Here is a 117598-nt window from a genome sequence, read left to right on the forward strand (position 1 = left end):
CGCTTCACTTTATAAGAAGTTCCCAGTAGCAATAATCAATTCTGCTACCAAGTGGATTTGAAGAGAATTTAAAGGTCGGGCATACGTATTTGTTATTTTTATTTTAAATTATTTTAATTGAAACATTTTACTTTTTTTAATTTATTTTATATTTTTAAAGTTTGAGAAGTAGTCATAGTATTAAATTAACACAAACAAAGTTTATACATGGGTATATGAAAAATGTCATAATTAATCCTTTGCTAACTTAGGCTCATAATACGCTAGTGTAGAAATAAGACTTATAATACTTTACAGGATTACGAAGTCAAATAATACCTTTTACATAATAGAATTCAAATACAAAACGTACAGATTTCAAAACACCAAAAACGTTATAAAGCATTTGTGATAAATAACAAGGTCATTTCAATTTTACCGCGGCAAACTGTATTGTTATTTATGACAGCGTTTTCTTTTCTTTTATAATTCATTTTTATCTTTACAATTCTAAATTAGTGCATCAATTTGCACAATTCCTGAATATTCAACCAAACCTTTGTTTAAATACCATTTTTTAAATAAACATATTATATTTACCGACGCATAATACGTTTTGACACTACGTACACTTCGATATCAGTTTGTTTCCAGACAATTTGATTGATTGATTTTTCTCGCCTTATTATACGTATGTACATACATATATCCGTTGAATAATGGCAGACCCTATCACTAAAAATGACATGAATGTAAAAAAAAACAGCACTTGCACCTAAAAAATGAAAAAAAAATACCGAATGAAAGCGAACAATAGCACAGCGGGTGTTTTCAGAATACGATTCAATTAACTGAAAGCTTATACGTATACTAGACATACGTATTTAAATGTATCTGTATAAAATATGTATATTTGCATTTCCATGTGTGATTTATTAATCAAACACTGGCACAAACCACGTTGTAAGAGTACTTAGTGAATTAGATTTCTCTGGGGAGTGACGGCACGTGTCTTTTGTGTGGAGTTCAAAAATAATATTTAATATCAACCCGGCGAAGTGTTTTCTTTTAAAATGAATTGTTTTGAATCAAATCCGTTTTATTTATGATATTTCGAAAGCGATATTTCATTCGAAGGAAAAAAATTAAATAACGGAAGCACTTGTTCCTTTCGCTTGGACGCGTGCATTTTCTTGTACAGAAGATGATCACCCTCATTTCATTCAGGGCAATTCTTCGCTCGCGGGGGTTGGGTCAAATTTAGCATGACGGGTCGCATATGATGATCGGGGCATAAATATCGCATTATGCCACCGAGGGGCAGGGGTGAGATGAGAATAAAAGGGCTGGAGCGACGTCACTGTGACCATTCGTTCAAGAATATCAAAAATTATATTATAACAAAATATATGCATAGAAACTCTATCATTTAGGTAGCCAAGCCAATTGTCTTATTATATTAAAATTATAATATTTTTAATTATTATATAATATACATGTACATATGCCAGCTAATAATATATTTATGAACATATGAATAAATATAAGTATAATATGAATAAAATATAAGACGCAAAAAGTTTCATACTATTATTTTTACTTACTCCATTAAAATATGTATTTGTTATTAAGTTGGCGTTTAAATCCATGTATAGTATAATATATAATTTATACGATTGCTATTGTGAAAATACACTGACTAGTTAAATACAGCCGTGGATAAATGTACTAGGCAACTTGTAAAAAATGGTTTTAAGCGAAAATACTCGGGTATTGAAAACACCCAATACCTTCATCGCAGTTTACTAAGAATTCCTCTGTTTAACCCTTCTTTCTCTTCCATGGGTTGCTTATAATTAAAAAAATGACATTGTTTATTTTACTGAGATCTTTAAACAGTTTTCTCTTCTTTATTCTTCCCATTTTGATCGATTTTTTTTAAACCAATTTCAGTATATCTTTTTAATGTCGTTTGGACTGCACATTCCGATAATTTAAGTTGCTTGAAATGTTTTGCTATAACGATATATGAAAATGTATTAAAATAATCTGAGCCCTATTTCCTTCATTCAACTTCCATGTTTTTTAATAAAGATGAGGAAAGATGCACTTCATTTAAAAAAAAAACAGAAGTGGAAACGCTAAAAACGACACAAAGAAACCACTTCTCTCGAAACACTGATTTGCGCAAAATGGATAATTTCATATTTTTTAAAATAATAAACAACCCAAGGAAAATAAAATAAGGTTGTTAAACAATAGAGGAATTCTTAGTAAGATACAATTCAGGTAGTGGCTGTTTTAAATACCCGAGTATTTTCGGTTTAAACCATTTTTTACTCGTAGACTAATACATTTGTCCACAGCTGTATTTCTAGTTTACACAACACTGAGTTTACACGAAATAGAAATTAAAATTTAATCGAACCTGGGTACTGGATAATATAATTTTTTGAATACTACCAGATATGTACATATACTTCAAGATATGTATGTATGTATATCGTGTATACTTTGCAAATCATTATGCTTCGTTAGTTTTTTGCAGAGCAGAAAAAACCCCAATCGAACCAAAGGCCAAAATGGTCTCACATTACTTTTACATAAAAATATCTCGATACGAAACAAGCAGCTATTTTTATATTTAGATATAAATCGTCCCGCAAATATGAGGAGATATATTGTTGACACCATTTACAGTAGCATCACACACAAAGGACTGTCTCACCCTCATTGCGTCGAGTGACACCAGGACGGTGGCCGGCCCCCACATTGGCCACCCCTGCCGTCGAGTAATGGCGTTTGCAGTTATGTAATCTTTATAATAATATTATGAGTTCGGTCTGTACTATAGGGGGCAAGATCGTAAATATGTTTCAAAATATTTTTGTTCTCAAAGAAAATTTATCATGAAATTTCACTTAGTTTACACGTATGTAGTATACCTACATATGTATCATATGTATATGACTTTTCATACCTAAACTTACCTAAAAACTTACTTTAACTATATAAAAACTAGTGGGCCGTGTTTACATACTTGTAAACTCGGTAAAATATCGCAATTCAGATCAACGGAAGCCGCCATTTGATCGGCCGACATAAACAAAAAAATAATTAAATTTTAAATATTATAAATGTAAACGAAGTGACATCCATAAACACCACACAATGCCGCGTCTCTTTCCGCGATATACGATTCCAAGGGGAGAAAAAGAGACGGAGCATGTTAACGGACAGCACTTCACACACACGCACTATACAATTATTATATACGATGGTTAGGAAATAAGCAGTGTCTTAACCCCTAAAACTTACCTTACATTTCACCTTTGGAGGAAGTTCAATAGTTGAAGATATTGCTAGTAATAAAAAAAATATATCGACCCCATAGGAAATACACGTATGTATACATATGTACATACATATATGAAAAGTAACAAAATTGCACTTGCACTTACCATACCCAAAATGCATCAATAAAAGTGAGGGGGAAAAGATGATCGTTTAATAAAATGCATTACGTTTATCCCTTATTTGAATAAGGCATATGGCCGCGTTAAATCTTTTATAAATATTCCAAAACAGGAACTGAAAACAGAATGTGTCATCTGTGTACATTCATTAAATGGTTATTACATTTTTATAAAATAAAAAAAAAATCATACATATACATATACATACAGATAAAAATAATAAAATCGCATATTTTTTTATATTTATTATATACATACATCGTTTTCATATTATATTATTCAATATACAAACATTTTATATTTTATAATAATTAATGTACATAGTTACTATCTTCTCGTTAATGTTGCGAGTAATGGTTCTCCTGTTTATATTGTATTATTTGAATTATCTATATTAAATAGACAAATTATTCACAATATACTTGAGCGTAAATTTTCCTTGGTTTATAATCAAAAGTCGTCACTTTGCAACCCCAAAAATATTTTCAGCGAGACGTGACAAAAATTGATGTTATTAAACTTTCCCTTATTGTATTTTAAAACATGACATTGACTAATTGCTCTTTATTAAGGAGGCGCAGCTTAATCTCGTTAATTAAGATGAAATAATGAAGATGTGAACGGTCCCTTCCTCCACCGTCCCCTTTCCTCTCTAACTTCCGGTCTCGTCCGGGCGGCCTTCCTCCAGTCCACCCCGTCCTCCCATCCACCCTTTCCACCCCGGGCAAGTACAGCGACAACACAAAGGCTCCAACATTCCTAACAAAGCGCCGAGATTTATTTCCAAAGCGATGCTAATCTTCCTTCATATTCATGGATAACTTTCCACAGTGGTGGTTTGCCGTTGTCGCCGCGTCCCCAAAATTTCCCAAATCGTTTTTTTAATTGAATTATAATCAAAGAATAAAATTCGCCTTTAAATTATACATACATATACACATCTTATATTGCATTGCATCGGTAGAGTTTGGGGTTACATAACTTCATATACCCACATACAAACATACATACATAAAATACGCATTATCTTCAAATACGATAATGATACAAATGATACGTCATATTACAAAAATTTAGATACGAATTACACTCAAAAATGTTTTTTTTTAATTGGAATACCTACATACTTATATAAATATAAATAAAGTCATGTTTACAAGTCAAAGAAATTAATTAAATTGCGTAATGTTATCATATAATTTATTACTTATTAGTATTAAGTTTTTCTTTTAATTTAAATGATACATTGTTGTTCATATTAAAATATCACAAGAATTATGAATATATGTAGACACATATAATTATTACAACATACTAATTACTTTCGAACTACATAAATATGTACATTTAAAATGAATGAATCATTATTAAAATCAGGTTAATTACTCAATTAAAAAAATAATCATCTATATTTTCTAATATATAATGTTTTTATTACAATCAAATCTATGAACACACCTTTTCTCACCGATTGCAAACATAGATCACTCATTTGAACATAGATGGCTCTATACGACGATGATGCCCAAACTAGTATATTTCAATCGCCACATTTATCAATAAAAGTTAGATAACACTCTACCTCTTCCAAAATCAGAAAACTGTTTATTTAGCAACGGATGATGTCACCACATGATTAAGCAACTTTACCAAAATTTTTGACCTGCTTACTATTTGTAATAGACACGGAAAATTTTCGCAACATTTTTCACGATTTACTACAAGAAAGTTTGGACGGCACAAAAAATATTCATATAACAAAATTTTTAGCAATTTAAGTACATACCTATCGAAAAATTCGACACCTTAATATTCAACAGAATAAATGCGTGAGAATTTCAACAAACTTCCCAGTTTTTAATCAGTTTAATTAAGCGATAAATTACTATAATCGACGATTGAAAAGTTACGCCTGATTATACTTTTGAATATCGTGAGCAATTTCATTTAAATTTTCTAATTAGTCAGAGGCATGAGTATAGGCAAATATGTCGTCGTTTCAGGGGGCACTGGCTCCCAGCTAGCAACACAAAATATGATTATATGATATCTCAAGGGGTAAGGGGTGATGAGGAGAGATGGAAGGGCGAATCTTTGCGAATGGATTTGAATAAAGCTCGAAGCTCTGCGAGCGACTCGAGAAGCGCTCCGCAGAGCCCCCAGGACTAAATAGGTGAATGGGAACAACAAAAGCTCAAAGCTCCTTATTCTTCTTCTCTCATAATAATGAAAAGCTTTTAGTCTCTATTTAGAGCGGCGATCTTACGGCGAACGCAGCCGAAAGCGAACGCTGCTCAATTAATTTAAAGCGAGCTTTGCACCAGATTTAATATAAATTTTCATCGCCGTCAAAATCGTAAGATCTTTCATACCCACACATGTTGAATCTCAACAGGAGAGACGTCTTTAATTAATGTTTAAACGATCACTTTTACCGTGCGATTCGTTGTTTTAACACTTTGGTCTGGTGTAGGGGTGCTATTATAACGCTTTGCGCATTCGGAGGCACTATATAGATATATACGTGTTTTTGTATAGATATACTCCATTAAATAAAGACTTAAGCTTCGGAAAACATTGTAGCCTTAAAAAGGTATCAAACAATTAAGACTGGCTCTTTGTTTTTCGCCTTAAATTATTAATAAAAAGCTTTTTGCGCGCTCTCATACAATCTTACGCCGACGAAGAAGGGCACAAGCCAATATACATAATATACCGTTTGCCTTAATATATTTGATTTTTTTATTTACACAATTTCATACAAAGTAAAACCCTCCATTTAACAAAGATAGTGCTTTAAACCTAATTACACTTTTAGATATACATCGATATTCACTCTCGTGCATAATGGTATAAAGTTTATGCGCTTGTAGATTGTATTCATATTTTATTGATACTCGAACTGGCAGATATGTCACATAATCTACTTTTGAAATATCAAATTACTAGTTCGTTGTGGGCTATGTGTACATTAGATAGATTTAAAGTGTGCTTTACGTGCGAGATATACTCTACGTGCGCTTATGTGTTCTATAGAATCATGCATGTAACTCCTCACCCCATTATGTTAAAACAAACACCTAAATTTAATTTAAAAACTTTATTTTATCGAATTTTGCAATTTCTGTAGAGATGCACTAAAGAAAATGCTCAAGCTTGGCCTACTTGTATAGAGTTGTTAGCTATGAAAACATACGTATGACAATCTAGAACACTCGTAGCATGTGCAAGTGTGTCACATTTGAGGCCGAATGTAATCCAACTTGAAGATCATAAATAAAGTGGTTAAATTTGAAATGCAAAAATAAACAATCTTGAGAATAGGCACAATAGAAAATTGACTCATCTAAATATATACGAATATACGACTAAAAAGCTTTAAATGAATGTATTTAAATTGTTCTACCAAATAGTATGTTCATTATTATTTTTTTAAACCAGAAATAAACTGCATTATATAAATAAACGTAAATACATAAATGACATAACATTGATACCAAAAAAACGTTTTAAAAACTAAATTATAACAATGAAATACGATAAAAAAAATGATTGAATAGTGGTACATATAAGATATTTTTTTTGATTTTTAAATGCTTTTTATTATTACGAAATTATGTTCACAATACATCTTATATCTATTTAAATAGCTACTGATCTACTGATCATTTTCTATTTTACAATTTAATTTAATTTGGTTAGTAATCATTGTATTATATTATTATAATGTTAATCTACAGCATAATAGGAAAAAGAGCTCAAAAACCTATTTACAATCCTTATAAATGCTCATAATACGTATATAATATATAGGCACATATGTATATGATACTTAGAAAAAGAGCAAATAATAGAAATTTAAAGCAAAATATAGATAAATATAATTTTAAATAGTCCCAAAATCATAACAAGTAGCAGAAAAATAGTATTTTCCAACACATTCACATGGTGCTGTTTTCTGAATTGCGTTATTCACAAATTTCATTCTCACACACACTATTTTATACCACACAGTGGCGGATCAAGTAAATATGAGGGCCCCAGGTGCATTTGAAATTTGAAATTTAATTTTCAGTATATGGTTTTTCATTAGGATTTTACAAAACCATATTTTTTTACTATATGTATGTATGTACTTGGAACACTAACAGTTTTATTTATTAATTTTATTTATTTATTTATTGAAAAATCAACAGGCCTTAGATGTAGAAATTCATAAAAACAAAGAATAAATATAAAAAAATTATATCTTGGCCCAATATATTAAAATAGGTACTCTTTTAAAATACGTTGTAAAAAAGGTATTAATTTCATTTATTCTTGGCTTACGAACGTATTGTGGACAATAGGATAGAATAAGATGTGGATAATAATTTGTAATTTGTAAATTTTTGGTAGGAAAGGTCCATTTCGGGGTCCCCAAGATTCGGGGGCCCCAAACAAGCGCTTATTTTCAGGGTATAAAATAATGTAATATAATGTACATACAATATATGATAAACCGCCGCTGACACCACATTAGTAATCAAAACTTCAAGAAGAGTTTATTTTTCCAATTTCATAGTCACAAATCTCGTGATAGTAAAAAAGTATAAACTGGACCGGACACGCAATACACATGCATATGTACATATATACATAGCACAAAATTGTAATAAATTTTAGATTCGCGTGTATATTATAGGTTCATTGTTGCGAGAACAAAGAGGCGGTATTCGCTTGGTTTCACGCATACACAATAGTCCGAAATCACCTGCAATAATAATATGGAGTGTTTGTGTCCAATGCGGTGTGCAGGTTTAATTAGGGGCGCGCGGTCGTATTTCGCGTTTAGTGGATGCGGGGGAGGTGTGGGAAGAGGGGGGGGGGTGGCCAAAACGCGGCCACGGGGCCCCGGGGCAGAGTCTTGGTCGGAGGGGGGCATAGCCCCGACCAAGGAACGTAAGGGTTGTCCCCGGAGCCGGTCGCCACTAAGCATAAAGTATCCCGGAAAGCAAATCCCGGCGTAATCCGGTGCAGCAATTTAGACCGTAGGAGACTCTACAGTCGAGGACCCGACAGGTACCCGAAACAGGGGCGTCCTAGCACTACAACAACACTATCCCTTAAAATAATAGATATACTCGTAAATAAAAATTATAATTTTAAAATTTTTATTAAAATATATTAAATAAAATAATTCTGATCAGTAAAGGAAGCTCTAACCGCTTTCATAGATTAATCGCTTACAATATATGTATGTAGCAATCATTGTATGGAATAAAATAATAAAAAAAAATTCAAACTTCAAATGAAAATATTCATATTGAAATTGTTCAGTTGTTTTTTTATCAATCGTTTTGATGTCAGAGAAGTTTTCATTGGTAGCCGTTTCTGTTTATTACACAATAATTATACACCTTAATAAAAGGTGTTTATTATTATTTTTAAATTGAATTTATGTCTAAATCATTAGATGTTTATATTTCTTATGTTGCATAAAATTTCTTAAATTTTCGATTTGAATTTATTGAATTCCGCCCTGCAAAATTTCTTTGATTTTTAACCTGAATGCTATTTAAATACACAGATTTTACCAGAGAAATGTTGTAATAATAGTAGTGGCTTTAGGCGTTATATTGTTGTTGTTATAAATTATAGAAATAACAAGTGGCGGATCGTGGATAAGATATCTGGGGGTGCTGCGGTTGATTAAAAATAAAAAAAATGTTTATTTGGATTATATTTTACTATTAACAACAAAATTATCAAAAATTAAACATTATATGTATTTTATTTCATTAAAAAATTGATTCTTCTGTCTTTTTTCCTTGTAAAAAGGTCTATCACCTTTTCATTAAATATTTCACTGTTCATAATCATTTTTTTTCAATTGACAGCATAGACAAAGCCGTCAATCTTTCTTGAACCATTGTGTTTCTTATATATGTATGCCTTTATTCTATTTATTGATGAAAAACACCGTTCTGGCTCAGAGGTAGTTTTTAACTTTTTAAGTTTTCTTTAATTGAAAATGAATCGATATTACTAGATTGCAGCTTCTCTTGATTTTGATACCATCTTAAATAGTGACGTGTAGAAGGAAGTGTAGAAACGTAGAAAGTGTAAGAGGTGTAGAAGGAAAGACAAAACGTGCAGAAGAAATGAGGAAAAATGAGGAGCTTGTCGAGCGCGCGGCGCGCACACGAACGCAAAAAGAAATGTGTACTGTTGGGAGTGCAGTACGGACCAAGCTTCTAGCTGCCCCCGCGCCCCTCCTTCACCCACTCGGCATATTCCATCGAAAACCGTACTGCACAAAATCATAAATGATGCCTCACTTTCTGATATTAGTACCGCGATGTATGATCATTATTGGATGTATCAGTGTGCGGGCGAGCTTAATACACGCTTAAATAATATTGATATGTTCATATAATATACATACATTTATGTATATAATAATATTAAATTTTTCTCAATTTCCTTGGGGGTGCTGCAGTACCGCAGTGCGTATGGACGAGCCGCCACTGGAAATAACTATGTAAAATTAAAAAGTTATGTAAAAAAATCTCTACATATGTATGTATATATATTATAAGAAAAAAATCGAATTTCATGTATTATTAAATGTCTTTAAGTTGGCTTATTGAAAAAATCATAAATACCTCATAATATGAATTCAAAAAAATTTAACTCTTATGTCAAGTAAAGGTTATACATTTTCTTCAATTACAAAATTTGGCGCTATTGATTGAGTATTATTATATGAAATTAATTTTAGTTTGAGACAAAAATACTTAAACTTTGCATATTAACAAATAAGATCAAAGGTCATAGTACGGATTTCATTTATTTTTTTTACTAATTATATATACATATGTATATGAGGATTTTTTCTAGTGATTTTTCTCGATTATTATATTATATTTTATGAAATTTGTATTTTTTGCAATATAATATGATTTTTTTATTTAATAGCATTTCCTTAAAGTCCTCAATTTCATATATCTTATAATATATGTATAATGTAATTTAGTCAAAATCCAAGTAGTAAAAGTCTATTAACATAATCTAAAATTTTATTTTACTGTTAAATATGACTTTTTTTATGGATCCGCTTAAAAATATTTAAAAAATATCTCCATTTTTTTTAACTATCTATCTCACCATAAAAGCAGTGATGTGTGCATTTAAATATTCTTCACATTACCTTAAAAAATACATACATGTATTTCAATTTAATTGACTTCTCAAAACTTCATTGAAACTGCTTCTTTGATATATGTATGTATACGTAGGTTCTTATTTCATAAACTTTCTTAGACTACGCAATTTAATTTCACCTTGGAGGTGGGGCGCGCACGCCACTGGCGCCGAGGAACGGGCAGGGCGGCGCGTGGCCGGGCGGGCTTACCCCGGCTAAGTTTTATTATGTTTAGGATCTTACCCTTACCCAGACGCGGCCATGCTACACTTAAGCCTTTTAGAAAGTTTCTCCGCAAAATTGACGCCAGCCGCCATTGAAAAAAAAAATAGATATATATCAAATGAAAATAAAAAGAAAAACAAGATACATCGGTCGACAGCAGCCCGTTGTACTTTATAGCGCACCTAACAACCACCAAAATATTATCTTAGGCAATCTACATACTTGTGCTAATATTCCGAATTATCACGGCATTGCTAAACGCTTCTTATGCCATTTAAAAACTTGCACAAATAATATTGAATTTGCGAGTGATTTGTATGCATAGAGCATACTTTTCGTGCGGACTCCTCTCGTGTTTGACTACCCTGGATCGAATCATTTATTTTACAAGAAAAGGGTTTCGAAAACACAAAGGTGACTTTTCGATGGAAAGTATTTTTCCAGCGCACATTTCACTTGAAGTTTTCACAACGTTTATATGAAATATTATAACTTGTTCTGTCCACGAGTAAATAATAGACAAATATATCATTTATCAACAACACATATCCGCCGAACGATCGACGTCTTCATTATTCGCAACAAGCATACCGTATTATTTTTCAATGCAAAAAATCGTGACCTATAGATCATTCACACTTTATTGATGGACGATTTCAATGGCGAAATTTTGACACAGTCGCTATTCTTTTGCTGGATTAGTCCAGCAATTGATTTCATCTCGACGATTGAAATTCAAACATTTCAACGGTGAATGTGGATAGATTTATATTCAATGAGTAAGTGCTACCAAATCGCGGTCTATGTAATGAGATTTCTTTTCTGGCAATTAAGCCTAACTCACAATAGGGAGCCGCATTACTAAAGCTGGTTTTGTTCCTGGACACGTGTCGGTCACACGTCCACAGCTAATATAATATTTCCTTTGACGCTTATTAAATTATACTATCGGATTGATGTTGAAGCTAAATTCGCTGTCATTTATTTCGAAATGCGATATATGTACATACATACATTAATGATGATCGTATATTTTTGATAATGAGAATATGCATTACAAAGAAAAATATTTCGATGAACTGTTTCCGTCTAGGGGTTCCAAAAAACCACCCGATAAAGAAGCTGAAGTTTAGAAAATAGCCAGCAGTATGGCTCGGTGGTTGTGTTAATGTCTAGCACCGAGAGGTTACCGGGAGGTTACCCTGCTTATCTTTAATGCTGCTGGTCAGCCTTGGATGTTTGTGACTCGAAGTCGAACGTTTCCTATTAGAGTTTGCCAATTTATCTGATTTAATTGCTGAAACGGTTCCTCCATTAAATTGGCAAAAACGGTCCTACCCATTATGTCACCAATATCTGAATTTGATTTATGTACAATATGTAAAAATGTATGTACAAGTCTATATCCATAGATGTCTCTATGGACTAATTAATTAATATTTAATTTTGTGTTCTTCAGCGATATATGTAATAAAAAAGCTGCAGTGTTTGTAATTGGCTAGGAAAGTGCATTGGGGTTTTCCTGTTAGGCCTTTCTGGTATATACCTCTGTGAAAATAAATAAATATGTAAATTTGTAATATGTAAAAGGCTTGTAAAATATTAAAGGTCGGATTCGAGGTGCATTCGACGTCAGATGAAATGAGTTCGGCGGCCGAATGTTGGAGAAACCTGATATATGTTGTATCATTCGTCGTAAGAAAGTTTTACTTCTCGTTTGAATCGCCCCTTGAGTCTTTGTTTCCTTGGCAAAATTTCATTTCCGTGGCCTTGTTTAAGTGATTGAAACTACTTTAATTAATAATTTATTGGTTTCTGACCGGGTCTTCGTCCGATACTTCTCACGGCAACCGTGCTATCTTTTTTGAAAACCTTTTTTTGTTGTTCAAAGAAATATACGCCTATTGCCTAAGAAAGTCTGTTATTATTCGGTAGTTTGGATAAAAAGACTAAAAATCTGGTTGATTGGAGCCAAAAAAGTCAAAAAGCCGATTTTCCGGTTTTGAAAGGCTAAAAATCCCTCGTTTCTGTCTAATGAAAATGCTGATCATTATTTATTACACTTGACCCGGAAAAAGAAAACACAAACCTTCGATACAGATAAGTGAAATTAAGTACGCGTCAAAACATAACGATTTTTTGATTGCTGCTAGGTGTGATTGATTGTCGGGGAAAATATTATTTTTCTTGTGTCAATACAAATTTAATCTGCATATTGCAAAGAAACGAGTTCACTGCGAACTCATTACTCACTAACAACCGTATCGGAACTGATTGGCGTAACAACATATCATTTTTTGTTAATTTTATCGTTCACGTACGTATTATAATATCGACGAAATAATAGGTAACACTGATAGTTGCAAATTTATCATCTATTTCTATAGGAATAATTGCCAAATATCTAATCGTGGACTGTAATTGTACAACATATACAGTTCATATTGAATTTTATTCATAGATCCATTACTCACGAATCATAATGTGATATTAATAATTCAATAAGCATAATAGTTTAAATATTTCAATATTCCAATCTGCAAGATTTAGACGTTTCATTTTTTTTCTACTTAGAAAAAAAGATGGCGCAAAAAATTTACATAAATTATTGCAAAACATCTTATTCAAATAAAAAGATGTAAACGGAAACTTCTAGTATAATAAAGCAGTTTATACAAATATACAGGGCGTCTGACTAATACGGAATTTCTTAATTGACACTCGGTTAAGTTTGACGACTTAATTTTGTATCATGGTAACTTTACAAGTGATTTTCTCGTATGTCGAATTGAATTTGAATACTCGATTTTCTATTCTTATCCTTAATATGTGTATGTAAAACAAGTTTTGTTTGATAGGAAGTCTTCGATTCGATGATATGCAAAGGATTAATTACAATATTATATACTTTCTAATGTGCACAAAGAATCTTCGAGATGACTGATGACCCGACAATAAAATATCGAGAGCACACCAACATCGCTTGGAAAGTATTACATAGTGGACAATCGAAGCCGGACCAAACGATACAATCGCATTCAAATGCTACAATACCGAACTGGTATTCACCATAACGAAAATGTCCCACTACTGATTGTAGAAAAATTTCTCGAGTTGTGTCCGCAAAGCATGCCTCGAGGCTTCAAAATCGATCTAAATACAATTTAAAAGCACTATGAGAAGCAATGCGAAAAAAATCGTTACTCGAGAGACTTCATCAACACCATGGGAAGTCGGTTTCGAATCTGTTACGCCGAAATTTTTGTGAGTGAAATCTAATTGAGCGATTATCTCAAATCGTGTGTTTTTCAAAAGTTCTCTTATATTTCAAAATTAGAACAATAAATTCGATCATTAATTTTCGTTACATTTATTTTTAGTGCGTAACGCATAAGCATTCTTTTATCATGCAATTACGCACGTTTAATAGCTTTCTAAAGCACTCAACATCGATGTATTGAAATGAATATATACATATGTACATATTGTTAAGTGTAGCAAATACATACATTTTATAGTATTAAACTATTTTATTCGATTTAAGTATAAAGCCACTGTGATAGTTTTTAAAGAAAATCGGACGGATTGGTTTAGATCGTTCGCACGATTTCTTGATAGCTCAAATACATACATATGTATGTACATACGTTAGAGGTGTATCCATATTTAAAGGTACATACATACTTCCGTTTAAGGTTTTCACCACTTTTTTACGACTAATCACTTTTTTATTTACTATTTTTTAAAACTCATCAAACCCTTCATTAATTTGCTTTCTCTTCCAGACGCTAAAAGAAAATCAACCGAAAAATTCCTAATTTTAACATTTTTATTAAAGAACATTATTTTCTAATTGTTGTCTTTTAAAACATTGTGCATTAAATTACATCCATTGGTTTTCCTTTTTTGTTTTTTCTCTTTAAGCTAATAACCTACATCAATCGAAATAGGAATAATTTAATTATAGGCAGAGTTAAGAATGAAAAAACTGCAGGTGTTTTCCACAGAGATGTTCAAATATATAATGCCCTTTCTGAGAGCATTAGAGGTGCTAGTAACATTCGCGCTTTCTGTTAATGGATGCCTCTGTGGAAGATGACGTAATTATATATGTAATATATATATATATATATATATATATATATATATATATATATATATATATATATATATATATATATATATATATATATATATATATATACATACATAAGTATATTATTTTAGGGTTACTAATTATAGTTTCGTTTAATTTTGTGAACTATGCTATATTCTAGTTGTTAGTTTTAGTTTAAAATTGTAATTGTTAAGTAATTCATTAGCAATTTGCTATTTAATTAATAATAAATAAATACGTGGTAGAATATAAACGTAAAACATGATCCATTCTTCCAAGCCTTGAATTGAATTAACCAGCAGCACAAGTATGTGTAATGCTTTCAAATGAGTGGTCACGGATTCAATCAATGGCCTGGTGCTGCTGGCCAGACTTTGGATAACTGACTCCAGTTCGATCGTTTCCTATCAGAGTTTGTCAATTTATCTTATTTCATTAAATGGTTCCAATAAATTGTCAACCTTGTCTATTTTTCACGAAAATTCAAATTTTCAGCATCTCGAATCTTCTGATTTATAAAAATGCAAAATTTTTATTATTTATTTTATTATAAAAATGACAAATTTATCCATAGATATCTCTATGATGCTTTGTTATTTTTTTTTATCGATGTTTATAATTGTCCAGGAAGGAGCATTGGGGCTTACATGTTTGGCCTTACTGGTTTATATAGGTATAATACTAGTGGTAAATAAAACTATTCAAATAAATTTAATAAAATGTTTACTATTAGATTAGTCATGTTTAAGCGGCTTAAATTACAAATACCGAACAAAGCCGGGTAAAACCACTTGATATTTGTTAAACATGGCAAATCTAATAGTAAACGTTTTATTAAATTTATTTGAATAGTTTTATTTTATTTAAATTTGTTGGAATATTCATTTGTTTTTTTATTAAACTTAGCGTCACGGATTCTAGGAACCAAAACTTGCATACACACATACAAAGTCTCTTTCGAAATTATATATTAGATACATATATGTACATAATTATTTATTTTACAGCTATACACCCATATATATTTTTACATTAAACATGACATACATATACGGTCAAATATTGTACAGAAGTATTTTAAGTACTATGCAAATATTTATCAACATCAACAGATACATCTATGGTCGAATTTGCAAATTTGAAGCATTTTATACAAATCGGTGAAATTCTACATGCTTAAAACTCGAAATTTGAGAGAAATGGGTAAAGTTTACCAATTTGATGGAACCGTTTAAACGAAAATCAGATAAATTGGCAAACTGATAGGAAAGGATCGGCTTGGAGTCACATAGCCAAGTTCTGGCCAGTAGCAACCGGTGAGATTGAACCCGTGACCACTCTGTTCGAAATCGTTATATGCTAACCACTAGTCTATGTGGTTTGCATGTGCATATGTATAAAAAAATTCCTTACTCCAGTAAGTAAGAAAATTATGATCATTTTCATACCAAAATAACTGAAAAATCTAAAAAAAAATATTTCTCTTGTGCAGTGAATGTTGTCGTAAAAAAATAACAAACAAGGCAACGTCAATCTATCCCGAAACACTTGATTATGTGAAAATGACATTGGAAAACCGAACCTCCGATCAATAATAAACCAGATATTACAAAAAGGTGACCGTCACCGCACCGACAGTCAAAAAATCGAAAATGGTCGTTTACCATGCATACATATGAAAAACGGTTGGTATATATATCAAGGGCGTGCGGTAAAACTCTCTCTCCCCCAGTCGTACATCCTCACTTAATTTGCGCGAACAGGATACAACAGGAACAAGAGGAACAGGATTTTCATTCCGTATCCTGCGCGCGCACATTAAACAAGGTTGTAGGACAAAAAAAGAGATCATTTCACCGCATGCCACTGATATATATTATATACATATATGTACATAGTACCGTTTACCATGCACCTTTTTTTTGATTTTTCGACTAAAGATCTTTCGATTTACGATCTTTGCCTTCCGATATTTGCTCTATCGATCTTTTGACTTTCGGTGCCGTGAGGTAGACCCATTACAAAAAGCAGGCAATTATTTAAGACGCTAATGAGTAAAAAATAAAGAGCAGAACTACATATTTCAAGACCAAAAAGGTCTATATTTAACTTTCGAATTTTTTTTCGGAGCTTAACACGGAACTAATTCGTTTTTTCAACTAATTACAAAATATAATACATATGTAGGTACATACATACATACTTAATTGATAGGCGTGTGTATGTACATATATGCCGTTCGGTCGTAATCGGAAGTGTTGCAACAACGCTTGTGGGGCGTTTCTCGTGTGATCGCATTGTTCCGAGGGAGTCATCTCGTTGTAATTGTGTGGCGATGGGGGCCCCTGGGGGGAGGGGGCGGAGCACCCGCCACGTGCTGGTCGGGTGTCGTCCGCGTGTCGAAGGTTATTGAGGGCGGGTGTCATGCGCCCCCGAACGTCCCAAAGACACGTTATTTATTTAACATGGTCGACCATCCATCCCTCACAGCGTCAACGTAATAGATGTGTCAACATTCGAACGGATGCCCAGTTCCGTTTCGAGTATTTGTGTACACATACTTACTATCAAATAATACCACAGACAAATCCGATGCCGATTTCCACGCACAAGCAATCAAAGCTAATCAATTTTGTACTGAAAAAAAAAGTAATTTTGATTGATGAATCCTATATTTTGCTTAATTTCCTTAGAGAAATCTCTCATTCGATCTTTCCGCTTCTAAAACTATTATTTGTACTTATGTGCAAAAATTATTAAATTTTATCGCATTTTGTTTCAAACTATAGTAAGCTGTTTTACGTTTTATTTTATTATATTTTATTACATACATATAATATATACAGTGGTGTCACCCTAATGGTTTCCATGGGTTTCCGGAAACCCGTTGTTAAAAATCAAAAGTTTCCGGAAACCTGTTGTTAGAATTCTAAAAATTCATATATTTTTTATCAAAAATTAATCAAATCTTGAAAATTGTTTTCGACGATTACAATTTCGAAAAGGTCGCATTCGATTACGTAGCAGATAAAGAGAAAATACTTTTTTTTCCGTTATGCGCAAGCAAAATTAACTGTTGACGGTTAAATGTGTAGCATCATATGTATATGTATGTATGTATGTAGACATACATACATGTAGAATAACTTATTATGTAATGCTATATCTATGGTCTACAGTCTGCACTCGGAATCATCCTTCCTAATACAAGTCAAACTTTATTGTGTCGTTCTGTAAATACCCAAAGAAAGCCAAAGGCTCCAACTTTTTTTTTCATATATACATACATATATATGTATGTATTTATAAATTGAAAAGTAATTGGAAACCCGTTGTTCCAAAATTGGGGTGACACCACTGCATATATACCAGGAAGGCCTAACAGGTAAACCCCAATGCTTCTTCATGGCCAATTACAAACAATGCGGCATTTTTTATTACATAAGTCGCTAAATTCCGAGACATATATGAATTTTAATTTGTACATAAATTTTATTTTACATTAATCATACTCAAATAGTGGTGACATGGTAGGAAGGTTTTTATCTAATTTAATCGAAGAACCGTTTCAACAATAAAATCAGAAAAATTGGCAAACTCTCATAGGAAACGATCGACCTGAAGTCACAAATATTCAAGTCTGACCAGCAGCGTTACAGATATACTCAATCAATCGAAGTCAACTCACGGGATCGAACCTGGCGCCTCTCAGCGCTAGGCAAAAGCCCTACCACCGAGCCATACTGCTGGCTGACATATTCATTTATTTCATATTTTAATTTGAGAACATCTCCAATCATTACAATGATCGTTTTGTTTCCTTAGAATCTAGGAGAAAGTTTGCAATTCATATTTTTTATTTAAGCTTTTAAATTATATAATCGATAGTCCTTATTTATTAAACTGGATCCTCTTCCAATGTCGAATCAGATCTACCCTGTTCTACCAACTATTCCTGCAATTCCTTTTTATATAGATCTTGCTCTTCTATGTATTAACTATTCCCCTTCATATTGATCCATGTATTTTTTCTTTTTCTTGCTTTAAATTTCTATTATTTGGTCATTATTCTTGGTATCGGATATATTCCATATATTGAGAAATTTATAAACATAATCTATACATTGAAAAGCTGAAAATACTATGAGAATAAATTTAGGATGTGGTTCAATGAGTTCTTATACAGATGGAAGATATATTTATTTTATTTGTTGTGGCATTATAGGAATCCCTAAAAAACATTTGTACAGATAGAAATACATTTATAAATGCACATAAAAAACAATAGCATTTTAATATAATAATAGTAGATAAAGTAAAATTATATACATATTATATACAATTTATTTTTAGAAACTTATTTGATAACTGCTAGTTTCTGTTTTTAAAAAATATGTAAATTGTGTTCACATATAACATTGTGTTAACATTTTAAAAAATATGTAAATTGTATTTTGGGACTTTGTTAAAAATTTCATACATTTTTAGCAGGAATGCGAACTGACTATCTATTGTAGATTTGATATATGTCACCAAGTCAACTAGTTGTCGTTGCTTTAAAACATCATTCTTGGTCTATTCAATTACGAACTAAGTTTGGTGCTCGGATTTTTCCGTACAGGACGTTTCCGGAATCGAACTTTGAGGAAAATTTTTCGCTGACGCGATTTTTCCGTACACTGATTATTCTGGACACTGATTTTTCATTAATAAGTGATTTTTTCATTAATTAGTGATACCTAAAAATCATCAAACCATGCATGTACTTTTATTATATATACGTACATATATTAATGTCAACATAATTAATACGTACTTTTATTTCGAATTTTCAAATTTTCATTGATGATAAATATGTATAATCGCCGTCAAATTTGAATGAAATTTATCTCGCTGATTTAATTATGAAACGCCTACGTGCATTGTTTTATTAAGTTGCTATAATAATAATAACTATAATTAAATAGCTCTGCTGGTATAAAGAAAAAAAATTGATTTAATATCCATTTTATTTTCTTGTGACGAACTAATTACATCATTTCAATCACTTTTGAAGTACTCTATTACGTTCATCATTTCTTTTGAATATATGTACATACATATATGTATGTAAAAAACGGTTTAAATTACAGTATAATGATATTAGACACGTGTATATACATACATACATATCTATGCATGTGAATCCACCATATCTAATGTGTTTTTTACATCTTGAGCGACATTGATAATGATGTAAATTTCACTTTTAAATAAATTCGTTACCACTTGATATATATTTTACTTTTTTTATAGGTATTTGTAATATGAATGGACAGTTACTCTTATTCTATGTAAATAAAAGGTTAAGGATAACTGATATGATAGTCCTAGAGAAAGAGGAATAAACAAACAGTGAATGGAGATAATGGAGCGCGCATACAACCAATGCACAATGGTCCTTTCCTATTCTAATGGTAATTTCACGCATTTCACCACAGCAAAAATTATTATCCGACCCTCTATATTTACAGCGGTTTCCCACCATTGTTGACATTAAAATAAATATCAAAAACCGAATTTAAAAAACAAAAATCCCACTGGAATATAAAGAAAGTATTTACATTTTGTATTACATACATATATACGATTGTAATATATTTCAAATCAATAATAATGATTCATCTGTTACTTTTACTTTTCATTATTCTATTTGGATTATCATTTCATTACGATCTACACGACTAAATTGCATATCATTGTTTGTGTTCTAAATATGTATACGCACATATGTATACTATATGTATAATGATTTGATTCCATGTCATTACCAAAGTATTCACAACAAGTATGCAATTTCATATTGTTAATACGTTGTTGTATTTCAGTTCATTTGAATATACAAACAGTAATTCTAGAATAAAAATATTTTGATTTTTAAATGCTATTATTTTCACATGTATTTTACTATGTGTTCTGTTTTGAAATTAATACTGTTGGTTTTCCTTAAATAAAATAAAATAAAATAAATTTGATATTTTTATAATACACATGAGCAAGCAAGACGAGCAATAGTAAAGACATTTTTCGAATAATCTTACTAATTGTGAAATTCATTACTTACATTTAATTATTTAAGTTCTCTGTTTTATCTTATGTTAATTTCCAAATTTTATGTATGACTACGTGTATGTTTATCCTTGAGTTTATTACTACCAGCGGAAACCTATAATTGGTCTTTTGTAATGTATTTTATTATTCGTTCTATTTTGATTTAAGACTGTTGGTTTTCCTTTTAAAATAAAATAAAACAAAATAAATTAATCGATATATGATAGGCGTATTTTATTTATTTACATGTATTCTTCAATTGTTGATTGTAGCAATTTATTATTGACAGTTGGACTACCGTTGAAGATTGATTTAATAAGTTGTAGCGGTAACGTTATATTCGACTATTTATTGCTTTTAAAATATAAACCAGTTATTTCGTGAATAAATTTAATTACAATTGTATAATAGCTGCTACTGCGTACAGATGTTTATTAGAAACTGCGTTATTCGAACTAATTCCGTTTTATTTTACATTGAAAGATATTCAAAGATATATTTGCATATTTACTTTACAATACCAATCTCAGATTACCACTCTTATGTGAATGTATGTTGAAAAACGTATCGATGGTCAGTTCATTGATTGAGTTTCGAACGCGATTCGAATTCGGCGAAAGTTGACGATTCGCCAGATATGGTGGATTACATGCTACGGGTCAGATATTAATCGTTTTTTTTACGACAGGCCATACGTTTAATTGTAATATAATTAATTTCCCGGTTCGGTATCCGCTGTTCAAATATTCGCTTCTCGGTAGTAGCGAGAGTGTGAGGGTTTCGGTGTGATCTTGCCATTATGCGCGCTGAATGAGGCTTTACTTCAGCACCGCATCAGGCCAGGGGCCACAATGTGGTAATTTCATTTACATAGTCCGACAGCGAACACCCTCTATGGTTAATGGCCGGACCCGGCAGGCAATTTCAAACTACAGATGTCATAAATAATTGTAATTGATTGTGTTTGCAGACCGAGCGTTGCGCTGCCCTGCGCTTTTGCAATTTCCCTATTATGTATAAGCGTCCTCCTTTCGGAAAATTCGATATACAAATGCCCTATTATATTGTATATATATATATATATATATATATATATATATATATATATATATATATATATATATATATATATATATTTATAAACTTCTTAGGAATACTTTGAATAATCGAAACTAAATTCTACATGTAAACGTTCCTTTGATCTAGATCCAATCTTCACCAGTTTTTCTCTACTTGTATTTAAAATATCAAAGTTATAGTTGTTGAGCTTAATTTATAAGCAAACTTAATTGCAATAAGTAGTGGGTATTGAGAGTAATCGCCATTTGAAATCGTGAAATCATTTTGGACCAATAATAATTTCTTCGAGGCTTAGATAAAGAATTATATCGTTAGCTTGAGTTAAATTTGTTTCATCAAAAAGCAACGTAATTCTAATCAAGATTGTTAAGGTTTTATATAATCGCTCAGTTTTATATAATATTACGAGACTAAGTAGACGAGGCTTATGTTATTAGTCCAAAAAAAGCTTACTTATCGAAATTCTAATAAAATGTCGTACTAATTTTTTTTTATATATATATTTTTCCCATTATGAAGGATTGCCCCTGAACGATACTGAACTATGGTATTTCACTTTTAAATATATAAATGTATGGATTGTAAATTTTGAAATCATATTCAAATAGTGGTGAAATGGTTGTGAATGGTTTTGTCAATTTGATGAGGAATGGTTAAACAATGAAATCAGATAAATTGGCAAACTCTGATCACTTGGAGTCACAAATATCCAAATCTGACCAACAGTACCACTGAAATACTTCTGAAGAAATTAGTTTCAATCGAGGTCAACCCAGGGCTTGAACCCGGGAACGTAGCTAGCATTAATGCAACTACCGGACTATACTTTATTATTCAAAAAATATTTACATATTATTAGAATATATTGAAATGATTATTTTAAAGCATAAGATGATGAAAGTATGAAAGTAAACAGTCGATAGGACAATTTTAAATGTGTGCTCATTAGTTTCTTTACTACCAAACAATTGTTATTTACGAATTCATATTTAATTTCAATCAGAGCTCCATTACGGACTTTTGAATAGGTACTTGAATAGAAATCGCATGTGAATAGAAAATCAACAACTTTTTTTCGAATCCGGAGTAATATAGTTCTAGGATTGATACGATTGTCCACACATATCATTCATACTATGTACATACGTATATTGAATAACTTTCTAATAATCAATTTTTTTGTCGTACATGTTTGTGAAATGCAAAATCCATAGACCTATACAACCTTTATACACATTCTTGCGATTATACGTGATGCGAATCCGATTCCAATAGCGCCTGATTATATGTAATTTTAAATTTAAACATAATCTATAGTAATTCTGTAGGAGCGAGCACGTATATGACTTTTATTTGCGAGTGCCATTTTTGTCTTTGTAATGATTAAAAGGTGAAGGAATTACGAATCGCGATCGTAGCATTGTAATAGTGAATAATACCCAAAGCACGACTTACTTAATTGGATATGAATGCATGATTTCATTCCGGGGAGATATTTGGAAAGCGATGATTTACAACATGTAGCTAATGTAACAGCAGCGGTCTTCAACGTACACGGATGCTTTGTCAACCTTCGTGAGAAATGAAAATTTCCATTTCCAATTCATATTATGTATTATATTCATCAAAATCAACTTCAAAATCCATTTATATATGTATGTACGTACATTCTGAATAGGAACAGGTCTTAATGCATTTCCTCAAACGGAACAATATATTGACATATTGTGATTTATCAAATAAATGCATTTGTTATGTACATATGTACAATACAAATCCAATGACTGTATTTATGTAACGTCACTTTGAACTCTCGAGTACATTTTAGAATGTAATGAAATCATTTAAAGTAATGATGCACTAACATATTATTCACAATCACAATTTTTTAGCTTTCGTTAAATGTAGATACGTCTTTAAAGATTTGCATGCAAATTTAACTTCACGTATTTCATCATATACATACATATTTACCACAATATTCACAGCCGTGACTTAGTCGATTTAATGTATATAAACCATGAGCCACATACATACATATATACATATGTAGATACTGATAAAGTTTGAAAATGTTTATTTGATTTCATAATAAAATGTTCACATATTTACATACATTTAATAGTACTTGTAAAAATTTTAAATTGAAATCAATAGTTTAATTTTAGACTACGCCAATTTTATCTATAAATATATCATATGTAGGCAGTGGCGGACTGGCCATACAAGCGAACATGCCCGATGGCATGGGGGCCCCACTATCTTTTAGAAAATATGGGCCCTCAGTAAAATTAAATAACTTTTTAACTACTTCACGTGTGTAAAAATTTATAGGATATTGCACTTTGGGACATAAAGTTTGGGTATTTCAACAAAACAAATTTCTTACGACATACACAAACAACTAATACCAGCTTTAACAGCGCAAGGATCGGTTAACTTTTTTTATTAGGCTCGAAATGTAAGTTTCAACATTTACGTGGGCCCTTTTGCCGGGCCCATTTCCAACCTCAAGATTATGTATATACCAATATCTATGTAACGACTACCTACTGAAATAAAAATGGGAATAAACGAATTTCTGTGAATAATATAAACTGAATTGCTTAAATCAATTTTGATAGGACAATTCATTATCAACCAGCGATTTAAATTTACTTCATACTTTCAAAATAACATTTGATTATACATACTTCGACGATATAGTAAGATTTAAATACACAATTTTAAATAGTGGAAGAAAAATCCGGTAAACTGCCAACAGGAGTAAAATGTCACTTTCAATCAACGGGTGTTCACGAAATTTTATATATCAAGCATTAGGTTTATTATTATAGATATGAAATGTCAGTTCAATACGTCGAAAAGTTTCCGAGAAAAAAATAAAAATACCTCGATCTTATAGGGTAAAAGTACTACTTCCGGTTGAGATAAAAATAATTTTATATATACGAATACATATATAAAATAATAAAAAGATACAGAAACACACACTCAGACACACAGAGCCGCATTTTTCTATATTATGTAAACGTGATCAGTAGAGGTAGGATAGTCACAGTGCTATCCATTGTTCCATTGTTGTAAATCCTTTGTAAAAAAGGTTCGGCAAACCTTTAACAATGCATTTACAACCTTTGAACAATACGCGGCACCTTCTGGGTCCGGTGACTAGTGATCAGTGATCGATTCTGAGTTCGAATTTTCGCTTGTTGTTATTACGTACATATGTACATAGGTAAAGTGAAAAGACAATCGGTAGAAATTAAGTTAATTGATAGTTTTTTAGTGACTCAGTTTGATGGTCTATTTATTTTGTTGACCATGTGAAGATTTTTGGAAAAAATTTTTCGCCTGCGGCGCTTTTTACATAATATTTTTTTATATTGATTTTTTCAAAAATTAGTTATAAAATATGAAAAAAATAAGGGTATTTTTGAAAAAATATTATATAAAAAGCTAAAATTTTCATATTTTATAACTCAATAGGGGGTATGCAAAGAATATTTTCCATTTTTATTCCGATATAAAAAAGATTTTTTAAAAAAATATTCAATTTTGCATTCTTACCTAGGACAAGGGTTAAAACTAAATATACAATGTAATTTATGGATCTATGGGCTTTTGCCATTTTTCTTGTACCTAAATTTGTTTATTCCATTTTTTAAAATTCCATTTATTTTTTACCCTTGATTTTTAGCGTGATGGAAAGAAGACAATTTTGTTATATGGGGGGGAGGGGGGACAAATTTTTGTAACCCCGGGGGCCCCCTTTGACTCCTGGCATGCACTGATTTCAGTCCCAGTCCGCCACTGTATGTAGGTATATATATGAGAAATCTATGGATAAATTCCTTCCCAGGATTGAATTGTATATATGTATGTATGGTGCATCTTTAGACTGTAATACTGATAAGTTTACGGTTTGGCAAAATTGAGTTATTAATGCAGTTTTACTCCCATCTTTATAGCATTGCTGTGTGATAAACTTATACTTTTTTACATATAAATTCCTTTCCAATACCTTTTAATGTATCTATTATAAACTTATACAAACATAGCCACAGCATAGTGCACTGGTAGAGCTATTGCATGCCAGTAGAGAGGTCATGGGTTCAAGCTCCGACCAAATGCGATGCTGGCTACATATGTAGATCTTATGGGTATAAAATTTAAACAAATATGGTACGTCTATAAATCGGACGGTTGCTATAAATCGGTATCGTTCCCCTCAGTTTCTCACAAATTTGAGTTGTGAATTATATTATTCTTATGAAATACTATGTACCTACTTAATGTATTTCTGGCAAAATTTGCTGTATTTAAAAATTTTGTTGATTGTCCATAGATGTCTCTATTGTATTTTGTCCTGTTATGTTTGGAAAATTGTTATTACTACAAAAATAATCTTACCATATGTGTCGCCTTGGACTAATTTCTGTCATGACACATATGATGTATTACATATAATCAAAAATATACAAAATATGCTCTATACATGCGATAGTTTCATGCACTATACACTATAAATATGCTATTTTAAGAAGAATAAGTCATCAGCAGAATATAACGAACATGTGCTAGATGAGTCTTCAATTTTCAATTGAAGATTAAAAAAATAGAGAAAGATTCCGGAAAAATCTATTCATATTTTCATATTTTTATTGAACACTAGTTGTTTTACCCGACTTTGCTCAGTATTTGTAATATAAACAGCTTAAACATGGCGAATATAATATATGCCCACTTTAGAGGTCAATTAACACAACCAATAAAGCCCTCTACATGAGGCCACCCCCCCCCCCCCCCAACGAATACAGTCTAAGAGACCCTTTCGTCGGAGAACGAGACTGTTGTCCGGCAATAGCACTAGAACAACCCCATATCACTGTTGTATTAAAAAAAGGAAACACTGCAGTATAACTATATTGTAAACATACATAAATTTAACGAAAAAATTTAATAGTCGAATAGGCGAATCTAATAGTAAATATTCATTTGTTTTTTTATTAAATTTATTTGAATCGAAAAAAAATTTTCAAATTCAACAATATCGAATCGTCGTCATAGAAACTTTGATTTGTTTTTCGATTACCAACAATCCTTACATACATACATACAAAGTCTTTTTAGAAATTATATATTAGATTGAGCACCTCTGGCAAGCCAGTCGACAGTGGCATTGGCCGACGCTCGTGATATATGGTAGCATTGTGATGTTAATGCGAGGACCGCGGTCGGGACCGGGACCGGGACTGGGACGCATTCGACCCACCAAACTTACGATATTAAACCATCCTTTCATATCGACCACTGGTTATGACCCTTTAACTGTGCTAAGCGAATTGTTAACTGCCATCCTTCCACTAGCAACTAGTCAACAATTATTTTAATCCGTCATTAAAAACTTTCAAATATTTTTTACAAGCATTCATAATATGCCTTCATTTAATTTTATCAATAGTCGATTTTTTTCTAGTATTGTTTCCTATCCGCACTTTCTCCCATATGTAGAATCCTCCACGAATCACACGCTCTGCTCCTCGTCAATGAGATAATTGCATGAAGGCATTGTTCAACGCTTATTTTTCACATCGGACGTTTTATAGGTACATGCATACATAGATGTACCTATAGTGTATCAGATCATTAAAGCTCCGTTAATATTATGTAGATTTATAAGCGAGCGAAGACACTCGGTTCGAATTAGCCCTTCATTGCACCAGCCTCCCAGCGAAACAGCCTCCGTAATCATTCTCATACATATTCATTATAGTCTAATTAATCATTTCTCATACCCAGGTACGTAAGCTGTGCGCCAACAAAGCGAAAGGGGTAGTGCGAATATTAGACGAGGGTAAAGGGAAACTTTAGATGTATAGGTATGTACGTTTATATTTCTCTATATGTATATTCCAACATTCATACCAAACGTTCTGTGTAAAAGTAAACAAATACCATTATATATCAAAGAGCATCATAGCTAAATTTCATATACGTATGTGCATATCTAAGACGTTCTACTAGTTGATGACAATTTAAGCATCTCGCAAAAGAGGATCGAAAACCAAACTGTGAAGTTTAATTCGACATCAAATCTTTAGACTAATTTTACAATAAAAAAATAGTAGGCAGTAAAAAATAGAAGAATACTATTTGGGTAATTTTCCAGTTACAGTCTAATACGCCTAAGAAAATCATTGAATAGATGAAAAACGTTAAAATTCAGCGTGAATTAATGCGACTCGAGTCTCTGTGAATAGAAAGATTTATACCTTCAATGAATTTTGATTGTTACAAATCGCTTAGTGTCAAATGCGAAAATGTCTTCTATTGTCGCTGTATAGTCGAGAACTAATGTCTATAATGACAATGTGTCAGTGTTATATCTCTGCAAATTTATTTGGAATTATACGCAAATTTTAATCTCGCTGCTAAAAAAAAAATATTTCTTCTGTTCTCCTGTTGAAAAGAAATTCCACTTTTGAGGCATTGAATAAATAAACTACGTACTAAGTTTATTTTATATATCAAGTTTTTGCAAATCATTCATCGGTTGAACAATACTAAAAGAGTCACGAACTTTTCGCAATGCTAACCTTTCTCAATTTAAATGTGCTAGGATTGCTAAAAAAAATAATAGAAAAGTACCACTTTCGACGTATGGTTTATCAATTATTGACGCGTAATAATATACGTCGTTAATGAATCGGTGAAGCCTTTTGTCTGTTGAAAAATATCGCTACAACCTTTTTTTTTATCGGGAACCTTTCATCTTTCGCAAAAATAATAACGACGATAATTCTGCTGTGAGTCATTTTTTACAAACACACATAACAGAAATAGACAGCGTTGAATGCTTTTAAGCTTCAGTATCGCCATGTCAAGATTCTCAAATTAATTAGCAACCTCGTGCCAAAAAAAGCATTCGATGCGATAATTGAAGCTTTGCACATTGGATCTGAAGACTTTTAACACCTTTCTTCTTGACACTTGGTATTTATATATCATTTTTCGAGACTGAAAAAAAATCAATTGTGGATAGATACGTATATAATAGCAGGTTGTACATATATTGAACTATCACTGAACAACCTGCTGTGCATAGAGCGAATCTTATTTGCCTCTTTTTCTTATTCCGTCCTCACCACCAACCACAACAAATCGATTTTGACTTAAGTATAGCCCATTAAAGTTGAAATTTTCAACAAATCTGACATCGCGAACGATTTGTTGACCGTAGAAATTTAGTACTTAAGCCGAATAGCCGAAAAGATAATTTGCCAACTGATCTGTCATTTATTCACGAAAAATCTAAGGTACTGTCATTCATGGACTTTTAGGACGTTTTAGCTTTTAGGTCAGTCGCTTTAAAGTTGTGCCAATTATATCATCATCATCTGCAGCCATTAAACATCTACTACTGGATAAAAACCTCTCCAACATGTTTTCATTCATCCATTTCCTCTTACATATGTACATATATATATATATATATATATATATATATATATATATATATATATATTTATAATTTCATCCACTCATCTTACTTGCACTCTTTTAAATTATCTCGGGTACCATTTCAGCACTTTCATCCATTCTTCTAGCTACGTGACCCATTCATTGCCATTTCAATCTCTTCACTCTTTTATTATATAAACAACCCTTGTCATACTTCACACCCACGTATTCCGTTTACAATGTCTCCCCGCTATGCCAAGTATACATATTGTGTTCTATACTTCTCTAAGTGCATTTTATTTTAATTTATTTAAAATTATACCAAGAAGACTCAACAGGCAAACCCGATGCGTCGTCCTGGGTTTGAACTTTATGCAACATTCAAGGCCCATTCAAGTTTCGCATCCGTACGTACGCAAGCCCGGCTCGAGGGTATATGGCGCCCTAGGCAGATTGTTTTACAGCGTCCCCATCCTTAACATTTTTTAAACAATAAAATTTACATGTTAATATTATATTAAATAAGAAAATTATTTTATGATAATATTCTTCATTCTGCATTCCTTCATCTTTGTTCGTTTCCATTGTTTTACTTTTTCTTTCAATATTCAATTTAATCGCAATATTTTCTGCCTCCTGGAAAATATTTTACAAATTTTTGTCACATCAATAGTCCTGAATATGGAATATGTATTGTAATAAACGGGCAATGAGAGAATGAGCGCTGCACTCTGGGTTGCTTTTAATATTTTCGTTGAATTCATACTGAATATTTCGTTTAACGTCACCTTTCAGTAGTAGGTATTTTTTTTAAATACAATACCAAGTAACCATTTGTACCGACGATAGTTTACTGATAGACAATTTTTATTCGCATGTCGTTGATATGTGACGATCGACTGCCTGCGTCCTGTAAATTGTAATATGTTATACACTGTATTGTTACGAGTAGAAAAATTAAGTTGAATATACCTATAAAATCTATATATATAAAAATGAATGTCTGTGTATTTGTCTGTCTGTCTGTTTGTCTCGAATAGGCTCCTAAACCATTGAACTGATTACGATGGAACTTTCAGGATTTTTTGTATGCATGTCTGGGACGATTACCGGGAACGGAAACGGGAAAAACGGGAATGAGTGTTATTGCAACGCAATAATTTCAAATATGTTCGCTGTCTGCGTTTTTCCGACAAATGGGAACGGGAACGGGAATTGCATGCGTTATTGTGGCATTGCAACGCATGTCGGGTTCAGCTAGTGTTTTATGTTCAAAGGAAGTAATTGTTTTTCAATTCTGTAATAAAAAAATAAAAATAAATGAGTGCGCCCCTGAACACATGTCTAGTTCGCTGCCCTTTTGAGCCGGACCAGTCCATACGCCATCACTAAAGGGCGGATAGGGAGCGTGCTTTTTCCAGGAATTGGGCGTTTTGGGTCTTTTTACAAAGCTATAGTGCAAAAAAAAAGTTTCGGCGAACCTTTAACAAAGCACGGCCAACAATTAACAATGAACAGCACGCTTTCATTTCGCTCACTAGTCATCACTAGAGACCATCACTACTGTTGATTTATATTTTTAACCTTTTTTTTGCTCTTTAAAGACCAAAACAAAAGGTTAACAATAGAAATTAACAAAAGAAACCCATTTATTTCGAGCTGGCGCATCCTAGGACCGCTCACTAGTGATGACTAGTCACCGGAGTCTGAGGGGGCCGTGTATTGTTCAAAGGTTGTAAATGCATTGTTAAAGGTTTGCCGAACAATGGATAGCACTGTGACTATCCTACCTCTAGTGATGACTATAGAACCGAGCCACTTTGCGCCGTTCATTGTTTATTTGCTCTCTAGCTTTGTAGTACAAAGCTAGAGAGCAAAAAAAAAATGGTTCACCATAAAAATTAGCAATGCACGGCGAACAATGAGCAATGAACGGCGCAAAGTGGCTCCGGTCTATAGTCATCACTAGAGGTAGGATAGTCACAGTGCTATCCATTGTTCGGCAAACCTTTAACAATGCATTTACAACCTTTGAACAATACACGGCCCCCTCAGACTCCGGTGACTAGTCATCACTAGTGAGCGGTCCTAGGATGCGCCAGCTCGAAATAAATGGGTTTCTTTTGTTAATTTCTATTGTTAACCTTTTGTTTTGGTCTTTAAAGAGCAAAAAAAAAGGTTAAAAATATAAATCAACAGTAGGATCCCGTTTCAGCGCAATGTTGCGCCGCTCTTTAGTCATCACTAGTCACCGGACCCAGAAGGTGCCGCGTATTGTTCAAAAGTTGTAAATGCATTGTTAAAGGTTTGCTGAACCTTTTTTACAAAGGATTTACAACAATGGAACAATGGATAGCACTGTGACTATCCTACCTCTAGTCATCACTGACAAAACTCAGTCAGTGACAAACGTCAGTTGTAGAATCGCTCACTATGAAACTTTTCGTAGTGAGCTATGTACTTGTCGCCAAAGAATCGGAGAGCTATGAGGCGTTCTACGGTCTATTGTATAAATACATACATACATATGTAAGTCAGTTATCAAAATAAAATTATATATTTTCAATAGTAGACGTGTTGAGTTGACGTTAACATATAGTAACTGAGTTGATTAACACGTGAGAATCAATCGAGTGTTCGGCGTGCGTGCATCACGCCTTAACCCTTTCGTGACCATTGCCCATTCAGACGTTCGTTACGATCTCAGTCACCATCGATGAGCCGACCTTGCCTGTATCTCCCACGTAATTGTCCGAATGTTTTGGATATTCTCATCGTACCAGTCCCAATGCGAACTACAACTTGTCTATCAGACGTTTTGTCAGTGACTTTCACCGTTATCGAAACTCGTTTTTAGAATCGGTATACATACATAGGTCGTTTTGGTATTCGGCCTAGCGAACAAATACCCGAAACCATGTCGAATAGCAAGTCCGTTTCACCGGTATTGCACGTAAAAAATTACCCATAATTTTTTTTGCTATACTTCCAATTTGCCAATGATATCACAACGGGTATAAATCATCAAAACACGCGTCGATCTATTATATGTACATATATGTATAGTGACTGGGCGTTGCCCATTAATATCTTAGTGCAGGTGTACTTAAAAACTCGAGCAGTTCCCTTTCGAAACATTGTTTATATTCTCATTAAGTCGCTTGATATGCTTATTGCTAATTTACATTCCAAATATTCGTGTTTATGTATTAAAATTTATGAGATGTATATATTTAAATATTATATTGTAAGTTCGATTCGTTAGTCAGCATCACTTTTTATGTGATCTACCAGTTGATCGTGATCAGCTTTGGCTTTGCTTTGCTTTAATTTAAATGACCAGATTCTTTCAGATAATGGTGTTTATTATTTGCAATTTAAATTTTGATTCTCATAAGACGTACACAGCAATACAATACATAATTTTAAATTAATTAAATTAAATTAAATATAGGGTGAAATTTAAACTATAGATAAAGTTCTGGATATTGAGAAATGCATACAAAATTTCGTATTCTAAAGTTGCATATTTGCATACTATTTTATGTTAAGATCTATATATATTGTATCTATAGTAGAGTACAAAAAAATTTACAATACTTTTTTATATCTTAAAATGAATTTTTGTGATTCGTTTTAATTCTGGACTTATTCATATTTTATATCTTACACATGTTTATTCTGAGAAGAATATAAACAGTTTATATTCTTCTTAGAATTTAAAATTTGGCGCAAATACTATTAATTCCTATGATAATTCCCATTCACTGGAACTGGATCTTGTTCTTAATTTCATGAGCTCATAATATTTATACTTAATTTGTATATGCAAACAAAACTCCACTAGCATATGCTCATATACTTTTTATTTGTGTGAAAGTGTTTTATTCTCGTGTGTGTATATACATACATATATACATACATATGTAGTTTAAAATTTGATTTTGAGTAGTAGAAAAGTGTTTGAATATGCTAAATATTTGGATCAAACTTTATATAAGTTTATACATATGTACATATACATACATGATAAGGTTCTTTATATACGCATGCATACATACATATTTATATGGTACGATAAAATCAAGTAAGATTTTTTTCATATAAACAAATAGCCAGTATTGTACATATATAAATATACATAATTAAAATTTCTATTGAATTGGGGTCGCAATATATTATTGTCCGATTTATTATTTTGTAATAGCGTAAATACAATACCGCTATATCTATAACAAAATCAAAAAATAATTTTAATCTCAATTTTATAGACTCCATAAGAGGCTATAATACTTTTCTATCAATATAGTTCAAGCTTGTGTGCGCTACCTGTTTAGTTTCACAAAATCGCTGACCGGTTCCCCCATTATCTCTAGATCGCTCTCGATCCGTTTTGCAATACTAATTCACGACACACGTAATCCCCGAATATAATGGCAAAAAATGAGATGAGGGTATGTACGTGCATCCCTTCGATGTCTGAGCTGGTGGCAAAACGCGATGACAATACTCACTAGTCCCCCGGGGGTAGAATGCAAGCGCTTCATAATACTTGCACAATGCAAACATATTTTATATCAAAGCAACTATGATATGTTATTCGTAGTAATATACGGCGAGGAAGGGGATGACGGGGGTGTTGGACAGGGTGATACAATACACCGGGGATCGACTGCATTACAATGCATATTAAGGGAATAATTTTATTACGGTTTCAATCATACGAAACCATTAATGTCATTATGGCAGGGGGTGAATATTTGCAATACGGCGAGAGCAAAATTGACTTGAAATCTGATGTCTTCGTGTATATTTTAAGTATCACAATGCTTCACGTAACGTCTGCGATAAATTTATTGTGAAAGTTTTCTAAAGACTTACTAGTCAAACTTGTGCGAAAAAAAATTAAAATTGAACTTTAACACTGTATTATTTATAGCTAGTCGAGATTTAACGTGTATACGCACATATGTATGTATGTATGTTCAATGACAATTATAAAGATTCAGATAAGAAAAAAACATTTGTAATTTTCAACTGGTGTGTAAAGATTAATTTGTATATTTAACACAAGTTTATTTTAAACAAATGTGCTTGTCGTTTTAACAAATTAGAAAAACATAGAATGAAACTTTTTGCGAAAGTTCTTAGCGTGATGTATGGTTGGGTTTAATCCACTTACATACGTAGCTAACGTTCGACAGTTAATTAGTGGTCATAAAGTTTTGCACACATTAGAGGCCAAAATTTAAATAGACATAATATTCAGATTTTTTAACAAATGCTCATGTCTTATCAAATCAAAGCTGTAAAATAATGATAAAAAAGTCCTTCACGACGTTCATTATTTAAACATGTTTATTTAACATGTGTACATAACTATGATAAATCATTGCTAAGAGACAAAAGTTAGAAAAAAATATAAGGAAGCTTACAAGATTTTAGCGTATGAAAAATCTTTGTTTTAGGATTACGAATATGATTTATTAGAAACCAACGACGTTAAAGTAATCATTTCCTTTCGTTAACTTAAAAATTCTTTCAACTTAGTTTGAAATCCCATTAAAAAGATATAAAATGTAATTTGATGTTTCTTGATTCTTGAACTGTAATTTTTTCAATTAAATGTAAATCTTAATGTATTCAAAGAATTAAATTTTTATTTATAATGAAAGTTGTAAACAGCAAAAACCACATATACATATATATACAATTACGGTGACCCGACAAACCGCGGTGACAAGCCCGCGCAGAACAATTCCGCAAATGCCGCGCCGACATTTCCGCGCAGACAATGCCAAGGATAATAAAATTACAAATTAAATTAAATAAGTTTTTCTTTGGTTTTATTCGGTTTTATTGTGTGTGACTTTGTCGGGTGATTACAATTACATATGTATATATGTATTGGATAATTGCAGAAATTCGTGCTTGATTTTCATAGATAGCGATCAACATTTTTGAACGGTAAACGGGCATGAATCATCTAAATATATAAAAAAAATTTCCTTCGTTTCAATATGCATAATTCACAGCTCTATCTCTCTCAGTCTGATTTTATTTGTAGTATAATTTATATATGTATAAAATTGTATTCATATAAAATACATATGAGGCGATCGAGCGTTTTAAAAGTTACATAAACATGACCTTTACGACTATGATAGAATGTCAGTTCAATGCATGTACCGGCAACTTTCAATAGGTTTATAAAATATTGCATTTTGAACAATACCATAATTTAACAAGCTTCCGGCTACTGCCATAGGTAGCTGGGTAATTTCTACAACATCGCTTGAAGGGCAATATTTTCATTATGATAGCAAGACGTCATCTCATCAAGACAAAAAAGTTAGTCGGACATGTCAAAATGCCAAAACTAATTACAACTGTTTTCTCTCGACTTTTCACTACATATATAGTGGAGCCCCAGCGCACCATACTATTTTGACATACTTGTATAGAACTGACTAGAAAATTAGTAATCTATTCGGGAAGCCATCTATCCAATAGCCGCGACTGATGGTGTAAAAAAAGTTACGTTCATTCGAGTTTAAATTGTGTTCGGTACCGTTTAATATTGATCGGCAAATAAATGACATGTTAATTAATCGGTGGACTTCGTTCAAGATGTAATCGATTATATTGCCTGTTGTCGGTGTTAAAGGGGTCAAATTTACTTTCGTACGATGTATCTACATTAAAAAATCTAAATTGTGAAGTATACTATGCTTTGTATTCAATTTTTACTTGTCATCGTTTTATCCAACGAACATCAGATCTAATGTCAATGTATAACTAATCGAATCGATCTTTACATTTACAAAACATCACAGATAATATTTTGAATATACAAATAAACGTATATACCCACCATTGAATACTTCATAATTTTTCAATAAAATGTGTATGAAACGTTTATGAAATTTTCCATTGCAAGTATAATGAATCCATTTGGTTGAACTTTTACTATGGAAAAATGCATTTTTTGATTTTTCATAAATCCTTTTAGATATTTTTTAAGTCATCTTCGGTTCGCAGTCGATATACATAGTTTTAATAGCTCACGATCCAGTTGACTTTCTTAACAGACTAACACAGCTGGACAGAGAAATTAATTAATATTCAATAGCTATTGCATGCCAATAACAAACTAATATTCAATAGCTATTGAATGCCTGATAACATAAAATAGTAGAAGTAGTCGATAGTTTTTTTTATATTTTGGACAAATAATAAACATGTTCGGTAGTATTGAAGAATAAATAAAGAGACGCACGAAATTAGGATGGAGTGCATTTGGACGAATGAATGAGGTTTTTAAATAAAAAATGCCACTTTGCCTGAAGAAAAGTATCACATCCATACGTTTTGCCAGTGATGACGTATGGATGTGAAACTTGGACATTGAACGCCAAGTTGCTACACAAAGTCCAATTCACTCAAAGAAGTATGGAACGTTGTATGCTTGGGATTACGAGGAAACCCAGGAAAAGGAATAGGTGGGTGAGAAGTATGACAAGGGTAGAGGATAAAGTGGATAGAGGGAAGAAATTGAAATGGCAATGGGCGGACCATGTGGCTAGAAAAATGGAAGAAAGGTGGACAAAATTAGTGCTAGAATGGTACCCGAGAAAATGCAAAAGGATAAAAGGAAGACCGCAGGGAAGATGGATATACGAAATTAGGATGTGTTGTGGGGTGTGGAAGGATTGTGGGGTGAGATGGATGAGAGTTGGACGATGGACGAGATGGACAAGTGGAAATGTGTTGGAGTGGGTTTCATCGAGCAGTGGATGGTGAATGGCTGTAGATGATGATGATGATGATTCGTACACATTAGATGAAAATGAACATAATTTATAGATACTAGTTATAGAAAAAAATATTGTAAATTGTTTACAGCTATCTCGACACATTTTAACTTATACATAGGTGAAACTGTACTGTACTTAATTAAAAATTATCACTTTTGTGATTACTCATCGTTCACATTGGCAGTTCGCGTTCAGTTTGATTGGCAGTTTGACGAATGATGTGTTATGTTATCGTAAACGTTAAAGTCAATGTAAAAGAACTACGTATATAAAAATAAATGTTCACTCTCAATTATGTACTGTTATCAACGTAACGAAGCCCTTTAAACAGCTTTCCATTTATTCAGATAACAAACAATTTTTTTTAATGAACAACTATTTAAAAATATTCGAACAGCTATAAAAATGCACACAATAATATATTACAAACTGCATAACCGGCGGTATCAATTGAAAGTTTAAAATCTGGCTTTATCATATTTGCATATAAAATGCGGTTGGGCGAAACGTGGCATCTGTCGTGGGCGTTTCGCACAAGCTAAATCACGCACATATGTACGCACACAGGTACAGATTTTTATGCAAATATGTGCATTTTCGTCACCGACAACTTAACAAATTTATGCACCGCTGAAAAAAGTACATCGTTAAAAAATCGCAATAAATAACCCATTTTAATTTGTATGCAACCGGCTCAGTTCATTACTTGCCTCACGCGTTTGTATCAATTCACTAAAAAAAATTTACTCCACACACTGATACAATATATTTTTTATAACTACGATGGGTGTGGAGTAGTATTGTGCGTTATATTTTTTAGGATACAGTTATAAAAAGTATGATAAAAAAATCTTAAATTTTGTTTTAGCCTATTACATATTTAAAGGTGCGTAAATTGAAGCGTTGTACAATTTGAATGCAGATTATATATGAGAAAACTTTTCGCAACAATTATGATATGTATTAATGTTCAACCCCTTTTCTGAATTGGAAACGAAAATTATTCGCACGTGCTACGATCCCCAAAGTATTGTAGACTGACGTATTAAGAAGCAATAGGCACTGACAGGGTTATATCAAAAGCTTTTATATCTACATATGTATGTATGTCGAAGATAGTGCAGTAGTAGATATTGAAAATGTATTTTTTTTTGTTCAAACTTTGTATAAAATGCCAAACTTCAAAACGATTTTCAATATTAATTATATTTTTATTAAAAATGGAATACCCATTATCATTAAGATTATTACTAATTAATTCACAAATTGCTACCACTTATTTTAATTCAATATTTCTAGAATCTTGGAAAAGCAGAATAAACGTATTACAGGCCACCAGTATTTTTAAATATTGTTAAACGCAAAACATTATGTTTTGCGACATATTTCTCAATATGAATAAAAGTGGACTTTTGCCACTTGAAACTATAACGGCTCGTATATACATATGATTAATTTTCCGCTATGCAAATCCCCAGTTTTCAAATCAGAACCACTGAATTTGAATTTAAATTGAACGGAAATTAAGGAACAGAGCCAATCATATAAATAGATTGGTTTTCAACCTCATCTGATAACATCTTCAAAAACCGACTCATATGTATATTTATATTGCATGGATAAAAAGTATTATTTAAATTTGATTAATACAACCATAAATTAAGTTAATCGATTAATTATCAAAACGTTTGCCGACTAAACAAAAAGACCGGTTGCAAACTGACCATTATGGAATTAAATTCAACACACGAATTATTCTCGTATTGAAAGCTATTTTCTCCATAGCAGGGTTTTTTTCTTGGCACATCATATATGTAATTACTGTCATTATTCATAGTCAATGCTTACAAGTAAATTGTGTGTCTAATAAAGGCGTCTCTATCATTATTTCAACACATTACTACTGCAAAACGATTGATTATCTTCTTCATACAATATCTGTAATTTGAATATATCAGTGCGAACTTTTTGAAGTCATTTCATGAAGACTTCCTTTGGGTATTTTTTTCGTCACCTAAAAAATCAAGCTAAACACCACTCTTGCAACATTTTGCATTTATTAGCACTCAATAAATTTTATGGCGTTATAAAAACAATAAAATTGGATGCGAATAGATCAGTTTAAATTCAAGATACGGTTATAACTCTAAGCCCAGTTTCCGCGTCATTAATTGGAACGTAAATAATATTACAAGACATTAAAATTACCACACACATTTCGCGATATATTGATTCGCATAAGAATGTGTGGTATACTGGTTTGTGTGAGAAATTTTGCTATTTTTTTAAAACTCGATAAAAGTTTATACGTTGGTACAACACATACCTATGTATGTTATACATACATATATTGTATATTTCATAACCGGTTTGTTCATAATACAATACATAAAATCTCTGTCATCCTGAGGTATTATAATTTACAACCGTTAAATCACAAATATTGATATTTTGTTAGCAAGTTTTCAATGATTATTATTATTTTATATAAAAAAATATATATTTAGTACTATGAGTATGTAAATAAATTGATTAAAATTTGTTTTATTCTCAATATTAATAAAATTTTAATTCAATTTTACATATTGGTCATACATATGTTTGTATATGTGTATAGTGAATGTTTCAATTGAAAAATTGATTATTTTCGATAGTGATAGTGTTCTAGAAGAACACCCACGATTCAAAAGCAATCGCGAAATCGTTCCATTTAAATGAAAAACCAACTCGTGCGTAAATGCGACGAAAATAAAATGTCGAATAGAAAAATCGAAGATACTCAAGAGTTGAAATGTAACCTACTCTTTGTTACACGACTGTATATATTTAATATTTTTTAATGAAAAATATATTTAATGAAAAAATGGCGAAAATTCGCGTAGGTATCCATTATAAAGTAGGATCGGAGAAAGCTGTTGACCGCCAAAAACGCATTCATAATACGTAATTGTCGTATCGTTTTTGATATTGCTTTATGTTAAAATTTCAAAATATCTCACAGGTCAAGTTACGTACACATTTGTATGTAACTCGTAAAGTCTTAGATCCTTCTATTTATTGTAATTTCGAATTTCCAAGCAACAGCTATAAAACTTTGTATCATATTTTGATTTTAATAATTTATTCAATTCATCTATATGTACATATATTGAAAAAATCCAAGAATTAAGGTGTGGAAATAACAATTTTTTGTGAATTTGTAAAATATTACTTTTTTTAATTTAACACATTTGTATGCCGTTAAATTATATTCTATTTGTGTTCGTTTACCTGTTAGCACCATAAACCTAAATACGTGTTATTAATTCATATAATAATTCATAAACAGTGAATTAAATTATTTCATGGTTTCATAAAACTATTTCATATTGGAAACGAAAGTCATGACAAGAATGTATAATATTTTGACTATCGCAATCGCAAATCTGAGAAAGTGTGCCGATACATCATAGAAACCTACAAATTTTAATTTGTAACAAATTATTAATTTGATAATTGAAAATAACATCAGATTAATCTGGAAGGAAACGGCTTTCTACTGTCACTGTACATACATACTTGACACTCTCAAATCATCGATCTTTTCCACCCAATTTAATTGGGTTCGTACATTTTTTGCACCTTGATAAATGTGACAATACTAGTATGCGAACGATAAATCATAAATTTTTGGCAGTCAGAAAAAAAAATCGTTGGAATTGTGGTATGCTAATGAAAGTTAAATAATGATGTTCACGCCTGTCAGTGGTATAACCACTCGCACGTACTATGCATATATGTATGTATGTAAATCATCCATCGTTTTATTATCACACTGATAATTACTTACACACCGTGGACAATCACAGATTTAATATTAAATTAAATTATGAACGTTGACTCGCGGATGTGCTCAATTTCAATAAAAAGCTTGTAAAAATATGTTGAATAAGCGTAATCAATGAAAAAATGTCCCATTGGCCACATTTATTTACACATTAAACGTTTTCAACTAGAAAAATAGTATGTAAATATGTAAACACAAACATAGATCAGAATAATTATAGTTAAGCAATAATAAATTCAGTGTTGAGTCAAATCATTAACATGTCCAGTAACACGAGGATATAAAGAGACGTATAAAATTAGGCATTTGGCCGAATGGACGCCGTTTTCAAATCTAAAAGCCACTTTGTCTGAAGAAAAAGATGTTCTATCAATGTATTTTTTCAGTAATGATATAAAGAAGAGAACTTTGGGCATTCAACTCCAGAATTCTGCATAAATTCCAACGCAATCAAAGAAGTATGGGACGCTGTATGATCGGAATAACAAGGAGAGGTGGACAATGGAATACGTTGGTGAAAAGTAGTATAAGGGTAGTTGATATAATGGAGAGAGTAAAGAGATTTAAATGGCAAATGGCGGGTTCCATAACTTCATAACTGAAGAATGGACAATAGATGGGCGAAAGAAGTGTTCAAATGTTACCCGAGAGAATGGAATAGGGTGCAAAGAAGGCCACCGTGGATGAAATTCGAAAAATGTATGGGATGAGATGGATGAAAGTTACGTATTGGGTAGGTTTTCATCCAGCAGTGAATGGCGAATGGCTGTAAATGACGATGATGATGAGATTCATTGTAAAGTTGTATTCAGAAATCGAATTTGTATATGTTACAAACTTTATGCATCCGGCTATTTCTAAGCAATAATGTATAGTATTTCGTAAATTTATGAAAATAATATTAATTTCGAAAAATAATCACTTTATGTGAGCCATTATATTTGAAACTTTCCACTTTTCTTCATTTCGCAAAACATTAAATATAATATTTTGCATTAAACAATATTTAAAAATACTGGTAGCCTGTACTACGTTTATTCCGCTTTTCCGATATCCTGGACATATTGAAATGATAAAAAATTGTGAATTAAGTCAAACAAAAATAGTGTTTTTGGAACTGACGTTTGAATCTGACCTTTCAGTGAAATCATAACCAGTTACATTTTCAGGGTTGGTTTTATTCATTTAAGACTAGATTGTTAAGGTTGGTATTATTTCAGGGCTAGGATAGGTTAGGTTAAGTAAGGGTTGGCCCTATTCATTTAAGATTGGGTTGTTAGGGTTATGTTTATAGAGTTAAACGTTTTAAATTCATTGCTTGATACATTTTCACTGCTTGAATTGGTGAAAATATATTTTCACTTGAAATACACTTTCACTGTAACATATCTAATATATAATTTGGAAAGAGACTTTGCATATATGTAGCCTTGGTTCGTTCGTTCGCTCGTTCGTGGAGCCGTGACGTCATCGAACAAATTATTCGATTTTATTTTTTTCGATTCATAGTCGCCGAATCGATTTTGGCGCTGAATCGATTAGGCGCTGATTCGCCTTCGCGCCGGGGGCGTAGCCCTAGACGGCAAATGCTCAGGGGGCACAGAGGGCGAAGTCCTAAATGGCAAATGCTCAGGGGGGCGAAGCCCTAGACGGCAAATGCTCGGGGGGGCAAATCCCTAGACGACAAATGCTCAGGGGGGCGAAGCCCTAGACGGCGAATGCTCAGGAGGGGCGCAGAGGGCAAAGTCCTAAACGGCAAAGGTTCAGGGGGGTGCCGGGTGCGTAGCCCTAGACGGTAAAGGTTTAGGGGGGCGCAGGGGGCGTAGCCCTACACGGCAAAGGTTCAGGGGGGCGCAGACACCGGGGGCGTACATATAATTTTTTATAAGAGACTTGCTATATATGTTTGTTTGTTCGTGACAGTCAATTTAATAAAAAAAAAACAAATGAGTATTCAAATAAATTTATATAAAATAAAACTATTCAAATAAATTTAATAAAATGTTTACTATTAGATTAGTCATGTTAAAGCGGTTTATTTTACAAATACTGAGCGAAGCCGGGTAATACAGCTAGTACAATATATTTTTCAAGGAAGCCAATTAATTGTACATACATATGTTAGCGCACGAATTCGAAAGGCAAAAATTGTCAAATTCGTTCCCATCACCGATCCCAAATTGTCGACGAAATTTCCCGACAAACTTTTCCATCATCAACCATCAAAGTCGTGTATAATTATCCGGTCAGTGCGTTCGGATGCATCCGAACAATGGCACGATTAACGGAATCCGGTTGTCGCATCAAGTGCCGAAACGACACACACACACACACGAGACCGATCGAAATTTCACTTTAAACCACCAAAACAATATCGAAAGTCTGGGGGGGGGGGGAGGGACCTAAGACTTGAGATAGGAGGTGGAGGGGACCCAGACCTCGACATCGACCCATACCGGACCCATACATCCTTTGACTTCCGATACATTCGGAGTTTCGGCTGCTATCGGCCACATCTCATTCGCCATGTGAGACCCATCGAATGCGTACGAATATCCACGATGACACTGTTTGAATTTGTCTAAATCGAGTGCGTACACTGTTGATAAATGCAACCATGACTTATCTGTTGAGGCAGTTGTACCATTTCAATGCGAGGCTGTTTCCGTACCTGTCGCCGCCGATTACCGTGTCGTTGATTGTGATTGTGATATCGTTGGTGTACTACAATTGGAAACGGAGACGGTTGGTTAAGTTGATCGGTAGGATTCCGGGTCCTGCGTCTCTTCCTTTCATCGGAAATTGCATCGAAATCCATTGTGAACATGATGGTAAATATTTTGCTTCTGTTTATTTTATCCGTAACTGATTTAAAAAGTTTATGTACTGTAATAAATTGTATAAGATGAAATGAGTCATCATTCATGAGATTTTGATTTTTAAATGTTTCTTATTATTACTAAAATACATACATCTTATATCTATTTTAATAGCTACTGATCTACTGATCGTTTTCTATTTTACAATTTTAATTTAATTTTGTTAGTAATTATATTATTCTAATTTTAATGTACAGCATAATAGGAAAAAAACCTCAAAAACCTATTTACAATAAATGAACCATCTTACATAATTATCATAGTTAGTATTATATTCAAACTTGAAACTACACTTTTATTTTATTTATATATTTATATCAGGAAAGCCTAACAGTTGAACCCAATGCACCTTCCTGGCAAATTATAAAAAGATCATACACACAGGGCTTTTTTCCCATGTAACGCGGTGGAATGGCGTTCCGGTACCTTTTATATTGGCATTTTTTTATATTTCAAACGAATGCTGTATATAATAGAATTTGAATATTTATTTTTTTGTAATAAAAAAACTTGACAATAAGTAAGTTCCGGCACCTTTTTAAAAAAAAATATCTAGTTCGAATTTTTACATGATCACAAAACTTCATCTATTGTTACTACGTAAATAAATAAAGTAAAAAAGTCCTGCATACACACATTCATATGTATATACAAATACAAACATATATACATCAATGTACATATATGTACAATAATACACACATAGATGTATGTATTCATACAGAAAATATACATTATACTAAATAATACTATATAATTTTCCTTGGAATGGTATATAGAGCTAGTGTTGACATTTTTTGCGAAAAAAATTTGGATACACCAATAAAATTGTTATTTGTACTCGGTATATACATATATGCAGGGTTGACGAGAGGGGGGGGGACCGGGGTAAATTTCCAGGGCTAAAAAATCGATATTCAATAGCATTCATTTATTTCTAAAACTTCGTGTTATGTATTTTTATATACATATGTACATATATGCGTGATTTAATTACAATTTTTGTTTATATGCCTGAAAAATCTAAAATTTCATATTTTTCTTTTTTATACCTACATTACATACTAATTTTTATTTTATTGATATATTTACACCAGGAAGGCCTAGCAAAAGTAATAATCATTGAATTAATGACACAAAACACACATATACATAAATAAATCACTTTCGTTTCGTACTTCATTATAGAATGAAATGCCTGTTACTTCTCGTTAATAGTGCTAACTGTTAAGTTTCGTCAAAAATTCACACTTTCAGCCATGTCAACAAATTTTAAATTTATGTGAATTTCTTTAACATTGAGCTGAATTTTCTTTGAAAATTGAAATTTCTCATAAATTGTTTATCTTTTGCTGAAAGAAATTCATATTGACTTGATGTAATTATTATTTTATTTAATTGCATTTTCCTTTGATTTTTATATGTATGTATGTATGTATATCCAAACATATTTTGTCATCAATGACGTCTAAGAATATGATCATAATATTTATTATGATAATTTATAATTACAAATGTGTTTTTAATTATATTTTTATATGTATAATTAAATAATAATAATAAAAAAGGATAACTAATTGATTTAAAAATTAATAGTTTCTTATTGAAAAGTTTCATCGACAACTATGTATATTATTAGAAATTTCCAATCCAATATATCGGAAAACAGTAAAAATTAAAAATGAAAACAATGTAACAGATAAAAATATAGTTGCGTATTTATTATTATACCTTTAATGTCTTCAAGTAAAAATATTCAAATGAAGTATCCTGAGATTCGCTAAAACATTTCACCAGTCGCAGTGATTTTCAGCATTAAGCTGACATTTTACATTTCAAAATCGAAAAGAATAATATATGTACAATACATATATATTTAAAACCCATAAACTATTATTATTATATTAAAATTAAATTCAAATATCAAAATAAAATTATAATTATTATTTATATATTATCTTAGCTATCAAGCTAATTTAAAAATACATCTTAATTACTTAACTCTAAAATTTATAATTAACTTATATGTACGGTCTCTTCGCACCTCTGAATTAAAATTAAATATTGAAAGTTAAAATAGAACACACAATTTAAATAAATTTTCGAGACTGAGGTAAAATTATATCATCAACAATCATATACCGGTTGTCCTCGACTTATTAATAAGTTTTAATTTTAATATTTAATTTAAATTTTTCAATTTAATTTTTATTTCGATATTTAGTACGCTACTGGTCCCAGCTAATTTGGCCTACGATAGCCTTCGTTGTTTTGGTGTGTACGTACCATAATACAATAACTTCTCTAATTTCATATATGTATGTATGTATATTTAAACATTCATATATCATATATGATATGCCAACAGCAAAGCACGGTGTTTGCGTTAATGCTAACCACTGAGAGGTTGCCGGGTTCGATCTCATGCGTGGAAAAAATTGGAAATAAATTTTTCCGAGTTTAATTTGTAGTGCTGCTGGTGAGACTTAAATATTTAGGACTCCCAGTTGATCGTTTCCTATCAGGGTTTGCCCATTCATCTGATTTCATTGTTGAAACGGTCCCTCCATCAAATTGTCAAAAACCATTCTATCCACAATGTCACCTATATTTGAATATGATTTCAAATTTTATATATGTACAATTTTAATACTATATGTGTCGCTCGGGACCAACCCGTAATGACATCGTGGGGAAAATATATATGTTTATATAAAAACACATGTATGTTTTTTAAGATTTACATTTTTTTATTTTCAGAAATGTACGAAAGACTTACTGGAGTTAGGGTAATGTGGGGAAGACGTCAGGGTTTAAATAAGGGCTGGCTAGGAACAAAACCATACGTTTTAGTATCTGAAGCTGCAACAGTTGAGGTATGTGATACATACATATGTAAATAAAAGATTTGTAATTAACCAAAGAATAAACAATATAATATTTACACTATATTTAATAATTTCAGCCAATTTTGAACAGTCCAAAATACATAAATAAAAGTTCAGAATACATTTATTTAAGACCATGGCTGGGCACAGGTCTATTGACGAGCTCAGGAAAAAAATGGAAAAACAGAAGAAAAGTATGCATTTAAAAGCAATATTATCAATATTCAATAATATTAAATAATCACCAATGTAACGGCTTGCTAATGGTCGATTTGCAATTATAATTAACCTCCCATTTTTTTTGCAGATCTTAACGCCAGCATTTCATTTTAAAATATTGGATAATTTTGTTGACATATTCTTCGAGCACAGTCACATCTTAGTGAACAAAATGAAAAACGAACTAGGCAAAGAACCATTCAATATATTTCCTTACGTCACATTATGCACGTTGGATATCATATGCGGTAAGCAAATGATGCATTCACATGGTAATGCATTCATAACGATGCAATTTCGATGAATTATTGCTTCATTAATCAACTAAAATTATATCAGTTCTTAATGTATTGCCAATATCAGTGAATTTATTTGTATATAAAGTTTTGCATAAATAAATAAATACATATGTAAATTTTGACAGAAACTGCTATGGGTCGTAAAGTGAACGCGCAGAGCAATAGCGATTCAGAATATGTAAAGGCCATCTATGAGTAAGTTTACAAACTAAAATAAAATTTATTATGATAACTCATATTTAAAATTTATATTATTTTTAAACAAAAAATTTTAAATTGAATTTTAAAATTATTTTAAAAATGAAATAATTTGAAATAAAATTTAAAAAAATATATATGTATATATATTTGAATATATTTTTTTTTAATTTTACTTTTTAATAGAGACATCTATGCAAGTCATCGTAAACTAATATAATTTAAAACTTTATTTACTGCTAAAAACCATTTATTGTACTAAATGTACGAATATTTTTGCTTTCGTACGAATAAATATCTAAATAAATAAACAGATAGATCTTTACTACATATTTCGTATAGTGTTAGGTCAATTTTTTTCTTCAGATAATTTGAATTTGGCAATTTTTTTATATTTGGATATTTTTCCTTTGGAAATTCTGGCATAAACTTTATTCTACTTTTTTATTACATAATAAAAATGTGTATGCAAAATACTTTCAACAAACAACACAGCGTATAATTTATAAGCATTTATTACAAACAATGAATGCATGATTTGTATAGTAAATAGTATTACACATTAGTATGTAAATACATAGCTATTTACAAAAGAGTATAGAGAGTAGATACGCAATCATATAGCGTATTGAAAATATACATATTCTCGATAACTAATATTATATTGTTGTATCAGCAGGTTCATATAATACATATATCCTGATTAGGTAAATAATGTTGTTTTTTTTTTTTTTTGAAAATGTACTACGTTGATATGGTGTATGAACAAATTACGAAATAATCGTTCACTCAATTTCTAAGCAATTTTCACGGTGTTGTAACCCCTGATATGTGTGTTTATCCTCGTCGTCCTTCATACGCACATTGCGTGTAGTCTTGCGAACACTCTGGTAAGAGATAAAACAATAATTCAACATCTCTCTGGGGTATATGTGGGGAGAAGGGGGAGGCACTTTCAGCCTCCCTTTTGATTGAAATATCTCACCCATGAATTGTTTGAAATGTACTGACGGTGCGGCAACACACGAGAAGCAATCATGTCGTGTCACTCAAATGTTCATTCGATCATAATCTGACAATATGGAAATATAATAAAATAAATTCGGCTCAAATTTGACATTTTTTTAGTTAGGCTAATTCCATACTCGTTTGTTTGTTGTAAAAAAAAAGACCGCTCACGATGATTAATAGTAAACTCAAGCTATGTATGTTCATATGTATTCAAGCATAATGAATTGTTCTAGAATACGTTAGAACCATTCAAATTTATAGTAGAATAATAGCTATAACTATAATTAGCAAATATAATGTAAATAATATTGGCAAATATATAAATATATTAGTATGTTAGGTTGAACTTGATACCGTAAATATAGCAATTTTCTGCATATTTGTGCGTTTAGAAAAATATTCATCTTTGAACTGTGAAATATATATGTATAATAAATGCATCGGTTCACTGATTCCTAAACTAAGCAATATACTAAGCATATTTTAAATGAAGCAACTTGGTATTTTATGATGTCATGCTTATAAAATGCGTATTCTAATTTCCGACCACAACTTACATTAAAATACATTCGTCACTCAAAATTTTTTGAGTGATTTTTATGAAAAAAATACATTCACATAATTTACCAATCTATTGCTGATAGCCTCTCCAACACGTTTCCATTCTCAACATCAGTTTCTGCTCTTCTTAACCTCGTTTATTTTATGCTAATTTGAGTGTACATATCTCTCGTACACTTTCAGTCTAATCATCCATTTCATCTTACACAGTTTCTTAATTTCACCCATCCATCTACTTTACGGCCTTACTTGCACCCTTTTACATTCTCTCGGGTATCATTCGAGCACTTCTTTCGTCTAACTGTCGTCAATTCTTCTATCTACATATCTCGCTCGGTGCCATTTCAATCTCTGTACTCTCCACTATATATTCTTAGCATATCTCTCTTGCTACATATGTATGTATGTAGTGCAATCTCTTTGTAATGTATGTATGTACATAGTTCCACTATTTCTGTTACTCGCCCACGTGTATCACTTCCTGTCCCTTATCGTTACACCAAGCATACTGATTTTTCGAAATATAATTTTCTGAATGGACTGTCTCTTCTATTTTATATAATATTTCAAAATAATAATATGCCACATAATACATATGAATGTGAATGATTTCGTTTACCAGGTTGAGTAGTATGGTTTTTCGAGTGTACGCATGTCTGGTAATATTACTATTTATTTTTTCACAGTAATTATATTATCCGTAAACATGTTTAAATTTCTCATTATACGTTCAACTGATATAGTGAACTGTCCGACCTTAAGTTTAGCGATAAGCCGTACAATAAATAGATTCAACAGTTGAGGGGAAATAATGATCATCATTATTCATAAAATTACTTTTTTATGTGAGTAATAATGTACTTTAATCGATATTCTAATTTTTTTAGTTTATTTGTTCTATATTGTATTATAGTATTTTATGATGTTTGATTGGTGCAAAATGTATTCAGAGAATGTGAAAATGTATTCGAAACACATACGATACGAAAAAATACGATTCTCACGATGTTGTTTCAAACAGATAAAAAAAAATCATTGTTATTTTTGAACCAATGTCAGGGTTCTTCCGCTTTTCGTGTTCTTCTGATTTTTTTTATTTTGGAATATATATTTACATACATATGCATCTTGTTCTAGAACATAATAGCAATATCAGGTTTTTTTCATATTAAATAAAAATAAAAACAAAACAGCGATAGAATAACAGGTTCATTGTACATCATTATTTTATATTAGACTGACGCTATCTAAAAAAGTATTCAATAATATGTACACAATGTTGTCAAACACTATTTAATGAATAAGCTTTATTAATAAAATACCACTTGATAGCAACAATTTAAAATTTACGCTAATTTATTAGCAACAGTGGGTGTACCTACATAGATTCGATTCCCACAGTTTTCTTCGCGATTCATTCTAATGTAAAACTTCGCACAAATGACGGAAGTTTCGTTGTATGCAGATGTCCTTGATGTTGAAATACAATAGTGCTATTGTTCAAAAGCAACATCCAAATCCTGTAAACTGTCTGAATGCTATTCTTTAAAGAAGATTCTAACAACAAACTATTAAAATTTTAGGATGGGAAACATAATATTAAATAGACAATCTAAAATATGGATGCAGCCGAATTGGATATTCAAAATGACAAATGATTACGTAGATCATCAACGGTGTTTAAAAATTTTACACGACTTTTCGTATAAAGTAATCAGAGAAAGGAAAGAGGAAATCGCCAAGGAGAAGATAAAGAACAGCGATGGTCGCAATGAAGACGATGACTCTTTTTGCAAGAAAAAACTGGCATTTTTGGATCTCTTAATAGAGGCTTCAAAAGACGGTGCTGTACTAAGCACTGATGACATCAGAGAAGAAGTTGATACGTTTATGTTTGAGGTGATTATCACAGTTTTATACTTTAATACTACTATTCGTGGAGTTTCTCCCGTGCACTATTTTATAATTTTGAAATATTTTTAGGGGCACGATACAACTTCAGCAGGATTATGCTGGTGCTTGTACTTGTTGGGATGTAATCAAAAAATTCAACAGAAAGTTGCTGACGAACTTGACATGATCTTCGACGGAGACGCTGACAGAAAGCCAACAATGAAAGAATTGTTTGATATGAAATATTTAGAGTGCTGTATAAAAGAAGCATTGAGGCTATTTCCAAGTGTTCCACTGATAGCAAGATATCTGAAGGAGGATGTTCAAATAGGTATTATATGTTCCATTTGTTTGTAGACAAATGAAATTAATAAATTTCATCAAAATGGCAATGTACTTTGTGCTCGGTTCGTTTTAAGCAAGGGCAACATGAGCATAAAGCGGAGACTGACTCAATCAATGCATGATTGTACATACAATTTAAATATGCTCACCGTTTCATGAGTGGAAATAATTGCAATGATTCACCAATGATGATTGAATAATGTTTGTGATGAAAATTTTAGGAGATTATTTGGTGCCAGCGGGAACTACAGCTATGATAATAACCCACATGCTCCATAGAGATCCAAAAGCATTTCCAAATCCTGAAGTATTCGATCCTGACAGATTTTTACCGGAAAATTGCCGTGGCCGTCATCCATACGCTTACATCCCTTTTAGTGCTGGCCCTCGAAATTGTATCGGTATGATTTCAAAACATTGATTGAAATCGATCTTTTTATTAATGTGTTTTAATAATATAATTTTATTTTTAATATTTCAGGGCAACGATTTGCCATACTCGAAGAAAAGACGGTATTGTCAACACTACTTAGAAAATACCGTGTCGAATCTACTGAGAGACGTGAAGATATAACCTTACTAGGAGAGCTTATTCTGAGACCAAAAAATGGATTGCAATTAAAAATATATCCTCGAAGATTGAGATGAGGAAAAATTATTTAATAATATGCATACACAAAAAACATCAGTATTCTTATATAATAAATTTGTTATCGTTATAATTTTTATTTTTAAAAATTTCAATACTATTTCAATTAACAATAATCATTAAATAAATATTTACTCAATGTATGCACATAGATAGAATAGATAATATTATTTGCAAAGTGTTGTGCAACGGTACGTTAACTTTAATCGATGTGGCAAAACCGGTAGTGTACGACAAAAACAGATTAGCCTAGCTACTTTAAAGTTGAACGTGTGTCAAAAAATTGCAATACTTTAGATCACTAATTTTACAACTTTAATATATAAATAACTAACATTCATATACCATCCCAATCAGTGGTGGCTCGTGGAAAATGTTTTTGTTGGTACTGCATCTAGCTACCCATCTACATATATAGGTAGTTTCTTCATACAAAAAATAGTTTGTTTGGGACAAATAAGGAATAGCTAGCACTCAAGTTCGCGTTAGTACATATAATACTTTGCGTGGATATCTCTCGATGGATGGAATTTTCGGGTACCAGATGTTTCGTGACCGAGATTTGGTGACGTGTGCGAGATCGCATTGTACGGAATGAACACCGAACCATAAAATGTATACAGAATGAGCTACTTTTTTATTTTTCGAACTACATTGAGCAATAAGTTAATACGTACATATTGTGAATTAAGATAGATTGTTGAATGATGAACTTTTTTATGGCGAAAACACACTGAGTGGTATGGGACGTTATGAGTCATTGGCTTCCCGCTGTGCACGTGCAGAATGAATATGTTTGGGAGGTCGCACGTGTATGCATATCCATATGCAACCGACAAGTTTCTTCAAATATGGGATTCACCGTTATCTATCACTGTCAAGCAAGGATAAATACAAGGATAAAATATCACCGAAAACACTCCAGGGGGCGATTTTTGGGACTCTGTACCATGAATATGGACTAAGGGTGCTGCATTTTTTTCGCATGTTTGAAAGTACTATCTAAAAAAAACACGCATCACGTCCCACTCAGTGTGTTGTCGCCCTTACAGTCGTTGATATTACTTACTTTATTTTATTATTTTATTTCTACATAGATATATATCAGGAAGGCCTGACAGATAGACCCCAATGCACCTTCCAAGACAATTAATTACAAACATTGCAGCATTTTCATTACATTAATCACTGTTTTTTGAGAGGCTGAAGATTACTATCACTATCACATGAAATTAGCAATCAATTAATTAGCATCTAAATAGCAACCACAGGTTGCAATATGGGAACTGGATTTGGAAAATTTCGTAAATATCGGGTGTAGATACCGTGTGTGTGGACGACACCATTAAGACATCTATGGATTTAGACTTGTACATCAATTTTTACATATTGTACATAAATCAAATTCAGATATTTGTGACAACAGTTAGGATGCTTTTTGGCAATTTGAGGAACCGTTTCAACAATGAAAATCAGATAACATGACAAACGCTGATAAGAAACGATCGACTTGGAGTTATAAATATCCAAATCTAACCAGCAGTATTAAAGATTAGCACGGGATCAAACCTAGTAATCTCTCGGTGCTAAACATAAACGCAACCACTGAGCCATACTGCTGGCTAATTCGTTAAAACATTCCCCAATATGCAGTAATTTGAAAAATTGTTCCGAGAGTATTCCATAATATAATTAGATTGAATCATCAAAATATACGGGTCTACCTCACGGGACCGAAAATGAAACGCTCGAAAACGCAAATATCGGATATCTTAAGTCGAAAGATAAAAAAGGGTCTCTCCCCGGGTCGTACATTCTCACTTAATTTGCGCGAGCAGGATACAACAGGAACAAGAGGAACAGGCTTTTCCTCCCGTATTCTGCGCGCACACATTAAACAAGGCTGTGTGACAAAAAGAAAGATAATTTCACCGCATGCCACTCATATATATATATGTAAATGATACCGTTTACCATGCACCCTTTTTTTTGATCTTTCAATTTTCGATCTTTGCCTTCCGATATTTGCTTTTTCGATCTTTTGACTTTCGGTGCCGTGAGGTAGACCCATTACAAAAAGCAGTCAATTATTTAAGACGCTAATGAGTAAAAAATAAAGAGCAGAACTACATATTTCAAGACCAAAAAGGTCTATATTTAACTTTCGAATTTTTTTTCGGAGTTTACCATGCACCATTTTTTTTTTAATCTTTCGACTTAAGATCTTTCGATTTTTGATCTTTGCCATCCGATATTTACGTTTTCGGGCGTTTCCCTTTCGGTCCCGTGAGGGAGACCGAAAATATACATATATGTATTAAATTTGAAACAATCTCACACAAAGCAAAATGCACGAGAAAATCCAAGAAAAACAATCGTCTTTATAAATGCGCATCAAAGCAGTATATGGTCGCCAAAACGCGTGTTGAGGGTGCGCTTGTTTATGGTGCGATTCATCAGCTGAGTTCGAGAGCGAACTGAGGAGTCAGTCAGTCCGGCACTTCGGACGTTGAAGGTCGTGTCGTAAGAGTTTCGCGGCCAGACAACGAGATGGCGCGGCAGGCGTTCGCTCTGCTGCTGCTGGCGGTGGCCTTCTGCGGTCAGTCTTCACACTCGTCACTCGTCACTCATCACCATCACCATCACCATCACCATCACCATCACTCGATTCACATCCGCAACGTCATCCTCGGTTTCTTTGTTGCTAATTATTGCGATGTTATGATTATGACAATACACAGCCCATCCCCCTTTCCATATCCATATCCGTATCCGTTGTGGCGAATCTCCAATTGTGTAAAATTTACTTTTGTACGATTTGGTTGAATAACGCGTCTGTTGACCTGTGCAACCGAATCGAACGTTTCATAACCGACGGCTTTGGTCATTATTATTCGAGCCCACATCTTCTCAATCGTTGAATGTATTAAATCTACAATCCCCTCCGAACCCCTATATGTAATTTTAATAAAATACGTATTGTGTATGATTCGTTATCGTCGTATCAACTCAATATATATATGCAATAGAGGCCTCATTGACCATGCTTCATATATGGTTATATTGAGGCAAATGAGTAATACGTACTGTGGGTTTTGTACGATGACTTTGAACAATCTGTAGTTTGTTTACTTGCGTCCTTTGATTTAATAAATAAACTTGAGAAAAATCGAATTAGTTTTCATTTATGTTTCCAAAGATTCAGTACAGAATGTGTACATATAGATTTTTATGCATTGTTTGATTTTTAAAATCAGTGCTCTTTTTGCTTCAAGCTATGATTATTTTGACATTTTTCGCTTTATCGTATCTTTTTTCAGCTCGAACGACAGCCACATCCGATATGATGATGTCCATTACATTGAAAACCAAGCATCGGCTTGCGGTTTAATAATAACAAACTTTTTTAAGTAAATAATTCATTTATATCCAGTTTCTGTTTGGGACCTATTCATTAGAATACAAAGAAATACTTGTTTTTAATTTAAAATATTAAAGACTTCTTTATTAAACCAGCTTAATTCCAATAAGTAGTGGAAGTAATTGGTATTTCAAATTGTGAAAATAGTTTTTGTTGAATTGTTATATGTTATTTGCAATTGATACCTTTACCGTATTTAGCAGGGCTGTGGAATCGGATCAAAATTTACTGACTCCTACTTTATTTTATAATTTGACTTCAACGATTTTGTTAAGATCAACTCTTCTTGCCAACGTATAAAATTGTTAGTAATAAAAATAATAGTGATTTTCAAAATACAAAAAATTAAAAAAAATCATTAAAAATTGACATGCAACCCAATTTTTTGACTTATTGATGAGGAAATAGGTATAAAACAAAATATGAGACAGAGGAAACAATCAGTTTTGACCACAAAACATCAAATTACTTTAATACTCATAACTAAAATCTGCCATTCAACGATTTTATTTATAATGTAATTTAAAATCATGATTTTTATAAAGACATTATGATTCAATTTAAATTTTTTAATGGATTTACTTCAATAAAATTGGGACTCTAGTTGACACATACGGTGATACTATTAATTGAGCTTTAACAATTGAAAGTGGCATTAGTCCACTTTTCTGCATTTCGAGAAATATCTCGCAAAACATTAAACATAATGTTTTGCGTTTAACAATATTTAAAAATACTACTAGCCTGTAATACGTTTGTTCGGTTTTTCCAAGATTTTGAACATATCGAATTAAAAGAAGTGATATAACAATTTGTGAATTAAGTCAAACAGAAATAGTGTTTTTGGAACTGAAAATTGGACTTCCTCCACTTTCAAATATAACAGCTCGATTAAAGAAAATAATAAAAAGGAGTCAGTTAGTTGATTTTTTACGACTCCGACTCTGCTTGAAATGCTCCCAACTCCACAGCCCTAGTATTTAGCAAATAAAAATAGAGTCTCACAATCTATTGACTAGTCGTCGATATGCAATAAAACGTTTTTAAAACCCAACACATATAATATAATATACGTAAGGAAAAGACAACCTGAGAGTGTGCAGACAAGTGGTTGAACCGGTTGAAGAGTACAAATACCTAAGAGCAATGATCAACACAGACATTAGTTCAGAATCTGAAATAAGACAAAGAAAAGAAGTACATGAGAAGTGTTTTATGGTATCGAAGGATGTCTATTAAATTACGTTTGCAAATTCTACGTTCCTATGTATTGTCAGTGTTGCTGTACAGATAAGAAACATGGTCAATAGAGTCCTTTGAAATGTGGTGATGCCGGAGCATGTTGAAGATCTCTTGAAAGGAACATGGGAAGAACGAAACTGTCCTCCAGCTGCCTTACAAAAATAGAGAGCTTCTAAGTATTGTAAAGCGGAAAACTGGAATATCTTGGCCGCCTAATACATGGTTCCATGTATCGCCTTCCACAGACAGTAATAAATGGAGAAGTAGAGGGCAAATGGTAGCTTGGAAGAAAGAAACTCTTGGCTCTAGATTATCAGAACATAGATGAGACTTGGTAGATTGTTTTGGCTTGTCCAAAATAGGGAAGATTTCGCACAGGTTATTAATAATATCTGAACACAGATACGGTACGACAAGAAAGAGACATATCTGTTGACGGATGTTCATAATACAATTTGTATTCTCGCGTAGTACGTACATTTAAAACATTCTGGTGAATAATACAGTCGTTGATTATCACTATCGCTAAAATTATTGTTATTGCCATCAATCTCTTTTCATAACTACACACGAAAACTTCAAATTGGCTATTAACAACGCGTTCCTGCATTGAATGATAACACGATAATACAATCTGTTCGGCGTGAATAATATCATTAAAAATATATGTCACAAGAAGCGGAACCGAATCGTAGTACTTATTATTGAAAATATTAATTTGCTGAATAAACAGCGCTTATTCATTGAACTCAAACAGAAATCAATTAATGCTTTGTCTTGTTCAAACACTCGCTTATGACAAACCTCGGCCGGTTTCAATGATTCACTCACAACGAAAAGTATTATTACATAGATATTATGTGCACGTGTTGTATACATTTTGCTGACTCAAACAAAGAGTTCCAATAATTACAATTTTATTTGGTTAGATAGTTTTATTTGGAATGTGTAAATTCATTTCGAAGCAAAATGGTCAAAATATTTTTGTCGATAGCATATAATGACCCTCAATGTCAAATACGTTGCAAAATCAACAAAAATATTATCATATGCGAAAAAATACATACTCATGTTAGAACATACATATTTATTTATACGATATTTTTAAATAGAAGCCCCTGAAGCTTGAACGTTCATACATATTGTATTATAATCCAATAAAGTTGTCAGTCAAGTTTTCTGTATTTGAATAGTTCATAAGTAAAAAATCAGACCCGCTTGGTTTAGGCGACATAATTATGTAAGTATGTGGTTTCGTGTGTTTTATTTTCTTTACTTATTTTTATGAAAAGATCAAGGTAAGTATTTCTATATCACTGTCCTATATGTAGGTCAGGTCTATTGATAGCCTTCTCATTCAAAGACCTCTGTCATTATCATTTTTATAATAATCGTTGTATTTTAATCAGTATATGTATGTATAACTAATAATATATATATTTATTTCAATTTTCTGTAGGTTTCGTAGCAACTACGCCTCTTTTAGGAGAAAAACAATGTACTTGGGGACCATCTTATTGGTGCTCGAATATCACGTAAGTCTTTTTTTCGTCATTTAATGTATTCTTTTTAACAAAACTATTTTATCGAACTGTTTATGATTACAGAAATGCCAAAGGATGTGGAGCAGTTAAACACTGCATCAAATCCGTATGGGAAAAGCAAACAATGCCTGAGGACAAAGATGAAATTTGCAAGATTTGCACGGATATGGTAACACAAGCTAGAGATCAACTTGAGAGTAATCAAACTCAGGTAAAAATATTTAAATGATTTTTTTTTTGATATCCGTCAATATTAATACATATGTGTACTCAAGTGTGTTTTAATATTATATTTTTAGGAAGACTTAATGGCTGTATTTGAAGGATCTTGCAAGTTGATTCCGCTCAAAGTAGTGTCTAATGAGTGTATTAAATTGGTAGATGACTTCATTCCGGAGCTGGTGGAAACATTAGCGTCACAGATGAATCCTCAAGTCGTGTGCTCGGTCGCTGGACTCTGTAATAGTGCAAGAATCGATAAGATGTTGGCCAATATGGTGATTATTTTCACATTTACATATGATAATGGTTTATTCAGTAGTATATAGGTTTTTGTTTAAACATTCACAGTACGAACAAAAAGATTTGGCTTCGGAAAACGAGAAGAACGTACAAATGTGTAATGGATGCTTTACGGTAGTCGATAAAATGAAGAAAAACTTCGATGACACGTCTTACGAGAAATTTTTGGAAAATATACTAAGAGTGAGTTTACTTACATGCTATTGATAAGTTCGTTTTTGTATTTTTCAGTTCATTAGTGCTAATGTTTAATTTAATTACAGGCTTGTGGGAAACTTGGTAGCTTCTCTGATAGTTGCGCTACTGCTGTGTTTGTAAATTTTGAAGATTTGTACGGCCACGTACAAAACAACTTCAATTCTGAAAATATCTGCCATTTGGCTGGAACGTGCTCATATAAATTCCACCAACATAAACCATCATCAGAAGAAATTGAATCGGCAGATTCTACTAGCAATGTTGAAATCACACCTATGGGTAATGTCGGCCGTTTGGACATTGATGCAAGGTAAAAAGAATTAAAACTTAATAAAATTCAAAATATATTCAATATTCCATGAAATTCTGTTTATTTTTAGCGATGACGTTCCCTGTCAACTATGCGAACAGTTGGTTAATCATTTACGTGATATTCTCATCGCAAATACAACAGAGGCTGAATTTAAAAGGGTTCTTGATGGTAAGGAGCAATATCAGATGTGATTAAAAATTAACAAGTTTCAAATCGGATACATTTGTATGTGTGAAATTTTATGCATTGTTTCAGGTCTTTGCAAGCAAACTGGTTCATTCCAACGTGAATGTTTGTCAATTTCAGAGCAGTACTATCCTGTTATTTACGATTTCCTTGTCAGAGAATTAGATTCCACTGAAGTTTGTCTGATGGTTGGTATTTGCCACAATGGCAAAACAATTGTAAGTACTACTCGTCATTGATTTAATTTATTTATTGAGTGATTGTGTTTTAATTATGTTTATGTATTTCAGGACGTACCAATTGCTCCATTAGTTCCAACACATGTTGGTGAACTAGCTATTAAAGTCCTTCACAAGGCATCCGATAAACCCTTGATTGGAAAAGACGAAGCAAATAGCTATAAAGTAAAACTAACACACAGTGAATTAAATCACATTTATGTATATTTATTATTATACTTATTTTATTGCTTCTTTTAGAATAAAGACAAGAGTGTTCAAGTCTTACAACCGGAGTTGGCACAGCTGCCGATCGATCGAATACTGGTACAATTACCTCAAAGCAAAGAAGTTTGCACTTTCTGTCAATACTTCTTGCATTTCATTCAAGTTCAAATAAGCGATTCCCATACTGAGGTTTGTGAATGACTTGTCGGTATCATTGATTTTTTTAGATTCTGCTCACATTCTCACAATTTAAAATTTTTTTAGGAAAATATAAAATCTGCCGTTGAAAAGGCTTGTAGGTATTTGCCCACATCTGTCGGAGGCCAATGCGAAGCATTCGTCGAAGCTTATGGAAATGCAGTCATTGCACTGCTCGTACAAGAAATTGATCCTTCCCAAGTATGAAATGCTTTCTCTACATAATATATTTATATTTATCATTTTTTGATTGTATAAAATGAGTATTTTATTTTGATAGGTTTGTCCAGCTTTGACATTGTGTCCTAAACAAGCTGAATTGCCTAAAATTGATGTTTTGATGACAACAGGCAGCGGCAGTAAGACCAATTGTCCTCTATGTCTCTTTGCCGTAGAACAATTGGAGACTATGCTTAAAAACAATTCAACTGAAGTAAGTACATAATAGTTGATGAGTTTGAATTGATACAACTAGAAAGGTTTTTTATTGATGTGACATTTTAATATAAATTGCAGGAAAACATTCAAAACGCTTTAGACAACTTGTGCTCTCATTTGCCCGCCAAATTGAGATCCGAATGCACTGACTTTGTTGACACTTACTCCAAACAACTCGTTGAAATGCTCGCTGCTGAATTCACTCCGCAGGAAGTTTGCGTTTATTTGAAATTATGTGTCGATACTCGTCCTGACATTTCTATGTTGACTAAGATTGATGAAATGCACTCAAAGAAAGCTTTCATGGCTGACAGAAATAACTTCAAACGACCTTTATTGCCGAAGAATATGTTGGCCAATGTAGGACACGAAAAAGACGGCCAGATCGGTTAGTTTTCTTTCACATATCTTTAACGCATTCAAAAGATGGTTAGCACGTTGATTTATTCTCATTTATAGATACAAATGCCATCCCTGATTCTACTTACAATGGCAAACCTCTCATCTATGCCGAAGTTTCTCGAAAAGAAGTCAAAACGTCTCCACAGTGTGTAATCTGTGAATTTGTAATGACACAGCTAGAGAAAGAATTGCACGATAAAGCCACAGCTGTAAGTTGTTTAGCGTTTTATATATTATAAAAACAATATTAAATGTATTAAAATAATTTAAATTTGAGAATGAATTTGCTCAATATTTTTATTTTTATATTCCAGGATGAAATCAAAAAGGTTGTTCATTCTGTATGCAGTCATATGCCCAAAAATGTGAAGAAAGAATGTGACGAATTCGTTGACAAATATGCCGATATAGTCATTGCTTTGCTAACCCAAGAATTATCTCCTGCTGATGTTTGCTCAATGCTCAAGTTCTGCGATGGCAAGAACACTCTTATCCGTTGTAAATATTATTCCCCAATACTAACAATGTAATGTAATATAACAATCTAAATGAATCATATTTGATTAAAATTGAATCGCTTTCATTATAGCTTCTGTTGCTGAATGCGCAGTTTGCAATGAAATAATTGGAATTTTGCAACAAATCCTGAGCAATCCAAATGTCGACCGTAACTTGGAACATATCATTGAAAAAACATGCTACGCTATTCCAAGGAAATATTTCACTAATGTAATTTCTCTGCACTACATTTATTGTTTTGTGTTTTATTGCATCTGCTAATACGTTTGTTTCTTTCAGTGTGTCAATCTTATGAGAACATATGGTGAAGAGTTAATCCACATGGTAGTAACTTTAGCCGATAGTGAAAAAATTTGCACCGAAATTAAAGCTTGCGGTGATAATCGAAGTTATGTAAATCTTATGAGCACCCGAACCAAAAGGTCAGCTCAACAGTTATTAGGCGCTAAGAAATGTACATGGGGTCCATCGTACTGGTGTGAAAACGAAAATCAAGCTAATGAATGTCATGTATGTATTAAACATTTTATTATATCTTTATATTATATTCAATTCAATTATAACCTATTGTATAATGTGTGTGTTTTTTTTTAATTTTTAGGCTTTGAACCATTGCCGTGAAAAGGTGTGGTTTGCCCAAAAGCCCAGCAATTGATTGAACAAATTTCTCATTTTTTTATAATATAAAATTTAAGGTCACTCTTCAAAATATGAACTTAGATTTAATTTTTATTTTCACTTTTTATATGATTTTTTTTTATGATTAAGTTGTATTAAGTATTAAAAAAAATTAGTTAATTTCTCTCTTAAATATCCCTTTTTTTGTTTGACTATTGTAAAATTCTCTTATCCTTAAAAATAATTTTTAGTTTAAATTGAATAAAAAAATTGTTGATATCTAAATTTTTAATATAATATGTATCTCTTTATATGAAAATATTCCTCCATGTTCAAAATCGAATATGTATCATCTCAATAATTGTATAACACCTAATTGGATGAATTCCAACTTGTTTATAAAATCCAAATAGACATAATAGGGACTGTGATAAGTAAACCTCTTATTATTGACTTCTTTGGATTGTGAAATAAAAAAATATTTAAAACACATCTTTTTATTTATATAACCTTTCTAATAAACTATTTGAAAATTATTTCAAATTAACTATAGCTATGTCACACTTGCATGTGTATTTCCATTATCAAATGTCTTCCAGAAGTACTGAAAATCACACACACTACACTACAAATGCTTTGCATTGGGAACTACTGGAAAAATCACAGATTTTCTTATGTTAGGAAGACATGCTTTTTCTAAACGTGTGCATGAAAAATCCAAATCAACCAGACCCAATTTCTAAATTAACTTCGAGTCGATTCCGAACTAGATGTCATCGAACACCGTTCAATGTCTAAATTAGTGTCTTTTAGATCAGGAAAGTCAAGATTGTTTGGATTGTGCGTGAGAAGCCAATCAGCCAACCATACTATAGGATCATTCGGCTTCTCTCTGCACAGTTCATTTAGACCTTCAGTCAAGGTTGGATTTACTGCCACTTGAAGATACTCATTTGCCTGATGATCTTTCGTTGCCTCCACAAACACTAAGGAGAGAATATATATGTAGGTATAGATATAAGATATAAGGTATTTATTTTTTTAATATACTTACGTTCTGGGAAAAAGAAGTTGATTTCTTTTATGGATGCTGCATAATCCTGACTACCATGTACTCCATTAATGTAATCACTATTGATGTATTCGTCATAGTCACACATCCCATATATTGCTCTTATACTGCTCGGCCAATATACACGAGCTTCTAACACACTAAAATATATATATATATATATTTCTTCAACTGTTTCGATAGATGTAGTTCTCCAAAAGGGATCTAACCCGCATAAGTAACCAGAAATTCAAACATCTTTATATGTAGAAATTCAAACATCTTTATACTATATATGTATGTACATTATACATATACACAATTTTGTTTTACAAAAACAAATATAGTGATTCTTATTATGTGTTATTGTATAGCTTAACTTTTTCATTAAAAGAAAACTTATTAAGCCACTTATGTGGGTATAATACCTTTTGAAGAACTACATCAGTATCATAAAAAAATTAGGTTTCAAAGAAATGATGTTTCTATAAATATGCTGTTTGATTTTTATCAAATTTCTAAAAATATATGTATGTACAGTGATTAGTCATTTTTTAATATTTAACTTAACCTTTTGCACTCGAAGTTTTTTTAGGTGTTAATATCGTAAACTCAAAACGTTTTTCATTAATTTTATTGGAGAAAACACATACAAATTTTTTCGTTTTTCACTAATTTTATTGGAGAAAAAACAGGTTTATAGAATAGCCATAATAATCAGTTTTTAATTTTTTTTTTTAATAATTGAACGATGTAGAAAATATTTCTAAAGAATACCCATCATTTGAAAATTTATGTGTAAATAATGACAATTTCTTGTCAGGAGAACGTTCAAAACACAAAACAAATAACATAATGCCTGTAACACTATGTATAGAAACACGTATTTTGGGCATTTTGCTATTACTGCCTAATTTATGCTAAAATTCGGAGTAGATGCTAAATTCGTAAAATTCGGAATAGATGCTAAATTCGTAAAATATACGAATAGATGCTAAAATAACAAACAAAAGTGAAATTTGAATAAAATTTTTAAAATTTATAGATAATTTAAGATGGTCTTCCTATCCTTTTGCCCATTTATTATGTGAAGAAATTGAGGGGATAAAACAGAGTTTGCAGTTTACCATAGATGGTGTTTTTCCTGTCGAAACCAAACAACTGCTTTTGTCTACTACTGTAAACAGTTGGAGCTGTGTATCCAAAAGGCTGCTCAAAAAAGCGTCTTAACTAGACTTGCAAGACTAAATGAGACAAATCTATTCCTCCAAACATTTAGTAAACTATTCAATCCATCTGTGGCAGGTACAAAATCTAATATTAATGTTAAAAAAACAGTTTTGTTTTTTAGAAGCCTGCCATTGTTTAATGTATTAACAGAGGCTCAATGTTTGGAAGGATATCAGAACTTTTTAAGAAAATTAATATAGAGAATATAAAAAGTGAATCCATGCCGGATATACTGCTATTATTGATGACAACAAAAATTAAATATGAAGAGTTTGGTTGTGCAGCTCTAAAATCTATTTGGTGTCCCGTCAATAGTGTGGATGCTGAAAGGTATTTTAGTAAATACAATATAATTGTTATCGATCATCGCAAGAATCTCAAAAAAGAATCTGTAGAAATATGCTCCATGTTGAGTTTTAATAAATTTTAATTGGTATTATATTTTTATATTAATATTATTTGTCTTTGTATTTTTATATTCATATTTTTTTCAGTGTTATTTTAATTCCAAAATATTTTTGAATTTTTCTATTATTTTTTAATTGTTGTGTTGTCTATAAATTTTATACATATATGCATATAAATTTTATTAGAATTCATCGAAATTTTTTATTATTTAAAATTAAACTCTTCATAAAAATAGATGCTAAAATTGAACATTTTTTTATGCCCTAAAACGCTAAAATGCCAAATGAAAATTGACAAAAATAGATGCCCAAAATACGTGTCTCTCTCTAACTATGTATTGATGATGAGTGGCATGGACTCAAATTTCAAATTTTATGACCCTTTAAAATGTTGCAACATTGCACCTATGTAAGTGACAACACGTTTTATACTAATACGAATTATTAACTTATTATTATGCATTCATGCTAAAATTATCTTTGTCATTAATATGTAATGAAAATTCAAAGATTTAATGTAACCAATTAAAGTATAAATGACACTAACGTAATATGCTCGAAGGTAATTGGATTATTAGTCACATCACGATCACCCAAAAGTCAATTTTTGCCATGAAAATCCCGAATACGGAATATTTGGCACTCGAATTCTCGTTAGTATAATAGTTATCGTTAGTGGACTTTTCCGTTATAGAGATTTTGGTGACTTTTGGGCGAGCGCTTTGTGACCAATAAGCACCCAGCCATGCTCGAATGCCGCCGCAGTGGCGGCATTCGAGTAAAGGTCTGTTCATACCTATCCAGCGCGACCCGTATCCTGCAGGTGTCATGCAAGTGCGGATAGTATTCTTTGGTACATTATATGGACGTATTCATACTCCATTCGCACATGCGCATTTACGCATTCATGCGCGTCCATATAGAATGTACCAAAGAATACTAACCGTACTTGCATGACACCTGCAGGATACGGGTCGTGCTGGATAGGTATGAACAGACCTTAAAGGTCTGTTCATACCTAGTCAGCACTTACCGACTTCAACAGGTATCCGGCCGTACGAAAAGTATTATTTGGTACATTTTGTATGGGTATATTCATACCAACCGTCACGTTTACGCCACGGCAGGCTTACAGCAGTACCCGACATTTCCTTTTCATACCTTACAGCAACATCCGTCAACGTATCGTATCCGTTTTTTTTGGCCATCGTGGAAATATACACGCGAATTACGTGCCATGAGTCAGCCGCTTTGCTGTTTTGGACTAATTATCGATAGTGACAGTTGACAGCTGTTCAATCTTTCGACATGGTTTTGGCGCAAATATTAAAAAAAAAATTAATTATTTTTTACGGAAATATTTAAAAAAATTTTGTCCATCATCCACAAGCTCCTTATACATACAGTGACCAAAACTCTACTTTGGTTTTTCTATTTTTTAACATGGGATGCACATCAAAATGCCTCCGTGCTTTTTTATTGCCTTCTTGAGCTTCTTCTTCCAACAACAGCGCGATTATACATAATTTTTCGTTCGATAAACATCGAAACATTTTTGCTGACTTGTATTCTGACGCGTAGCTACGAATGCACGTGTATGCATTCATATTGCAAGTACTCGACAATACGACGTAAGCAATATTGCGCCGTATCGTCATGGCCTCTAATGTATAAGTAAGCCGATTTTGCCTTGCACTCGGCCGAATTGCTGTAAACGTGACGTGACCGCGACGTGTAGGTAGATATGAATAGAAATGTAATAAAATGACATATTTGAAACGGAGTCGTGCAGTGCTGAAGCCGTGCAGTGCTGTTAAGTATGAACAGACCTTAATACGGCAAACCTCAGTACCGCCGCTATGGCGGCATTCGAGTGCAAAGTGTTAAATTTGATAATCATACTTTGAAGGTCCCATCAAGTTGTTCCATGCTGATATTCCATTAATTTTGGAAATGCACATTGCTATCATTAAATTGTTTGACAAGTGGTTGATCAAATTTTGAAAATATGGTTGATCTCTATGTTCTTCGTACAGTTCGCAGATTTGTTCTGGAGTCAAGCGCACTTCACGCCTCTGAAAGTAAATAATTTGCATTTTAAATGGACAAACTGTATATTGATAAAGATAAATTACCGATAAAATGTCGAATCCATTCTCTATAATGATGCTTTCGATTTCTTCAGCATGCTTGACTGCCTCTGGTTTGATCAAAGCCAGAGTTTTTTCTACTTTGTCGTAACTTCTTTGTCTTGCCGAAGAGGCTCGAGAATTGCTCATGACTTGGTTTTTTGTATCTTTTAATTTACTTTTCTGGTGAAAGTTGCTCTTTTCGTGGTGTCCGTATACAAACTGAAATCTGTGACCGCGCACTCCCCCGACTTTTGTTGTTTGTAATACTTTTGGTTGCCTTGGCGATAACTCCTATTTTCAAACTTCCAATTCCAATATTGGCGATTCGTATCGTACGACCCCTTTCGAATTCATTATTGTAAGTAAACACGTGTATGGAAATCGATAAAAACCATGTATTACTTACAATGAACGTTCCTAAGCGTACATATATAGAGGTAAGTACGTACATATGTACAATATGTATGTATATCGTGAAAACTTCCGACGTCAATACTTAACACACAACATCTAGCTATACAGCTAGTAATAAAGGAATAATGAGCCTACTCGTAACATTATTTATAAAGGTCAGACATGTCGTACTACTAATATACGTTCGAGAGAATTTCTTAGAAACATTAAACATTTCATTCATTATTGTGGCGAGAAAGTAAATCTATAATCTTTACGATCCTATTTGTACCATTTATTATACTTAAATATTACAAAATTAAAATCATAATTAATAATAAAAAATCGTCATTGTTCACCGTGGTAATTGAATCGTTACAAAAATAATGATTTTTTTTTGTATTTTGTTGAACTATGTACATATTATCCAGCAGCGTGGCTCGGTGGTTGCCTTGATATTAAGCACCGAAATATTCTTAATATTAACAGAATCGAAAATAATTTATTCCGAGTATAATCATAAATGCTGTTGGTCAGACTTGGATATTTGTGACTCCAAGTCGATCGTTTCCTATTAGGTCCACCTCTTCTGTCCACCCTATTAAATTCTCTCGGGTACCGTTTGAGCACTCATTTCGTCTATCTATCCTCCATTCTTCTAGCCACGTGAACCACCCATTGCCATTTGAATATCTTTATTATCTCCATTACATTCACTACTTTTGTCATACTTCTCACCTACGTATTCAGTTTTATATCTCCCCCCGTTATGCCAAGCATACAGCGTTATATACATCTTTGATTGCATTGGACGTGCATGCCGCATTCTAGCGTTCAATATACGTATGTAAATATGTAACTATATAATGGAAAATAAAAAAAGAATAATGTAGCCAGCAGTATTGCTCCCGGGTTCATGTCCTGGATTGACCTCGATTGAAAATAATTTATTCCGAGTATAACCTGCAGCACTACAGACTTGAATAAATGAGACTCTAAGGCGATCGTTTCCTATCAGAGTTTGCCAATTTATCTGATGTAATAGTTGAAGCGGTTCCTGCATCAAATTGGCAAATACCATCCTACCCACTATGTCACCACTATTTGAATATGATTTCAAAAATGTACTATCTACATATAACATAAATGTTTCGCTAATTATTATAAATAGTTTTTTTTATTATGCTATATGTCTGGTCACAGAAACGCGTCAGAGTATTCTGTTGTCACTGTGGCAGAAATACGTAAAAAAATTGTAAAACGCATTTTGGAAAAATATAGTAGTATGTATATAATTTTGCTCATTTATATGTTGCTAAGCAAAAAAAATCTTGGACTTATTTTATATTTTGTCCCTAAACAAATACTGATATACACGAACCTCTACACATATCATCTACATATATAAACTGTCAAAACTCCAAACTAATTATAAAATTATGCTACTAGTGTTATTGTTCTGCTGAAAGTTATACGAATGGTCGCCCCAAAATGAAGTGAAACTTTAGTGACGCAGCAGATTTTCAACAGCAAAAAAAGAACCTTTATATTTGGCCTTCTGTTAGCTGTTTTCGGCACTCTAGTATGTACTACGTAGATAGATCAATTTATCAAGTATGCTTGTTTTACTCTTGTGCATAATTTTGATCCGACAAGTTATCGAGTGTTTGATCCTCTGAAGAGAAATCTTCGGAATATAAGTTTTGTGAACGAGCATTTTCATTAAACTCCCCATTCATATGATATCAGCATACTTGATCAATTGATATAACCAGCAGCGTGGCTAGTGGTGAATGTTGAATTATTTCGTATTACGAGTTCGATTCCCCGCTAAGTCTCGCTGTTGGCCAGACCTTGATTTGTCTAGGTCGATCGTTTCTTATCAGAATTTGCCAATTTTTCTGATTTTCATTGAAACGATTCCTGTAAAATTGGCGTTTCCTTCCCAATTTTCTGTTGCGAACCTTTAGTTATTGTTATATCTTAGGTTTCGCCATATTGCTCTCCATAGATGTCTCTGTGGTTGTTTATCGAATATAAAATTCGTATTGTTACATGAAAGTTATTCATCGTTATTTATCGTATTAATTAATACGATGTTTGTAATATATGTATACTGACCATAGATGTCAGATATTGTTTAGATTTACATGTATCTATGTAATAATTATGTGGACCAGGAAAGCGCATTTGGGGTTTACCTGTTAAGCCTTCCTGGTATATTTGTAAAATATGTATATTATATTTGAGGTATTGATTCCATAAATGTTATATAAACAATCATTTAAAACGTTTTCACATGAACATTATCACGTGAATTTTATTGTGGGTCAGTTCAAATATTGGCGTTCGTGTGAAAATGCCCCCAGACTATTATTATTTGGTTGAATTTGTAATACATGTTTTTGAATACGTTTCTTTTAAAAATCGACCAATCCACCATATGCACAATGAAAAAATGTCCTTGAACTACCTCTGAAACCCTTAAAATCGTTTTCACCTTAGCACCGATTTAAGTGCGATTGGCAAGCAATAATATACACGCACCCTTATGCAAATTGGCAAAGAGCATATTTCAGTTAGGAAAATGTTTCCTACAAAGTTTCAGCTGCCAAACAGTAATATACTCCCGAAAGCAGCAAAAAATGTTTGTAATTTATTTATTTGCTGATATTTTAATCGGACCATAGCCATTGACAAAATATTCAATCGAATATGTTTGGGATAAACTAGCACAGTGAATGTTTTGTTGGTACTTGTCTAGTAACGCGACGTATGCTTCACGCTCAAAAACCAATTATCGCTGTGACATCACATTTCGACAACAGATGTCTCAAATTCTGAAATCTATTCACGCGCGTTCTTAAATTGTATACATACATACATACATACATACGTTTCAATTTGAACGAATTAAGTCTGATTTGAAAATTGTCTCCGATTGTTGGCAAGTGTCGATATAAAATATCTCGTTAAGTGGTTTCATCCACGAAACTGGCATCCATCGATCTTATGACGCTCGCCAGTCGCCAACACCCAACAAATTAAACGAATGCCAACCGGAGATTTGTGGACTATTATTCACCCAACCAGTAACATAGCTCAGTGGTTAGTGTGTAGTGCTTTGAACTAAAGGGTCATGGGTTCATTCTCTGGCCTGATGTTGCTAGCCAGACCTTGTATGAATGTGACTCCAGGTTGTGACTTCCTATCAGAATATGCCAATTTATTTGATTTCATTGATGAAACTTCTTCTTCTTAGTGTCTTTTCCGGATCTGAACGTTGGCGACCACCTTGTCGGTTATTCGTAGATATCCGTATCGGTCTTCAGCGGCTCGGAACAAATCTTCGGCGCTCATATCGGTCCACATGCGCATGTTTCGAAGTCGAGATAACTTCTTCCTGCCAATCCATTTACTTCCTTACATTTTCCCCATTGTTTTCAAACGGAGAAATTCGTGTTTTTGACCCCGTATTATGTCCGAGGTACTCCATCTTCCTCTGCTTGATGACCGAAACAAATTCCCTGCCTCTCCCTATCATGCGGAGAACAGCTTCATAGGTGACTTTTTTGGTCCCTGAGATCTTTAGTATACGCCTTTAGACCATCTTAAAAGCTTCAATGCGAAAAAGTTGATTATCCTGGTCTTCAATGTCCAGGCTTCACATACATATAGTAGCATTGACCAGACGTGGCTCTTCGCGAATCTCAAACGCGTACGAATTTTGAGATGCTTGTTTGTAAGCGCCGCCTTAATTTTTGATGAACGCTGTTCTAGTCATCTCTATGCGGATTCTTAAATCTTCATCTGGATCCATTTCTTCATTCTATCACAGTTCAAGTACCCTTGATCCTTTCTAACACCTCTCCATCAAACGTTAGATCTCGATCAATTGTTGAAACTGTTCCACTAAAATTGACAACTTTTCCTGCTTCGAGTGAATTTATATATTGAGTGAATGTGACAGTTGCGCTTCGACCAGATAATACCTATTTTGAATTGACAAAATCGAGGTTTCGTATTCTCCAGTTTTCTCCTCCGAAACTGGACCAATTTTTAAAAAAAATTCATCATCGGTATGAGAAAGATATTTTCTATGCAACTGTGCGCGTAAAATAAGCACGCTGGACGATTTTCGTGGGTGTAAAAAAGAGGCGATTTTTTTTAGATGTTTGGCGGCTCCTAGGCTCCTAAATAACTAATCAAAAAAATAAAACCACAGAAACATGCCTATGGTAGATATCCATAGCATATTAAAAAATAATTTCTCTAGTACCATAATTGAGGAAGGGAAGTGTAATACGTTTGTATGGACAAGGCGCTGGTGTCCAGCCGTCTTAAGCCTGGAGATAATCCTCGAAAACCAATTATAACGACGGCTCCTTTTAGCATGTGCTACAATACTAATAATATTTGTATCAAATGTTCAATGTTTCTGGATAGGAAGGCTCATTGGGGTTACCTGTCAGAACTTCCTGGTATAAAAAAATAAAATGAAGGGTGGGAAATTTTTGAGCCTTGCATCAGGGCCCACACCGTCTAAGATAACTAGTAGTTTTGAGTTTCTTTGAAAATGGACTAACCCACAATATGTATGTATGAGGCATATGCAAAATCGCAACGTGTCGCCGACGATCGGGTGAGATTTGAGCTCGCCGACAATCCAAAGGGGGAGGGTAAGGGAACACGATGCACCGAAGGGTGTACGTGGGGTCTGGGGTAGAAGGGGGAGGATTTCGAGGGTGGGGGTGGGTCGTCGATAGCGGCCGGGCATGCGCTCGTCGTAGGGGGTGCTTTTACCACCCGTAAACAAACGCGCGCGGGCCAGGGGCGCAGTGCCCGCCCGATACATGGACAATTCGTGCGTGCTCGACTTGCTCATCAGGTGCTTCGCCATGACAGAGCCAGACGACCTCAACTTCACCGCTTTCACTGATCTCTGTAGGCTGTGCTCCCTCAAGAGTGGGCCCAGGCTACACATCTTCGACAAGGATGGCGAGCAGCGACAAATTCTCTTCAAGATCAGATCCTGCCTACCCACCATGGTGAGAATTTAAACTCCACACCCACCACCCACTTTTCTACAACCCACTCCCCCCCCCCCCCCAACCCGTTTCGGTGGGCGCCCACCACAAACAAGCGAGACTGTCGTCTCGTTTTGACGGTTTCGTTCGTTGCCCGTCAATTTGGCAATGGATTCAAGAAGCACTTTTTAATTTTGCGTATAATATGATTTATTGATTCATACACATACAAATTTTTTTTCGTATATAGAATTTCAATAGGACATTCAACTCGTCTGTCTATTTTTTTACTTTCGATCCAATTTATTTAGAATTTTTATCCACTAGAATTTTTATAGTGATATAACATTCTACATACATACATACATACATACATACATACATTCATAGATCAAATTGCAAGATTTTATTATATTTCAAAATAAAATTTTAAAAAATCTAACGGAAAATAACGTATTTCATTGATTTCAAATTTAGTAAACGTATAACGATTAATTATTAACATTGTATAGTATATTACATTCTTCTCGTGGTCTGTTTGTAAATTCATAAGAGTTGATGAAATAACAATATTTTTTATATTTATAAGTATGTAAAATTTAATCCAATTGTGTTTTTATAAATTGTGATATTATCAGTGGCGGCTCGTGCATAGGAACTGCGGCGCTGCAGCACCCCCAGAAAAAATACAAAAAAATCGCATTTACAACTTGTATTTAGATATATTTGACATACTCATTAATAATGATTATGTCAAATATCTAATCATTCTTATTTAAATTATATTCACAAGTTGTAAATGTATACAAATGTGATTTTTTTGTATTTTTTCTGGGGGTGCTGCAGCGCCGCAGTTCCTGTGCACGAGCCGCCACTGGATATTATTATAATTTAAGTATGTATATGTATATATACATATGTACAAATATGCATTGTATAATTTTATATTTATTTTGAAAGAAGTCACGTAATTTAAATTAGTTAAAATAAAACAATTTCGTGAACTTGAAACAAACGATACTATGGAAATCATTTAATTTTTCCAATGAATAAATTGTTTTGAATTATTTAAATAATATTTTTATACATGTATTAATATGTACTTAAATATAATTACATATATTTAAGTAGATATTAATATACATATACATATGTAATCATAGTCTTGTGAAATTATTTTTATGTTTCGCGTTGAAACTTAAATAAATTGAATCGTTAAATAATTATTCCAAATTTCTAAACAGAATCCACAACTTTAATCTATAATACTTTTTTATTGTTCATAAATTATGTTAACAATAAATTCAAGGGCTTTTCTATGTATGTACTAGTTTCTGATCCAGTGATAATTTTCAATAGAATTTTATTATTATAATTTTCGTGTACATATGCATAACACCATAATAGCAAAAAAAGCTCAAAAACTATTTAAATTTCTTGTAGTCTACTTATAAATAATCCTTCTGATAGGTAGGTCAGGTTTTACTTCAAATAGGGCATGTATACGTAATCTACAACATTTTTCGTAAATTTGTATTTACACACATACAATTAAAATTTAATAAATAAAAATCAGATGTGTAATATTTTAATAAGTTTCTATGAACATGCACAAAACTATAATTAGTTTTTGTATAACTGCAGGCTTAAAATACATACATATGTATGTAATCTTAGTTTTTGCACTTTCTAGAATATATGTTCATATATGCAGAATATGTATATATGTACATATGTATATAACATCCTAAAACATAAAGGGTTAGCATTATTTATATTGTATGAAAATTTCGTGTATGTAACCACATATTTTCTAGAAAATTTGTTTCAAAAATGAACTCAAAAATATAATGCAATTTTTGGTTCAAATTTGCATTTATTAATTATGCGTAACTTTAAATAGACACGTGACATAGGGTTGGAAGGGGAGTATTTTGAGGAATGCTTCGTGCGTAGGAGTATTGGGGGGCGTCGGTTATCACAGCGGAGCCCCCCTCGTTGACGGAGGGGGCGCAGCCACATGTGACCGAGGCTGACTCACCCCCCTTTGGAGTACTCCTACCCTCGTCTACTCAACTGATTCCACTATCATTCGGGGAGGGTTCGCCGACCTCGCGCTCTATTTACTACGCTTCCCTAATAACGAATATATTTATTTCGAAAATAACTTCACTACTTTACAGAGCTTTTAAAACTCAATGTTAGTCGACATTATCGAGGGATATTTATTTATTTATTTAAAGTTAGGACCATTCTAGTATTACAGGAATTCCTAATGCGCCGCAATGGTCAAAAATATAACAGAAAATAAACAAAATAACTATAGCAATTAGAGATGATAAAAATAAAACATATTTATTTATTCACAAATTTGCCATAGTGACTTTACAGATCAACTCCAAGTCGACATTATGGTTATATAAAAAGGAAATTAATTATTATTATATTATAATAATATTATATATTAATTAAAAGACAAATATGGATAAAACAAATATAAAAATACAAAATTGTAAAAACATGAAATATAAAAATATAAAAATACGAAATTGTAAAAACATTAAATATAAAAATATAAATTGTAAAAATAAAAATATAAAATATAAAAATATAAAATTGTAAATACATGAAATATAAAAATATAAAAAACATGAGAAATAAAATTATAATGAAAGATAATAATATAAAAATATGAAACATAAAAATATAAAAATGTAAAAATATGAATATAAAAATGCAATATGTTGCAAGTTGCTACGATCTCAAACTAAACAGTACCTCAACCAGATCAGTATATTTTAGATTAAACAGATCCAATCCAATAGAAATCTGGTTGAGGAGCTTGATGCCCCTGGCGACAGGGGACGAAAGCATTAAATTGGTACGTGCCTCAGGTGGGAAGAACAGTTCGCGGTATCTAGTAGCTCTGAACTTGCTGGGAACATTAAATATATGTATATACACAAACAAAAATAAATTGAACACAATACAAAAATACACAGACACATTTTTTCTACATATAGATCATGAAAACGTGATCAGTGATCGGATCTGAGTTCAAATAAGTCAAAATCTCGAGTTCGAATTTTCGCATGATCACAAAACTTAATCTATTGTTACTACGTACATACATAGATAAACTAAAAATTGCCATGGATGGGTCGTTATTTCATGAACCTCCCAATGATAGTGTTACTGTTGGGCTAATGCCGAATTTAAATTAATAATTTATGCTTTATTCTTTATTTGTAAAACATTTTATGATTATACTTTTGAGAGTTTGTTTGTTAATATGAATATAAATTTTATTTTGATATTCATCGGGCCTATCACTAGTAATTATGTATATAGAACAAAACAGCTCCAACTATTTAAATTCAAATTAAAAATCGTAATGTTTTCATATCCCACAATAAGTAAACGGACTATTTCGCACATTGCGATCGCGCGCACGACAATTGTTGCTACGAAATATCGAATATCGGAAACTCGAGTTGTCGTTAGTATGATAGTTCGTGTGGGTAACTCTTGATGAATGGAATTTTCAGGTGCCAATAGATGAAGTTTTGTGCGTTGTAACAATAGATGAAGTTTTGTGATGATGCGAAAATTCGAACTCGAGATTTTGACTGATTCGAACTCGAGATTTTGACTGATTCGAACTCAGAATCAATCACTGATCACGTTTTCATGATCTAGAAAAAATGTGTGTGTGTCTGTGTATTTTTTTCTTTGGTTTATATTTAATATGTCGTATTATGTATCATAATAGCGCTATCACAAAATAACAGACGGAATTGGACTGTTACATGTACAATTATGTAATTGGTAAATATTATGTCATTTTAATCTAATATATAATTTCGAAAGAGACTTTGTATGTATGTAAGGTTTGTTGGGAACTTCGAAAACAAATCAAAGTTTCTATGACGACGATTCGATATGGTTAAATATTTTTTTTTCGATTCAAATAAATTTAATAAGAAAACAAATGAATATTTACTATTAGATTCGCCATGTTTAAGCTGTTTATTTTACAAATACTGAGCGAAGCCGGGAAAAACAACTAGTCATTAATAACATTGAGCCGCAAAAAAATCATTTTTATTTATTTACCAGAGTGGAAACTAATGAATCTATACTAAGTTTGACCCACTGAATCCGAATATGAAATTAATTTTTTTTACAAATTTTTTACTTTTGCAGGATTTAATTCAGTCAATTTAATTTAAATCAGTAGTCAAATGTTTTTTTTTTATGTTAATTGTGATTTTTTATTGCTTTAAAAAATGTATAATTAATTATCTAGCGAATTTTAAATGTCAAAAAAAATTTTTTTGGGAGCTTTTATATTTTATTTTTTTCGATCAATTTTTCACTTTAATCTCAATATTTTTTTATTTCATCTGAAAATACTTATTCGAGCGGTAACTAATTTTTAATTACAATATTAAATTTTCTAGGCTCATCGCTCGAAAGCGAGTGAGATGGAGTGATACGCTTTCCATTCTTCATCTCGCTATTGCATCATCCCATTCAACAACGTATTTTAACTCAATCCAAAATAATTTAAGTGAAAAATTAGCTTATATCATATTACGGAAAAATATGTTTTTGACGTTCAAATTAGCTAGATAATTAATCAAACTTATTTTAAATCAATAAAAAATCATAATTAATAGAAAAATCATCTAACTATTGATTCCAATACTCACTTTTGGCGCAACAATACAAAATTTTGAATTAAAGACTGCAAAAGCCAAAAATCTGGCTTTTGATCCCATTGAAATCATATTCGAATTCGATTAATCAAACATAAAGATTGATTAGTTTCCGCTCCGGCAGTTTTTTTGCTTTTGCTGTAAAAATGCACATTGTGCACATTTTACAGCACATTGTGCTTTTGCTGTAAAAATCTACTCTTTTCGTACATATTTCATAACAATGTGGCACTGCGTTCCTTGTTTTGCAGTAGCAAATTTTTTTTTTTGGGCATGAGTAATGGAGGTGAAATACATATTTCTGCATTCAAAATAATTTCGATATTACATATGTCACTTTTTTGAATTACAAAAAATACGTAATAATAATGCAATATTTTAACAATTTATAATAATTCTTCGTAGTTCCTATTTCGGAGATTTAACTGTTAATATTATTCATAGATAAAATAAGAAAATATACAATATCATGTGAATGTAAATTAATGATAAATTTTAATGTAAATTATTCAAATCTTTAATTTGTACTAGTAATCATATAATAAGATGTTGATAAGGTTTCATATAAACAAGTAAATAATGGCCATTGTCAAATAATCTTTTCTTTTCATCTGGAAGATGCCGGGTATATATGTACATACATATGTAGGTATGTATGTATATATATGTATAATACATATGTACATACATATATTGAAAGTCTTTCCGGGACTAGTGCCACTTTTATTGATATACATATGAATATATTATACCTATGTATGTATGATATATACATAATATTCTGGGCTTAAAAAAGGTACAATGAGAATAAAAATATTCGTTTAATAGTAAATCCGAATAATAATAATAATACATTATTAAATAATTTTGGTTAGAAGAAAACCAAGTAAACTGTTAATGGCAAATAATTATTTAAAAATTATATACATATAGACCAATATCAAGTAATAAAATTATTGATATAATTTATTTCTTAAGGAAAATGATTTTTCATGTGAATTTCCGGAGTCATAGTAAAATAATTGAAATATTTTAATTTTTGGCTTAAAATTTATTATGATAATATATTACATCTTATTCATTTGTGATATATGTATGTTTGTATATGATACATATACATATGTATTTATTTATTTTATTTATTTATATATATTTTAGCTATAAAGCTAACTTAAAAATACATCTTAATTATTATACTTAACTCTAAAATTTATAATTAACTTATATGTACTGTCCCTCACAGAGGTGTCTCTTCGCACCTCGCAGTGTATGTACATATGTGTTAATCGAAGTAAATTAATTAAATGACATTTTCACTTAGAGTAGAAACCTACATACCGTATTTTAGGACCCATGTTTTTTCACAATATCTATTTATTCGGAGCAACGTTTCAAATTCTGCAATAAATCAGGGGGGCTGAATTTAAGTTCATTTGCCTTTAAAATTCTAGACGATTCTCTTAATCGTCAGCATTTCAAACGGCGGTTTTTGGCAATAATTGATACATAATTTAAAATTAAGGTTAAGATATATATATAAAAAAAAATTGGACGCTATTTTCAACAGTTGTCATTGATGGAATATGAAAATAAGAACAAAATATAAAAACTAGAGTAAATGAAATTATTGAACATAACATGTTCACTTTGCACGATTTCGTGATATTTATTTAAAAATACATATATTTGTCATTGAGAATTCAATAAAAATGATATAACTTATATATAAAAATTATTTTCACCACACATTAGTTTTACAATTATTTTATTTTATTGTTACAATCAATATACACTCGTCAGATCGCTTCAATGCGACGAGTGTACGATAACGGTCAGAAATACAATAATACATATACAATCAGAATACATATCATATAACAATTAATCAGTACAGAAATAATAATCATAGAGACATCTATGGATTATTTTTTTAGTTTTTTGTGTACAATTATTATTACAACTTTCATACATATAAACACGAAATTATAGAGATGTCTTTAAAGATATCTATAGATTTCAGATTACTGTGCATAATTTTTACAAATTATACACACAGATTTTGTGACAACAGGAAATGCTCTAATACCAATTTTCAGGAACCGTTTCAACAATGATCAGATAAAATTGGCAAACTCTGATAGAGAAACGATCGATTTTGAGTCACAAAACCCCCAAACCTAATCAGCAGTTTGAAGAGGACTTGAAACTTTGACCTCAGTGGTGCTAAATATATAGGCTACCATTAAGCCAAACTGCTGGCTAATTTGGCTTATGAATAATTTATGAAAAAACTATAAAATGTGTTTAAGAAGTACAATAAAAATACATATATGAACATATAGCTCGGTGGTTGCGTAATGCTAACCACCCAAAGGCTTTGGGCTCGAGCCCTGATTTGACCTATTAGTACTTCTGTAGTGCTGCTGGTCAGACTTGGATATTTGTGCTCCAAGTCAATCGTTTCTTATTAGAGTTTGCTAATTTATATGATTTCATTATTGAAAAAGTTTCCCACCAAATTGGCAGCCAACCTACCTACTATTTGTCACCACTATTTGAATATAATTTCAAAATTATAGTCTACTAGAGGTTTTACCCGGATTTGCTCGGTATTTGTAATATAAACCACTTAAAAATGGCCAATCTAATAGTAAACATTTTATTAAATTTAAGCAATTTATTTGAATAGTTTTGTTTTATTCCAATTTATTTGAATATTCATTTGTTTTTGTTTTATTGAGTTTAACGTCACGGATTCTAACAACAAACGATAGTTTAGATAAATTTATGTATGAGTTATATTAGATAAATTTATGTATGAGTTATATTAGATAAATTTATGTATGAGTTAAAAACCAGTGTCGTTTTGAGGTAACCTGTAAAAACACTATGGTAAAAATATAAAAATACTATAAAATATTATCGTATGTATCGTTAAATGTTATCTTATGTATAATCTAATATATAATAAAATTTCAAAAGAGACTTTGTATGTAAGTACATAATACATAATGTTGATTGGTAACATTGAAAACAAATCAAATTTTCTATGACAACGATTCTATATATATATTTTTTTGATTCAAATAAATTTAATAAAAAAACAAATGAATATTTACTATTAGATTCGCCATGTTAAAGCTGTTTATATTATAAATACTGAGCGAAGGCGCGTAAAACAACTAGTCTTATGAGCTTATTGAGCTATTTTTCCTATTATGCTGTACATTAACATTAGAATAATATAATATTATGATTACTAACAAAATTAAATTAAAACTGTAAAATAGAAAATAATCAGTAGACCAGTAGCTATTCAAATATGTATAAAATGTATTGTGAACATAATTTAGTAATACGTACATATTTCGTACTATCATTGAATTCAAATTCATAAAAAACTATAATAAGCTTTGATACCCCATTAGACACACTTAATAAATATCACAATTCACAATGTCGAAATATTACATATATACATATACATAATATATAATACATGGTCCCCCCTAAGCGAAACTCATTTTATCTCTATGTTAATAAAAAGGGGAGTAAAGGACGACACAGCTATTACTCATTCGTGCGCACAATATAAAATAATTCCTTTTTATATCAATATTTTTCATTCTAGATTTCAAAAGATGACTTCCTTCCGAAAAAAATCTGCGAACGCTGCGTGTCACGTTTGGAGCAATTGTTCGAATGGCGTCAAAACTGCCTCAGCACAGACACCGTGCTGAGAAACTACGCAGAATCCATGAGAGTGGTCACATCAACAATCAACTTCCAGGTATGTATTTGCTTGTTTGCTCGAATTTTCCGGTTGACCTTGATTCTAAATTAACGCTGAAATCTTCGCCCGAAAATGGAACAAAGTTCAGGAATTATGCCAGAAGGTGGTGGTCGGATGGTTGGGTTTATCCGGCGAGCGTTGCCTCGTTCAAGATCATCCCCCTTTCTAGGGGGTGCTCAGCTGCACGCGAGCGTCACGAGAGCATCCCCCGACATCCCAACCCCCCGGACAAATTTAAGGGGGTTGGTGGATCCTGAATGCATGTCACATGCACCACTTGCTCAACCTAAATTCGTAGATCGAAGCACTATGCATTTTTAATTGAATCTATTTTAAAACCTATTCCTTGCGATACGATTTTCTCTGTGAATTTAAAACGCAACACGGCACGGCGTGAATATAATATTTTCAATTAAAATAGTCGTAAATTAGTACAATATTTGCGAAAACATATCATCATATACCTATATAATATATAAAAAAGACAGAGTAGTACGTGGCACGTGTTTTTTTTTAGATAGATTTACACATTAAAAAAAAACGCTAGCACGGCTGATCTATGCTATAGCGATCCAGACCAAAATTCACCCTCTGATGTGTTTTATGTGATATTTTATCGTTGTATTGATATATTTAGATTTAGATAGTGATTTTTAATTTCTTCATGAAGAGAAGTGAAGCATAAGAATCTTCTTTCAAAAAATTAGATTAAATGGTCTTGCTCTCGTGTACATATTATATTTATATGTGGAGATGTCTAATGAAATTTTTTTCGCTGAATCTCATAGCAGGCGTCTTTAGTTGATTATTTAAGTAATTGATATATTTATTACAAGCCCCGGCCTTATGAGTATATGGTAGGGTTTTCAACATGTATTTTTTCAAGAGAGCATATACAACTACATATGTACATATATGTATGTGTAGTTATAATTCACGTTCCACTATTTTGTAACATAAAACGCTTCTCAGTCGATATTTTTTTTCTTATGGTAAAGAGAAAGTGAATGCACTAGTAAATACTCAAATGAGATTTCAAGAATTAGTAAATAAAATTAATTAGATTAATACAGTATTAATTAGTATTAATACCGTATTGATTAAATTAGTTCAGTATTAATTAGATTATTACAGTATTGATTATAGTTTTTATTAAATTAAACTGGCACTTGTTTTTCTTAATACCCAAGTTTTCTAATTTTTAAACCGTTTCGTGGTCCGAAAGGCTGGCGATCTCTATTCTAAACAAGTAGTACCTTCAATTTCGAAGCAATTTTTAAATATTTAAAAAATTTTCTTTTTCTTTTCATTTCCCAGTTGGCAACCCTTAATATATGGCCTCTGGCGAGATTAGTTTTGAGTGCTCCCCACTTTTTTTTTAATTAATAAAAGGTTGACGAGAATATTGAGGAAAAATTATAAAATTAAATTTACAAATATTAATTTTAATTTAAAAATATTAATTTACAAATATTAAATTCAACGTTTTTTCAAATTCCGAACGAATTTTTTTGTATAAAAAGTTTCGTTTAAAAGAACGCTTGGGTGGGGGGGGGGGAAGGGCGCGTCTATGTTTCAGCCCCCTCCCCAATAAAAAATCGTGGCTACGTCTGTGTTGTGTGCCACTTTGGCTATAGGTGTCGCCTTGGGGAAACCTGTAGTGTTACTATTTATGTACATTAGGGTTTCTGTATTCCCGGACTTTTTTAATTCCCTGGACACGGGACGGATCCCGGGATACATGTCAATTTTTTTTTTTTCATTTTAATATATTTGTTATATAGCGTTCATCGTCGAACACAATTTTTTTATCGTCATCCGAATCTAAAAAAGTTTATTCCATTGTCGAATCGTCAATCCAAGGATATAACTCGCTTCATAATAGTTTCACCGTAGGATATATCTGCATCCGCTTTAATTAAAGAATGTTTTGTTCGGTATAAAATTAGAATTATTAAAAATTTGTGTTAAAAACTCAGTTTTAGGTTTCTTCTTTCTTCGATTTTAATTTTCTATTCTCAGAATAATTCATCGGTAAGGTCAAGTCCTTCAATATTGAGATTTTCCAAAAATATAATTACAAGAAACGATTTTGGCCAAACGCACAGAACCATAAATGCTCATAAATTTTCCACGTTCGAGGAATGTGCTGTGCTTACTGCTAAACAACAAACCTTTGAGATTTTGATTTATTATTTACCTTCGCGCAGTCGTGAAAATATTGTATATTTTCAAGATTTTTTTAAATCCAATTCCCGGGATTCTAGATAAGAATTCCCGGGACACGGGACATCAAAAATTCCGCGAATTCCCGGGAATTTCTGTCCCGGGTTGACCCGGGTGATAAAAAATGACTCAATATTTTAAACTTATTATTTATGTACATACATATGTACATCATTTCGAAAGAGACTTTTTATGTATGTTTGTTTGGTTCGTAGATCCGTGACGTCATCGAACAAATGAATATTCAAATAAATTTAAATATAATAAAAGTATTCAAATAAATTTAAATAAAATAAAAGTATTCAAATAAATTTAATAAAATGTTTAATATTAGATTAGCCATGTTTAAGCGGTTTATATAACAAATACCGAGTGAAGCCGGGTAAAAACATTAGTCTTCAATATATATGTATATAAAAATGAATGTCTGTGTGTGTGTCTCGAATAGGCTTCTAAACCACTGAACCGATTGCAATGGAAATTTCAGGATTTGTTGTATGCATGTCCAAGAAGATTACTGTAAAAAAAAACGGGAAAAAACGGTAACGGAAATAGGAAAAACGGGAATGAGTGTCATTGCAACGCTACAATGTCAAATGTTTTCGCGTCGCAACCAACGTGTTCGCTGCCTGCGTTTTTCCGACAAATGGGAACGGGAACGAGAATGGGAATGGGAACGGGAACGAGAACGGGAACGGGAACAGGAACGGGAACGGGAACGGGAATTGCATGCGTTGTTGTGGCATTGCATCGCATGCCGGGTTCAGCTAGTACATAATAAAATCAAAATTGAATGAATATAATTTTATTGAACCATTGAATATAAAGATTCTTAGGTTATTAAATTCCGGAGTAAAGTTAACTAAGTCTACTACATAATTATGTAATTTGATATAAAAGAGACTTAAATCATTTCCAATTTCATTCTACAATTTTCTGATCCCTATTACTATTTTCATAAATGTAAAAAAAATTCAATATTAAAATATAATTGAAATTATAAAACGATATTACACACAAATTCAATTTCGAATCACTCGAAGCTTATGCGAAAGTATCAAATTTGAATCTTATTTGAATCTAAATGGAATTTTCAGATTTTCATTTTCCGACGGCGGAATTAATAACCGCGTCGACGTAAATATCTAGCGTCGGAAAACTACGTACACATATTAAGTGGTATATTTTTCCAATAAAGTCGATAATATCGCCCCACGCAATCAATACTCGAGTGACGAGCGTGCAATATTCGACGAGTACACCAAATCGTGGCGTATCAAGAGGCTCGAGCGTTCGCTAATCTTCGAGTGGAAGTGTATGGAATATGTATGGCATACATATAATATGTATGGGGGGGTGTATATGTGTGCTCGGTATGTCCAGGGTTGTCGGCGTGTACACGCATGATCGGCATTTGCATCGGGGCGGGGCGGGGTGCATGGTGGGGGGTGGCCGCCGCTATTGATCCGTAGGGGGTGGCTTTGCGGAAGCTCCTGCATCCAAGGTAGTAAGAGAAAGCTCTGGTCTGCAACTTGTACTGAAATATTGACGTTAAGTGGTATTTCTACCCAACACAATGTCTATTTCACTTTTGTTGTCGGAACCTTGCGCAAACTCACCAGGGAGTATTTTTCTCTAAGAAGTTTAAAATATTCACACATTGGTCATTGGTGTCATTCATTCATATGTACGGAGCGAAAAATGCTAATTTTGGTTTTCTCAAAATTTACCTAGTAAAAAGTACGATTTTTAATAACGTGGCGTCGCATGCTTCGAACCAATCGATTTATTTGTTTTTTTTTTATTAAATTGTATATATTTTTTTACTGTTTAAAATAATAAAATAATAATTTTTATTAAATTGTATATATTCACAAATGTATTTTAATGTACACAATATTAATATTCAATAATGTAATATTCCTATTCACAAATGTAATTTAATTCAGTCGATTATGATTAATTTTTACTGATAAGCGAGAATTAAAATTCGTCATTTTGCCAGAAACTCCAATATAAAGTGAGCCACGCGTACAACGGCCATTTCTATGACTGAAGGTGTCTTCGGTATTCTTTTCATGTTTCCATTATCTATATATGTATGTATGTATAAAAAAAAAAAAAAGTCTGTCTGTCTGTGTGTCTCCAATTGGCTCCTAAGCTACTGAACCGATTACGATGAAACTTATAGGATTTGTTGTATGCATGTCCGGGAAGATTACTGTGAAAAAACCTATTAATAATAATATTCATAATTACAATTAAGTAAAGCTATCAAATATAAAGCCTTCAACGCATCACGCCGTGAGTGTGACAATAATCGCGCCACGCCTACGCAACGATAACGGGAACGGGAATTGCACGCGTTATTGTGGCATTGCAACGCATGCCGAGTTCAGCTAGTCTAATATGAAAAAGACTCAGTATGTATGTATGTATGTAAGGTATAAAGGTTTGGGTGGGAGCATCGAAAACAAATCAAAGTTTTTATGACGACGATATGGATATCTTTTTTTTATTCAAATAAATTTAATTAAAAATCAAATGAATGTTTACTATTAGATTGTTTTGCCATGTTTAAGCTGTTTATATGACAAATACTGAACGAAGCCGGGTAAAATCACTAGTTTTAAATATAAAAGTTTTCGAAACCTTCTTTGGGTAGCTATCTTTATTTCAAATACAAAAAAATGCCTAAAAAATGTGTGAATTTTTATTTATTTTTAGTTTCGGTTTAAACTGGCTTGGAAGCCCTAGATACATACATATGTATGTAATGTATATGGATACATTTTTGATAAAATTACATTTTTGGAGCATTTTTTTTTAAATAAAGCGTCAAATTTCGAGATGCCCGAAAACTCGGAATTCGCGAGACGTTATGGACAAATTTGCAGCATTTTTATACGAATCAACGAAATTCGAGTTGTTGAAAACTCGAAAATTACGAGAAATGATCCGTTATCTGAAAGACAGTCAGTCGAGCCAAAGGAAAATGGAACAGAAATAATATTTTAAATTAATAAAAGGGAATTTACTACAATGACTTTACATCTACATACATCCATACACATGTATTTTTTTCCACAAATGATTGACCAACGTCATATATAGACGTCACATTATTGTCAATGTCGGCAATTTCTGCCAAAATATAACAGTTTTATTTTGATTTTTTATGCCATGAAACTATCCATTTCTTTCTCAAATCAAATCTTTATCATTCAGTCTTTTCTCATTACTTTAGATCCTGAAGTCGTACTTGCAGTTATATGGATATAGCTTACTTGGTAATATTCTTGTCACATGCCTGAAAACCTTGATCAAAAAAATGATCAAATTATTTCACTCGTCTCTCGACGCTCCGTGAGAACGGACGTGCCGAAGACGTACTCTCTGTGCGAGCGCTCATAATACAGCGATACGCCATACCGTCAAAAAACCCACACCTTTTAACATACACAACAAACACCCCCCACAAAACGAACACCAAAAGAACACATGTTGGCACCATGCGAGGATCCAACCTGAAAAAGCGACTTAAGAAGACACTGATAACTACAACCGAAGCTCCTCAACCAGGCTGCTCTCAGACCGCTCAGATGGAGACCGAGTGGCAGTTTCCAAAACATACGGCAAAGAACGTGAAAGATGTTGCTCCTGAATTTAAAATTCAGGAGAAAAACAAATTTGAAGGGCTCTTGGAAGTTTCCGATGTCCCCAGAAGCGGTGGAAGAATCCCGCCCATCATCATGACAGCTACTGGCACTCACGGCAGCATGATCGAGTCGATCAAGAAGTTTATAAAAGACTTCACAATGACTTACATTGGTCAAAATAATGTCAAGATACAATGTAAAAGTCTTGAAGACTTTAAAAAACTTCGGGATGGATTGACACCAGACCGACAATTCCATACCTTTTCCAGGAAGGAGGAAAAGGAAATAAAAAGTGTCGTACGTGGCTTGCCGAAATTGCCGGAAGCTGATATTAAAGATGACATCATCAGACAGGGATTCCCTGTAACCAAAGTCATACAGATGAAGACGAAGGAGCCTAGGAGCAACGCCACCGAGCTATACTTGGTGTTCTTCGAGCCATCGGTATCGGCAAAGAAGATTAAAGAAATCCGGTACATCTGTTACACAAAGGTCAGTGTCGTTAAATATACTAGTAAATCACAAAATATTACTCAATGTTTCAGATGCCAAGAATATGGACACGCTGCGAAAAACTGCAATCGGCAGGCCAAGTGCGTCAAATGTGCCGGCACTCACCTCACCGCACAATGCAATCAAGGAATAGTTATCCCTGCTGTCTGCTCAGGCTGTTCAGGATCTCACCCCGCTAACTTCAAAGACTGTCCAAAAAGACAGAGCTATCTGAAAATGCTGGAATCGAGGAAGAATCGAGCATCAATTGTCAAAGCCAACCCTTGGAAACTCCCAGTGGTGCAGCCACAAAATATCCCGGTCGTTAACGATCATAACTTCCCAAAGCTACCGACCATTAAAACTCCTTCACCAAATATCCCTAAAAAACCCCACCAACCAACCAATCCCAACATTCAACCAACAACAGACCTAACTTCCATGGCGTCTATGACGAAGATGTTGAAGATCCTCCAGGAGATTCGTGCCAAGGCCAGCGGTTGCACCGACAAACTAGAGCTGGCACTCATGCTCGTCGAATATCTCGATGTCTTTGATTAACGGGAGGCGCCTGAACATTCTAGCTTGGAATGCTCGTGGACTTAAGAATAAGGTTGACGAACTAGAGTCGGCGATCGGTGAGTACTGTGTTGACATAGTTTTAATCTCCGAGACCTTCTTAAAACCTCATATCCGTATTAACCTACCTAACTTTAACTGCTATCGCGAAGACCGAGAACAGCATGGAGGGGGAGTTGCCATTTTTATAAAATCGTCAATTAAACATTGTCGCGTAATAACTCCGCCACTAAAAAATTTAGAACTAACCGCCATCGAACTAACAATTAACAACACCCGTCACATAGTAGCATCCGCTTACAATCCTCCCCAAAAACGATTATTGGCATCCGATCTTAACAAAATATTTAACATTGGTAGTTCGGTAGTGGTAGCTGGTGACTTTAATGCTAAACATCCATTATGGAGTTGCGTAAACACTGACCAACAAGGCACAACTCTTTTTAAATACATTCAAATAACAGATACAATCTTGCTTCATCCGGATACATACACACACTATCCTACAAATAACTCACAACCATCCACACTAGATCTTGTCCTCGTCAAGAACTTCCCAAAAATATCGACACCAAATGCCCTTCAAACCCTGTCGTCTGATCATCTCCCGATAATCTTCTCAATCGACGGGAAACCCGAGGAAATCATCAAGCATAGTTGGGATTACGGGAAAGCTAACTGGCGAGAGTTCAAGTCGTACATAAACGACCAAACTATTCTAACTTCTACCACACTCACAAACAAAACAGAAATCGACAGCTCCATAATACACCTGACGGAATCAATAGCTCGATCCAAACACCTTCACATACCTAAGACACAATATATTGAACACAAACTAGAGATAACTGACTTTGTTGCAAATCTAATTAAAAGTAAAAATAAACTCCGTAAAATTTGGCAAACATCAAAAAATCCAGCATTGAAAACATTAATTAATAAGCTCACATATCAAATTAAAATTAGAATCAAAGAAATCAAAAATGAAGCTTGGTCTAAAAAATTAGAAAAATTGAGCTCAGTTGATGGCTCTCTATGGAAATTAGCTAAAGCGATTCGCAGGACAAAAAACTCGATTCCTCCATTAGATGATGCAGGAATCTCAGTGACGCGTGATTGCGACAAAGCAGAACTATTATCAAAATCCTTCCAAAAACATCACACACTCACACAACATTACAATCACATACCAACGCATAATAAAGTCAACCGGTCCATTAAAATCATCACGAAAACTCCCACTAACAGTACTAAAAATATAAAATTGGTGCATCCGTGTGAAATCCAAAATATAATACGTAATTTAAAAAAATAAAAAGGCACCTGGGCGAGATTCAATAGATAACATCACAATCAAACAACTTCCATTTAAAGCTTTAGTCTCACTATCTAAAATATTCAACGCATGTTTACTCACCGGGTATTTCCCAGAATACTGGAAAACAGCCAACGTAATTCCCATACTTAAGCCCGATAAAAGCTCAAAAAACCCGGCCAATTATCGACCCATTAGCTTACTTTGCACGCTTTCAAAAATTCTGGAAAAAATAATCTACACACGTTTACTTAAAGTCGTAAATAAGAAATTAATAAATGAACAATTTGGATTTCGCACTGGACATTCCACGACCCAACAACTAACAAGACTAACTGAACACGTGACGAAGAACTTTAATATGAAGAGAAGTACCGGAATGGTATGTCTCGACATAGAAAAGGCCTTCGACACGGTTTGGCACGATGGACTCATTCATAAGCTCCTTATTAACAAAATACCAAACTACCTAATTCTCATCATCAAATCGTACTTAACTCGTAGAAAGCTAGTGGTTAGCGTAAATAATGAATTATCGTCTCCAAAAATAATCGCAGCTGGCGTTCCGCAGGGGAGCTTGCTTGGCCCACTCTTGTTCTCCATATATATAAATGACATACCTATTCCAAAAAACTGTCACATAGCCCTATATGCAGATGATACAGCTTGCTTCACAAGTAGCAAAAAACCAGACACTATTCTTAAAAATCTTGAATTTGCAATTAAAACAATGACTGAACACTTCACTAAGTGGAAAATTCAAATTAATCAAACCAAAACAGACGCCATATTCTTTAGTGTTAGAAAACATAAGCCAAGTTCAGATCTGAAAATCCCCTCTGGAGAAAGTCTGAAATGGCAGTCAGTAATAAAATATTTAGGAGTAACGTTTGATAAAAGAATGAGATGGGCACCTCACATTGAGGCAGCGAAATGCAAGGCGATGCGGGGTATATCCTCAATATATCCAATATTTAATCGCCATAGTTCTTTATCAACGCTAAATAAAATAAAATTATATCGCGCGCTCATATTACCATTATTAACCTATGCTTCACCTGTATGGAATAACGCCTCGAATACTAACCTTTCCAAGCTCCAAGTAATACAAAATAAATCCCTTAAAATAATTTATAATACACCCATATATACTAACCTGAAAAAACTGCATGCTATATATAATATTCCGTTTGTTACAGACATTACTAACAAACTAACCAGTAGATTCTATGAAAGAATCACTAATAACCATACTAACACACTTGTGAAGAGTCTCGGTGATTACAACAAAATGTCTATACCCTTCAGGTATAAACACAGATTACCTAAACACAATCTGCTTTAGGTCATCGACTTTAGATAGTCTTTAATTAATATTATGTATTAGATGTATTATGAACATTTATAAGGATTGTAAATAGGTTTTTGAGCTCTTTTTCCTATTATGCTTTAGATTAACATTAGAATAATATAATACTGTGATTACTAACCAAATTAAATTAAAATTGTAAAATAGAAAATGATCAGTAGATCAGTAGCTATTAAAATAGATATAAGATGTATTGTGAACATAATTTCGTAATAATAAAAAGCATTTAAAAATCAAATCAAAAAAATTATTTTTTTCAAATAAAAGCATTATAATGAACTCTTTTATTAAATAAACAAAACGATATTCATTTGTTAAATAACTTTAAAAGCCTTATTAAAAATAAAATTGCTACACGATAAATCGCTTCCACTAGGGACAGGCCTATCGAAATTATTGTCAGCACTTGTGCGACCCCTTTCCTCCCCACACTAAAAAAGGGATGTATGATTAAGTTGCCAATAGCTCTATATCGAACATACATACATTCGTACATGTATACTTGTGTTTGAAAATATCGATTTATTTATTTATAACATAAATGTTTCATTACAATTCGAAACAAATTCTAATCGAGAATAATATAACTCGACATAATAATATACATTTGTACATATTTCCACGAATTCGTTTCCATTTCAGTTTTTTTTTTAATCTCAATTAATATTAATATATGAAGTCGGTAGACAATATTAAATTTTCTTCCCATTCTATACACCCACCCCACTCAGAGGGGGAACGGATGGTTGGAGCCGCTTTCCCTCGACCTTTGCACCCCACAGTGGGTAAGCGCCTCTTGACCTTACAAATAAACTGCCTTCAGGGAATTTCCGAGACTTCAACTGCATCATAAGACAATCCCTTTATATGCAAATCATTTTATATAATGAATTAATCGCAGTTTATTTATTTTTTTTATTTTAAAAATGATTTTGTCTCATTTTTAAAATAAAAATTTAGTGTGCTATTTTTCTTTAACGAAATGCCGTCCTTATATAATTGAAATGATTCGAAGAATTTTCGATGCATTCGAACTTTTCAATTAATAAAACCGTGCTGCACGATTCAATATTTAAAATGAAAATTTAATTATCAATGTCTAATTTCTAGTAAATAATTCAAAATTTTTAGACACGTTTTACGAAAAAAATTTAAAATCAATTACATAAGTTTAATAATAAATAGCATTATTGTTACTTTTTCCACTATTGCTTTTTCTTATTTTATCAGTTTAATTTTTCTATGGACTACACACTGTTTATGATCGCCAATCATTGCATCTTTTTCGTAATTTACGTGAAAAAATCACTAGAGTGTCGGAGGTTAGTAAGGAGTGGTCTCCGTGACGAGCCAGAATGTTAAATTACAGAAAACTCAAATATCGGAAGGCAAAGATCGAAAATCGAAAGATCAAAAAAAAGGGTGTATGGTAAACGGTACATACTCACTTAATTTGCGTGAGCAGGATACAACAGGAACAAGAGGAACAGGTTTTCCTCCCGTATTAATCTGCGCGCGCAGAATACGGGAGGAAAAGCCTGTTTCTCTTGTTCCTGTTGTGCCCTGCTCGCGTAAATTAAGTGAGTATGTACCGTTTACCATGCATCCTTTTTTTTGATCTTTCGATTTTCGATATTTGCCTTCCGATATTAGTGTTTTCTGTAATTTAGCATTCTGGCTCGTCACGTAGACCCAGTAAGGAGATAAAGAATTGTAAATTAATAGCAACTGAAGATTGAAGACTGCAATAGGCAGTCTTCAATTTTCACAAAAAAGTTGACGTGATACCAACAATATCTGTTTTTTCATAGTTTTTTCAACAATGTATTTTCATAGTTACTGACCCATTGATCATTATTTATTTTGTACACTCGCCTTTACAGATCGCTCCAAAGCGATTTTATATAAATACATAACAATATCAATACAATGCGAATTCATACAAACATCATCCATAGAAATATCAATGGAGAAATTTTTTGCAGCATTTCATTATACAAATTGTCGAACCTCAAGACTCTTAATAACTCTATATTTGCAAGAGAGATAGAAAAGGAGATGCCTTTTTTTTTTACAAGAACCTTTCCAATGAAAATCAGAAAAATTGGCACACTCTGATAGAAAACGATCGGCTTAGTCACAAACCAAGGTCTGGCCAGCAGCCACTAGTGTGAGTCGAACCGTGACCACTCTGATCGAAACCATAATATTCTAAGCACTAGATCACACTGCTGGTTATCTATTTTAGCGATTATACCTATATGTTCTATTATACTATATATACATAATATCGTTATTCTGTATATATGCGTCTGTGTGTCTGTGCATCTGTGTGCGATAACGCTCGCCGTACTATAATAGTAGCTTCGATTCGACATGTGTACGTCACAGCTAAAACATACGAACATAATAACAGATCAACAAAAACTTTCTATATATACTGTTTCCTACCAATTTTTCCTCTAGGGTAATAAGTCTCTGAGCATATAGTGCCATCTATTGAAAATTTATTTAATTAATTAATTTTTCTATTGGTGTTTTATATTGTTTATATTTAGGTAGGTAGGTAGTTTTTATCAATTTGTTTCATATTAAACAATTAAATATAAATATTAAATTCAATATATTTACTTAAAAGGTATTTGAAAAAATTTTTCGACCGCGTGCGAATCAAACACAGGACCAACGCATTTCTTTTATTTTTTTTTTAATTAATAGCTTGATATGCCATAGCCCATGCGATGATATTTAATCGGGCACAACACTACTCTATATACCTACATATATATATAAAATTTAATGTCTGTTTGTCTATTTGTCTGTCTATCTGTCTGTCTGTCTGTCTGTCTGTCTGTCTGTCTGTCTGTCTGTCTGTCTGTCTGTCTGTCTAGTATAGGCTCCTAAGCCACTCAACCGATTACGATGGAACTTTCAAGATTTGTTGTATGTACATATGTCTGGGAAGCTTACTGTGAAAAAAAAATGGGAAATAACCTCTTCATAATAATATTCATAATTACGATTTTACCGACTAGAAAGTTTGAAGCGCCATTGTGTAGTCAAGGAAATGTGTTCGTTGGTTTAACCACGTTACCAGTTGTTTTATGACGACACGGCTGTGAAGAGACACGAGTTGAGCTCGAAAATCACTTGAAATGGGAACGGGAATTGCATGCGTTATTGTGGCATTGCAACGCATGCCGAGTTCAGCTAGTTATATATAATTATATCTTTCTATTGTTTTCACCCAGCTTTGCTCGGTATTTGTATTATAAACCGCTTAAACATGGCCAACCTAATAGTAAATATTTTATTAAATTTATTTGAATAGTTTTATTTCATTTAAATTAATTTGAATATTCATTTATTTTTCTACAAATCAACAATAGTTACTTTCGAAATTATATATTAGATTCTAATGTTAGAGTTTCGGGTATAAGAGCTCAATAGCCTATTTAATTCATCATGATTTAGCCAAATCTCTCAAGCACATGCATCATATAGGATTATTATTAATTTATATCATTCCATGAATTCAACATATGAATTTCTCGCACCCTAAGGGCGTATGAGTTAGACGGGGTGCATTACACCCTTTGAGGTCGACCGGAAGTGCGGGCTATCGGATACACAGTGCTAGTTGCACAGAATACAGAGACGTCCTGAGTCTAGTGGCCGGCGGGGGGACCGAACGAGTCGGGTAAGGGTGGCCGAGGGGCCTAGGGGGGGGGCGGCGGAGGACGCACAGGGTCCGCCCTCGGTTTTACGACTTCCGCCGCCCCCGTCCCCGACCCTGCGCCCCCGCAGGTGAAATCCGCAACATAAACACGCGCCGGTGGCGTCACCCCCCCTGCCGCCTTCACCTAGCGCGCGTACCGGCGCACCGTCAAAAGGGAAAGTTTTATCGATTTGTGCCGGAACCGGCCCTACACAGCGTCCCGGCCCCCCTCTCACGTTCCCCGAACCCTCCGTCCCCGTGAAACTCCCCCCGTGGCCCCCATGGAGAGGTCCCCCTACGGTCGCGGCTCCCTTTTCACTTTTACCGCTCCACACGCAGAGGTGTAATCGCTCGGTAACGCACAGGCGCCACATCGTACACACCTACATACACCCACCCACACAGGGGTCGTCGACTGTTTATTTACACACAAAAAATGACGAATTAATTCAAATGTGATTTTAATATATACATATGTACAATTGGAATGAATAAAAAAATAATTTCAACGGCGTTAAAATTAATTCAGAAAATTTTGGAACTTGAAATTTTTGACTGAATGGTTTACGTATGTCATTTTATATGCAAAATCATTTGAATTTATATATCTGATATCTATTTATTAGTTGTACAATAATTGTATGTATATAACGTATGATTGATTTAGTAACACGTCCAATGGAAAATGAATCGACAAATAAATGTACAGTACATTTTACATACAAATTCATATCTTTTTTCGTCGTTTTTATATAAACAATGAAAGTGAGCCAATTAATAATGCTTTATTTATTTTATAAAAATAAGATTAATATATGAACTCGGAAATGAACAGATAAAATTGTTAAAAATTACTATACATTTCAGTTTGAGAACTGGAAAATTGTCAAAAATTTTTATAAATTCAGATTTTTTTTATTTTGAAAAATTTATAGTTTTAATAAAATATAATTATTTAAAAGGTAAACTATTTATTAAAATTTTCACATATAAACTTTTTTTTTTGATAATGATATATTAATAATTGATTATTATAACATTGATTATTATAACAGATAATAATAATAGCAATGCAAAAAAAATAATAACAGCAAAATAATTAAAAAATAAAACAATACACAACAAAGTAAGTAAAATAATTCTAGATATAAATTCCATTCAGATTATTTTGAGGAAAACTTGCTTTTTCTACATAATGTACTGTGTACATATATTGATACAATAGTTTTCATAAATTAGCTAACTAGCTTAGCAAATAAATAAATTAATTTGTTTAAAATTTGATTTTAATGATTTTACATAAAATAATGATTAAATTCGAACGTCTAGATACAAATTTCCATTCAGATTATTTTGAGGAAAACTCGCTTTTTCTCGCTAAATGAGCCAACCAGCTTAACAAATTAATAAATTAATTTGTTTATAGTAAAAATATTATAAGAATAATAATTGGTGAATGTATTCAAATAAATAGTAATATAAGTTCAATATGAAAATTATATTTTCTACCAAATTCAAATAGAGCAGTTATGAGTTTAAGTAAAAAAACAATAACATAATATAAATATCAGTTTATCTTTATAATAAAATTTTGAATATAATATCTAATCTTTAAAGAATTTATTAATTATATTTTTTAAAATATAATACAAATCTGCTTAAACGAAACGATTCGATCTTCATTCAATTTGACATATTTGATGTGTATTTTATGTGATTTGTAGAAATAAAATAAAACATGTAATTACCATTTAAATAATATTCAGACGCATACACATACACGTTGACGTGGCGGTGCAAAATGCACGCAGGGGTGGCCCACCCAGCCTCCCACCCACCCTCCAGGGGGCATTCGCACCGCATCTCGGAGGCTCTGAAGGTCTCAACCGAGGACGCCAGGGGGGCCCGAGGGCGGCCTCGGGGGCAACTCGGGTGGGCGGAGGGGGCGGCGAGGGCGGACGGGAGCGGTTCACCCCCTGCGACCCCGGCACCCCTCCAAACCCCTCGCTCCTGCTCCCCTCCTCTCGCGTTTCCCGGCTTGGGCCCCGATGCACCACAGTGAGTTTTTCCTCGCGGACGCGCCACTTTCACCCGCCGACACTCGTCGTGGAAATTTTTGATTTTCACCCATCACCGACGCTCAAAGTCATCCTTTTCGATCGCATATTGTCGCGGTTCGATCTGTGATATTCTACATGTGATAGTTTCGTTATAAAGTGCCGTTTTTCGCCACACATTTCGACAAGATGCATTATTGGGTGAGATTTCCTCCATTAGCGGTGTGTTCTCGCGCGTACGTTCCGTTCGCTCATATCGATTTTCCGCAATTCGCTTTAAACGGGTTCGCCTTCGACGATTTCATTCCGTCAGATTTAAAAATATTTATAATTCACGTTTTAATTACACAACAATTGGACGAATTTGTGTCAAAAATTGTGAAAACTATTAAATACATTCATCTGATTTGTTTATATCGTACACAACTCATACACACATGTATTTTTTAATACGTTCGACATGCAGTTAAATTAAATATGTATTTATATGCTTGAATTGCAAGTGTTATAATAATATATCTATAAAATAATACTTTCATTTTAAATTGAAAAACACATATATATTTAGTGAATAAATTGTCTGTTTTATAGTGAGTGCTTTCTCTTCGTGTTTGGATCATTTATTATTTATGTTTTACGTGAAATTTTGCTATGGTTTTATTTTTCAACTGTTAAATAAATTAAATATATTTATAAAAATAATATTATTAAATTTTTGAGCGTGCATCGTTAGCGTTTTTGGTGTGCATATTCATGTATGCTAATTTGACTCTTGAAAACAGAGGGTGTCTGTATGAGCGTCTTCGATTTAATGGCAGGGGTTGTTACCCTCCCTTCCATGGAAAATAAAATTAACTCAATAAAAGTCGTTGCATACATATTTAGATAAAAAAAATAAAACTATACAAATAATTTGATTAATATTGTATATAACGTCAAATATTAAATACTTTTGATGAAACCTTAAATGAAAATGTAATGCACTTTTTTATTACGAATATTCTACATATACATATGTACATATATCATACATTTATAGTCATTGCGATAGTATCGCGATAGGGAATTGCAGGTGACGAATCAGTAGCGTGACATTACATCGTTAAAAGTTTGCTAAAATAAATGTATGCACTTTTAAAAAATTTGTACTTTTTTGATTATCAAATACTGCACCTAATAAATTGCTTATTTTAGTTTAATTAAATATACATTTTTTCATTTTTATTTTTAAAAATACTGCCTGCTGTTTTTAAGCGTACATTGTGTATGATATTATATATAAACTCTATCTTAAGATTTCTTGTGGAAATTAAATTACTAGAATTGCTTAATTTAACTTACAAAGATAAATTTATTCTATCGTTATAGTAATTCTCTTGTACATTTACTGTGGAATTAATTATAGTTTAGTTATGGTCATTTATAAGATTTTATACAAAATTTGATTTACAGTCACTTCACAATACTGTGAAGTGACTGTAAATCAACAGGCCAGTCAATATTGTGGTCAATAATGCTTGCAATATTCAATAACGTGCATATTATTATATATATGAGACATAATCTCAGATTGATTTGGACTTATTTTCATCCCCAATATGATTTACGAATGTATGTAGTTATCCGTCAAAAAATTATACTAATGTCAATCTTTCAAAATTGTATGCATTTAAGCATGCACTTTTTGTTTTTGCCAAATGATGTTTAGGCCTACGGAAAGGATATCGCTCCTATTAGGCCTGTTCGACCCGGGCGACCACCCCATTCGTTCGTAATTGCTCGACGACACGTGTACAGGGGATGGCAATAGTCGCGACAAGAAATGTGGGGGGTGCCCTTGTCGGCTCATGCGCATTGCCCCCTTCCCACCCTTCGTAGGCTCGGGGATGATGAGCCACTGCAGCCGAATCATTCCGATATCGGATTTTCACTTTCACCGGGTTGAATGCACTCGTGACGTCACTCGGCTACACCCTCGCTACCCTCTCTAACCCCCCATTATTGCCCCCTTGGGTAGAGCAGGGTTGTTTTCGAATGCTCACGCACAATCCGACAGTCGGTTCTCCCTCGAAGCAACCCCCATAAGCCTCCCGTATGTACCACTGCCCCCCGTTGTTGCCAAAATGAATGAATAGCTCTGCGTTTGAAAATAAACAATATTATAAATAGATGAAATGTGGGAAGGCTTTCGGAATTATTATTGGTGAAAATAAAATACTCATAGAAATTTACTCAAATTAAAAATAGACTACATACAACTGAAACTCAATTAATTTGATTCAATAATGATTTTACCACCAACAATAATTTCAATGTTTTTCAAACTCATCCCAATACGAATCACAATAGCATAAAAAAAAAGAATATTTCTTTCAAATAAAATAAAAGCATTTTAGTAAAAGCAATGAACCTGTATTCTTTTATTATTAAGGAAATTATTAATAGCTGTTCATTAATAATATGTATATGTTTTACGGAATTTAAGTATTTTAAGGTCTAAATTTGGGTCTCTTGGGTAATCAAAAAATAAACACGGTATTTGTGTTTATTGTTCTAATGAAAATATTCCTTAATATACATAATATATTCTATTAAAGTACATAATAAAATATTTCTCCATTAGGCACAGAAATATTAATATGAAGAAAATCATTCACACTTAAGGAAAAATATCTCAAATATAAAATGATCTATATATGTATATAAATATATGCGAAATTAATTACTCACTGTGTTTTTGTCATGAATGCAGACTGCAATAGAAAAAGCAAGATGTAAACATTGAATTTGCTGGAAAATCGAATATTTTTTGGGCTGCGACTAGTTTAAAAATAAATTTCAGGGTTTTGTTTATAAAAAAATCTCATTTTTTTCAACACAATCTATATATATAAAAGTAATACTCTAAATCCGGATATCTGGGTTGCCCTTTCGGGGTTCAAGGTTTCTCACCGTGACCTAGACTTTGAGGGAGGGCGGGGGGATGGAGAAGGTACTGAATGAGGATGAGAAAGAGGAAAGAGAAGCAGCTGAAATTAAATGAAATAATCGTTAACATTTACTAAAGTAGCATAATAATGTTTTACGTTGAATACAATGCTTCGCACTATTTGTTATAATTATATACATATGTACTCTATAAGTAAGTTTTATCATCAAACCAAAAATATTACATATAATAATTTAAATATTTTATAAATTAATTTATGTTTTCGCTTCTTCGAAGAGCACAACATACTCCATGTAATAGATTTTCCAGGTGTTTTCTTTTTGAACTACATACGTATGTATGTATGTACGTACATATATGTAATTTAGCACACGTGCAAGCTTCTGTGATTCCATTTTTTTGTAAATCTGAATCACTGAATCACGTTTTCATGGCTTAGGAAAAATGTGTGTGCGTTAAACCGCTCAGCAGATCAGACTAAAACTTTTTTGCATGTAATATAAACGATGAAATTCATACACTAATATTATCTCAACCGGAAGAGAACTTTCACTCTAGAGCAGCGGTTTCCAAACTTTATGCTACTACGCCTCCCTAAAAAAAATTTTTTTTCCACGCCTCCCTACCTTTTATTTTTTAATAGATATAATAATATAGACACGTTTTAAATAATAAACCTTTATTTAATTAAGACATATAAAAAACTCAAGTAAAAAAAAATGTATATAAAAAACTTTAGTAAAAAAACTATACTAAAAAAAACTCAAGTAAAATAAGTGTATATAAACAAATAATAAAATTATTAAAATAAAAAGGCAATTTAATCAATATTTCAACAACAAATGTACAAATGTGTGGGATTAAAATTTCAATCAAAATGATTTCAATGATTGGGGTTTCAATCAAAAAAATTTCAATGATTGGGGTTTCAATCAAAATTATGATCCCGGCTTAAACTAATGTAATTAAATATATTACTAAGAGGTATGGGCCGCTTTTAGATCATCACATACATACCAAGGCGGCCTTTTTTTTTTCTTCAAAAAAACTGTCTATTATATTAAAAATTTCAACGGATGTGGTCTTCCCAAGGATGTGGTCTTCCCAAGAATGTGTTTGCAAAATAATATATCTTCTAATATATTATTATCCGCGACATATCGAACATATGCAATTAAATGGGCATATTTAGCTAAAACAGAGAGTTTGCAAAGGCGCAATTTTTAAAATCTTCTTCTCCGGATAATTTTTTATAGGAATTAAATGTATATATAAAAATGAAAGAAAAATAAAAATAAAAATTCATGCATTGAATTTTTACTGTTAAGCTACGATATGAAGTTTTATTTATTTGTACATATTATGGTATGAAAATTATTTTTTTATTAAAAAGTTTTGGCGCCTCCCCTGGCATTAGTCCGCGCCTCCCCTGGGAGGCGCGCCTCCCAGTTTGGAAACCGCTGCTCTAGAGAACCGAAGCTTTTTATGTGTTTCTCAGAAACCTTTGGATAGATTGATCTAGAAGTTGAAGCTTAATACCAAATTATATTAAAAGTTCAGTGAAGACTCGTCTATTGGAAGTGGCCATTTACTCTAATTCGATTTTTCTTCTACAATTTTTTTCAAACTTTTAAATACATGCGATGTTAACGAAAAAATTCCAGTTTAATCCTTGTATCAATATCATGTCATAAATTTTTTATAAAATTATAATAAATTTGATAAACTGGAAGAAGGATTTTTCCCTCTGAGGATAGTCAAAAATGTTGTAACTACACGATTTTTTCCACACTACTGAACGTACAAATCTTTTATAATTTATTTTTCATTTTTATTTACTAACTTAGAGCTGATAGGGTTTTATTTAGAATTTCGTAAACCAGAAGTAGTATTTTTTAAAACAACATTTCATTACTTTATTTTGACCTTTTGAATTATTTGTATTAATTGTTATTAAAACATTTTCACAATGCATTCTAATAGCTACCGATTCAATGACTATCTATTTTAAAAATTATTTTTCTTTTACTTTATAATAAGTATTATCTTATTTTGATATTAGTGTTTACAGCAATATGAAAATAGCTTAAAATACTATGTATTTGTTTATTGAACACTAGTGGTTTTACCCGGCTTCGCTCGGTATTTGTAATATGAACCGCTTAAACATGGCTAATCTAATAGTTAACATTTTAATAAATTTATTTAAATAGTTTTATATTTAAATTTTCGATTTTATTAAATTTGACGTCACGGATTCTACACCTTACAAAGTCTCTTTCGAAATTATATATTACATTAACAAAAGCTTCGTTTACTAGTCATTCACGAAACTTCATGCATTTGTAGTATAAATTTGACGCAACACTGCGGACTCACAGTAAGTTACCAATGCATCCGACCATTGCTATTAAAAAGCTTAATTATTGAAAATATTACTTTTACTTATATAAGAGAAAATCTCAAATTTAAGGCGATTTTTCCTTAGTGTTGCGACTATTACTATTATTATACGTATGTATGTATGTATGTCCATACATAGTTCTAAATCTAAACATGGCACGTCATTTGTGGAATAAAACGATTTTATATTTCTCGAATTTTCAGGATGGAACTGTCAACATGGAGAAAATGACTGAAGCCCAAAAAACAGCATATTTGGAAGCTCACGTGGCTGTTCAGCAGCACATGGCAGCCGCTGCTCACGCGGCTAGGAGGGAGGTTCCCCCTGCACCCCCAGCACACCACCACCATCAGTACAGCGCAGTCGGATCACCCATCAAGGTTACACACACCACCCACCCACCCATCTCACCTACCCATCCACACCCCCCCACAGCTGAACCTGACATTTCATTATCGATGTTTCGAAATTTAGGTACCGCAAGTCAGCTCGAGCACAGGTGCGACCGATAGCACATTCACAGTACCGGACGATGTCGGATTGGGCTATGAAGGAGGTGTCAGAGTACTACAAAGCTTGGGAAGCTGGTAAGATCGCTTTATATCATCTGTATACTCGTATATATAAAAATTAATATTTTTCTATTTTTCTGTCACGTATGTATATGTTCCTATACCATTCAACCGATTGCGATGAAACTTACAAGAGTTATTGTGTGCATGTCCGCGATGGTTTCTGTAAAAAAAATCCCCAAAAACGGGAACGGGAAAAACGGGAATGAGTGGCATTGCATGGCAAATAATTTCAAATCAGTTCACAACCTACGCTGTTAGGGTGAAATAAACAAACAATTGAATAATTGAAAAAGTGTTCGCCGCCTTCTATTGTTTTTTTTTTTAGTCAAGTCAAGTTAAGTTCGCCGCCTGCGTTTTTCCGACAGATGGGAACGGAAACGAGAACGGGAACGGAAACGGGAAAAACGGGAATGAGTGGCATTGCATGGCAAATAATTTCAAATCAGTTCACAACCTACGCTGTTAGGGTGAAATAAACAAACAATTGAATAATTGAAAAAGTGTTCGCCGCCTTCTATTGTTTTTTTTTTTAGTCAAGTCAAGTTCAGTTCGCCGCCTGCGTTTTTCCGACAGATGGGAACGGAAACGAGAACGGGAACGGAAACGGGAAAAACGGGAATGAGTGGCATTGCATGGCAAATAATTTCAAATCAGTTCACAACCTACGCTGTTAGGGTGAAATAAACAAACAATTGAATAATTGAAAAAGTGATCGCCGCCTTCTATTGTTTTTTTTAATCAAGTCAAGTTAAGTTCAGTTCGCCGCCTGCGTTTTTCCGACAGATGGGAACGGAAACGAGAACGGGAACGGAAACGGGAAAAACGGGAATGAGTGGCATTGCATGGCAAATAATTTCAAATCAGTTCACAACCTACGCTGTTAGGGTGAAATAAACAAACAATTGAATAATTGAAAAAGTGATCGCCGCCTTCTATTGTTTTTTTTAATCAAGTCAAGTTAAGTTCAGTTCGCCGCCTGCGTTTTTCCGACAGATGGGAACGGAAACGAGAACGGGAACGGAAACGGGAAAAACGGGAATGAGTGGCATTGCATGGCAAATAATTTCAAATCAGTTCACAACCTACGCTGTTAGGGTGAAATAAACAAACAATTGAATAATTGAAAAAGTGTTCGCCGCCTTCTATTGTTTTTTTTAATCAAGTCAAGTTAAGTTCAGTTCGCCGCCTGCGTTTTTCCGACAGATGGGAACGGAAACGAGAACGGGAACGGAAACGGGAAAAACGGGAATGAGTGGCATTGCATGGCAAATAATTTCAAATCAGTTCACAACCTACGCTGTTAGGGTGAAATAAACAAACAATTGAATAATTGAAAAAGTGTTCGCCGCCTTCTATTGTTTTTTTTAATCAAGTCAAGTTAAGTTCAGTTCGCCGCCTGCGTTTTTCCGACAGATGGGAACGGAAACGAGAACGGGAACGGAAACGGGAAAAACGGGAATGAGTGGCATTGCATGGCAAATAATTTCAAATCAGTTCACAACCTACGCTGTTAGGGTGAAATAAACAAACAATTGAATAATTGAAAAAGTGTTCGCCGCCTTCTATTGTTTTTTTTAATCAAGTCAAGTTAAGTTCAGTTCGCCGCCTGCGTTTTTCCGACAGATGGGAACGGAAACGAGAACGGGAACGGAAACGGGAAAAACGGGAATGAGTGGCATTGCATGGCAAATAATTTCAAATCAGTTCACAACCTACGCTGTTAGGGTGAAATAAACAAACAATTGAATAATTGAAAAAGTGTTCGCCGCCTTCTATTGTTTTTTTTAATCAAGTCAAGTTAAGTTCAGTTCGCCGCCTGCGTTTTTCCGACAGATGGGAACGGAAACGAGAACGGGAACGGAAACGGGAAAAACGGGAATGAGTGGCATTGCATGGCAAATAATTTCAAATCAGTTCACAACCTACGCTGTTAGGGTGAAATAAACAAACAATTGAATAATTGAAAAAGTGTTCGCCGCCTTCTATTGTTTTTTTTAATCAAGTCAAGTTAAGTTCAGTTCGCCGCCTGCGTTTTTCCGACAGATGGGAACGGAAACGAGAACGGGAACGGAAACGGGAAAAACGGGAATGAGTGGCATTGCATGGCAAATAATTTCAAATCAGTTCACAACCTACGCTGTTAGGGTGAAATAAACAAACAATTGAATAATTGAAAAAGTGTTCGCCGCCTTCTATTGTTTTTTTTAATCAAGTCAAGTTAAGTTCAGTTCGCCGCCTGCGTTTTTCCGACAGATGGGAACGGAAACGAGAACGGGAACGGAAACGGGAAAAACGGGAATGAGTGGCATTGCATGGCAAATAATTTCAAATCAGTTCACAACCTACGCTGTTAGGGTGAAATAAACAAACAATTGAATAATTGAAAAAGTGTTCGCCGCCTTCTATTGTTTTTTTTAATCAAGTCAAGTTAAGTTCAGTTCGCCGCCTGCGTTTTTCCGACAGATGGGAACGGAAACGAGAACGGGAACGGAAACGGGAAAAACGGGAATGAGTGGCATTGCATGGCAAATAATTTCAAATCAGTTCACAACCTACGCTGTTAGGGTGAAATAAACAAACAATTGAATAATTGAAAAAGTGATCGCCGCCTTCTATTGTTTTTTTTTTAGTCAAGTCAGGTTAAGTTCGCCGCCTGCGTTTTTCCGACAGATAAGAACGGGAACGAGAACGGGAATGGGAACGGGAATTGCATGCGTTATTGTGGCATTACAACGCATGCCGGGTTCAGCTAGTCTATATATATAAAATTAAATGTCTGTTTGTCTGTCTGTCTGTCTGTCTGTCTCGTATAGGCTCCTAAACCACTCAACCGAATACGATGGAACTTTCAGGATTTGTTAAGTAGCTTACTGTGAAAAAAACGGGAAAAAATCTCTTATTAATAATATTCGTAATTACGATTTTACCGATGCGAAAGTTTGAAGCGCCATTGTGTAGGCAAGGAAATGTGTTCGTTGGTAATCACGTTATCAGTTGGTTTATGACGACACGGCGTTGAAGAGACGTTAGTGGAGCTGCAACCATCACTTGAAACGGGAACTGGAATTTCATGCGTTATTGTGGCATTGCAACGCATGCCGTGTTCAGCTTGTACTATATAAATTCCGGGGACAGACAGTAATCTTGGAAATTCTAGAGTCCCACTTTGGCCAAGTCTACTCCGGCAATTACGCTATTTACAAATGTATGATGTAAAATTTATGCCGATGGAGCACCTGTAGAGTTGTTATTTTGATTGAAGGTCGTTTTGTAATTTCCACTCTGGAAACGACGTGGAACGTTGTTTTATTCAATTTATTATGCACGTACCGCAATTTCTTCGAGTTTCTCGCCTAGATTTCTCAGCCTTCTTTTCAATTGTCGACTCGGTTATTCAATTTAAATGTCACGGACAATTTATCTTTCAAGGTTCTCTCTAGGTTCAATTTCCACTTCATTGAGTTCTAAATAGCTACAAGGGTAGCTTAATGGGGATACCTATATAATTAATTAATATAAGCTTATATCGTGGGGCTGTTTTGTATTTATATTTTTGTTGGTTGTGGATGCAAGATATTGCCTTCTATCAGTGGCGTAACTAGGAAAATTGGGTCTGCATGCAAATGTTGGAAAAAGGCCCCCATTAGTAATTTTGTTATTAAAATGAAATTGGTAATTAGCTCACATAATTTAAATGTTCTTTTTTCCTCGCCTTCAAAGTCGCAAATTATGCAATTACATCTTTCAAAGACATTTTATTTTAACATCGTTTTTATAGATATGTAATTGCAGACAATTATTATTACTATATCAATACGGAAAACTATTGATTGTCGTGAGAAGGAGTACAGATGGGTGAAAATTCGACACGCAATGTGTTGCGTATCAAATTTGGAGCATAAATATTTAAATAGTATTTTTTATTAGTCATATGAATAATTTTAATTAAAAAAATTTCTAGTATTTTTATTTGAAAACCTTTTGGGCCCTTAAATCTAAAAGGCCTGCATATACCGCATGCTCGTGCGTAATAGTACGCGCCTGCCTTCTATGTATTCTGTTATTTGATATTTTTTCCTCATATTCATTTTTATTTAATATTTTTCTTTATCATATTTTTATCAGTTTTTGCTTTTTAATTTTATTTTTATGTATTTCTTTCTTGTTTTCTTTTGTTGGCCATTGTGGTGCATTAGGTTCTTCTTATAATGTCACAATGGTCCACAACTATAAAATAAAATCACGTCAAAGGAAATAAAATAACCAGCAACGTAGCTCAGTGGTTGACGTACATATGTACATATAATGCATGAGTTCAATCCCTGGCCCGGTGTTACTGGCCAGAGCTTGGATATGTGTATGTGACTCCAGATCGATCGTTTCCTATCAGAGTTTGCCAATTTATCTGGTTGCATTGTTGATTCCAAACAAATTGGCAACCTGCCTTCATTTTTCACCATTATAATTTCAAATTTATAGTATAATGTTATAAATTAACAAAAAGTGCACATGTACAAATTGAGCCATAGCTGTAACTTTGGGTAAAGTCCGCAATGGCACCATGGTAAATATTGTTTTAAAAAATATAAAAATATCGTTCAATTCTGAATGATATGAGGCTCATTTAACTTCCTCACTGGTTTTAAATTTTCTTTTGACGAACTGCTGGGAAGATATTGATGAGATTTTACCACCTTTATGCTATCGATTATTAATTTTTTTTATTTGGTCTATATAAGTAAATATACAAAAATCACTGAACGAAGTACTCTATCCAAGACTCTTGACTACTACATACCAAAAATTAAAAATTTGAATCATCGTGAAGTTTCATTTTACAAAAACAAGATTTTTTTCTTCAAAGGTCTCCAGAAGTGACGTCAAATATTCCTCGACCAAATTTAATACCATTCACCGAACCGTATGCTGAAGGCGGCTCTATGAACCCAGCCAGTAGATTAAAAGCTCTACAAGGAGGCTCTCACAGAAAACACAGTTCAAATCCCAAACCTACTAGTTCAAATAACGACGGTACCAAAATCAATAAAAAAAAACAGCAACAACACTTAATTTTTAATAAAAAGTATACGAAATTGACAAGTTTTTGATTGATTTTATAGGAAACAAAGCATTCGAATGCACGGTGTGCGGAAAAGGATTAGCCAGAAAGGACAAATTGACAATCCATATGCGAATTCACACAGGTAATAGCGAAAATCGTTTGATTTACTCTTTTTTTTTTAACATAAATATATATGTATATATGTATATACATGTATATATATGTGTGTGTATATATATGTACATATATATATGTATATATACATAGGGGACAAGGCATTTGAATGTACAGTATGTGGCAAAGGAATGGCCAGAAAGGACAAGTTAACTATTCACATGAGGATTCACACAGGTAACACTATGATTGTAACAAATATTTTTACACATACTGTATGTTATTATGAAAAATATATATATGTATATACACACCCAAGTCAATCGAATGTACTCGTATTATAAATGTGTAGCCGTACAGTAAAAATCCAAATTTCGATCCTATTTCAATTTTTTTGTATTTAAATTTTTTTATTCAATGAATTTTGTATTTTTACTCGTACCTGTATAATCTAAATTTGAATGTATAGATAAGTCGAATTTTTCGTGTCTGATTACATAGTCAACATTATCAGTCAAAGTACGGCGTAATATCGATTTATGTACACATTTTCATTTATATTTTACCGTTTCTCAACTTTGAGGGATTCCGGGGTGAGCCTAAGGTATATTATAATTATTTGTGTTTTATGTTCGCAGGTGAAAAGCCATATGTTTGTGAGGTATGCAATAAGGCTTTCGCTCGCCGCGATAAGTTGGTATTGCATATGAACAAACTAAAACACCTCACTCCGTCTAATATTGCACCACTTGGCAAGAGATCAATTACCGTAGCACGTAAGTCATATAATATATATACAAACATATGTATGTACGTACGCGAATAAATCAACAATATGTATATGTATGTATATATATGGTATGTAATGCGATTCATATTTATCCCGTTGTGGAAAATTCACGTTTTGCTTTCTGCAGTCATTGTGTGATGCAGACAAGTAAAGCGATTTTCTTCAAGACTCGCATAAATGTCGGTCGCATTATTGCGGAAATGCTATGGTAAAATTTTGTCCCACAAACACACAACTCACACTACAAAAGGTTCAAATTAATTAAAAAATGGGTATACTTATTTCAATTTTATTTGTATTTAATTTTTTTTGGTTATTTTCTTACACAATGGAAAAGAAATTGAATGTGGAATTCTTTAATATGAAACATATACATATATAGGAGCTAATAATTAGTCACGCTAAGCATAATGCGAATGATTTAAACACGACAATAGACCATTGCGTAATAAGAACTTTTACTTAGAAATGTACCTACTTGGTGAGCGAGTCAGCAATTGCTGACCGGTATTATTTCAGCTATAAAAATGTAAATGCCAATTCAAAATAAATCAAATTTTGCAAAAATCTTGTCGACTTTCAGATCTTATCAAAATCTTTCATAAATACATAAGCGCTAAATTTGAACATTAGTAAATAGAAGCACTGTTTGAATGGTTTCAGAGCCTGCCCCCCTTTAAATTTTTTAATTTTATATTGAAGACAAATATATTAAGACAAAACAAAAAAATATAATTTTTTATTCAAAATTTATATTTTTTACGCACGTTTTATGCGTAAAAATGAATAAAATACGGATAACTGTGAATAAATTCGGTAATGATGACATTAATTTATATTTAACAATAAATTGAAGAATTTTATAGAATGACATCTACTTTGGAATATGATTGGTTAAGATATTTAATTTCGTAAAGCAAATCCATCCCTGATATATGTATATGTATATATTGGGTCTACGTGACTTTTGCGTTTTCTGTAATTTAACATTCTGTCAAATCACGGAGACCGGTATATATTATATATATACATACATATGTTTCAGTGGTATTTTATATAAAATACAATTCTAAATTACCATTTGTACCGACGACAGTTTTTCTGTTTTACTTCATTCATACGTGAGTCGTTGATATTTGACAGTAAAATAAAAATGGTGGCGCCTCGCCGTGCCCCTTGTCTGTGGCGCCCTAGGCACATGCCTAGTCTGCTGCTCCTTTGAGCCAGCCCTGTATATAATACTAGAATTTTACCCGTTGATGTCTCAATATTACATTATACGTACATATAATTGTCCGTACATGAGCCCAATATACAGTTGAAAATCAAAATTATTAGTGACATCTATCGGATGATTTTCATATTATTAGAAAAGTTCAGAACTCTGCCTGTTATCTGAATTATACAATTAAATCCACAACATACATACTGGACTTCGGCAAATACATGTGAATTTAATGATAGATTGTTTTATAAATCGAATCGGACGTACATTTTTGAATATTATATTAGCTAATTTTATACAAATGACCAGTTTCTAAAGCATTTTGCTGTCTGTGACAGCAATTAAAATAGATGATGTAAAGCCTTTGAGTATGAACCATGGGAGCGTCAAGCAGCAGCAGCAGCAGGAAGACACGAAACCGAACCCTGCGGAGATGGGAGGATCCGGAGCTGGAGGTCAGGGTCAGCAGCACGGCACCAACAACAACACCCATCATCAGCACCAGCAGCTGCAGGTAAATATTTTGAAGATCGAGACGACGTGTCGACGGTTGGAACTCGTCAATCGTAAGGATGGGATTATACAAATGTAAGTTCTTTCTGTTCTAGCAATCTGGACTGCACCATCACGCCGGCAGCAACTCAATGGTGGTGAGCTGGTCGTGCGAGCTCTGCGGTAGGATGTTCTCTACCAGAGACGAATGGACGGCGCATGCCAAGTCTCATCTGGGGGACAAGATGGTTTTGGGGTCGTCGGGGGGCGGGGGAGGGGGCGGAGGAGGTGGGAATCCGCCCACCTCCGCTAACTCGGCCACCAACAACACCGGACAGGACAACAAGATGCAGACACAGCAAACACAACAGCAAAATCATCAGGTAGAAAGGATGAGCCTGCTTATCGATATAAGGCTCAAAAGACAAATACAATAAAACTGTATGTGTTGATTAGACTAGGAAGTAATTTTATTTATATTTTGGTAGCTTTGGACTCATTGCTGTAAGTCATTGGTTAAAACCAAAAAAAAAGCCAATTTAAAATAATACTGTGGCTATAGATTAAAAGTTTTATAATTTCATTCGAAATTAATACTACCTAATATTCCTCTTAACAATTCATTCCATTTGTAAAGGCCTGCCCTCACTCCTCAGAAAAGTGCGCAGAAGCCACAGTCAGTCTAAGGTAGAATCACACAGGAAGGAACATGTTTTTTTTTTTTTTTTTTTGATAATTTTAAACATGCGAAAAAAATGTGGCATGCCTTGCAAATATTCATGGCACGCCCAGCACACACCGTCCCAAAATCACCCACTGGAGTGTTTTCGGTAAAACTTTATCCTTGTATTTATCCTTGCTTGACAGTGATCAATAACGGTGTATCCCATATTTAAAGAAATATCGAACCCGCACAGCGGGGAGTCAAGCATACGACGTGCCGTTCTTCCCTGTGTGATTTCGCCCTAAGGTTCTAACATGCGCACCAATTCTGAAGAGTGGGGGGTGGGCTTTAATAAATGAAATGACATCTACCTACCAAATTGTTTTCTTTTCTTATTTCCTCCCAAAAAACAATGAAAACCTTATATTTAGTAAATTTCCAAGACTTTTCTTGGTTGCTTGATAAATATCTAAAATTTTTGTCATTGAAAAAAGGGAAATTTGATTTAAAAGAAATGTTAGCATTGGTAATTAAACAGGTTAATTTTAAAGGAATAAATTATTTATTTTGGCCAATTTGCACAGGTCAAAACGAACAGGAATGCATCCATTGGCGTAACCAATCATAAGTGGTCACACGAGGTCGAGATGAACATTCTGCACCACTGGGCCTTCTGAATTTGTGGGTCCGTGCTTTTTAGAACTTCGATTACTGATCTATTATTGACCTCTAATTCCAAATAAAAATTATAAAGTAAAATCTTAAATATTGTATTGCATAAGATTTTGGAACTGGGGGTTGTTTAAGTTATGTTCTTTTTCACCCAAAGTAAGCCATTCGTTAGATAATTCTCTTTTGTAACAAATATGGTTTTTTGTGAAGTGGTACACGCCAAATCTTCTTTATTTCACCATTTGGATCCTATACAAAGAATCTGATTACATTCACAAAATAGAGCCATTTCCGAGCTTTTGGCATTGGTTTAATGTATTCTGAACGTTCTTTGGATGGACTCCAAAGGGTGAGATACGATATGACGCATACTGCTGCATCGGTCTCGATTTAAATCGATTAATGTGTGTCAATACTTATTGCAATGGAATTCGTTCGAAAGAAGTGCATAAAAATGAATTGAAACCAGAATGCTATGGATGTTTCAGGACAAACTGCAGCTGCTGCACCAGCACAACCAAGGTCAGCAGGCGCTGCTGAATGGGCATTCGTTAGGGTTGGCAGCTGGTGGTGGTGAGCAAGCGGCAGCCTACTTCCCAGCTGGCACACCCTACGGGGGATTGCACCATGCTCCAGCCCATGCACACCATCATGGACACCATCTGTGCCTGATGTGCCGCCAGGAGTTCCAGGGCAAGGCAGAATTCATGTTCCACGTGCGAGGACACTTCGAGGGCAAGGTGTCTGATCTCACAGCCGCTGATATGCTCGCACGCAGCCTCATGGACAACTCAGGTCTTTGCACGTAGGTCGCGCCCAACGACCCGCTCCTATTCGAACCCTTCGTACCCTCATAGCGATCGTCCCCCGCCAGAGTCTATTTTTTAAACGAGAACAGATGACAGTGGAAGACGATATACACGAATACCCCCGTGTACGAAGTGGAAATGTAATCAAACTCAAACACTACCTGTCTGACCCTTGCAGAAGAGTCTAGAGGTCTGGGTTCACTTTTAGCGACACTCCATAAATCTTTTCTGGTTTCTGGATCATTTCTTCACCAAGACCCGGGCCACACCGTGCAATTTTGTCAGCCGACTAGTTGCGCGACCAGAAAAAATGTATGGAAATGTGAGCAACAAAGAAGTTGACGGGTGTGGCATGCCCCATCTAACTGCATACATTGGTCTGGTCGCCCTCAACCAAGTCGCTCGCAAGTCGCAAGGTGTGGCCCGGCTCTAAGCATTCAGGAGGTGTAACAATTCGGGTCAAACTTCTAAATGTTGCAACTTTCCGAGTGTATATAACGAGAAAGTGAGCTGGATTTGAGGTAATATTATATTTATGACGCGGCATGATGTCGTGTCGCCAAAAGTGTACCTTGACTTAACACGTGTTTGATTTTGCGAAACTTCGTATGGATTTTGGGGTATTTTTGTATGTATATCGAAAATCCAGTGCACTGCGAACAATGAACAAGTGTTTAAATGGTGTAAATATTATAATTAGCATATGCTGCGCGATTCACACATACATATATTTTTGTTAGACGAGAAAAGTTAGAAGAAAAATCGGAGCTTTTCTTTGACACGATTTTACTGGTCCGGCCTTTTCTGCTTATTTAGATGAGATGCCTTAAATCGGTGTGGACGGTAAATATTTGCTGTAAAGAAGCGATGAATTTTTTCAGTGCGATTTACATAATATACTTTATTTCGTCTGAAAGTTGTGACGTGCGAGCTTTCAGCGTATCGTCTTAAGAATATTTTCACGGAGCCATCCTTCTATGATACAATAACGCATTTGTAAATCGATCGTACTTTAATTGTAACTAAAATTAAACTATTCGTCATAACGATTTAATTTAGATTAAATGTGTCTAATGGTATGTGATCGGAAGCACTTTTCGATCGATCTTATTAATTCTCAACACGTGGTGACGTGTTACTACTCTATATATATATATATATATATATATATATATATATATATATATATATATATATATATATATATATATATATATATATATATATATATATATATATATATATATATATATATATATATATATATATATATATATATATATATATATATATATATATATATATATATTTGATAAATTAAAACTTAAATATAAAGTGATTGTTGAATCTGCGACAAATCATTTGTGTTCATTCTCCTATTAGATATTCGTAAGTGGAATAAAATTTTTTAATATGCACAAGGAAATGGACAAACTTTTAAATATGAAATCAAAACAGTTACTGTGTAAATATTACAAATTCGGGCTATTTTATCAAAAGAAAATGAAAAAAAAAATGTAAGAATATTAACTTAGTCGATGTTATAAATATGTAAAATTAAATTTGTTTTCAAAAATGTAATGTGATTGTCTTAGTAAATTATTTATTTTTTTAAATTATGCTCTTGCGGCCATGTATATTATAATTATTAGTTTTTAGGTCTAAGCATATAATCTCGAATAATAAACACATAAAAATAAAGTTAAATTAAGCCAAAATAATGTATTTATGTCGAGAATTATTTTTTTAATTTCGACGAGACAACTTGTTGCTATTGTAGAGTTGCCTTTCTCTTACGATTTCTAGAGTTTTTAACATCTATCGATTGTTCGAATTCATTGATTTTGTGAAATATATAAAATATTTCCTAATAAAAATATTGGCGTTTATTTATAGCCAATATTTTTTTGTTTAAAAAAGTAAACGCCATAATATTTTCTATTATTATTATATTAACATGTATTTTGTAGTTGATTTAAGTATATGTTGTGTTGGATTGTATAATAATTATATTCTAATAAGGACAGACATTGAGATCAGTCTGTTATCTCTGAAAGATAGGTGGGGACGAGTTTGCAATAGTAGAAAAGTAAATAATGCTTATCAAAATTGACTTTATATAGTCTGAGATAAATAGTTGAAGATTTTAAATCTAGTCAAATGTGAATGGAGTTTAAGAAGGATTGTAAGAGAAAAATATAATTGTGCCAGTTTAAAAATAGATAACGTGTTTGTTGAATTACTGTATATTTTTTAAATTAAACAGTGCACTATTGGCGAAAGTGTTGAAATGACAAATCAATCATATTTTTAGTATTCTAATAGGATATATTGAACGAATTATATGATATAAATGAACATAAACCTTGAATTCTATTAATTTCATTAAAACATGAGTATTGAGTAATTATTCAACTAAAACTTAATGTTAAATAAATTTAATGCTTGAAAAAATATTGTTTTCTATTACAAACTATTTTCATATCAAATGATTAATTTTATAACCATCACGTAACGCAATAATAAGTAGAATCGAAACATTTTTGTGCAAAATAACTTTGTTAATAATAAAAATTGGATATATTCAAAAATATCTATGCATGAAAGGTAACATGTACTATTGTATTAATAAGACTTAGCATATTGTTGTTGTAAATTATTTTTGTTAGTTTGTATAATCGATAGACTGTATAATTAGGAGAAATGATGTACACCATCAGTAAGTAGTTCTAATAAATATTTAAAATAAAAATTGATTTATTTATTTATTTATATCCTCCATTGTGTTTCCTTGTTGTAAATACATGCATACGTATGTATGTATGTACATATGTAATATGAAAATAAAATCATTTAAAAGAATTTAATTTTGAATAAGTGGTTTCGTTCCGGTGCCAAAACTCGACGGAAACATTCACTTATTGTAATTGATAATACTCACGTAGTGCAAAAAAACTACTAACAAAAATGGCCAAAACGTTGATCGAGTGATTTTAGCTTTATTTAAGTGCAACAGACCAGAGTGCAGCCGTCCCCGTTGCTCATTCGAATGCTCAACTCTCTTTTTCAGTTTGTCCGACACTTTCTTGGCGTTTGACGCGAATCCGACACTCCTCCGGTCGATGAAAATAATCAGCCTCTAAGTCTAAATTGGCAATAGTGAAAATGTATTCGGGAGCTAAAATATATTGTCCCGTTAAAGTGGAGAGTTCCCTGTTATCCGTGTGTGCTCGAGTGTTTCAGTGTTTTTCGTGAAAAATGAATGATTTTCATATTATGGCACTCTGTGATTCGTTTTTGGTGAATCGATGAACCATCAAAGTGCAAACAGGCGAATCGATCGTCAGGATGTAATGAGATTGCGCATTATTAAAATCAAGGTAAGTTCAATTCGATGTGCAATTTTATATTTATTTTAATTGGAAATGTTTCCAGTTCATTTTAGTGTTATTTGTGCAATAAAGTAAAATGTGAAATATTTTATGAATCTTCTCTATTTAAATAAAATTAAAAATTATAAGGTTATAAATATTATTATTTCTATTACATGTAAAAAAGATTTAATCCGATTAAGTTAGCGGTTTGGGAGATAATCGAATTCAAAAACTTAAAAAAAAGAGTACACCTATAAGGGGAGGTACCATTTCCGGTCAACTTAAAAATTTGAAAAAAATTTACATCGTGTCGATAAGAATTTCAGTAACCGATACTAAGTTTCGGTTCGATAGGATTAACGGTGTTCAAAAAATCCCTAAAATACACAGACACACCGACACACACACACACACACACATTTTTTCTAGATCATGAAAACGTGATCAGTAATCGATTCTGAGTTCGTATCAGTCAAAATCTCGAGTTCGAATTTTTGCATGATAACAAAACTTCATCTATTGTTACTACGTACATACATACATACATAGGTAAAGTAAAAAATGGATACATGAAGTTTATCAATGATTAAATACGAAATATATTAAATCAATATTATACGTATTTAAAATCAAACGAAAAAACCAGGTTATTAGAAAGAAAAATATGTCAAATATACATATGTATAATAAAGATATGTTGAGGATTAAAAAAGATTTTTGTATGTAAGTTGTTCGGAGAGATTTAATATATTTATAAATAGTATATATTAAACATATATGTATGTATATATATTATGTATGTACGAATGTATTTATAATTCTCTGAAAATATTGTTATAAAAGTAGTTCAAATTTAAACCACCAGATGACGCTGAATTCTGGGTTGATGAAAATATCTACATACATACTTATGTACATATGTAGTTGTAACAACATATGTTCAAGAAAGTCGATGCCACTGTTCTCTTTCTTCTAAAAGTGCTCTAGAATCGCTCATGAGATTTACCGTTGCTGAATGCAATCAAATTTGAATGAAATGCAATCCAAAACTTGTAAACAATAATTTTGTGGATGAATTAAAGTTTTGGCATAATAAGTGACTTGACCTATTATAATTTATCATTTGGATTTAATGTCGTTACATGACAATACTATACTGATGATTGACAATATCACTGTACACAATTAAGGAACTGAAGAAATCATAGTAAATAGTCATTTGAATTTCAAAGTAATTGTTGATATCTAATGTTGTTTTTAGAGTGAAAAAAATGACTAGATATCGGTGTTGAATTCTTTAATATACACATATTTAGGAATATCTTTTATGATTGACTGTTAAAAAGAACAGTTCTCAAATTGTCACCATTTTCAATTTCAATTTCAGCAGTTTTCTTATGTCAGTAATGAGAAAAAGACAAATATATAAACAGTAGCGTAACTAGAAAAATTCAGCCCGCATGCAAATGTTAACAAAACCCCCCCCCCCCCTATAGTATTTTTCTTATTAAAATTAACTCACATTGTTCAAATGTTCTTTTTCATCGCCTTCAATGTCGCAAATTCTACAATTACATCTTTCAAAGATATTTTAGAAGATTCTTCATGTTCAATCGATAATATTGCTATTTCATTGAGCCAGTTGAGTTAACTCATTTGATTTCTTTTATAGTAATTCATTAATTTGAAAAAAAAAAACACTATAGTAAATCACGTTATCAAACATTTCATTTAAGATAAAATGACTATCCGAAAATCTCGAACGATGTCAAATACGAGAACGTGTGTCTATCGTTTCTGAAAGAAAACTGAAGATTCACAATACAAAAATTAAACGAAAATATTTTACTATCCTTTATTTTTTTTAAATTTAACATCGAGTTTATAGATCATTGCAGACAATTGTTATTACTGTACCATAACGGAAAACTATTAAATGTCGTTAGAAGGAGTACAAAATCGTAAAAACCCGACACGAAATTCAGGTATAAACTTTTAAATAGTGCTTCCATTAGTCTTTAAATTTTATGACTTCTTTTTATTAAAAAA

The 117598-nt window shown here is 32.7% G+C and overlaps 5 protein-coding genes across 6 annotated transcripts; 4 read left to right on the forward strand and 1 right to left on the reverse strand.

Moving 5' to 3' along the window:
• Positions 1-2671: 2671 nt before the first annotated feature.
• Positions 2672-52279, forward strand: Cyp4c3 (Cytochrome P450 4c3). 2 transcript variants are annotated; one of them, XM_077430680.1, is made up of 9 exons: positions 2672-2786; positions 46900-47015; positions 47105-47221; positions 47335-47494; positions 47671-47740; positions 50899-51214; positions 51299-51539; positions 51775-51954; positions 52035-52279. In XM_077430680.1, the coding sequence occupies exons 2-9, from the start codon at positions 46902-46904 to the stop codon at positions 52199-52201; spliced, it is 1365 nt and encodes a 454-aa protein (XP_077286806.1). In that variant the 5' UTR covers positions 2672-2786; positions 46900-46901; the 3' UTR covers positions 52202-52279. The 2 variants fall into 2 exon arrangements, with proteins under 2 accessions (XP_077286806.1, XP_077286804.1); XM_077430678.1 differs by lacking the exon at positions 2672-2786 and adding an exon at positions 43695-44091.
• Positions 52280-54624: 2345 nt separating this feature from the next.
• Sap-r (prosaposin) lies at positions 54625-62733 on the forward strand. Its single transcript, XM_077431042.1, has 18 exons — positions 54625-54801; positions 58325-58400; positions 58473-58620; positions 58709-58906; positions 58980-59114; positions 59195-59439; positions 59510-59610; positions 59698-59846; positions 59919-60032; positions 60108-60263; positions 60339-60473; positions 60553-60705; positions 60789-61098; positions 61170-61321; positions 61427-61610; positions 61702-61841; positions 61911-62141; positions 62233-62733. Exons 1-18 carry the CDS (start codon positions 54753-54755, stop codon positions 62284-62286), a joined length of 2730 nt encoding a protein of 909 aa, XP_077287168.1. The 5' UTR covers positions 54625-54752; the 3' UTR covers positions 62287-62733.
• LOC143911944 (nucleoside diphosphate kinase homolog 5) lies at positions 62734-67284 on the reverse strand. Its single transcript, XM_077431043.1, has 4 exons — positions 67073-67284; positions 66840-67012; positions 63304-63461; positions 62734-63235 (listed from the first exon to the last, which is right to left on the reverse strand). Exons 1-4 carry the CDS (start codon positions 67214-67216, stop codon positions 62994-62996), a joined length of 717 nt encoding a protein of 238 aa, XP_077287169.1. The 5' UTR covers positions 67217-67284; the 3' UTR covers positions 62734-62993.
• A 5031-nt stretch (positions 67285-72315) lies between these two features.
• LOC143912380 (uncharacterized) lies at positions 72316-112175 on the forward strand. Its single transcript, XM_077431660.1, has 10 exons — positions 72316-72510; positions 80842-81000; positions 101976-102152; positions 102247-102359; positions 107212-107378; positions 107468-107551; positions 108162-108299; positions 109877-110052; positions 110147-110413; positions 111855-112175. Exons 1-10 carry the CDS (start codon positions 72316-72318, stop codon positions 112173-112175), a joined length of 1797 nt encoding a protein of 598 aa, XP_077287786.1.
• Positions 86582-90871, forward strand: LOC143911934 (uncharacterized). The gene is made up of 2 exons (XM_077431034.1): positions 86582-88018; positions 90474-90871. Exon 1 carries the CDS (start codon positions 86742-86744, stop codon positions 87939-87941), a length of 1200 nt encoding a protein of 399 aa, XP_077287160.1. The 5' UTR covers positions 86582-86741; the 3' UTR covers positions 87942-88018; positions 90474-90871.
• Positions 112176-117598: the final 5423 nt, after the last annotated feature.

The sequence above is a fragment of the Arctopsyche grandis genome, chromosome 5 (genome assembly GCF_051622035.1).
Source record: "Arctopsyche grandis isolate Sample6627 chromosome 5, ASM5162203v2, whole genome shotgun sequence".
NCBI lineage: Eukaryota > Metazoa > Arthropoda > Insecta > Trichoptera > Hydropsychidae > Arctopsyche > Arctopsyche grandis.

Excerpts from the sequence above, each read along its gene's own strand:
- Cyp4c3 (XM_077430678.1), top strand. The coding sequence starts at position 43,878 with ATGACTTATCTGTTGAGGCAGTTGTACCATTTCAATGCGAGGCTGTTT. Across the intron at positions 47,495-47,670 it reads CACGTTGGATATCATATGCG|AAACTGCTATGGGTCGTAAA; the intron begins GTAAGCAAATGA and ends AAATTTTGACAG. Across the intron at positions 51,540-51,774 it reads GAAGGAGGATGTTCAAATAG|GAGATTATTTGGTGCCAGCG; the intron begins GTATTATATGTT and ends TGAAAATTTTAG.
- Sap-r (XM_077431042.1), top strand. The coding sequence starts at position 54,753 with ATGGCGCGGCAGGCGTTCGCTCTGCTGCTGCTGGCGGTGGCCTTCTGC. Across the intron at positions 59,440-59,509 it reads CGTTTGGACATTGATGCAAG|CGATGACGTTCCCTGTCAAC; the intron begins GTAAAAAGAATT and ends GTTTATTTTTAG. Across the intron at positions 62,142-62,232 it reads ATCAAGCTAATGAATGTCAT|GCTTTGAACCATTGCCGTGA; the intron begins GTATGTATTAAA and ends TTTAATTTTTAG.
- LOC143911944 (XM_077431043.1), bottom strand. The coding sequence starts at position 67,216 with ATGAGCAATTCTCGAGCCTCTTCGGCAAGACAAAGAAGTTACGACAAA. Across the intron at positions 67,013-67,072 it reads ATGGATTCGACATTTTATCG|AGGCGTGAAGTGCGCTTGAC; the intron begins GTAATTTATCTT and ends ATTTACTTTCAG. Across the intron at positions 63,462-66,839 it reads AACTTGATGGGACCTTCAAA|TGTGTTAGAAGCTCGTGTAT; the intron begins GTATGATTATCA and ends TATATATTTTAG.
- LOC143912380 (XM_077431660.1), top strand. The coding sequence starts at position 72,316 with ATGGACAATTCGTGCGTGCTCGACTTGCTCATCAGGTGCTTCGCCATG. Across the intron at positions 102,153-102,246 it reads CAGTCGGATCACCCATCAAG|GTACCGCAAGTCAGCTCGAG; the intron begins GTTACACACACC and ends TTCGAAATTTAG. Across the intron at positions 110,053-110,146 it reads ATCAGCACCAGCAGCTGCAG|CAATCTGGACTGCACCATCA; the intron begins GTAAATATTTTG and ends TTTCTGTTCTAG.
- LOC143911934 (XM_077431034.1), top strand. The coding sequence starts at position 86,742 with ATGCGAGGATCCAACCTGAAAAAGCGACTTAAGAAGACACTGATAACT.